Genomic DNA, 144,179 nt, shown 5'->3' with positions numbered 1-144,179 from the left:
AAGAATATTCAGAACTGTGGTATACAAGACAGAGAGCCATTCTAAGTTGAGGAAAATTAAAGTATCATCAGAATTAAATGAAATGTGTAAGTCTATAGGTCAGGTTATCCAAGTCCAAGGACTTGGTGTAGCTGCTAATTGGAACCACACTCTGAAGCCAGACTCTTTGTGATAAGTAGCCCCAAAGTGTTTACGAAAAACTGGCCATATATATAAAGCTTAACACGCAGATTGCTCAAGGAAAAAGATAGTGGTATACACTTATTTCTAGAAAGAGCTTGAAGAAAGCAAATCTGTATTTAAAAAAAAAAAAAAAAAAAAAACCTGTAAAGAACTGACAAAGGTTGAGATTCAGGAAAAGGATTTAACTTTTTGCAACAGTTCTGTATGTTGAAAAGATACCAAAAAATAAAAATCAGAATTAAAAAGTCCAGAAAATATACAAATAGAAATGTCAACCTCTGGAGGAAGTCAAGAAGGACAGTATTGTTTCTGACCAAACTGCTTTAAAAACACATTAAGGAACACAACAGACTTGACTATGACCTTGACATTTCACAGAATCAGAATCCTGATGCGAACTCCTTTTCTCTGCATCAGAGCATGGAACCTTCAAACCTACATTTATTTTCAGGCAGAGCAGTAATGGTGTTATTGTCATTAACATTTAAGTGCTTACCCATTCCTACTGTGAATTGTAATTTGGAAGGATTTTTCTTTCACACTCTGCCCCCCTTATTAGCAGCTTAGTTCTGTGACAGAACATGAAATGTATGGCATCCAGATGGAGATTCTACTGCAGGCAGAAAAAACACCTAATCACCCCTCATTTAAGTTATCATATCACTTAGGGTAGTCTATTCTTGTCCCTTGAGCAGAAATAAATATGTTTCTGAAAAACAGCTTAAAATGTACATATTGCTAACTCCTGTATATCTGCAGGATTTGTTAGAGTTTTCTCATAATCATATAGACAAATTTTCTCATTCTATTTGCCAAAACAGAGGTTCATTATGACTTGCAATGTGGTCACCTTCAGCAAAAAGCAATTTTACAGCCTCATCCAACCATACATCTATTAACACTAAACAAAAATAGAGTCTCTGTCAGGTGAGTCACCACTTAAATGGAGATACTTACTTATAGGGTCACATAGACGATTGTCTCAAATGTTCCTTTGATCTTTCTTTGAGACCCTGCCCTTTGTTTCTGTGCTTCTGTGTCTGTAAAACACATTTCTATAAAGTTTCATCATAGCATGTACTTGGGAATCAAATGCACAGACGTGTAATTACAGTCTGGACCAGCATGTCAGCTGAGACCCTGCTTCTTGTGGCTGTGGTGGTTGTATTTCTTAAGTTAATAACATTTAATACCTTCATGGCATTTAAGGCATGCTTTGGAGTCTCTAGTCTTCAAATGTTCTCATCTTGTGTCCCTGGTTTAAGTAAATTTTTCTAACAAGCTGTCCATAAAGAAACTTAGAAATTACAGAAAATGTCACCTTTCTTCTTCCTTTTTGTGGTTTGGATGTAGTTTGTCCCTGGGAAAAATTCATAATCAAGATTACCTGTCTCTATAGCTGTATGAGGAGAAAATTGGGCCTTTTAAAGTGTAGTCATGATGGTACAAGTCTCAGGAATAGATTAATAGCTTTCTTTACAGATTGAGTCACATTTTCCTGAGAAAGGACTCAGTTTCGTGGAATTAAATTACCTTTCTTGAGACTACAGCAGATTTTGTTAAACTGAGTGCCCAGCCTCCTCCCCATTAGGCATTCTGCATTCACACACGTTCTCCTGGCATTTTCCATTTATCTACTGTGAGTTGACACAAAGTTCTTAGCAGGAGTAAAGAAGGTTCGAGAACCATATTCATAAACCTCTGTAATGATGCACTAAATAAACCTTTCTTTTATAGATTCCAAAATCTATATTTTTTTCTGTAGCAACAGAAAATGGTCTAAAACCCCTTTATCACCATTTTGCAAATGATTAGTCACATCACCTTAGGATGAGAAGAACTTGGTACACAAACGGGACAGAGAAAGGATGAGACAGAGACAAGAACTTGTCATTTCAGAAGCTAGGAAATTGATGGAGGTGGCCAAAGAGATTCAAGAATACAGAAAGCCTTGGGTGGTGACTTCTTCTGAGACAGCAGCAGAAAGCTGTCAAAAAGTTCAATGCCTTATCTCCCATCAACAGCATTCAACAAGGAAGCTCCACACCTTTTCTAAGCATTAGTTACTTCTGTAATAAGCTTCTATAATACAAGGGTATTCTGTAGCAATTCTACTGAATGAGTTGGTTTGATGGTTTGCTTATGCTTGGCTCAGAGAGTGGCACTATTAGAAGGTGTGGCCTTGTTGGAGGAAGTGTTTCACTCAGTTTCTGGGCTTGGAGACACTGCCTGAGGATGCTCAGTCTGTTCCTGGCTTCCTTCAGATGAAGTTGTAGAACTCTCGGCTTCTCCTGCACCATGTCTGCCTGGATGCTGCGATGCTCTCACCTAGATGACAATAGACTGAACCCCTGAACCCCGTAAGCCAGCCCCAATTAAATGTTGTCTTTTATAAGACTTGCCTTGGTCGTGGTGTCTGTTCATAGCAGTAAAACCCTAACTAAGACATAACTATTTTGTTTTCTTCCTTTTCAAGAAGTCCCTTACTGGATCTTTGTTCTAGAGGGGTGATACACCTTCATTCCTCAAAGAGTCTGGGGCATTTGTTTTTCTGCTTGGGTTGGGTTGTTGTAATTTTCCACTGACCTAAATCATAGGAAGTGGATCTAAGGGATCTACAGGCCAAACATAGTTCTCCACTATGAGTAGAGTAGTAGTAAAATTTCCCACTGGTTGTCTAGACCAATAAGGCTGTAATTCTTTTCTTAGCCTAGCTGATACAGTTGGTGATCAAGTTCACAGTGACTCTTTTGAGTAGAAACAAGGTGTAATCATAACGTTATAAAACTGATTTCCTTCATTAGTTTGGACCCTGAGGAGAATCTCTGATGGAAAATATCTGAAGATTTATAACGTTGCTGAAATGAATGAGGAGCTTTCCAATGAGACATATTTAAGTGGAAGAAAACATTTTTTAGCACACATGGTATTAGTTGCTTTCTTGTGTTATTTCAAGATGCCTGACCAAAAAAAAAATGAGTTAAGGAAGGAAAGGAACTGATTAAGGGTATAGTCTGTCATGTTTGTGAATGCATACACCAGAGTATGAGGCAATTGGTCATACAGCATCCACAGTTAGAGAGTGATAAATGCTCAGCTTCTCTATGTGTTATTTAGAATGTAGTGGTTCTGCCCACATTTAAGGTAGGTCTTCACATGTCCCATGTCCTAGATTGGTGCACTTGACTTGGTTGAGAAGGAATAAAGAAAGAGTTATAAACACTTGTACAGGAAATCAGAGGTCAGGAAGACTGTGCTCTTTGATGAAGTGACAACATCAACAACAACCTGGAAACTCAGCATGTGTACAGTCAAGCAAGTGTAGTTAGCTTGTTGTACAAACACAATGGTCAGTCCTTCATAAACACTTGTAGTTGAATCAAAGTAAGGCTTTGTGTTTCCTAGCCTGACCATTGAAAAAGGCTTTGTCAATTTCTCATAACTATAAGGCATCAGTTCTGGACAGGGCCAGCTCATGCCAAACAATACACACTCATTCAGAACTGCAGTCACTAACTACAGGTCTTGTAACCTCAATTCCATCTTGAAACACCCAAACAGACATGTCAAGAGGTTTGTCTCCTAGGCGATGCCAGATCCTGTCACGTTGACAAGCATCATTAACCTTCACACATTTGTTTGTATTAAAATCAATTGCATTTACCATAAGTGCTTTTGTCAGGTATACAGAACATAAAAGAATCACTCCATTGTATGAATCACAAAGGACTTTGCTCTGTACATATTAGTTTGGGAAATAATGAGTTGAATAAAGCCTTTTTCTGGGTAGTGTTTTCATTAGCTTTTATGTACTAATGTACCTGTGTCTCTTCTGATAGTACAAAGATACCTAGCCAGTGACTTGTCTCAACTTTCACAAAACATCTCTCAGAAAACAGAGTTTCTCTTGTTGATAAACACTGTGGGTTAAAAAAAAAAAAAACTTTGTGGTGAGCTACTTTATAAAATATGAAATAAGATACACAGCAAGTTTATAAAACATATGATACAGATATTTTCATACCAAAAAATAAGTTAGCAATAGCATCCAGATCCTAGTCCTAGATAATATGCTAAGCATATCATCTAGCATGGAATAAGCATTTGATAAATGTTAAATATGTCTATTTATACTGATAGTAAAGAAAGCAAAGTACTGGCACTTTGTACCTAGAAGAGAAATTCAAGACTTGGGAACTTGAATGGTGGAAATAGAATAAATATTCATAAAAATCAGAAAAGACTCTAATGGGAGAATTCTAAGAATGCATGAATGACAATTAGCCAACCAGCAGTCAGTTCTGTGCCTTGCTTAAAACTAAACAGAATCAGATGTGTTCAGAGAGCTAAATTCCCTTTAGAAGGAGTACTGTCATCCTGGTAATACCTTACTCATAAAAGAAGTAATTCTAGATCTAAAACAACATGTTAATTCTAGCAAACTTTTAGTGTGTGACTTCAGTGCCCCACAGTCACCAATAGACAGGTTATCACAACAGAAACTAAACAAAAACTGCTGTAGTTGAATGACATCATAAAACAAATGGCTCTAACAGTTTCTATAGAACACTCCAGCCAAATACTGAAGAATGCAGGTTCTTCTCAAAAGCTCATAGGATATTACCTAAAATTGGCTATATATTTAAACACAAAGAAAGTCACAATACATATAGCAAAATTAAAATAACAGCCTGCATTCTGTCTGAACACAATGGAATAATGCTAAAAGCAACAGCAACAGAAACTACTAAAAATACAGAAGCACATGAACATTAAATAACTCAATAGAGAATGATCAGTAGACATCTCAGAGACCCAAGATAGAACCAAACATGGTTCCTTATGATGTTCTGATATTCTGCTATACTCTTAGATTGGTGCCTAGAACAACTGTCATCATAAAAGCATCATCCAGCAACTAATAGGAGAAAATACAGAAACCCACGGTCAAACACTATGCAAAGCTGGGAGAACCCCCAAAATTATGGGAAGGAAGTATTATAAGAGTCAGATGATTGAGAACACAAAACACACAGAATCAACTAAATGGGGCATATAGGGGCTCACAGACACTAAAGGGAAAATTTTGGATTCTGTATGAGTCTAAACTAAGTCCTCTGCATATATTTTATAGTTGTTAGCTTGGTGTGCTTATGAGACTCTTAACAGTGAAGTATGAGGTGTCTTTGACCCTTTCACCTGCACTTGGAACCCTTTTTCTCCTACTGGTTTGTTCTGTCCAGCCCTGTTTTGTGTCCATTCTTATTGTAACTTATTATGCTGTGGTCAGTGGATAATTCTTGGAATCCTGCTCATTCTTTCTTTTCTTCTTCTTCTTCTTCTTCTTCTTCTTCTTCTTCTTCTTCTTCTTCTTCTTCTTCTTCTTCTTCTTCTTCTTCTTCTTCTTCTTCTCCTCCTCCTCCTCCTCCTCCTCCTCCTCCTCCTCCTCCTCTTCCTCCTACTCCTCCTTCTCCCTTCCCATCTCCCTCCTCCTCCTCCATCTCTTCCTCTTCTTTCTCTTCTTACTCCTTTTCCTTCTCTTCCTCTTCTCCTTCCTATTCCTCCTTCTCCTCTTCCTATTCCTTTTCCTATTCATTTTCCTCCTCTTCTTTCTCTTCTTTTATTTTATTATTTTTTAAAAGAAATGGGGGAGAAGTGAATATGTAGAAAAGAGAAGTTGGAGAGAGGACTGGGAAGACTTGAGAGAGAAGAAACTGCAGGCTGGATGTAATGTATGAGAGAAGAATAGAGGGGAAAAACTTGAAAGGTTCCTGGAAAACCATTGGGTTTTAGTCTACAGCAGAAACCTGCAAAGGCTTGTTCTGTTATGAGCAAAGGATAATCAGCTGAAGATGATCTTTCTTTTGATACTCATTTTCTTTGGACTGTTACCAGAAGGTGCTGCTCACAATGGAAACAGATTTTCACTTATTAATTAGTGCAATTAAGATAGACCTTCAATTAAGTCCCTTACTCATGGGATTCTAATTTTGGCAAGTTGACATTACAACCAACATAATAATATATGTGAGTGAAATTTTCAAAGAATAAATTTGAAAGTTAAAGTTAAAATGAAATGCAAATATATGGGGTAAGTTTCTAGTTCATTCTATTAACAGAAAAATATAAATTTGTTAGGAAGCATTTATTGAGGACCTTAAGGGGGAAACAAACTGTTATTTCTTGGCACAGTGAGCTGCCTACAAAACTAATCCAAAAGGTAGTGGTTTAGGACAATAAACATTAGTGTGCCAATATACTAGCAAGTGAAGTAGGCTCATACAAGCAGGGCTTGCATCATGTCTTTCAATCAGCTGCAGTTCCGTTATTCTAAGATGTTGGGTTTCTGATGGGATGACAGTGATTTGGGATTCTCCTGTGTCACCCTCCAGCAGTTTTCATGTAGGAGAGCAAGAAAATAGAAAATAGAGACTCTGTGGAGAGAGAGAGAGAGAGAGAGAGAGAGAGAGAGAGAGAGAGAGAGAGAGAGAGAGAGAGAAGTGCAACCCATAGAAAGAACATTATCAACCAACCAAACACTTCAGAACTCTCAGGTACTAAATCACCAACCAATGAGCACACACAGAGAGACCCATGGCTCCAGTTGCATACACAGCAGAGGATGGGACCAATGAGACAAAAGGCCTTTGGTCCAGTGAAGATGTGTTTTCCTAGTGTAAGGGAATGCCAAGGCACTAAGGTGAGAGAGGGTGATTGGAAGAGGGAGCACCTTCATGGAAGCAAGTGGAGGTGGAGACAGGAGGGAAGTGGGGAGAAAGTGGATAACATTTGAAATGTAAATACAAAGAATATCCAATAAAAAAACTTTAAAAAGAAAAGAGGTGTTTTTTCCAGTCTCCATAAATATACCATTTGCCCATGTCAGTCACATGACTTCAGTGAACTAAAAGGAGGGGGTATGGATTCTAATTCTGTGGTGGCAGAAACTGCAAAGATAACAAGGTAACCAGGAAGTCAGCATAGCAAGCTGGTTTATTCCAGATGTGTGAGTTGGATGGATGATGCTCTGCTTTATGGGTCTCTCAGAGCTTCCCGGGTGACTTCCAAAGCTATTCTGTGAGGTAGTGATTATGATCTGTATCTTACATAATTAACCTCTGGTAGCCTCTGTTACTAATTGGCATAGCCTATTGTTAGACATTTGTATATCCAATTCTCATGGATTTTTGTTTCAATTTAGACTTCAGAGAAAATTATTTAATATTAAATTAAAAGGTCAATTTAAAATTTAAATTAGAAAAAAATATGATGGACTTTTGAATAAATACTCATCTTAAGTTCTACATTTTCTGGAAAGCCATTTCACATCTACTTCTTCATAACATTTGATCATGTTGGGTGTAAACACACCATCTTGTTTGCTAAACTCTCCCTAAGGATTAGGATTCTTTACAAAAACAATAAAGAAAGAAACCACAAATCTTAGCCTGGCAACTGGGGGATACTATTGTGTTTTACATACTTAGCAAATTACTTTTTATGTCTATGAGAAGATGTGCTACTTGGGATGGTTTGCACACAGGGATCTGGAAAGGCACCTGATGCATCCTGTAAACTGAAATTAAAGCTCCTTGCATGGTCAGAAGACCGTTGCATCAAATATTAGAAAACCCAGAGTAGGACAGTCAGAGCCATGCTGTTTGCCAGCACAGTCCATTACATTCTGTTCCTTGCTGTAGTGCATTTATTACCAAGAGTAATAAATCACTGTGTAGTGTAGAGAAATCTGACCTCTGAAACAGAAGGACTGGCAAGACTGAGCATGTGAGTAGATGAAGACAGTAGTCATACAGCTAAGAAGTTGTAAATCACTTTGGCCACTGGCACATTTCAGTTTCCTGTCTTGTGATCTGTTCCTTCTACATCCTGAAATGGCATTCCTTTGGTTGCGTAGAATTACTCAAGTCTGCCTAGCAACAAGGTCAGAAGGTGGAAGAAGAAGGAAGTTCCAAGAGCCTTGACCTGCATGACTTAGAACGAGAAAGCTCACTGTACTTTTACAAAAGCAAATATGATATTGGTTTCCTCGTACAACATCTATATAGCTGCAGGCTGATTAATAAGCCTTGGTATATCTGGAATGGTTTTTTTTAAGCCCAAGGTTTATCAAAACCACAATGGAGAATGTTGTGTGGGCAAAGTGAATGTATTAGGTAATTTCCAGCTTGAACTATTTTATTAGTTCCCCACCCAAAAGCACTGGTTATTAGACCCTACTCAGATGCCAGCCCTACAGCCTTAATGCACTGACAGTGAATGACAAAGAATGAGCCACTGCTGAACTTTACAGACTTCCTACCCCGGCTCATTTTCCATCAGCTTCACACAAGCTAGAGTCATCTGAGAGGAAGGAATCTCAGATGAGAAAATGCATCCATAAGGTTGAATCAGACAAAATCATAGGAGATTTTCTTAATTACTGAATGAATAGGGAGGACCCAGCTCTCTATGGAAGGGGACTCCACTGGGTCGGTGGTCCTAGGCTCTATAAGAAAGCAGGTTGAAAAGGTCTTCACAGACCTACACAGAGGGCTAATATCCAAAATGTATAAAGAGCTCAAGAAGTTAAACTCCAACAACCTAAGTAACCCAATTAAAAAATGGGCACAGAACTAAACATAGAATTCTCAATAAAGAAATCTTGAATGGCCAACAAGCCCTTAAAGAAATGTTCAAAGTCCTTATTCATCAGGGAAATGCAAATCAAAACAACTCTGAGATTTCATCTTATAACAGTCAGAATGGCTAAAAGCAAAACTCAAATGATATGCTGGTGAGGATGGTGAGCAAAAGGAACACTCCTCCATTGCTGGTGGGAGTGAAGACTTGCAAAACTGGGAATAGTTCTGCCTTAAGACCTCAAGACCCAGCTATACCACTCCTGGGCATATATACCCAAAAGATATTCCACCATCCCACAAAGACTGTTGTTCAACTATGATCATAGCAGTTTTATTCTTAATAGCCAGAAACTGGAAACGACCAACCTAGATATCCCTCAACTGAAGAATGGAAAAAGAAAATGTGGCACATCTACACAATGACATACTATTTAGCTATTTAAAAAAAAAAAGACATCATGAATTTTGCAGGCAAATGGATGAATCTTGAGAATATCATCCTAAGTGAGATAACCAGTCCCTAAAGGATATATGCATGGTATGTTTCACTTATAAGTGGATATTAGCCCTAAAATACAGAATACCTATGATATATTCCACAGACTCAAGGAAGGGAGACATGAAAGAGGGCAAAAGAAAAATGCTTGAGCCTCACTTGGAAGGGAGAATGGAATGGCAGTGGGATGTAGATAGAGAAAGGGACCTGGGTGGAAGAAGGTAGCTGGAGATTGAATGGAGGGGTTCAGGGTTGCATGTGGGGAGGGAAAGAGGAGATAGCCAGATGACCATGAGAATGAATGGAAGTCTGCAACTGATGGGAGTCGGGGAGGTTGGAGGCATCTCCAGAAAGAGACAGAGACCTGAGATAGGGAAGGTACCCAAGAATCAATGGGGGTAACCTTAGCTGTGACTCACAACATTGGGAATATGTAGCCAAGCATGAACCCTGGGGGATCGACAGAGACACCAACCTACCCACAAACTTCCAACCTGAAACTTATTCTACCTACAAGAAATGCAGAGATTGGGGATGGATCAGAGACTGAGGGGACGGCCAACCAATACCATCCCAACATGAGATACATCCCACGAGCAATCACCAATCCCTGACACTATTAGTGATGATTTGTTACACTTACAGACAGGAGTCTACTATAGCTGTCCTTTGAGAGGCTGGCCCACCAACTGACTCAGACAGAGGCAGACACCCACAGCCATACAGTGGAAGGAGCTTTGGGACGCTTATGGAAGAATGAGGGGAAGGACTGCAGCACAGAGAGGGATAGGAACTCCACAGGAAGATCTAAGAGTCAATTAACCTAGACACTTGGGGCTCTCAGAAACTGAACCATCAACCAAGGCCTCCATACACACACACATATAGCAGATGTGCAGCTTGGCATTCATGTGTGTCCTGGAAAACTGAAATGGGGGCTATCCCGAAAACTGTTGCCTATACATGAGATATATCTGTCTAATTGGGCTTCCTTGTCTGGCCTCAGTGGGAGAGGAAGTACTTAGCCTCAAAGAGACTTGAAGTTTCAGGGGTCAGTGTCATACCCAGGGATACCCTACCCACTCAGAAAAGAGTGCAAGGGGGATATAGAAAGGATTGTGGGAGAGAATGACTGGGGGACAGTGAGCCAGATGCAAAGTAAATGTTTAAATTTTTAAATTGAATAATTATTAATAGTAATAATAATAATAATAATAATAATAATAATGGGTAAAGAAAAGAAAGCAGGCTGAGAAGTCCATGAGAAACAAGCCAGTAAATAGCTTTCCTTCATGACCTCTGCATCAGCCCCTGCCTTCACATTCCTATCTGGTTGAGTCCCTGCCTTGATTCATGGTATGTAAACCGAATAAACCATTTCTCTCCAAGTTGCTTCTGGTCATGGTGTTTCATCACAGCAATAGTAACACTGATAAAGACACTCCCTAAATCTTCCAAGGAACTCACAAATTGGCCCAGATGGAGGCAGCATTTGGATGTCTGCCAGAGAGATAGATGAACAACACACCCACCCAGAACTACAATCCCATGTTAACTGCAAAACATGTCCAACTCTTCCTGATATCTTCAATGTGTGTGGGGGGGGGTTGCCAAAAAGTCATGAGACAGAGTAAAGCAGGAGTAAGGAAGCAGAGCAGGGCTCAGCCTCTCTTGGTCCCAAGCCCTAAGAGCCATGTCTGCCCCAGGCTTGGAGGTAGAGAGCCAATCATCTATTAAACTGCATGAAGACTGGAGGTTCAAGCTGGTCTAGACAGTTAACAAAGTGATGGGGAAGCTGTGGGATAAACCTGAGATGTCATGGAGAAATAGAAAGATGTGGTGAGCGTGCCTGAGGTTGTGACTGGGGGAATGAATATGATTTCATCTCTGTTCCCTTTCTCCATCACACTCTCTGATTAACTCACTACTTCCATCTGAGTCTCGGTTTCCTCCTGGGGAAGTTGGAAGTGCTTTCATGCATGATCACCTTGAGGAATCAGACTTCCAATCCTAGATGGCCAGGATTTTTGTGTGACAGATGGGTCCTCTGATGATGTACAATGTACACACTCCATCTTTAATACCAAGTTCTTCTGTAGTAAGAAGGCCATGAAAATTAATGTTCAGATGCCTAGGGAGTGAATCATGAGCTTTCCCGAGTGTCAGCATCATCATCCTGGAACTCACCTGTCAGATCCAGGTGTCCAAACATGAGAGCTCTGGTCCTGCTCTGGAATAGAATTAAGCTTCTTGACCTCTTTATGTCTTCAGCCAAATACATACATAATCAGGTGTCTGATAGTTTGTCTGATGGATACAGTGAGCTTTAGCAATGTTCTCTTGAAGTAGCTAATAATGGCTCCTGAACTGAGTTTTTCTTTGGGGGATGTTTTAGTTTTTCATGGAAGGCAATAATGAGCTATTTGTCTCCCACTCGTAATTAACAAATCATTTGCTCCCTTCTGCTGTGACTATTATTAAACACTGACAGCAGAAATTTTGTTCTGAGATCTAATGGAATTCTTCCTCTATAGGAGTACAGCTTCTGTATAAAACTATAGAAAAGGTACCAGTCAAGCTTAGACATTTGTGTGTGTGTGTGTGTGTGTGTGTGTGTGTGTGTGTGTGTGTGTGGTTAAAAGAAATCCTCTGTGAAAGCATAAAGCAAACCATTCCTAGTATACTTTCTTTTCTATATGTTTTATTTAGTATTCAATGGGTTGCAATTGAACTCATTTGATTCTTTAAATGTGTTATAGATTAAGCTAAGAAATGTCAGAAGAGGTTGTTAGGTCAGTGAGGACCCTCCCTAGCCCCAAGCTCCTAAGTACATGATGAGCTTGGTGGAAGGATGAGCCTGAACTCTATTTGCTTCCATATGCTTGGACTACTTCTCATCTGCTTCTCGTCTAACATGGCTCTAGAAACTGGATATCCAGTAGCTCATGCCACTAATTCAAGGAAAGAATCCTCATAACCACTGAAGGTCAATGGGCTCAAGAAACTCATTTGGCTCAGTAAGCTACAAGCAGAACAATCATGGGGCCCTACTAGATAAAGTACAAAATGACAAAACAACCTGAGCTTATAGTCTTATCAGCTGGTAAGAAATCCCTCCTATTTTGGAAGATCTGCCATTTTTTTAAAAAATCCATTCATCTATGAGCAAAAATAGAGGTGGCTTTAATGGGATAGCAATAATCGACCTCATAGATTGGTCTTACATCCATGGTTTAACTACATCACAGGAGTTGTTTCATAGAGGAACCCACGGAATGTGGGCATTAGTAAATCATTGCCTTGCTCAACCAGTCAGGCTATGCAGAGTACAGAATGACCCATTTTATAGAAGTATAATTTTCTATACAATTATACTTGATTATAGAAGCAAGCACTGTTTACGTTCCTGTCATTTAAAATTGGTGATAAGAGAACTAGACTAAATACATTTTAGCTAAGCAAATAGTTCACAGAAAGAGGGACCATAAACCTCCAAAATGTTTATGGTATTATTTACAAACATCTATTTCTCATGTACTTCAGCTCTAAGAACTGGGTGCCCAGTAGCTCATGCTGGCATGTCTAGGAAAGAATTCTCATAACCATCCAAGATCAGTGGACCCTAGAAATTCATTTGGCTCAGCAGTGAGTTATAAACAAGCATCGAGCTGTAATACATAAAGTACAAGAAGAAAAAACCCAACATGAGCTCAGTACTCTGGTCATTAATGACATGCAGCTGCTGAAGTTCACTAACAAGCCAAATGTATAGGACTGTGCCTATAGATTTCTGAGGCAAAGCCACCATTTAAGTCACACTTTTGCTCTGAATTCAGCAATAGCACCATCCATCCTCATTCCCAGGAGATGACATTTGTGCCTATCTAGATTCGTGATGGCTGGGCCTGACACCCACCTTCCCCAAGCAGAGGTTCCATTGAGTCTCATGGGCTTTCTCATTTTCCAACTTAGAACGCTTCTACATCATAACCATCCATCTCTTCTGAGACATGTGTTATTTAAAACCAATTTCTCAAAGCTTCCCATTGATTTTTTTCCCAAGTAAAACACAAAGAATAAGCAATAAACCCATCGTTTATCACTTGTGATGCACACGGGGAGTGTCACACCTAATTTGGGTGAAAGCTATGCTGTAGCAGTGTCTGGTGTGAATGCCAACAAAACAGAGCTGGGTTTCAGAGCAGAGAGGGCCTCTCTATTCTACAGCCAAGACACCTGCTTCCTAGGCACAGCGAAGCTTAGGCGACTGAATGCATTGCAGACCTGCAGCTGGAATTTTGATTTATGTGCCTCTCGAATCCAAGACCTGGTACTATGTGAGGCTGGCAGAATGTGCACTGAAGTATCTTTACCATCCGCTAGTGGAGATCTATAAATCCCTAAAAAACCCATCTGACTCAAAGGGTATATAGTAGGTCAACTTCTCCCTCCAGTTCCATAGTCCTTCAGACTATACAGATTTTCATAAGGGATGTGAGGTTCCAAGAAAGGCAATACTTGATCTTTGACTTCTCACCTTCCCTTGACAGACTTGATAATGTTCTGGCAATAGATTTAAGCATACTCTTACATTGTTCATTGTCTCTTGAGTTGAGTGAAAATGAGTACCGTATTCTAATTAAGACTCTGGCTCTAACATGGCAAATGTCTTCACAAGTCACAAGATCCCTCAAGCAACACAGTTGACTTTACATTGTGCACACTGACCTAATTTCATGAACACAGTTTTGTGACTGGCACCTGTATGGTCTGAGTGTGATTATGCCTACCTACCCAGAGTCCACAAGGTTAAATCCAAACCTCCACATGCAGTCTTTAGAAATAGATTAAGTCATGAGATTGGGGCTCTCATGAATGGAGTATTTTATAGTAGATGCCTGGGAGATCTGAGAACACAATAAAAAGATACAGGCCTGTGAGCTACACAGAAGGCCCTAGCAAGTTACAGGAGGTACCGGAGCTTCAATTTTGTATTCCAAAGAATGGAGAACTGTGAGAGATATTTGTGTGTGTGTCAGTGTATGTGTGTGTGTATGTGTGTGTGTGTGATATTTTTTCTTTGTGTTTTTAAAAGGCCACCTAATTTACAGCCTTTTGTTATTATATAATAATTATAATACTACCCATCTAGGTAGTATTCTATACTAGGCTAATATCTACATAGGTGCAAAGTCATGGTGAGGGACCTGCAAGTCGGCCTTAGCCACTCATTCAAGGTAGGAACTGCCCTGAGCCATGGCGAGATTTATGGTTTGATTCAAATGCTAGGACTTACTAGATCTTTAAAATTGTCTACCACATTTGTCAGATTTTGCTTCACTTAACGTTTGAAAGGTTCTGTTCCTTCACCTCTGAACAGACACACTCATGAGAAATTACAAAGAGAATTCAAAGTTGTAATGCTTCAAGAAGTTTCTGGGCCAGGGCTGAGAGTATTTCCTCTGGTTTATTCTAGAAGTCCTGTACCCCAAGGTCATTGTTATGTGTGTTCTGTTGGTTATTATCTAACCTCAGAAAGTCTTTGGAATAGGTCCTTCTTTCAACTCCTCTTCATAGACAAAGAAACTGAAGCAATAACTTGTCCAACGCCTCCTACTTTGTAAGTGACAGAGCTCAGATTCAAATGTCAGTGTCCTGCCTTTTCTTTTTCTCTGGTAGCATTATACCTGAACTCCTGAAGCTGTATCTTCTCTCTCATCTCTATTCCAAGCCCTCCAGGGGACTCCTGCTTGTTTTGCAATGCTCACTCATCTGGCCCCCTTTGTAGTTAAATTCACTCCAGCCACCCTTGGAGTGAATTTAACACTTCACACCCCATGGCCTAGCCTGTGCTAGCTGACTGATAACAGCAGGCTAGCGCAGGTTTGATCTGGCTGACTACAGTGACCTTGTGTAGTATATCGAGTGTAAACAAGCCTTGTGCTTTTAACTTATCCTTCGAGAAACTGTATAATTTCCTGTCACCAGATGTCTTGGTGGGTAGCAGGAAAAAATATTTGTGGCAGAATGCCGAGGGCTGATATTTCACAAATCCTCCTACTTTAGTGATTGCCACTTTCTTTTTGTAAGCTATTCTGAGCTGAACCTTTTCTGCAGAAGGATTATGCACCTGATCATTGGGAGATCAATTTTCCATTAGCTCAGCTGAGCTGGTCCCATTCAGTCATTCTTCCCACCACAAACATGAATGTCATTCTTTAAGGCCCCAAACATGTTCCTGTTCCTGAAAATACCAGGCTCTACTTCAGTCTTCCTTAGAAATGAGGAAAAGGAAGGCAAAGAGGAGAGATGGGGAGCACAGATTAGACCAAAGCCTTTCTTTTCTTCTGCATCTGATTTTATCGTTAGCTTACTGGCATGATTATCTATATTATGCTTAAGCAGCAAAGGTTTCCCTTTTTCTGCAGCCCCTCAAAGATATTTGTATTAGGGAGGGAAATAAAGGTTAGGGAATTGTTCCTCTGAACAAATGAGCTTGTACATGGAACCTTTCATTAGACACACAGCTCATTGATTCTAATCGGGAATGCAAATTGGTGAGGTCACACTTGACCTCAGTCCCCTTCCACTAGGGCAGATAGTAGGAACTCAGCCTGGCCCTGGTGTCTGAATATCAATTAGAGCACAACCCTCCCTCTGTGAAACATACTCACGTGGATTATGCATAATGAAACAGGCCTTTTAGATCTCTCTTTTTCTTTGTCTTCTACTTTCTGTTTCCATGGGGAACACAGCAAGTTCCCTTAATAACCCAAAAATATGCTCTGCAATTCAAAAGAGCATTACCAATTCACGTTTAAGATATAATAGCTAAAAGCAACAGTAAATAAGGCAGAAAACTAGTTGAAAATGTAACAGAGAAGTCACAAGTTAATCACTTCCGATCGTGAATGTAAGAGCAGCTGCCATTCATAAAAGTACACAGGGGCAATTCATAACAGTACATTGTGGCAATCCATTTGGTTAAAAATGCATAACTGTGCATAGGCACTAAAATAGAGCTGACAGATGAAAAAAATAGACAGTGGAACCTTTTTCTTTATAATAGTAACCCAGTGATTATTCCTGAGAAGTAGAAATTTTTGTTTATAAATACGTCCACCACAAGATGCCAAAAACCTAAAGCCTAGTACCTCAGGATGGAAGCCAAATAGTCACAAACAACAGGATTAGTTAAGTACAGCCATCCGGGAGTGCAGTGGGCACGGATCTAGAATGTCAACTCTCTTTATAAGAAAAACATGAAGAGAAATGGCCATGGGAAGACAGAGACACTCAGAACAAAGACCAGGTCATGACAGAGGCAGAAGCTGGAGTGACAGGGCAGTCTGACAGCTGGATGACTGTCGGTGCCTGGGGAGGAAGCAAAGAAGCATTCATCCCCTGCAGGCTCACCTGAGCACAGGTTGACACCTTGATTTTGGACTACTGGTCCCCATGGCTATGAGAAAGCCAATGCCACCAACTTTGCTGTTACTCATGTCAGCAAACTCCAGTAAAGAAATAATACAATGCATTCCAGGCTTTGGTTACTTTGTTGTTGCTTTTAATAAATCCTGTTTTGTGCATTTAGAAAGATCTTTTTGATTTTTAAAGGAAGGGAAGAAAAACTTAATGACTGATACATTTTCTACTAACCAACTGGGTTGATGTCATATGTGTTGCAAAGATCATAGCTGATGGGGGCTCTGGAACTGAAGATCCGGCTCATAGGAGAAGTCTCTAGAGCCCTAGGTCACTCCATTTGTGGACACAGAGCTGTGTCCTATCCTATGCTTACTTCATCCAGCTTCTAGCAGAGGGCCTCTTCTCCTGCCTTCCCTCCATCAGCATCCCTAGCTCTTTTCAGTCTCACTGCCTCGGAGCTTCCCTTGCTGTATATGACATCCTTTCATTTATTCTTTCATTGGTCACTTAACAGAGCATGGCTATGGGCCAAGGAAAGGACTGGAGAGTTGGAATAGATAGATAGATAGATAGATAGATAGATAGATGGATGGATGGATGGATGGATGGATGGATGGATGGATGGATGGATAGATGGATGGATGGATAGATAGTGACCATCCCTGCCCACCGAGAGTTTTCTTTAGTGAGTGCAGGAAGAGACATGATCTGAAGAGACTGCCAAATGTCTGTGCAGAGTCTGCTGTAGAAGCACAGAGCAAAAGCCCTCAGACAGACATGGAAGAGGCGAGAACTGCAAATGCAGAAGTAAGTGCAAGTCCGGCAAAAAGGAAGAACCTGGGCATGAAGGAAGAATCTCTTTGCGGATCCAGAAAGGCAGGAAACCCATAGTGAATGTGAAGGAATGCTTGAATGTGAAGGAACCCTTGAGGTGAAACTGAGGAATGATGGGTTAAGCCACAGGAGTGGGACCCAGATGAGTGAAGCCACAGGAGTGGGACCCAGAGGAGTGAAGCCACAGGAAGAGAACCCAGAGGCCCACAGTCCATGAAGTAATGAAAGAAGGTCAGAGATTACAAAATAAAAGCTCTGATCTTGGACGTACAGAGAGGAGAGGGGGTTAGATAGTTAAAGTCATTTTATCCGAATATTATCCTAGGAATAGGAGAAGGCTGTCTGGATGGGTCAAGGATTGAAGCTGGTATGACTGGAAAGCCAGACAGGAGTAAGGCCAGCTGTGTAACAGCAGCAGTGTGGTAAGGAGTGAACTGGAGCAGATGTGCACAACTAGCAGGGTAGTTAGAAGAGCAGACTGGATGCACCTTCTCTGACGCATCCTTCTTTACTTTTCAGATAAACATGGATAAAGTCACCTGCCCTGTAACACCTGCTTTCTCTCTTGAAAAATAATGAAAACCTAGGATCCATCTATTTGTCCATTCATTCACTCATTCATTCATACACCCAAACATGCATTCATTCATTGGTGAAGATTAAATGGGCCAAATTGTGTCAAGTGCTTCAAAATGATCTAGCATGTGTTTTTTCCTACAAATACAAGCATTGGTGCCATTATACACACAGGTGCACAGTGGTGTATACACCAACAGCCTTTCCGAAGGGTGTGGAGAGCAAGGGAAGTGGAAATTCTAATGTGAATCCACATTTTAAGCTGAGCACCAGTAAAACTCACTCTGCTTTCTTTTTCTGGAAAACCTCGTTCGGTTTCTTCTTTTAATCGCAGAAAATAGATAGAAATTATACTATATACATATGAAAATGTCAAAATTAAATGCTTTCTTTTACATCATATAGATTAATCTAAATAAAAAAATAATGACTTCCTCTAGGAAATGTTCCCTCATGACTGAAGTCTAGTTTAATTAATCATCCCAAGATCACCATGCATTTTCCCATCATGGACCTCATGGTTCGTGCTTCTTACCCTGCCCAAGATAGTCATTCCACTGGGCAACAACTCCACAAAGGACTCAGTCATAGTGTTTATCACTCTATTGCCACTAGGTGGCATTACATGTTTATGATGCATCCGTGAGAACTAGAGAAGACACTGAGGTCTAGACATCTCTAGATCAAGGCATTCCATTGCAGTTCCCTCACAGACAATTAGAAACATGTTTATGGGGAGTCAGAAAATATATTTATATTGAAAACCGTCTGTGTTAGCAATGTTGCTAAGGTGAAGGAACAGTTGGAAGACCTGGGAAGGAGAAATAATAGAAGAAACAAAAGCAGATTGAGTTGATGATGCCTTTGTCCCATTTATGAGGTCTCTGATCTCATGACCTAGCTACCTTAAGAGCCCTCCACTCTGATGCTATCATATCACATAAAGGTTAGGATTCCAACATCTCATGTGATGGGGTTGGCATGGGGCATATTCAGCCAACTGAACTACCTACATGTTTTGCCAACTCTAGGTGCTCAAATGCATAAATATTTAGACCTTAAGTTCTATTCCTGGTACTCTTGAGGGATTATTTCATTTATACATCGCAACCATTCTAGGAGGAGAGTCTTAACAAATGTCCCCATTTCATAGATCTGAAAACTGAAGGCCTGTCTCTTGAAAGTTCCTCTTAGTAATGAAAGCATTAAACAGTGAAGTGGCCCAGTGGCTAAGCAAATGGGCCTGAGGACTAGGATGACTTACCCAGGTCAATGAGAATGTGTGAATGATCTACCAGGTCTGGGTGGCTTTATGCTTTAGGAACAATACTCTGTTTCCCCTTAACAACAACTGTTCACTCTCAGCACTTCCCTTGCCACTGAGTCCTGGCAGCTGATTGAAGACATTAAATCAGCCCACAGGACTAAGCCAAACTCCATTAGTCACTCTGTAAAGATGCTAAGCCTATTTATTTATTATGAGTTATTCATAAACATCAGGACTAGACTATAATTTAGTACCACCTGCAATGATTCCTGAAAGTAGCAATATTTCATCACTACGATCTGATTAATTAACCTGTTCAAACAGAGCTCCAAATCAGGTGATGGGGAAGTATTCATCTTTATCACAAAGGCATCCTTCTTGGCCCATCAAGGAAGAACAAGCCAGCTCCTCTAAAGGAGTCAATTAAAATCACCGGATGGAGACATTCCATCCACTAAAGAACTGCTGATAATCCCTTACATTTCCTCTCAAAAAAGTAAATAAAGTCTTACAAACTTTATCACCTTAGTCACATATGTTCACAAGCATTAGAGGCAGAAGTCAGGACAATGGATGGGTTTGCTGGAAGCAGGAACTAGGTTACCCAGTGCAGGGAAAGAAGCATGAACAGGCAGCTAAGACACTGTATGAATGTTCAGGGAGTTGATGTAATAACTGTGTCTCTTTGAAAGCTCATACTATATATGCTTTTCCCTACAGAATATCCATGCTATATGTCAAAAAATGTCAAAAATTAAGAGACATGGAAAAGGAATAACTCCTATAACATCAACCAGAGACTCAACTAAAGATGACACTGTCCCAACAATCCCACCTGCAGACATCCAATGAATAGATAAATCTTGTTGAATGAGTCTCAGTTGACTTGCCCATAAAATAATGACCTTACCTATTTCATATGCAGATTAAATATAACTGTACAGAAAATGTACATGCTACTGCACTACACTCATATGTACTTGCAGGTATATATACATAAATAAAAATACCTGTGCATCATGCATCAGCAATAGGGAAACATTCCGAAGAATGCATGGTTAGACAAATTTGTTATTGTAAAAACATAATAAAACATACTTACACAAACTAGGAAGACTATGACAGGCCATGTTATCACATGAACCACCATTGTATATATAGCCCATCATTTATTAAAACATCATTATAAAGTATAGGATTCTATATGTAAAATATATCTATGTATGTGTATATATATATGTATGTGTGTATTCATATACAACAATCAGTTTCTAACTTATGAATTATACTATTATTGTATGTACCATATTTTTTATTTCTAACAATGGCACACATCATTCTTATTTGAAGAGATTGTACCAAAACTGAAGCTGAAAGGGTCTGAAATCCCACGGGTAGAACAAAATGATCAACTAACCAAACCAACCACAGCTCCCAGGGACTAAAACACCAACGAATGAGTTAGCATGGAGAGACCCATGGCTCCAGGTGCATATGCAGCAGAGGATGGCATTTTCTGGCATCAGTGGGAGGAGGGGCCTTTGGTACAGTGAAGGCTCATTTTCCCAGTATAGGGGGATGCCAAGGTGCTGAGGTGAAAGAGGGTGGTTGGGAGAGGGAGCAACTTCATGGGGGCAGTGGGAGGGGGATGGGATTGGAAGAAGGAGATAACATCCAAGATGTAACTACAGAGAATATCCAATTAAAAAAAGGAAATGTTAATTTAAAAATTCACGTGATAGTAAATGTATTACACTAAGTTGCAACCATAAGTAGCAATACTTGGTCTTGGCAAAGCCACCTTCTTTCCAGAGTAAGTTAGCAGCCCTTGAACAGGACTCTCCTAGTTTCTTCAACCTCTTACTCAAAATGAAAGCATCCCTTTGGTTAACAATAGAAGAGATTATTCTTTCCAATTTTGAAAAGAGAACCTAGGACATTCTAGGTCATTATCCTTTACTTTTTTTGGTGTGTTTTTATTTATTCCTTGATAATGCCAAACAAATAGACAGTGAGTTTGTTTTGTTGTTGTTGCTGCTGCTGCTGTTTCAAGATAGAGTTTCTCTGTATAACCTTGGCCGTCCTGGAACTCACTGTAGATCAGGCTGGCCTCAAACTCAGATCTGCCTGCCTCTGCCTTGAAAGCACTGGAGTTAAAGGTGTGCAGCATCACTGCCCAGCTGTACAATGATTTTTGATCATGTGACTCCTCACCTCCCCATCGTCCATCTCCTCTAGGGTCATTTACTATAGCTGAGCAACTGATCCAGGCCCACGCTGTTGAAGGAAATTGACCCTCCCTAGCCAGCAGCCTTCAGCTACTGTAAGAGTGAATCGGCATGTTCTGACTAGTGGCCTGCAAGGTATTTCGACATTCGAAACCAAGGAACATGTCTGACACCCAGAGAAAAACAAAGACAGAGCATTTGACCCAGGCAGCTCACTGGCTGCACAGGACAAGCAGTTATGGACTGAGGGACATGGGGAAATGAGGGGACATGGGGAAAGGGTATAAAGGCACTCTCTGCCATAACAATAAATGAGTCTGCTTCTGCTTCTCATCTGCCTCCCAGAATCTGTCTTTGGTTTTGTGCCTTCTTACCCCCTACCCCCAAGTCAGTGGGGCTGAAGACTAGGGCAACGTCAATAATTCCTTATCTAGGTATGGATTCTCGTGGCTGCCTCAAGATTCACACTAAAATTCTGACTGGCTTGGTTTTATCCAGGTCGTGTGCAGGCCTGCATGTGTGAGTTCATGAGTACAGTGGCCTGTCATGTCCAGAAGGCGCTACCTAACTGAAGTCCTGCCTAGCCTCTGGCCTTTAGAGTCTTTCATCCCCTCTTCTGCTACGTTCCCTGGGCCTTGGGAAGAAAGTGTGTGATGTAGATGTTCCACTTACAGCTGACCACTCTATTTTTTTTTTATTCTCTGTATTTTTGACCTGTTGTGAGTCTGAGTTAACTGGTGTTCACTGTGAAACAGAAGCTTCCCCATCTTCTCCTTGCAATAGATAACAATTAACACAGAGATTCCCCCTCACCCCTCAAGACAGTCAACCTGAAAAACTAGAGAGGGTCCATCTATACCTCATCTGAGGATCAGGGATCCTTATAGAAGAGGAGGCAAAAAAAAAAAAAAAAATAGCAACCAGAGATGTTGAGTGCCTTTAAGGAACCTGTTTTCCAGGCCCAACAGGACAAAAACACTTTAAATTCATAATGATTGTAAGAGAATAAACAAGACCGGTGTGAGTACCAGCCAGACAAACATCCCAGCTTGGAGGTAGAGGGTAAACAAGCAGTCCCACTACTGTCTGAGGCACTATTAGCATTTGATGGTTGCTGGAGGAAAGAGAGCCAGGGTTTGTTTTGGTTGGTTGGTTTGTTGTTTTGTTGTAATGATCATATCTTTGGTAGGCTGAGCACACACAAGAGCAAGCCCTGATCCCAAGACTTTCTGAGCAACACAAATTGGACTCCATAGGAAAAGAATGGAAAGAAGAAAGAAGCAGTCTCAAAGTTGGTTGGGACTGGATGAAGGTGCTGGGAGGATGCCATCATGGTTAGGATTCCTATTGCTATGAAGGGACCCAACTGCAGCTCTGTTAATGGAAACCACTTAATTGGGGCTGGCTTACATGTTCAGAGATTTAGTTTATTATCATCCTGGCCAAAAGCATGGCAGCATACAGGCAGACATGGTGCTGGAGAAGGAACTGAGAGTCCTACAACTTGATCCGAAGGCAGCAGCAGGAGACTGTCAGGCTAAGCCTAGTTTGAATATATGACATCTCAAAGCCTGTCCTCCACAATGACCTACTTCTTCCACAAGTGCCACGCCTACTCTAACAAGGCCACACTTCATAATAGTGCCACTCCCTATAATGGGCCAAGCATACAAATGCATAATTCTGTGGTGTCCCATTCCTATTCAAACCACCATAGTTGGTAAGGGAAAAATTGGGGGTGGGGGGGGTAAATATGTTCAAAATATATTGTATGGACTTCTCAAAGAATGAAATTTATATTAAATGGGAGCCTTCGTGAATCTGTGGGTATAAAGGAAAGTCTTTAGAAGATATTTTGATAGCCTGTCTATCTAGCAGATATTACTGTAGTGGTGATTCTCCATAGTATTAGGTTCTCCATAAAGCCTCTGACTTCCCAGCCACAGATCCTTGGCCAGATTTACAATACCAGATTTTACAGTCCCATCCTGTGGAATCAGAAACTAGTTGGTTGCCTCCATTTTTATCGGATGCTTATGCCCCGACTTTACTGGGAGGCACATTTGGTCAGGCTGGTTGTTAGTATATTCACAGGATTCACAGCTGGATAAAACTATTAGTGAGTTTCCTTCCTGAGCATAAGGCACAGCATTTTCTGATATTACGGTAACGATCTTTTTGCCACGAGCGTGATTTGGCCTTGTGATGTAAGTGTCTAGTATCTCTGGCAGTAAAACTTATCATCAAGCATTGGTGGCTAATCAAGAGCACTGGTGTCAGCCTGTGTTGTTTTTAGGGGTCTATCAGCTCCCCTGACCAGAAACTAAAAGGGAAGTACCCCACAACCATCACTGGTCTTTTTGTTCAATAATCAACAGTATATGGAAGAAGCATAACCTCCAATATAAGGTAATTCTATTAAATATATACATAAGCACATACATATGGAATCATGAATATTAGGTTTGTACATTGCATTCATGAACACCCTTAGTGTTAGCTATGTCCTCTTCTGTCTGATGCTGTCATGTCTCTCCCCACTTAACCCTTTGTTCCTTCACACTCCCTGTGTTCTACTATTCTTCCTTTGCCCCCATTGTAGTTTTCTGGCTTCTACAAGTACTTCCCAAATGAAGTCCACACATTTAATGATTTAGAAGCAGGATTCACATAGGAGAGAGGATTTGAGGCTTTTGTCTGTCTGAGCCTTGGCTATTTACCTTTCTCAGTTTGATTTTTTTTTTTCAACTTCCATTTATTTTCTTGCAAATTTTATAATTTTGTTTTTTTTCTGTATAAAACTCCATTGTGTTTAAGTACCACATTTTACTCACTTGAAACTGCTAGAGGAAAAGTTCGGGTGTATTCTTTCACATATAGGTGCAGGCAAAAGCTTCTTAATAGGACTCCAGTAGTGTAGGAAATAAGATCAAAAATCAGCTCGATAATGAGATCTTATGAAACCAAAATGTTTCGGAACAACAAAAGAAGCAACTGGTCCAGTGAAGAGGCAGCATAGAGAGTGATAAAAATCTTTGTCGGATATATAACCGACAGAAGGTTAGCATCTATAATATACAAAGAACTCAAAAAACTTAAAAGAAAATGGAGAAAACAAACAACCTCATTGAAGATCGAGTGATGGATCTGAACAGAATGACATCAAGGAAGAATAAGAAATGTTTTAATGGTGCTCAGTGTTTTTAGCCTTCAGAGAGATGCAAAAGAAAACTACTTCGAGATTTCATCTCACCTTAGGATGGCCAAGATCAGTAAAATAAATGGTAACTTATACTGGCATACGTATAGGAAAAGAAGAACCCCCGTTCATTGTGAGTAGGGTACACAGTGACTCAGCTACTACAGAAATATGCATGGAGCTTCCTCAAAAATATAGAAGTAGATGTAGAACCCACAGCACAAAGCCCTTCTGAGCATCTGTATCTGTAGATCTGTGTCCTGTCACAGTGATATTTCTCCCTATCCATTGCTGTTCACAATAAATAATAAATGGAGCCAGTCTGGTGAATGTCCAGATGATGAGTGGATCATTAATGCACTTTCTTAAATTACTGAATTTTCCATCCACTTTCCAGAAAGTAGGATAACAGATGAAGGGAAACAGAAAGGGGAGGTTTCTGTCTCTAACCCCGACACCCCACAATTGTCTGTTGACTTCCTTTTCTTCTTAGCCTGTGGGTCATTTTCACATAAACAGCCGTCCAACTGATTTATTCTCTTTAATGATCAAGTGTTACAGTTCCATAGTTTGTACAACTCAGCAATGCTCAAGTGCTGGGAGCAAAGCTAAAGCTTCTGGCTATCCCTGGACTTCTGGTCTGGAGGCAATAAAGGCAGTGTTGGAAGTGAGTATAGTAGACTCCACATAACAGATCCTTCAACAAAAAGTCACAGTATGTTGGGAGTAAATGAGACCTGTCTTCTGCCATATCTCAATCCCCTGGGCTGCTGTGTCATGGCACACTTTGACTCTAGAACTCTGACAAGCAATGATACAGAGTCAGATGGCCCCTCAGGCCTGTGGCAAGGCGGGTTTTGACATGTTGGTCACAGAGGCCTAGGTACCCTAGGAACAGCAATCCTTGAGGAACTCTCATTCACACTAGGAGTATTTGAACCCCAGATCAGATAACTGAAATTACATGGAGAGAGGGGAGAAAGCTCCAAACACATCAGGAGGAGGAAAGAGAGCAGGGTGTAGGGTTACTCAGAAGGCTGAAACAAAAGGATGATGCTCTCCTGGGTGACTTGATTCACCCTGGTTCCTGGTTGTCCTCAAGCCTTATGGTGATTTGAATGACAATGGTCCCTAATGGCTCATATATTTGAATGCTTGGGTCTCAGTGAAACTATTTAGAAAGGATTAAAAGGTGTAGCCTTGGAGGAGGTTTGTCACTGGGGGCAGGCTTTGAGGTTTTAAAAGCCCCTGACATTCCCAGTTAGAGCACTCCTTCTCTGTCTCTCTGTCTCTGTCTGTCTGTCTGTCTGTCTGTCTCTCTCTCTCTCTCTCTCTCTCTCTCTCTCTCTCTCTCTCTCTCTCTCTCTCTGTCTCTCTCTCTCTCTCTCTGTATATGTGCCTCTGTATCTCTGTCTTCTGCCTCTCTGTGTATGTGTATGTTGTGTGTCTATGTATCTCTCTGTCTCTTTCTAAGTCTATTTCTGTCTCTGTGTGTGTGTGTCTGTCTGTCTGTCTGAGCATGTATTTGCATGTATGTGCCTCAAGGTTGCTGTCTCAACACATAAGCCGTTGTCCCAGCACCATGCCACCCTGCCGACTCCCAAGCTCCTGCACACGACCATTAAGGACTCACCCTCTGAAAATATAAGTCCGAGAATTAGATGCCATAATAGAGAAAGAGGTAAGTCAAGCCTAAGTCTGAGTTTTTCTTCTTTTCACCTTTAACATTAGCAAGCTGGTAAGGCTGGTGACTCCCCAAGCACATGCTGAGCCCAAGCTGACCTGCACAGTGCTGTGCCCGGTGGCACACTGGACTCTCTTAAAGTAGGAACTTGGGAAAGGAAGCCTTGGCAAGTGAGTGGTGGGAGTATGTGAACAGAAATGGCCTCCTCTTCCTAAAACCAGCTGGCTTACAAATCAAACAGCCAGAAGGCCCTGGAGCCCAGCAGCCTGTAGAGCTCCCAGCTGCTGCACAGGCAGAAGATTGTGTCCTTACTGGGATGTTTGTGCTGGGTTCTCAGGAACTTTCACAAGTCTCCTAAAGGACAGTGTATACTTTCAATAGCAATGCAATGCAATTGGTAAAAAATGATATTTTACTAATCTCCATAAGGATTTCTGTACCTAATAAAGACTTTCCAGATTGTAGTATGCAGCCTACAAGTGAAATCAGTTCCCTGAAACTCAGCTGCCATTGCCTCTAATTGAGACAGAATGGTGTGGAACAGACTAGAAAAGATCAGAGCATCAGATACAGAGAGAATAATTCCCTCATGAAATATTTAGTCATGGCTTTGAGATCTACTTATGCATACATATACCTATGTATGCATGTGATACGTATGAGTATGCATAGTGGGTTAGAATGTAAGACGCCTTACTGTGAGCTCCAATCATAATGTTTAAAAGCCAATCTTGTAACTGATGCCCTCATCTTATATTGAGAATCCTGAAGCCCAAGGATCAAGGTACCTTTTGCATAAAGACAAGCACAGTGGCAACGTTGTAATTGCAGCGTTGTAATTGCAGTGTAGACTCCCACTCTTTGATGGTTATCCTGCACTTCAGCTGTTCTTCAAAGCCCTTATACCACATCCCCACCTTTGCCAGTACCACCTTCCTGCCTAGGACTTGAATAGCGATGATGCATTTTTTTTTTTTTTTTTTTTTTTTTGAAACTCCATTCATAGTTTTAAGCAAAAATTCTAAGCTAAATAGTAATGCCGACCATTGTTAAACTCTATGCCAGACAGACATGGAGCCTGAGGCTAAACATCAAGGTGTTTAATTGTTTGTCTTGTAAATTTCCTCACTAAGTAGTCAGATGGATACAGCCAGGGGCACTGTGAACGCTTATTAAAGGAAGTATTTCTTAAGAAGGTCATGCTAGTAAACTAGAAAGTTCTATTTGTTCCTTTATGATCTAATTCTCCCTTAGGCAGAGCTTAAGGTATTTTATTTCCTAAAAGGGGAAAACAAAAAACAACAACAAAAACCCTTATTTCAGATACAGTGATGACCAAACCCACAATGGAAGAGAGCTGTCCTAAATAAGGACAGCCCGATCCTCGAGTTCAAATTGCATAGAATTCTTTCAAGGGATTTGAGTCAAAGGGAGAAAAACAAACCAAAAAAAATTGTAATATTTTTAATCCATCCGTGTGCTCAGAGAAGTTGTCAAAGAGAAGAAACATGAACAATGGTTTTCTTCTCCTCCACCTCGTTCTTTAAATATTTAGCAGGTAATTGTGCAAGGAGCTTACGTTTAACTCTGGGCCTGCAGGAAAATATCTATGCTCATGATCCTGAAGAGGATAAATCTTCTAAAGCAGTAGCCAGCACGCACGTGGGAAAGTGCACACTGACAGGTGTTTCAAAGACGAACATTTTATTTGGGTTTTGTTTCTTCTCCCCTTGGGTAAGTCTGTGAGCCAATGTATTTCTTGGAAGACTTCTCTCCAGTGAAGTGTCCCACACATATGAAGAATAAAATGAAGCAGACACTACCCAGAGTATAAAGAGGGTGTAGACAGAATGGATTTGTTTAGAGTCCAGTGGCACCCACTTGAGTGTTAGGAAGACTTCCCACTGAAGCACTCCAGTTCACTGAGTTTACACTGTGAACAGAGGCAAGAGAGTGCCTGCTAAAGTGCCCAGTTATCACCGTGTGTGCCAGTCACAAAGTAACGGGATTAATATGTCAGAAAGATACTGCACAAATTAAGCCCCAATTCATCCCCAATATAAGTAGATCCCTATTTAACCAATATTTTTCTTGCAACTGTCTTAAGCTGGTCATCTGTTGCTACATCCCCATTTTCTTCTTTTAAAAATATAGCATTCATAATAATAACAAGAGCTCATGTTTGTAAATGACTTACCTACGTCAGTCATTGTTCTAAGGACCACGCATGTCTTAACCCACTTCATTTGCAGACTTAATGGATAAAATAGATGGTGAGTTCTAAACAGAAGGATATTTTGTTTACTCTGTTCCCACCACTTAAGACTGTGTGTGCTACATGACACCATGTCCCCTGCATGCATGCTGTTGAAACTCCGCGTTGCACAAAGCGCAGAAGTGAAGAATATGGAAGTCTACCGTCCAAGACCATCTTAGTTACTTTTTCCTTTGCTGTGATGAAATACACTGACAAGAGTGACTTCCGGGAGAAAGGGCTTCTTTTGCCTCATGGTTCGAAAGAATAATCCAGCCTGATGAGGAAGCCCTGGCAGAGGAGCTGGAGGCAGCTGGCCACATTGCATCCACCGAGAAGCAGAGAGCAAAGTAAATGTTTGTGCCCTGCTCACTCCCTCCTTGTTCAGACAGTGCCCTACCCCATTTGGGGTGGATCCTCCAACCTCAGTGGATGCAATCTAGACATGCCTTCATAGACCTGTCTCACACTGGCCTCTTTCAACAAATGGACAGAGTACTAACTGTCACAGAAACTCGTTATAAAATCAATCAGTAACTCAGACCTAAGGGCTTCTGGTGCAGTTCAATGGATTCAGTGGCGAGCAGATACAAGATTTTCCCAAGTGCTGCGCTCCACAGCCCACACTTTTTCCCATGCTGCTTGACAGCTTTTAATTGAAGATGTCTTGCGACAGAAAATTCTGAAAGCTAGGAAATAAGACCTTCTTATTCAAAATAGGCGCAGTTAACATTTCAGAATGGTACAATGCCGCTGATAAATTTCAATAGTTTAATTACTGGGTTAAAGTGCATGAACTCAAAGATACTGACAAAAGAGATCCTGCTGTCCTCATTAAAAAGCAGGACCAACTCACTGTGGTTTCAAATTACATTTCACTAGTGGCTAATGAAGTTGAATGGTTTTTTTTTTTTTCATAAGTTTATTACCTGTTTAAATGTATTCTTTTGAAAAGCATCTATTCATACCTTTATTTAATTTTTTTTGAGTCTCTTATATATGAGTACTCAATTTACATCATTTCTGTTCTTCCATTTTTTTTCTCCTCCCACCTCTTCCTGTGACTCCAACTTCCTTTCCAAGTCATGACCTCATCTATGGTCATTATTGTAGCACATATTGATGTGTTTATAAAAAGATAAAGAGGAGGGTTTATGTTCTAGTGGAGGTGTGGTGTGGTATGGAGAAAAAGGGTGACTCAGCAGGCCCATGCTGAGGCATCCCTTCCCCCTGAGGGAGCAGCCACATTCCAGTATAGTATAGACTGGAGTTTATTCAGGGCAGGAGAAGGGATGTTAAGAGGGTAGTAGGGGCAGAGATAGAGAGAAAGAGAGAGAGGGGGGGGTGGGGAGGGAGAGACAGAGAGAGAGAGAGACAGAGAGAGGGGGGAAGGAGAGAGAGAGAGAGAGAGAGAGAGAGGAAGTAGAGGAGTAGAGGCTAGCCATGAGCACATGGAGTGAGGGGGGGGGAAGGGAATGGGGAGAGAGCTGGAGCAGGAAGGGGAGAGCAGTAGCAAGAGAGAGAGGAGGGGGCAAGCAGCCCCTTTAATAGTGAGTCAGGCACACCTGACTGTTGCCAGGTAACTGTGAGGCAGAGCTAAGACAAAATGCTAGCACATATGTACACTCAAAAAGTATCTACTGAGATCATTTAGTGTTGCTCTTAATGTGGTTATAACCAACCATCTGAGACTGGATAGCCAATCAGTCAGGAAGATAATCGCTAGAAACTGCAGCCACTGTCTGCCTGTAGCTCTGCATCTCGGGATGAGGCCTCGGGAACTCTCCCCCGTTCCTCAATAGCATGTTTACTAGTGTGGTTGTTAAGCAGGTCTTGTTTAAATAATGGAGCTTGCATGGGTGTAGCAACTCCTTCCTGCTCAGAAATCACTTCAGCCCAGAAGCAAGCATCCCGTTCTGGTTCTTACCAGCTTTCTACCTCCTCTGCTATGAAATCCCCTGAGCCTAAAGTACAGGATTTGTGCTATAGATGTACCAACTGGGGCTAGAGCCTCCACACACACTTATTCTCTCCCTGTGACAAGCTCTGGGTCTGTTTAGGAGCCTCCATCTGCTGCAAAGTGAAGCTTCCATAAAGTACCTGTCTGTTGGTGCAGGGATAAGTATTTAGAACACAGTTAGGAGCTATATTTATCCAGGATCATGGTAGCAGTGGGTTCTCCTCCAGTGTCTTCTTCAAGGCATGGGTAGTGGGTTAACAGGCACAAATTCCCTCCTACTGAGCTGGCCTTAAATCTGATTAGACAGCTGTTTGTTGGCCACAAAACGAAAATACCACTATCACACCAGTGGGAATAGCTTGCCAAGGAAATCGCTGTTTTGGCTCACAGTCTTCAGAGCTAGGTAGGGCTTCTCTCCCTTGGCAGCTTGCACTCCTTCGGGTAAGGTGGAGAGCTGAGACCTCAGGGAGAAGGCATTCCGGTCAGTCTCAATTCAGTTTCTCTAAGTTCTGTGTCTGGAGTGTGTGGGGTTTTTCACAATTGGGTCTTACCTTCTCATTTGGGGAGGATTTTCGTTGACTGTGTGAAATGAGACTCTAGCATATTGAGTAGAAATTCATTTCTGGTTGTGTGGTTGCTCTCAAACTCAGCTGGCTTCAGGTCAAGCCAAATCAGTCTACGAGATACACTGTGCTGATTATTTTACCAGAGAGATTGTGCGTCATTCCAAATCACTTGTAACTGCTGTGATGGGTGCTTTGAGGACTGGTATTCAGTTGATTCCCCTGGTGCAGCTCCTAGCTAAAGCTGGGGGTGGAAAGGCAGCACTGAGCAAGGGGCCAGGCAGATTCTCTGAAAACACACATGAGTATGAGAATGGAGCACATTCCCATGATGCATCAGGGTCTGGGGGAACAGGAATAGGAGGGTGAGGATTCTGAGTTTGATTAACCAAGAAAGCAGATAGACAGAGCTACTGCACAGACTAGGCCTGGGGTGCTAATATGAGTTTTTTATGAACATCAAATGATCATATGCATTGTTGGAGTACAGGGTGGAATCTGCCACATGAACTGACCACACTAGGCTACTTAACATCTCTGTAACCGTGTCACTACTGTGTTTACATTGCTTTAAACACCCACCCTCACGTGACTCAGAAAACCGGTACATGGTTATCACTTCTTTGGAGGCAGTGCCTTGCGTGTAGCCAAGTCTGGCCTCAGACTTCTCTTCCTGGTTCAGATCTTCGGGATCTGGGATCACGGGAATGTGTCAGTGTTTCCAATTTATTAGTGACTGTTTTTGAGAGAGGATCTCACTCTCTCTTCTGTACCATGTTCACCCTCACTGGGTGTCTTGGCCTCTCAAGCAGTGATTGCAGGTGACAATCTCTAGGCTCAGCCATTGTGTCCTAGGCCCCCCATGCATGCTGTAGAAACTCAAACTTAGTTCTCCTAAGTCAGTCAGACTGAGTAAAAGAGAACACAGATGCAGCTCCCAGCAGAGCTTGAGCCTGGAAAGACATGGTGTGGGAGGAGGGAGCTCACTTTCTCTATTAATATCCTCTCCACTTGTAAATTGGGGTTGATTTGCCATTACAGTTTTCTTAGATCTTTATATGTCCTGAATATTAATCTGTCAGATAGTTTGCAAATTTTCTCATTCTTGTAAGTTGTCTTTAGCCTGAAGATTGATTATCCCCTTCACTGTGAAGAAACTTCTTAGGTGGATATAAATCTGTCTATTTTTGTTTTTATTATCTATGACTGGAGTGGTCTTTTTTATCCAAAAACCTCATTGCCTGTACTTTCATGAAGTGTTTTCTACATGCTTTCTTCTAGTCCTTTTATAAATTCACTTCTTATTGAAGAGACGTGAGCACAAGGTTGGAGAACAGGGACTCAGAATTAGGAGAACTAAGTTTGAGTTTCTACAGCATGCACAATCGCTGAGCCTAGAGATTGTCACTTGCAATCACTGCTGGAGAGGCCAAGGCACCCAGTGAGGGTGAACATGGTACAGAAGACAGAGTTAGATCCTCTCTCAAAAACAGTCACTAATAAATTGGAAACACTGACACATTCCCGTGATCCCAGATCCCGAAGATCTGAAACAGGAAGAGAAGTCTGAGGCCAGACTTGGCTACACGCAAGGCACTGCCTCCAAAGAAGTGATAACCATGCACCATTTTCTGAGTCACATGGGGGTGGATGGATGAGAGTAGTGACAAAGTTACAGAGACGTTAACTAGCCTAGTGTGGTCGGTTCGCGTGGCAGATTTCACCCTGTGCCCCACAAATGCATATGATCATTTGATGTTCATTTAAAAGAAACTGTTTAAGATGAAAATGGTAATTCTGAGACCATGTTGATGCCACACAAGTTGAATCACAGCATTTGGGAGGCAGAGCTGAGAGATCTCCATAAACTGAAGACTGGTCTGCTTCTATATCAAGTTCCAGGCCAAATAAAGCCCTGTAATAATTCTGTGTCTCAAGAGAAACGGTTCAAATCTGCTTGGCCCAGGGAGTGGCACTGCTAGGAGGTGTGGCCTTGTTAGAGGAAGTGTGTCATTATGGGGTGGGCTTTGAGACCTTCCTCCTAGCTGCTTCTCCAATGCCATGCCTGCCTGGAAGCTGCCATGTTTTCTCCCACGATGACAATGGACTGAACCTCAGTACCAGTAAACTCTTATAAATGTTGTCCTTTATAACAGTGACCTTGGTCTTGGTGTCTATTGACAGCAATGGAAACCTTAACTAACACAGATAGACAAAAGAAAGAAAGAAAGAAAGAAAGAAAGAAAGAAAGAAAGAAAGAGAGAGAGAAAGAAAGAAAGAGAAAGAAGAAAAAGGTATTTCTGAATATTTAATGATCAAATGTTGGATAAATATGTAAAATTATTGCACTGTAGCCAATAAATTAGTAAAATATAAAAGAATTTTAGAATAGCCTTGACCAGGAGCAGTTTTAAAAGGCGCATGCCCACTAAAGCTTTGTTAAATGGATATTTATAAAGAGCAAAGCTTCCTCTTTCCTGTCATCAATGTACATCTTCCCAAGGACTCCAGGGACGGGCGACATTTGAAGAAATGTCTCTGTTGACTAACGACATGACTAACAATAATACTGTGCAAAGCAACTGCCGAGCTGCCTCCATTGATGAGCAGCCGCGCGCGCATGCGCGTGCACGCACCCTCTCCACTCCCAGCTAGCAGCGCTCTTCCCACTGCGACGCTCTGGGTCAAACAAGGTCATTCGCACACAGTGGGTTCCTTTTGACACCTTTTGACAGGTATTGAAAAAGTCAAAGCTACATTCTAGGGCAGCGGTTGTCAACCCTCCTAAGGCTGAGATCCTTTAATACAGTGCTTTCACGCCGTGGTGACTCCCAACCTTAATATTATCTTGTGGCTACTTCATAACTAGAATTTTGCTGCTGGTGTGAGTGATAATGGAAATATGTGCAGGATATGTGATATTCGACCACAAAGGGGGTCGTCACTCACAGGTTGAGAACCATTGCTTTGGAGCCTTGAGATTAGCAAATACGTAGATAGATAGATAGATAGATAGATAGATATATAGATAGATGGATGGATGGATGGATGGATGGATGGATGGATGGATGGATGGATGGATGGATGGATACATATACATACATACATACATACATACATACATACATACATACATACATACATACATACATAACGCTTGGAAAATAACTAAGAAAGCCTAAGGTAAAGAGGAGAGAAGTCCCCTGCCCCCAGGAATTTTAGACACTCACCGGTGGGAACTCAGAGTTTCCAGCTTTCCAGATGCCCTCTCGGTTCCGGCTCCTGTGCCACCACCGCTGGCCCTGAGCAAGGGACCCCCATCTCCTCCACAGGCTAGACAGTCACCGAGCTGCTATGCTCGCTCTGGGCCGCTGCCTCCCCTGGCCTCCTGCCTGCGCAGACGCCTCTCCGTGGCTCAGTGGTGCCTCGGTGTCACGCCGGAAAAGAAGTAATATTGAACAAAACTTAAGTGTGGAGTTTCTTCTTAAATGAAGAAGTGGTTATCAAGATTATGGATCGCAGCAAGCAGATCACAATTGCAGGATTTTCCCCATGTGTGGAGCGTCTGGAAGAATTTGGAGGGGGGGGAGGGGGGAAACACTGTGGAAAGAGTTTCATCATTTTCATATCGTGTGCTTATTAGGACCTTTCCCAGACTGACAAGTTTGGATGACTTCACGGGGTGGGGAGCGGAATAGAATCCGGGTTTTTCTCCGAAGTGCTCAAGGTTCGCCACAGAGTTTCTGGTCAGGTGATAGCACTCGAGATGACGTGCTTAGCAGTAACAGAGCAAACCTGCTGGAAGAGATGTAGCTCATGAACATCTCCCGCCCCAACAATCTCAAGTTCATGGGTGTGTGTGTGTGCGTCAAGGACAGTTGCTTGCACTTACGGAGTATAGCAACTCTGGGAACCCGGAACCGCTGCTAGACGGTGACCTGGATTTGCCTGGGACTGTCACAGTGAAACTGGCCTATGACGTAGGTGGGCTTTAGCTACCCTCACTTCAAAGGCGTTTTCCATCCGGAACGGCCGGATAAAGAGAGCGGTTACTCTGCAGTGGTAGCTGATTTCAGCCTGGCTGAGAAGATTCCTGATGCTGGTGTAGGGAGTGAGAAGCTCAGCTGTGGTGAGCTCACCTTTCTGGATGGCACCTGAGGCTCTCTGAGATGGACCTTATAATGAGAAGGCAGACGTGTTCTCTTAGGGTATCATCCTTTGCGAGACCATCGCCCGCATCCAGGCTGATCTGAACTATCTTTCAGGCACAGAGAATTTCGGGCTGGATTATGATGCTTTCCAGCACATGGTGCGAGACTGCCCCTCAGACTTTCTGGGGCTCACCTTCAACTGCTATAATGGGAGTGTCTTTCTTCACCTGGCTTTGGTCAGGTGCTGTCTGAGTCCTTTTCCTTTAGTGAAGACAATAGGGAAAGGCTACACATTAGTATCATAAGGGGCATGCCGTCGTTTTCCCTAAATGTATAATACCAACCATATTTCCTACTCTGATCTGCACAGGCTCTCCATAGAGCCCTGGACCAAAGAAAGAAGGGGGTGGGGGGCTGTTTTCTATTTTTCAGTCCTCAGCCTGCAAGGTAAACTCACGGCTGCCCTTGACCCAAGCTTTGTCAGGTTTTATTTGTTGGAGTATGACACCAGCCAGCCAGTCCTAATGCAAAAGAAAACTTCAGTTACCCAACCTGAATTCTAAAAGATGCCAGAAACAGATTCACATTTCATCTTTGGGGTGAGAGGTGGACTGTAGGCCTCGTGGCTGATATGGATGTCTACAGATGAAACCCAAACTGCACCCATCCTTCAAGGAGATTGCAGAGGCCCTAGAGGAAATCTTGAGCCATTTATAGGGGAAAAAAGAGTTGGAGAGAGACAGGAGTCTGCAACCCACAGCTAAAGGACCACCGGAGAAAGTGCCTGGAGGGAAGCCACTGAGTTCGTTGGATGGAAACTGGAGTTGACTAGGAGGCTGTTAGGGGCATGGCTGTTTCTTAGACCTGAAGTCTGGGCTGCTTTTTGCCAGCATGTCTAAGACACTTGAATAATTACTGTTTGCTTTTGCTGTATGATCAGACCACAGCACTACATCTCCATGCAAGAGGGAGACAAGGCAATGTGGTGTTCAGGATCTTTTAGCTAACCTACCCAAAGACTTTTCCAGTTGATTAATCTACTTTCGTATTTATAAAGGGGTCTTAATGTTTTGCCTCAAGACTTTCCACCTTGGAGTTGGGAGTGGGGCCGATTTGTAGGCCCTAGGGCCTGCTCTCTGTGTGTGTCAACAGGTGATACAACCTGTTTGTTAATGGTTTATTCTTGGGCTGACTTTCTTTTCCTCCTGTAGCAGGAGATTTGGGAACAATCTGTCCACAGAGAGCCACAATAAGAAATAACCAAAGAATAAAGTTGTTCAGATATCTTCATATTTCATTTCTGTTGATTTAAAAAAAAAAAACTTCCCAAAACACTTTCAGATTAAAAATAATAATAAAGCTGATGTTGCAGGTGAAAAAAGGAGAGAAGAGAGAAAGGAGATCTTTCTAAGTCCTGCTTATCCCAAGCAAAAGGATGTAAAGGTAGCTAGCCAACTGGGTAAGATACCACAGCTTTCAAAGAGAAATTAGAACCTGGTTGAAAAACTCAACTGTTAATGACCTGAAACCAAGAGAGAGTAGCCAAGTAACTGGGTTCAGATAATCAGGATATGAACTAGACACCAAGAGATGCATTTAGGAAGTACTGCACAAGGAAACTCAGGGCCAAATGGTCTGAGACAGAATGAAACCTGTCTTAACCACCATTAGGGAAGTATTTTTGAGCATACGTGTTTTCCTTTTATGGAAAATAGATTCTTTTCTCACGTAATATATTGTAATTATAGTCTCTGCCCTACCACTCCTCCCAGTTCCTTCCCACTTCCGTCTGGATCCACTTCCTTTCTGTCCCTGATTAGAAAAGAATGTGCTTCTAAGAGATAATTAACAAATAAAATACAGTAAGATAAAACACAAAGTTGGACAAGAAGACAAGGAAAAGAACCCAAGAGAGGACACAAAAACCAGAGTCCCACTCACTCATATAGTCAGGAATCCCAGAGAAACACGACCCAGGAAGCTGTAACAGACATACACACAGGACCTAGTCCATACCTGTGGGGGTCCTGGGCATGCTACCTCAGTCTCTACAAATTCAAAGGGGCTTTGATGATTTGATTTAGAGGATCCCTTGGCGTCCTCCATCTTCTCTGGTTCTTATACTCTTTCCTTCTCTACCTGGTTCCCTCGGTCCTGAGGGGAAGGACTTAATGGAGACATCATTTAGGGCAGTGTTACGAGGTCTCTTTCATTCTCTGAATATTGTCTGGCTGTGGGTCTCTGCATCTGTTCTCACCTGCGGCAGGAAGAGGCCTCTCTGATGATGGCTGAGCAGAAAGACTCTGATCTCTGAGTATAGCAGGATGCCATCAGAAGTCATTTTATTACTGCCTCCCCACTCTCTCTTTCTCTCTCTTTCTCTCTCTCTCTCTCTCTCTCTTTCTCTCTCTCTCTTTCTCTCTCTCTCTCTCTCTATCTCTCTCTCTCTCTCTATCTATCTCTCTCTCTCTCTTTCTCTCTCTCTCTTTCTCTCTCTCTCTCTCTATCTCTCTCTCTCTCTCTCTCTCTCTCTCTCTCTCTCTCTCTCTCTCTCTCTCTCTCTCTCTCTCTCTCTCCATTAGTCGTATTCCATTTTATCCAGTGTTCCGGCCACTTGATCACCCAAGCAGTGGTGGATATGGAGTCTGTCTGATAGAGTTGGTCTTCAGTCAACACCAACAGTTGATGGTCACTCCCACAAGCTTTGTGCCACCATGACACTAGCTTATCTACCCTAGTAGGCAGGACACCACTGTAGGTCAGAGGGTTTGTGGATGACCTGATGCTTATGTTTCTTTTTTGGTAGAAATGAACATTTCTAATGCAGACATTTTTTTTATCATATATACATGAGTTGGTGCATTAACATCTTATGGACAATTCAAGCCATTTGTTCAAAATAGACATATTTTAATAGGATACAATCAATTTTAAAGTAAGTATGTACCCATTAAAGACCTCCCCCAGCCCCCAGAGAAATACATGTTAACTAGAAAGGAAAATGAGGGATGAGCCCATGATATACAAATGGAGAATCTGTGGATCCCCTACAAAAGCTCCTGAAGGGAGAGGGGGTGTCTGGAGTAGGATGGAAGCCTGCTGTCAACATGGCAGATTTAAACATCTAGAAACCTGACCATCGTCAAATCCCCAGAAGTGAAACTGCAACCTAGCTCTCTTATTTGTCTGCTTCAGAGAACTGGGATGACTTGAAGTCATAGCACTTATCCTCTTCTTGATAATCTCTTTTTGTTACATTTTCACATTTCTTATGAAATCTCTGTAAATTTTTAAGGTCAGAATCATCTTACAAAAGAAGCTGACAGTTAAACAGCCAATACCTTATGACTCTAAGATCCAGTCCTGGAGCACACATTCTGAGTTTGTTAGCTTCATATTATACTTGGCTCTTTCTTACTTTTAATGTTCAATAAATGTATCCTTAGCCTTCATATTCTGTTGCATCTACCAAAGGAGTGTTGAGATACACTTCCTGAGTTACATTCACCCTAGATTTTATTTATTTTATTGTATCTTATTTTATTATTTTGTGTGTGGGCTTCTGTATGCACATATGGCTGTGTACCATATACAGGCAGTCCCCTGAAGGCAAGAAGAAGCTGTGTCCCCTGGGATTTGAGTTATAGATAGTTGTGAGCCACCATAGGGGTTCTGGGAATCAAACCTGGGTCTTCTATATGAACAAGTACTCAACCACTGTCCTAATCCTCTCACCCATGCTCTTCTTTTGGGTTGAGGGAGTCTGAGCTTGTAACTATTACTTCTACAGCTTTTTAGTCCCTGTCATCACTATTGTAAGTATTCATGTTTGCTCCTGTAGCCAAAAACCTGCTTTTTTCCCTCTCTGCACAATCTTGCCTGCCCGCTCTTAATTATTTTTTCACACAAAAGTCGATAAGAGACAAGTAATGGATCTTAAATCACAAGTTCACTTCAAGTAATTCTCTCAAACCAGAAGAGATTCATTCTTTCACAAAAAGGCAATTCAAGACAGAAATACGAAGTCAATTAAATAATGAGGGAAGTAGCCAAAAGAGGAACAGCACAGAGATGGTTCCAGAGATAATAAAAGAAACCTGATGGCTTGAATCTCCCGGAGATATGTGCCAGGAAGAGAAAGTCAGTTTCCATAAATTGTCCTCCAACTGACACACACACAGAGAGACACACATACACACTAAACAAACATTTTAAGATGATACCCAGCACTCTGGAGGCAGAGGCAGATATATATCTGAGTTCAAAGCCAGCCTGGATTACAGAGCAAGTTCCAGGTCATCCAAAGACACAAAGAGTAACCCAGAAACTTGTCTTGAAAAAGCAAAAAAATAAAAAGATAAGAGCCAAAACAGTCTTGAAAATGGAGAAATCTCAAAGGCTCATATTTTACAGAGACAAGACTTACTTCAGAGCAACAGACATCAAGTAGTGTTGTTCAAGATAAAACTGATGTCACGTGCACGCTTACATGCACACATAAACATACGTGTGCATAAAGTTTATCAATGGAAGAGGATCTGGTGTCCATAATAAAGACCTTAAATTACAGACAAATGATTTGTGACAAGAATATAAGTAAATTATATAAGGACACCACCTCCCTTTCAACAAGTGGTACTGAAATTAGATGTTCACAAATGAAAGAGCAAATTTAGAGCCCACTCTCAAGTCATGTATGAACATTAACTCAAAATTAACTTAAACATAAGAACTAAAAATGTAAAATTCCTTAAAACTTAGAAGAAAGGGATCCTTGTCCACTGTTGATGGGTGTACAAACTTGTACAGCCACTCTGGAGATTAGTGTGGATAACTCTCACAAAGACAAAGAAAAATAGGACTACCATATAACCCAGCTATAGCATTTATTGACACACGCCCAAAGGACTCAACATCCTCCTCCACAGATACTTGCTCAGCCGTGTTCATATCTGCTCAATTCATAACAGCTGGAAAACATCTTAGGCAGACCAAGATGTCCATCAGCTGATGGATAAATAGAGAAATAGGGTATCTATACACAGTGAGATTCTACCCACTTGGAAACAAAAATAAAAATATAGTAACTAGAAGTAAATGGATGGAACTGAAAAATGTTATACTGGCTGAGGTATAGATCCAGAAAGACAAATGCTGCTTGGGTAAGTAAAGAAGCCAGGGGAGTAAAGAGAGACCATTTGGAGACAGGGAGAGGAGGGGGTTGGTAGGATGCAGGTGTTATGAAGAGGAAAAATAGGAGGGGGCACTTTACTGAGAAAGAGCAGAAGGAGCAAATAAATATAACCAGGAATGTTTGAAAAGATTGTAGCATACTATCTTATAATCTCACTTAAAATTACAAGATATATACATATTATATATGTATGTATAATGGTGTTATATATTATATATACATAATATCTGTAGAGTTATACCACGTATAGTGGTAATGCTCTCCTTGGGATTTATAAACTGGCAGAAATGCCAGACCAAAAATATCTCCTTTTGAGCTTTTGGTCAAAGAGACCCAAGAGATTCCCCAAAACAGTGTACACTACTGTCATTGTCTTTTGCTGCCTCCCTGAACTTGAAGGTTAGAGCCTGTTGCTGAAGACACCATATACTTCAGGCACCACACTTAGAGAGATGGAGCTGGAACTGACCCAAAAACCTCTCCCTGAGGACCAGCTCTTACAGTATTAGAAGGTGCTGTGCAAGCTGCCAGTGGAGAAAAGTCATCAAACAACAGCAATAATCCGCACAGAAAGATCCCCAGTGATTTAGCAGCAGTGTTATCGTCTTGGAGATAACGAACAAGCTGTCTAGTTGGACTTCAGAGCTACTCAGCTGGACATAAGTAATGCCTGGTAGTATACAAGTAGCCAATTACCTGCAGCTAAAGAGGCCATAGACCCTAGAGGATAACTTAATATGGCTATGTTGCTAAATCAGTATCACTTCTAACTGTATTCTAAACATGTATTCTTATGCCCACAAATCAGTATATCTCTCACCTCATATCAAAGAAGCTTCGTTTTTTTGAAGCAAATAGAACTACTAAGTAAATCTAAAACTAGTCAAATACAGGTAAGTTCCCATGGGTGAGGAACCCTAGGCTCCTCATCTATACATAGCATACCCTTATAACCTTGCAAGAGACTGAATAGAAATAGCATAAGAGCCAGAAGAAGAGGACACTAGCTGCAAGATAGTCTCTTTTACAGGTGTCAGAGATGATATACCCCTGAATTCTCAGTGACGTGGTTATGTAAATAAGATTTGCATGATGACAAACAGTTAGTATGCCAACATACCTAGGAAAAATTTCACGGGGCCACAACCATGGAAGAAGAGCTATAAGCAATCAAAGGGCTGCTGAGAGAGGAGGGGTTAGTTTTCTCCCCAGAAGAGTCTCCTGATAAGTTACATAAACCCAAGTAGCCCACCCTAAACACAGGTAGACAAAGACCCTAAACACTAAATGGATTCATCAAGTCCCACCCCACCTCTCCCTCTCTCCCTCTCTCCCTCCTCCTCCCTCCCTCCCTCCCTCCTTCTCTCCCTCCGTCTCTCTCTCTCTCTCTCTCTCTCTCTCTCTCTCTCTCTCTCTCTCTCTCTCTCTCTCTCTCTCTCTCTCTCTCTCTTTTTCTCGCTCCCTCTGTGTGTACAGCTGCAGTGATTATAGAAGAGAACATAAATGGGAAGGAATCGGTATGGCAAACAAAAGGAGCTACAGGGGAAGACAGATAGGTTGGAATGAAGTAAAACAATGTACTCGTGATGTATGAAATTCTCAAAACCAAAAATTTTAAATAGCAAAATAAATTATTCATAAAAATAAAAAGCTTTAAATGAGAAGCCATCTATTTTATTTTTATTTTTAATAATTGAGATAGGGTTTGTCACTGAAGCCTAGGGCTGGCTGATTAGGCTAGCCTGGCTGGCCAGTAAGCTGCAAGGGTTCATGTGTCTCTGTCTCACCAACATCGCTATTACCCCTTTGTATTACCACAGCTTTCTATGTTATGAATGTCCTACATACAACTCAGCTCCTCTTCCTTGCACATCAAGTACTTTACCAACTGAAGCATCTCCTCCTCCTTCCCCTTGAGACAGAGCCTTCATTCCAAGCTCGTCTCAAACTCTCACACAGCTGAGTATGTTTTGAACTCTTAATCATCCTGCCGCTACCCTCAGAATGTTGAGGTTCCAGGTGTGTAGTGTCACACCTCTTTAGGCAGTGCCAGACATGGAAACCAGGACCTCATGTAGGCTAAGCAAATACTGAAAGAATTGAGCTACAGCCCCAGTTCCCTATAGCCTTTCTTTAACAAACAAATATACAGCTACATTCATGTCACACTAACTCACATGTAATCAGCCTTCTTTGCAAAAGTAGCATAGGATCAGAACTGTCTTCACACTCCCATATCTCCACACTTTAGTATAATTAATACCTGAGTGACTATGAAAGGATCCAAGACTTTTGAACTAGATCTGATAGAATGATTACATGTTCCGGGGAGATGGAGCCTATTATTCCCATTGTTGCTCATCCGTTTTTAAGCCCACTTCTGACCCTACTCTTGTCCCAGCCAAGATACTTTCCTGAGTGAGTACTTGTTCAAAGAATTTGTTGTAGTAATTTTTAACCCTAATTCATGGTTTCTACCCCACCTTTGGTTATTCAGTTCCTGGATAAAAGACACACACACCTTTATATTTATACAAGCCTTAAACAGTACAAGAACTGGGCAGATAGCTACCCTCTAGGCTATTAAGATCTACCTTCTTTCCATAACCCTAAGTTATTACTTACTGTTTCACTTGGACTACTCTTAACTCCATTGACCAGCCCTCAGGGCCACGTTTCCATTTCTCACTTCCACCACCTTCTTCTCTAAACCCCCATCAGTGTTTCCTCTGCCCCACTATTAGCTGTCAACATCTTTATTCACCAATCAGAAATAACTTAGAGGCAAGGTCACCTACTGTCTACTTGGGGAGTCTCTTGTTTCTTGTCCCAGTATGAGTATCAGAATACAAGCAGCATATCGGCCCAACCCACTATAGGAATTAACAAAATCTGCCTGTTAACTGTAATCTGAACCCTTTCCGAAAGCTGACTTGGGTACTTTAATAAAGACAAGTACAAGGATAGTTTATACCTGACACAAGAAGAAAAAAATAATACACCGATGAAGCTTCATTGTCAACTTGACTGGATTTAGAGCCACCTAGAAAGCAAAAGCACACTTCTGGGTCTGTCTATGAGGACATAATTAATTGAAGAGAGAAGCCCCACCCTAAAATGAGTGATGTCATCCAAAGAGCTAAAGGCCTGACTGGAACAAAGGTTGGAAAACCATAAAGTGCTGGTGTTCTCCCCTCTTTCTGCTGCCTTTCCCCCTCAGTATGAGCTGCTCTTCCTGCCACCAGGAACTGAATTCTCTGGGACCACAGCAAAGTAAATCCTTTCTCCTACAAGGGTTCCTGTTGTCATATCAGAACAACAACTACAATAATAATAATAATAATAATAATAATAATAAATAACAGTAATAATAACTAATATAGATGCACAATAGAATACTAAGCAGCCATTAAAGCCATTACTAAAAATATGCATTTTCATTCTATGAAAAGATATTCATAGTTTTCTGTAAATGTTAAAATGAACCTAGAAATTCCCAAGAGATTAGCATTCAATGTGCTAATGCTGAATTTTGCCTCCTCCCTCCACTTTTTCGTGAATCAAATCTATCTATTGTTTGATTTTTCTTTGACAAATATTTCTAACAAGATCACTTCGTGCACTAATCATCATCCTGGCTAGAACCCCATCTGAATATTGAAACCAACAATTAAAGGCTAATGCAATAATTTTATACCAGCTGGTGGGTGCTGAAGGACTATCATTAACAGTTTCCTCCTATCTCTTTAGCCCAGAGATTCCAATCTGTAGATAATTTGGATTGATGAGCCACAGTTATGGGATAATTCCGATGACCTTAAGTCCCAAAGTGCAAAAAAAATCGTAGCAACATCCTCAAATAACTAGTACTAATCTTTTCTAACGTAAAGCATGAATTTGAGAAAGCCTTCCATGTTCACTCTTAGGGAGAGCCCTCTGGAGGAAGGTCCATCTAACCCAGAAAAGAGATGTGTTTATTCCTTCAAACAAGCTCCCTGGGGGCAAGCAGTTATCAATACAACTAAAGTCTAACCTATCCCAAATGGAGCAAAAATCAATACATTTGCTTCCTGTGCCCTTCAAGAGTGTGCTCATAGCATTAAAACAGCCAATAAGAGATTAGAGATCAGCTGTTTTATTACATACCAGCTCTTGACGTTTCATAATTATTTTAGGCACACTTGCAATAGCTATGTATAAAGGTACCCAGGGTTACTGCAGTAGACTGATGTCCAAGGCAACAAGAAGCTTACAAAACTTTCAAGCAAATGAAATAGGCCAAGGGGCCCAGTTGCTTGTATCCAAAGCTCCCTTTCACTTCCCAGCCTTAGATTAAAGAGCATCCAATCAAATACCCATACATCTTCCTCTAAGCACAAAGGGGCGCTGGTGGATTAGTCTGGAATGCATTTTATCTTTCCAAAGCTCAGTTAGATGTAGCTGTAAATTCTTAAAACTTAAATATATGTCTGTGTGTGTGTGTGTGTGTGTGTGTGTGTGTGTGTGTCTGTATGTGTGTATGTGCAAAGAGTCAAGCAAGTTTTTTGCACCTTACTGTGTTCTAACGTGAAAGGGGGCAGAGACACTGCTTGTTATGTAGTTGCAAGTATGTGGACGTTCCCTTTCGTCCCATTCGGAAGAAATCTGGTACTCCTGGGCTATCGCTCACACTAGCTCAAATGTGTGGTTTTTATCTTCTTCTATAGTACGTGTTTCCAAATTCTTTGTGTCCCCAACTCTAGCTTGAAAACTCCAGGGATGGGAAGCATGGACGTTTTTAAAGAGTTCTATGTTAGCTGAATGTAGAGACCCCTGGTGGTATCACGATAGAAGCATTCAGCTGCCCATATTCTTCCTAACAGGGCTTCACTAATCCAAAAGCTACCGTTATGTCAACGGTGGAGAGAACATGGTACATCAGGGAAGAAAAGGGAGGCAACCGAGCACAGCTATGGGAACAATTGAAGTAAAGAGTGAAAACGCTAAGAACAAACATCTGGAGCCCCATTCTTGGGCTAATGATAGTAAGCAGACAATGTTCAGAGTCCGTGGAGGTAACGGACCTAATTAGGAATTCGATGGTTAAACATTGCAAGTAAAAGAATACTTTTCTTCTCTGTGAAAGTAAAATCTAGGTTTTGTTTTTTTTTTTTTTTGGTTTTTTTTTTTTTTTTTTTTTTTTTTTTTTTGTCTACTGAGCATATGCTAGAAGCAAATGAACCCCTAATCCAGTGGTTCTCAATCTTCCTAATGTTGTGGCCCTTTAATACAGCTCCTCATGTTATAGCGACCCCCAACCATAAAATTATTTTAGTTGCTACATCATAACTGTAATTTTGCTACTGTTATGAGTAGAAATGTAACTATTTTGGAGATGGTTTGCCAAAGGAGTCACAACACACTGTTTGAGAACCATCGCTCTACACACAAATTTGTATGGGGTTAGTAGTTTAAGAAGTTCTCTAGAGGATGAGCACACTTCATTAAATGCAAAAAGACACATCCAGTCCTGACAGGAATAGGGCCCTTCCTCGTCATTTTCTTAGTGAGAAAGAAGCTACATGTTTCAGACAGACCCCTACTGTATCACTGTTGGTTATGAGAAACACATGGGGGTTTCATTCTAAAGTATGACTTTGATCGTTGTGCGCTAATTCACCTTCATGAATTCCTTAGTGAAAGGCTGTCTGCAGAGAACATGGAGGAGGCATACAGCTCAACGTAAGTACTCCTTCAGTAAGGATCCAGAGCCTAGAGGGCGAGGACCACCTACATACTGCAGGACTCTAGATCTCCCGTTTCCTGGTGCTGCATTTGCAGGTTTCCAACTGTCTGAAAGGACTCAGCATGCGCTTTAGTCCTTTGATGACAAAGGGTTGATTCTGATTCTTGTTTTAGGGGGAAAGATCAACTTTTCAGATCTTACCGGCTATAAGAAGCAAGTTTCTTCATACCGGCTTCACAAACAGAGCCAGCCACTGCGGTCAGCAAGAAGCTCTAGCTAGCTGGAAAGGGACTGCCACCCTTCCAGGGGGTCAGCCATAGTTCTGCTCTCCCTCCCCTTCATCTCCCTCTTCTCCCTCCCCTCTCAGTACTCCGGGTACCTCAGCTGTTTATGTTCAAATGTAGCCACACTCTCACCGGCACAAGATGGAATATTACCTTTGATTGGGTATTTCAGACGAGCCATGTTACTGCTCCACCTGTGAGAAGAGGTCACAGATTCGGGTCTTGCCGGCTTTTGGTGGCGGATTTGCTCAAAGGTAAGACTCCTGGACCCTTTCGAAGAGAATGGGCCATTACATCCCTCAGTCTTCCAGCAGGCTTATGTGGAATCCTATGAGGCGCTAGATACGTATGAGGTGTACAAAGAGATAAAAACCCAGCCTTTCCCTTCCACACTCTTAGGAGAGCCACAGAAAAGCAGTGTGCACTATAGAAATACAAGTGCCCAAAGACACATGTGAACAGAGGCCTGAAGCAAGGAGCTGCTTCCATTGTGGTTCAGCCTCCTAGCTGATATCAGGGCACTTCGGGCCCATCTGTGTGCTGTTGCTCAGAGTTCTGTGGGACTATATCCACTTTCTTTAGCATAGTTCACTATCTACAAGGATTTTAGCAGCTCAGCTCAAGCAGAATGGCACCATTACTATAGGCTGAAGGGTCATTTTTCTTAATTTTATCCTTGGGTATCTCCACTGTTAATCTAATCTGCAAGAAGTCTTTGGATTCTTGGTGATGTGAAGCAATACAGTTATATATGTCAGTGGATTCCATATTGTAGACTTGGAGAAATTAGAATAAAATAGGAGAAATAAATAAGGATGGTCAAAGAACTCTTTCAGAAGCATATTAATAATGGGCCCAGACTACAATTTGTGCAATCATGTCTCAATTTATGTATTATATGCCATCTCCAAAAACTGGATTGTGAATCAACATTTGAATCAAATTCTATCTCAAATGTACCCCCAAGGCAGTTGAAAGGAATAATTTAGAAAGTTTTCCTGTAAAGCAGACATTCTTTTAAAATGTAGAATAATCACACCCTCGTTTTATAGTTTGTAAGTTAGAGTTTTATCATGTTTGGGTAATAAAAGGCAAACTGACTGCACGTCCTATTTTATGTTTTGAAAAAGGAAGTTGCAGCTGAGAAGTCACGGTATCCTGGCATGCTTTCTATGCAGTTCAGGCCTTAGGCTCAAGAGAGCCACCGTTCTAGTGCTGGGTAAACTTACCCTGGATAAATGAGTAATCCAGAAGTAGCCAGATAAGCAAAGAGGCCAACGCTGTTCCAGAAAAGCCTGGTTTGAAAAATGTAGCGATTACATTAGGCAGCATGTGGATTTCACTAAAATGCACCCCCCTAATTTGGATGGTCAGTGTGCAACATGGATTTCCACGTTTCTAGATGTTCAACATGGATTTCCACGTTTCTAGATGTTTCTAGAATTTGGTGCATAAGAAACATATTGTGAACATCAAGCACCTAAGGACTGTGGCTTAAATAGATTCAAGCATGTGCACCGTGTAGTGTGTCAGCTGCTTGAGTGGCCAGGGCAACACGGTTAAATATCTAAACCTTACAGTGCAAGGGACCGACAGATAAAGGTGCGCTCCACCCGGGTCTTCATTCTGTTCTTTGCTGGGGAGGTTCCATTCAGAGCAAGGAATCTCCCACCAGACAGTACCATTGCTGGCTTAGTCTTCATATTTCAAACAAGATGGGGGAGGGGAAGGGCAGGGTATGTGGTAAATGAACAAAGGTTTTAGCTTTTATCTCATGCAAGATGGGTCCACTGAGACACAGCATGCTCTCTTTCCACACACTGAGGCAATACTCTGGCTCCCCCTTCTCCTGGGATGCCTCTGGAACAATAGTGAGGTGCTGAATATGTAAAGTTTCCCTTTGAACTGAGGCTAAGGGAGTACATGAACCCCAGGAGACCTGAGCTGTAAGCACTCTATTGACTTTGAAACTGTGAGACCTACTTCTGTATTTTTAGAAGTACATGCTTACTAGAGAACTTTAGATATACCAGTGCACAGATTTCTTTTAAAGCCATAGCACAAATAAAAGCATAAAAAGAACTTTCCTTTGTCTGGGCCTTGGGATGATCTCTGTATTTTGAGTGTGCGGTAGGTAGACGGTGGCCTGTAATGCATTGTACCTTGAACTGCTGTCTTCAGGTTTCCCTCTACAGTGATTTAGAGAGCCTCTTAAAAACCACACATCACCCATATGTTCAACAGAATTTAGCTTCCAATCAATAGAAATCAGTCAGCAAAAAGATACCCAGAATCAGAGTATTGCTACTTATAAATTACAGGGAGTTCTGAAGGCTGGGACAAAAGAATCCTGAAGTGGAAAAAGTCAGTGTATCAGAATTCTTGTTCGAGATACACATCATACCAAAACAGCACATGGAAACAAAAATTCCTGTAGGTTAATCCTATATATATAATTCTTAATTTTTCATTACAATGGCCATTTTATCCATCAAAGGAAAACCATAATACCTAAAACCATTCTTAATGATAAATGCTTTTGCTTAATCCATAGAACCTCGTTAAAGGAAAGTCCATGTAATGTTACTTACTATACTAATATGCTTATGAGTTTAGGTTATAAACTGGAGCTATATATTAATATCCTCTAGTTGCTTCTAAATATCAAAGGAAGGACACAAGAATCTAGTTTTCAGTTTCATTTTATTAACATGATTTCCTTGGAGTAATCGTAATCGACAAATGTTTTGAGCAACAGGAGAATCCACTGACTTCGGTAGATGGAAGAGACTGGCATTTCAGATTTGCTACTCTATTTCTTACAACAGAAATGTGCCCCCAGTTTGTGGGTCATCTTTGTGGAACTGGGGGATGATTGTGATTCCTTCTGACTCCATGTCATATTCATGCTGGAAAGCCATATGCATGCAAGTCTTCCAGAATAGGGGGCAACTCTACAGACATATGAAATATGAAATTTGGAAGAAAGTGAAAATCCTTGGATCAGAGTTCATCCAACAGAAAGCCATTAGGCTCACATATTTGGTCCCGTGATGGTGTCTTAGGATAGTCGAGAGCAGGGATTCTCGACCTTTGTGATGATGCAACATTTTAATATAGTTCCTAGTGTTGTGGCGACCACCAACCACAAAATGATTTGTGTTGCTATCTCACAACTGTAATTTTGCTACTGTTATACATCATAACGTAAATATCTGACATGAAAGATAACTGATATGTGACCCCTGTAAAAAGGTCATTTGACCCAAAGGAGGTCATGACCCACAGGTTGAGAGCCACTGGCCTAAATAGAATAATCTTAATGAATGATAGTTTATTTCATTCAGACTTTTCTCTATCCTGATACTGTATAGTCTTGAGGTTGTACAAGGTGAAGGAACGCCCATAAAAAGTAGAAGATTTGTTCTCAGTGTTGCTTTAGGAGCAAAAGAAACTGCCCTGTAATTGGGGACACATGGTGCAGAGCTGGAGAAACAATGGCCTTCCTGTCATTTCCCCATACAGCATGGTACTGTCACACCAGGGAGCCTAGACAGGAAGTTGTTCTGGCAGCCACATTGTTTTAGAGCAGGGCAGTAGCTGTCGGGCACTAAAGAGGCTAGGACGGCAAGCTTCAGATGTCAGGAGCAAAGACTGGTACCAACTGCAGAGGCCAGCGGCAGCAGCAAGGCACCATCACGGTGGCTGACAGAATGTGTCAGGACACGTTCTGAACAGACGGTAAAATGACAGCGCCTTTTTCTGGCTGGCATGGAACCCTGAGAGTGTTTAGTTGTCAAGATGGCAGAGGTAGTAGGCAGGAAATGACCCCCTAGTGATTTTATATATCATCTTACATACAAAAACTGTACAAATTACATTGAAAGACCCGAGAAGGCTGCTATGGCAGACTCCTATATGAGCCTCTCGTCCCAGGTGACTCCAGGTTGTGTCAGGAAAACAAAAAGGCAACCAGCAGAGGCTGAGAAGAAGGGATGAACCATCATGCCAACTTCTAGCAATTCATTTTGTCTACTCAAAATCCCAAAGCAAGATTCAAAGGACCACTTCTGAGATGCCCATCCACCACAATGTTGTTAGCCAGGAGGCTGGACGATGGGACCTCCCAGAGTCCTGAGGTTGAACGGGAAGCCATGCGAGGAGAGACAGCACTAGAGAAGCTAACCATAAGAAAATATCCCACGAGTGCCAGACCTGCAGGGAGATCACGGGCTAAAATGAGGTGCTGGCACTGGAGCACCTGTGGTCTTACTGAGAGCTTGTCTCGGTGGAGGGGCGAGCAGTGCTGAGGGTTAATGGGATAAAGAGCAGCAGCTGGAATGAACACAATGAGGGCAAACAGTGCCCTTGAGAAGTTCCAGGTGAGTTAGCCCAACACATCCCCAAGGTAGCCCAGGAATCTCAGCATCCAGCCGTCTTAGTGTGTCCTAAACTTTTTTCTTTCTCCTTCTTTCACACATCCCCACTCTGGCCCCACCAGGCCTCAATCTTAATTGATCTTTGATAGCATCATGAAAGACGTTAGGAAAATTTCAAAATTGAAAGACAAAGGGCTGAAGGGTATAATGCAATCAAAGGGACGGGTGCAGCCTCAAACCAGGGGCTTTTCTTCTCTAACAGAAATGGAAGAAGGAGGCAGATAAAGGGAGGTGAATTGACAGCAGGAACTTTCCCCTCACCCAACCCCCGGGCTTTGAGGGAATCATGGGAGGGGGCAACCTTCTAGGTTCAAACAAAAAAGGTGAAGAGCGTCATATTTGAAAACATCACTGCCGGCCCTAAATTTCAAATTAGAGCTGCCTTTGATTGCAAATGTTTAAACTTATATTAAAGGGGAATGGGCTTCAAGGGGATTGCTTCTGAAGCCAGGCGCAGCGTGAAGTAATGGGACAGTTCCTCATTAGAATGAAATAGGGACGAGGCGATCAGGGAAACCTTCCGGACCCAGCACTGACGCCCGGGTGTTCCCATATTTTATGCTGCACTGACCCCTAGTGGCCATCCTTTCACTCGCAGAGGGCTATGGCTTGGGCAAGAAGAAAACAGTTGCTCGGCTTTCCTGCAACCAGAGAGAGCAGGCGTGAAGAGAAAAGAAGAAGCAAAACCCAATTTCACTGAGTGCTGGCAATTAAAGTGAAATTAATCGAAGTAAACTTTGTTGAATTTCTCATCCCCTGAACACCAGACAGGAAGCATGCTACGGTATTTGGCAGACAAACTGAAACAGATACTGGCATCTTTTTCTTTTTTCAGTGTGTTCCTTTGATTTCCAGTACTCTGTGACAGCTGAGGCCCTTGGCCAGCTGACTAGCTCTCAGACCCCTACCAACACTGGGGAGTCATGACCCTATATGATGCACATGTAGTCTGAATTGTCTTATTATCTGACATCTTGCTTGATTTCTTTTTCCAGACAAGCAATCACCAAAATGCCCAGGTATCATATGCAGTTTAAACATAACACTGCGCAAGCAAGCTGTATTGTTGCTTCTGAGATGGGGGTGAGAGGGTCACATCCATACATCTTGATAAAACAAGCACTCTTGACTTTAAACTCACCAGCCACCCAGGCATCATCACCTCCTCCCTGAGAGAACAAAGAGGAATCCACCCATGTGTGGAATGCTGGGTGAATTAGAATTCTTGCTATACCAGAGAGTCATGGGGACAGTACTATACTGGAGATACATTTCCAACGTCACTATGAAGGTTGAGTTTTTATGGCAGAGCAAGAGAAGATTCGAAAGGACTTGGAAGATTGGGTCTGAAATTCCAACAATCTTCATCTGTAGTAAATATCTCAAAGACACGTTTCGTTTCCTAAGCATTGTGCCCAGGGTCTTTTATTCTTAAGAGCTCCAATCTTCCTAAAGAGTCCCTGTTCTTCCGAAACATATCTGGCTTTAAAATGGTTTTGCTCATGCCTCTAGCCCATGGCTCAAGGATATCTGATTGAAATCGAGTGGATAGTACTCCTCAAAGAGAGGCCAAGTGCCCTGAAGAGTTCCTGAGGTCAGGAGGAGAAGCCAGATGGTACCAGGCCTCTTCCTTCCCGTACTGTACTGTCTTTGTCTGAACGTACAAGAGTGCCAATGAGATTCCTAATCAATTCCCTTCTGGGTTGTTAGCAATAGTCGTCCCTGGAACACAGCCACTCTAAAGCATTCTCCTCCACAGTCCTAATCGTTAGCATCTCAAGCACAGCTACACCCTGCAGAGGAAGACACTGGATTTATTGAAAATTGTGGAGCCTGAAAAATAAATCCCAGGTAAACCTCTTTATCCCTGTGAACTCTGCATGAAGAACTTTTAAACCTGTATATACATGGCTGGATATTCTTCCTTTTCAAAATAAGTGCCCACAAGGACAAAGTGTTATATGGAATGTCTGATTTGATACCAAATAAGTAAATAGATAGATAGATAAATGATAGATAGAGAGAGAGAGATAAAATATGTGATGTAATTAATTAAATAACTCCTATGCTTAGCCAGTTGCCTACTTCATGAGAATCATAATTATGCCTTTAATGTTGGCCCAAGCACAACTTATCAGGAACTCCAGGTCATTCTTACCACTAATGATCTAGCCATTGATTAGGGAGTGATCTGACTTAATGGATGAGTTAGCTGAAATAATTGGATTGACAATTTCCATAGATGAGAAGTTCACTCACACACCATCTTGTGCCCATTAGGATGTCAGTTTCAAAGAGCATCATAATTACTCACAAAATATTCCAATTTTCACCTGCAGTTGTCATTCAGAAAGCATGCCAAGAGCCTAAGCAAAAAAAAAATCCATAAATATATAAGCCCTCTCAAATGATCCATCTGACGGTTGGCAGTCTTCCCTTTAAGGAACTCCCTTTTCCATTGACTTAAGAAGCCCTATTCCAGTCTCTAGTTAAACAGAAATTTAATACTGTGCCTTAGAGGACATCTGTTCACCCATACATATAGTTTCAAAGGGTTATCCAAATAAGCACTAATTATAAAGTTTTAAGATTTCATAATTACATGTATCATTTTTGAAAATCTTGTAGAATGAAAATGTCATCACATTTTACAAGCAGAGTATTTAGACTTGCTTTTTCTTTGCATATCATCAGTCGGGCACCCTTGATTTCAGGGGAATTGGGCACTTCTTGCTCTGTCTGGCATCAGCAGGTGAAAGTAAGTCCAGGGAAAGCAGCCCCTGAGCCATATGTCCCCACCCCAGTCCTCTGCAGGGGAATTACCCCTTTAATGTGAGCCTTTGACCTAGAAATGATAGATGCTATATTTAAAGAATCTTCATAACAGTACTACACAGACTGTCAGCATCCAAGGGAGTCTGTCTCCAGGACCCCCAAAGGTACCAAACTCTAAGATTGTTCAACACTTCCCCCAGGGGTGAGTCAGTTTCATACATCTGCATGTATTTCCAGTGTGCCGTTACCACCTCTGGATTACTCATAATACCAGCGCCATGCAAACTCAACATAGATAGAGGTTTTATTCTATTATTTGAGAATTAAAGCAGGAAAAAAATGTCTGGGCACAGTAGCATAGACACATTTTTGTAAACACACACACATTCAAAACTACAGGTACAGACTGGCAATCATCTTCCAAAGCCTAAGAGAAAGTGAATTGTCCGAGAAAACTTTTTTTCAATCCCTTTCAAAATATCTGGTCAATATAAAATGATTCTGGCAGAGCAGAAAGCCCAATAAAAGTATTAAAGATTGTTATTTGTATTGATGAAGTATTAATGATTTGTATTCAGTTCAGGAGCAATTACCATTTTCCATAGTCCCTGGTCAAACAGAAGGGTTTCCTTTAAAGAGTGTGATTATACAAAACAAAGTTATTGACAAGAGTGGAGGTAGGTCATGCAGACTCTAACAGCCAAAGCGGCGTGCCTGGGCTGCCAGAGCTTCCTGCTGCTGTTGTGTGGAAGCTGTGGGTTATATAAGAAACCATGGAGGTCGTTGAATTCATGGATGCAAATACCATGACTGAGTTTGAATACATGAGATGAGGAAGGAGAGTCAGTGGAGAACAGGAGCTAGTGGTCTGGCTCTGCCACTCACCAACTTTGTCACCCAAGTTACTTAACCTTTCTTCGTATCCACTTCCATCTGTAAACATCACCTTTATCACATTTGCCCTATGAGCAGCAACGTAGCATCTGAGAGATACTTAAAATAGTGTCTGGTACATTAGAAAAAATCTGTACAATGGTGTACACAGTAGGTTAGATATAGAAGTTCTGATTTGTACATGTGTAAGTGTATGACCATGTCCTTGTATGTGCAGGTGCACACACATGTGTATGTACACATATGTGTACATACCTGCATGTTAACTCTGGGAATTGTTCCTCAGGAGACAGCCACCTTGTTTCCTAAGAAAGGGTTCCTTGCTGGCCTGGAGCTCTTAGAGGTGTCTGCTAACCGACCACAGCCCGTGGACACCTTCCTCTCTAAAATCCTGAGGCCGGGATTATAAGCATGAACCACTGCACCTTGATTGTTTCCTGCTTCTGAGGCTTGAATTTTCCTTCTCCTTGCACAGTGATCACATTCTTCTATAGGAAAGTCATTGAGACGTGAACGATAAAACTCTATACAAGCACGGCAGTCAATTTCTGTTACTATAACCAAATACCTTAGGCTGACAAGTTACTCAGAGCATTGGGTTACTTAGCTTCCTCTTTCGTGACTCCATCTTCCCGGTGTCCACGGGTTAGCAGCCAAGATGCAACTCTTTGTCCCCAGGAACTACACACCCTCGAGGTGACCGGTCAAGAGACAGTCGCCCAGATCAAAGCTCACGTGGCCTCACTGGAAGGCATTGACTTGAAAATCAAGTTGTGCTTCTGGCAGGCTCACCGCTAGAGGATGAGGCCACCCTAGGCCAGTGTGGTGCAGAGGCCCTGACCACTCTGGAAGTAGCTGGCCACATGCTGGGAGGTAAAGTTCATGGTTCCCTGGCTCATGCTGGAAAAATGAGAGGTTAGACTCCCAAGGTGGCCAAACAGGAAAAGAAGAAGACAGGCCGGGCCAAGATGCAGTGCAACCAACGTTTTGTCAATGTTGTGCCCACCTTCAGCAAGAAGAAGGGCCCCAATATTAATTCCTAAGTCCTGTTGTGACCTTGCCACACTAATAACGCCATTTTGCCCAGATCCCCCCCCCCCAAAAGGGTTATTTAGCTCCCAGCAAGGCACAGACTCTTATAAAGGTACTTTGGGTTCATTACAGCATGAGAGAGATCTGTGTGCGAGGGGAGATGGAAATAGTCATATGTGTGTAACACCTTATTTCTGTCTTATCATAAAGGGGGCTCCATCCTGATAACCTTGGCCAATCTAAATCAACTGCCTAGGGTCTCATCTTTGAACACCATAACCAGTTTATCTTTCCCCCCTGTTGATGAGGATTAAACTCCACTGGGAATTTAATACAAACTTCAACAGTGTTACAACCAAGATATGGTATCAAATATATAGGATATTGAAAGCAGGGGTTGGCTTGCCAAAGTTGAACACTCTGAGGTACTAAGCCACCATTATCTGAGGAATGTGTCTACCTTCAGAGATATAATTCTCAAAGAAGTCACTGGGGAGAGTTACCCTTATCTTGGTCCTAAACAGATGAACACTTGAGACACAGTATCTGTGTCTGTTAGAGTAAAGACCACACATAGTACAGTACACAGAGTAGCAGCATCTGTGGAAATGGTCATTACGTTTTTGGAATGGCAACAAGAAGAAGGAGGAGAAAAAGAAGGAGAAGGAAGAGGAGAAGAAGATCTTGTACTTGTTCTTGATGTCAAGTTCTCAAGAAGCTAGAATGAAGCAGTGAATTTTCACAAATTGTGATCATGAATTCTACCTTAAAACTTTCCTTTTTTTTAATGCTACATTCTTTGGAGTACCTGAAATATTATAGCCGTGATATTTACGATGATCCCAGTGAGCTAGTAATAAATACAGACATTTTTGTAGCCAGACTTTATACAGGTGTGTATGAGGGAAATTTTTCACAGGCAGGACCTTACAATCATGAGCAATACAGATGTAGGTGCTTATTTTGGGGGGAAATTACAATGTGCTTTTGTCAAAATACTGGACAAGTTTGGCAAGAAACAAGTTGTGTTTCCCTGTACAATGTTAGTACCATCCCCGTACATAAGGGAAGGAAGGGGTAAGAAAGATGGAACGCAAATGTGAACACCATATTGGTTCATGAAATCAGTGCCCGGTTCTGTGATCAAACCTTGTTACTCTTCCTTTCAGAGAACACATCTTGAAATGAAGCTTCTCGTGTTTCAGAGATGACAGGCAAAATAAAAAAACAGAGGAAGGTAGAGAGGAGAGGAGAGGTGGTGAAGGCAGGGGAGAGGAGGGAGGGGAGGGAAGAAGAGAAGGGAGAGTAGGGGAGGGCAGGAGAGAGGGGGGAAGGAGAGGAAGAGAGAGCAGCCCCATGACACACCATTACACACAAGAGCTGCTTTGAACACTATAAACGGTTCAGGACAGGCTGTCGGAGTGCTAAATTTCAATAAATCGGCACAAACATTGTGTTCCAAACGGAGAAGTGACTTTTCTCCTGGTGCATGAAAAATATTTCATTTTAAGTATTTAGTGGACAGTGAGGAGTGAGCTTGCAATATTCACCTTAAATACTCCCCCATAGGAAACCAATTCAGAAACTAGCTTGCTTTTACTCTTTAGCATTATTCTTAGAAAGAACACATATCCAGGGATGACATGAAATTGGTGACTTATTCTTGGGAGTCTGGGAAGTTTCCCATTCATCCTTCCTGGGTCGTAATCTCCGCTTGGCACATCTAAACCAGACTAATCTGACAGCTGGTTAAGAGATAAAAAGGAGGGGGAGCAGGAAGAGGAGGAGCAGGAGGAAGAGGAAGAGGAGGTAGTAATGATGCTTCTCTGACCAAAGACAAGCAAACATGAAGCAGCCACTGTGGTAAAGATTCATGATAGAAAACACGTGTGTCTTCTAAGTTACTTAAATAGGGGTCCTTGCACCATGGGACTGCCGTCCCTTATCTTTTAAGTAGTTACTAAATAATTACCAATTTCTCCTCGGCTCTAATTTATTTAAAAATAATGAAATGATATCCGTAACGGATGGTATCTAAGAGAGAATGATCATTCTTTGGGGTTGTCACCAGGTTGTCCAGTAGGTGGCTCCCAACTCAAGTGCATAAATGTGACATTAATTGCACACAGTAAAAGGTGTGTGTCTGTGTGCCTCTGTGTGTGTGTGTGTGTGTGAGAGAGAGAGAGAGAGAGAGAGAGAGAGAGAGAGAGAGAGAGAGAGAGAGAGAATGTGTGTGTGTTTATTTTTAAAAAGAGAGGGAATGACCATTACTGAGGCTCAGAAAAAGGGATGTATCATGGCTGCCCTCTGAAAGACTCAACAAGCAGCTGAAAGAGTCAGATACAGATATTTACACACAACCAATGGACAGAAGCTGCTGGCCCTGTGGGTGAATTAGGGGAAAACTGGAGGAACCTAAGGAGGAGGAGGGTGACGCTGTAGGAGGACCAGCTGTCTCAATTAACCTGGACCCCCCAAGATCTCTCAGAAACTGAACCACCAATCAGGCAGCATACACCAGCTGATATGAGACCCCAACACATAGACAGCAGAGGACTGCCAGGTCTGTGTTCAGTCAGAAAAGATGCACCTAACCCTCAAAAAACTGGAGGCCCCAGGAAGTTTAGAGGTCTGGTGGGGTGGGTGGAGACATCCTTGTGAAGACGGGAACAGGGAGGAGGTATTGGACATGGAACAGTCAGTGGGTGGACCAAGAGGGGAAATAAAATCAGGGGTGTGAAAGAAAGAAAAGAAAGAAAGAAAGAAAGAAAGAAAGAAAGAAAGAAAGAAAGAAAGAAAGAAAGAAAGAGAGGGGGAAGAAGGGGGAGAGAGAGAGGAAGAGGGGGGGAGAAAAGAGAGAGAGAGGAGAAAAGAGGGGGGGAACGAGTTAGAATAATATGCGTTGGGTGTGTTGGGTTTCCCAAAAGGAATTGAAATGGAGGAATCCAGGGTGAATGTGATCATAATGCATTGAAATATATGAAACTCTTAAAGATTAATAAAAAAGAACAATTTCATGCTGTCTTGGTTCAGGTTTCCATTGCTGGGGAGAGATACCATAACCAAGGCAACTCTTATAAAGAACACCATTTAGTAGTTGTGGCTTGCAGTTTCAGAGGTTCAGTCCATTGTCATCATAATGGGAAGCAAGGCAGCCTCTAGGCAGGCATGGTGCTGGAGGAGCAGAGAGTTCTACATCTTGATCAGAAGGCTTACAGAAGACTGGCCTCCTCAGGCAGCTACGAGGAGGGTCTCAAAGTCCACCCCTAGAGTGACACACTTCCTCTGACAAGGTCCTACCTATTCCAACAAGGCCACACCTCCTAATAGTGTCACTTCCTGAGCCAAGTATATTCAAATTACCACACATGCCAAGTCACATTTTCTCCTTCTAGTGACCTTTCCCTCCTCTCCTCAGTCTCCTTCCCCAGTGGTAAAGGCCATATCCTTCCTCTCAGTAATTTCAACAAGAATGTTGGCAAGAGGGATACTTTTTCTCTTTCTCTCTCTTGAACACAACTCATCTTTCTCCAAGACTACAGCAACTTCCCCAAGTGAATATTTTGGGACAAGGCTACTCTGACCCAGGCAGAGATGACAAAACTATGAAGAAAGACCCTGGCACTGTACTTTCCAGGTTCAAGCTCTTACCCTCTGCCTGCCGACTTTGACTTTGTGAGTCTAGTACACTAGGACTCAGTGTTCTTGTCCAAAAATAAAAAACAAAAAACAAAAACCAGTGGCGTAGTATTGTGCAGGGCCACTGTGAGTTTAACGCGAGATCATGCAGCTAGCTTGGTGGTATTTGTGTCGTGAAGTAGTCTCTGCAAGTTCTCTAACTCAGTCACAGCTGAGGTGCCTTGGCCATCGGAGCAGAGACAGGAAAGAGAGCAATGGCCAGCCTGGAAGCACGTGACCTGTGTCACTTCCTGGACAGGAAGGCTCTGTCACTGCAGAGATCGCTGTCCCTTTTCAATACACATTATAATGATATCACAATGGTGGCCCTCCCTGCACTATTTATGTCCCTTTTTCTCATTGGCAGCTTCACATAAAGCTCTCAAATTAGCTGTATTTTTTTTTCTTGAAAAAAATATCCCTGTGTCAAACTCAGTTCTATTTTATTTTCTAGTCTGGCCTGACAATTTCCCAGTATTTAGAATCATCGTAGAGAAAACAAATCAATTCTCAGCATTTTTTTTCCTTCTGAGTTAACCTCAGCTGCATCCCAAACCACCCATGAAGACAAAGAAACTGGTTCATCATCACAAACGGATAAGACATTACAGCTGAAACTTATGTATTAAAGAATACTCTCAGAGGGCTGGTAAGTTCCACATTTGATAACCATAAGCAACATTTATCCGGAGAGTGAACCCAAAATGAGATAAGCCAAATACCCTTTCTCAACTCACTGAGAAAACGCCAGGTCAGCTGTGTCTAGCCATAGCAGATGGTTCAGCACAAGGGCTCCCTGTCCCCATTGACTTCATATTAGATCACCGAGAAGTTCAAAATTGATAAACCCCAAGATGCAAAAAAAAAAAAAAAAGAAAGAAAGAAAAGAAGAAAAGAAAAGAAACAAACAAAGAATAAAAGGCACTTGGGGTTGGGGATATAGTTTGGTGGTATAGTGAAAGGCCCTGGGTTGGGACCTCAGCTCTTGGGGATGGGAGGAGGGAGTCACTTGAAAATGCTCAGTAAGGAAAATGTGAAATCAAACACCAGACTACCAAGATCAAGATTTATCTCCACTGAGGCATTTGATTACCCTCCTCTCTCCAGTCCCACAGTGAATCTGACTGCTAAGGAAAGAGTATTCTTGTGTGGTATTTAATTAACAAGACCCTCATTCATAGAAAGGACTCTAGAGAATAAAGATGTGTTGCTTCGTCATTTTAGTCACATGGAAATAAGACGGGGGGGATTTGACAGGAATAAGATGACAAGCTCTGAACACCCAAGAAACAACTCTCGGACCTTAAGAAGCTCAAAAAGAAGGAAGACCAAAATGTGGAAGCCTCAGTCCTTCTTAGAAAAAAAAATCATGTTTTAATCATATATTACTATGTAACAAAATTTGTGAGCTATAATAATATTTTATAAAATAAATAAATCATCAAAAAGATTGCAAAGGACACTGTTCAGCTTACTTATAATCATCAACCTGGCACAGCCCAAAGCCATGTCAAAGGCTGGGGTCTCAGTTTGAAGAGTGCCCAGACTGAATTGACCTATGGCCATATCTGCAAGAAATTGTCTTGATTTTTGATAGATGTCATAGGTGCCAGCCCACTGTGGGCAGTGCCATCCCTGGGGATATTGTCCTGAGATGGACAAAAGCCTAACTGAACAATAAACAGGTAAATAGCATTCTTCTGTGGTTTTAGCTCCAAGTCCCCGACCTGAGTTCCTCACTTGACTTCCTTTGACAGTGGACCTGTAGTGCTAAAACAAACCATAAACCACTTCCTCCTCGAGTTGCATCTGATCACTGTGTTTATCAGAGCGATAGAAAGCAAACTGGAGCAAACACCTACCCCCAAATCATTCTAATCAATGCCCAGCTCTCAGGCACACACCATTAGTGGCATGAATGCAAAGGCGATAAAGGATCGGACTTTACTGGAGAAAGGGTTGTAAAGACTGGTCAGATTATTGTATTTCCTGATTCTAGGAAGAATCTGAGATGAGGAAAGTTGTGGCAGATAGAAAAGCTTGGAAGCAGGAAGAGGAGCCCTCAGAGTTGTGGATCACCCTCAGGGGTGTGGATACCCTCAGGGTTGCGGATCATGCTCAGGGGTGTGGATCACCCAGCATGCCGGTCCCCTCCTTGCCCTCCTCAGCTGCGTTCTAAGCACCAGACTCTGTGGATGCATCCATCCTCCTTGCCCGGTTTTCTGAAGTGGCTGCTCTCTGGATGTTTAACCAGACTTTAGTTCAGACACTAATTCACGGCAAATGGTCCCATCGCCAAGTCCCATCATCAGTAACTGGGTGACAGTCTCCTAATGGTCCCCAACAACGAGGTTGGAGTGTGGATTTCGTTTATAGCTATTTCCTGTTTTCATGATTGTCTCTATCACAATCCTCAGCATAAATTAAGGTGAACTTATTATTATTATTTTTTTTTTTTTTTTGCAATGCTGAAGCAAAGTGTAGAATGGTTAAATGGGCTCTGTGTATGTTTACAGTGACTCTGAGTTCTGCTGTACGGGACACCAAACTTTTCCTCTGTTTGGTCCTCTTAACATTAAGCAAATCTTCTAGAATGCATTAATGATAGCTGTGGTAGAACATAATATAATAATGACTTTTAATAGATGAACAAAGTAAACTTCTAACACACTAAGTATCCTGACATACATCATGATGAGTAAAAGCTAAAGGTGTGTGTGTGTCTATGTATGTATGTATGTATGTATGTATGTATGTATGTGTATGTATGTATATATGTATGTGTGTGTCTATGTATGTATGTATGTATGTGTATGTATGTATATACGTATGTGTGTGTATGTGTGTATGTATAAGTATGTATATATGTATGTGTGTGTCTATGTATGTATGTATGTATGTGTATATATGTATGTATGTATGTGTGTGTCAATGTATGTATTATGTATATGTGTATGTCCCGATTCCACTTAAATGAAGTCCAGGGGAGGTAAAACAGGAAGTGGGACACGTCTACGTGGGAGAAAGTAAATAGACAGAGAGTAGAGGAGGGTTGGGGGAGGGGTGAACAGCCCTGTACAGTCACGGTGGTGAGTAAACAGGTGCTCATCAGCACCAAAGCCCCTGAATGTTAGTCTACAGTTTAAAAAGTAAATACACATTTTAAAGTCAGAATGGCATGGTGCCCGTCAGGTATGGGGGAGGACTTTTGAACTCTGTACTCACATAGCCCTACACACCTCAAGAGATTAACATTTACAAAGACAAAACAAAATGCTCAGACATTTCCACATAACCTTTAGATGAAACACTCTCCGAAACAGGGGTTCTCCTTAACTGACATTTGTGGGGCCTTCCTCAGGCACTCTAAATTTCTCAGCAGCATGTCCGGCCTCTCCACTGGATGGGGTGATAAACAGCCTCACCTTTCTTCAATAAAAATATCCGGGTGTTGCCCAACCTCCCACACAGAGGGAAGGAACATGTGCCCTAGATTAAGGATCACTGTTTTGGATTTGGTGTCTGCAGACATGATGGCGGCATGTTGCTGGGGCCAAGAGGTGCTTGCTGACTGGAAGCTAGTGTGGCAGGTCCTGAGGAAGTCTGGTCAGCAAGTGACCGATGCAGATGTGGATGCTCTGAGCCAACCATCAGACAGAGCTCAGGGAACCTGGTGGGGGAGCTGGCAGAAGGACTGGAGGATCAGAGGGGGATTGCAATCCATTGGGAGAACAACATAGGCTCTGGACTGACCACCCAGTTCTCCCAGAGTCTAGACCACCAACCACGGAGTGTACCTGGAGGGATCCACATATAGCAGAGGATGGCCTTGCCTGACAGCAACCGGAGGAGAGAGAGGTCCTTGGTTCCAGGGAGGTTTGATACCCCAGCTGAGGGGGGATGCTGGAGCGGTGGGGCGGAAGGGTGGGGGGGAGCACTCTCATACAGACAGGTAAAGGGGAGGGGGAGGGCAGATGAGGGGTAGGGCTTAGTAAAGGGGTTAACCCGGAAGTGGGATATCATTTGAGATGTAAAGGAATGAAATAATAATAGTAGTAAAAGAATCATTGTTTTAAACTAAAATTCAGAAAAAGGATGTTATGGTTATAGGAGCCAATTTGTATTGTATGTTTTAAAGGAAACTAGAGTTTTCTAGGGTGATGGGTAGAGAGGAAGAGGAGAAGGGAAGAAGGAGATTGAGTGTGACTTTTTATGCTGACTTCAAACTTCAGACTTTGCCGCATACAGTGACTCCATTGTAGAATCAATGCTTGTGAGCATTTCTCCGCTTTTCCCGATGTCCTTGTCTCTTTAAGTCGTCTTAAGATTAGAATCAAGGAAACGCAAATACAATATGGACAATGTTTGTATTTCAGAGCTGAGAAATGGGAGATGCCTGTGTTTGTGATTGTTGTGATAATTAAGTATTGACACAGAAATTAAATGAAGACATTCACAGCTCTTACCCAGGGGAAAAGTGTGCACAAGATTCTCTGCCCTTGATGTTTGTTATCAACCCATTCATTTGATTCAGATTAAGAAGAAGGAGAACGAAAAATAAAACAAAAAGATTTAAAAAAAATAAAACCATTTAGATACAAACTTAAAGTCAGCCATTCAAAGGAGCATTGGTGGTTTTCAAAATTTGGTGCTGAGACTAGGAAACTAAAGCTAAGAGAGTGGTTAAGATCCCGGTGGCATACTTAAGGTGTCTCTACGGTTGTGAAAGACCATGTTTCAGAATGCCATGTAAAATACTCAGTTTTATAGAGTAGACTATACACAGGAACATTTGTAATTCAGAAAGACTTCCCAAAAATAAAAAACTTAGCAGTTTGTATAAAATACAAAATAAAGAAAATCAAAGAGAAAATGGTCGCACATGAATCTAACATAATTCGAGATTGGGTTTTATGGGATCACTGGGAAGATGCATTTCTGAATAGAAAGAACGGAGCTGAGGGTGAGCTCTGGTGGAATAGCATTAGATGCCGACTGTTCTTTAACTGTGGCTTGGCCAGAATATCTAAATATTAATTTGACCATCAACAGAATCTTGCTCAATTCCCTAGGAATAGCCAAGTTAGTATCTGCTACCAAAATCCTTATCACAAAACACGTGGTCTAAAAATGTGCCTTGTCTAAAGAGAAAACTGTGGCTTTTGTTATTGACCTCTTAGCTAGGTTGGCAGAGGGGGAAAATGGCCCCTGTACAATGGCACTATTTTCTTGGGCAGAGCCTAATAACAATGAAATTTAGAAAGAGCCGACCAAACTTCAGTGTAGTCCTTGGTCACTCGAGAAAGACAAACTACCTGGCCTAAGGTGGGGGGTACTGACTTACATGATAACAGGGAACCTGGAGATGAGGTTCAATCACATGAGCAATCAGCCCTCGAATTACCGATGCCTACACAGTGAATCCCCAGTGACCTCTCCAGTTCCACCCTGTCCCGTGTGGACGCTCCTGTACTAGGTAAGCAGTGATTCTCACAGAGGATAGTGGGGGACCCCAAACCCTCACAGATGCTCCCCTGTGTATCTCCTCAGTGGGTGGCAATCGGTACTCACTCTCAGAAGTACATCACAACTACGGAAATGATTGTTTTTACTGGAGTACTTTTAGTCCAAATGGCAAAGTGTTAGGTGACTTTGGAAAGTTCCCTGGTCTTCTAATTGGTGGCACATTGAAGATGTTCTTATGGCAGGCCTGTGCCTTCAAGGCTTCAAATCACCAAATTCTATAGGAGTTTACAATGTATTTCAGATGAGAAACACTTGGAGATCTGGCAAAATGTAGCCATATACAATGTGTCAGGCAGACTCCTCCACTGAGAGCAGACAGAAGAGAGAATTTGAGGAGCCATTTGAAAAGAAATGCAGTGCCCTTGGGCTTAAAGAAAATGTACGGTGGTGCACAGAGAAGGGACACTTCTTCCTGCAGAGAAACTAACAGCGCACACTCAGAAAGATGTTCAACCTCCAAAGCAGCAGCCAAATGTTATATATTTGTGAAGAGTGTCACACCGAAAGTGATATAAATCCGGGGATGCAGAGAATGTGACTATAGAATAATGTACAGGAACGGGACTAAAAGATCCATGGGTTCTGATGCTTGGCGAGATGGGGGAATTCTGGGAGTGTCTTCATTCATTCATCTGCCCCTGAACGTTTCCCTCTGTTGTATAGCGTTTAAGTCAGCTTACTTAAACTACAACCGTATAGCTACGGCTTCATTTTAGAAGTGCAATTGCATTTCAATACTCTGTATAAAGGAAATTTTGGTTCAGCAAAAGGGAAAGAAAATGTAGGGCTCAGACACACCAAAGACACGGAGGTACTGCTACAAATAAATGCTGAAATAGGGCAGCACGGTGGTGAGGAAAATGTGGCACAAAGGAGCAGTTAAGCAGCTCAAAGGGGAGAGATGAGAAACAGGTGTTGTGGTTGGCTCTCCAACCGCCGTATCACACCCGTGATTAATCTCAGCCATCAGGGTAATTCCAAACCCCTTTCTCAGTGACTAGCTTAGTGAGTGTGTTATCCAATGCTAGCCAAGGAGATATAAGGAAGTGTGGGTACAGGCAAAGTGTTTTGAGGAATTCAGTGCTGGTAGAAAGGTTAAAAGCTGTAAACATGAGCCAGGACCATAGACAATGTAAAGAGCAGATGAGAAAGACCGGGTGGCAAAAGTTAGGATGAGGTGAAGGCTAGAGAAACTGGAGGCTAGCTGGGCGGAGGTGGTGCTCGCCTTTATTGCTAGCATGTGGGAGGCTGAGGTCGATGGATCTCTGTGAGTTCGAGGCCAGCTTGGTTCAGAGTGAGTTCCAGGACAGTCAGGGCTATGCAGAGAAACGGTCTCAAAAAAAATGAGAAAGAAAGAAAAGAAAAGGAAGGAAGGAAGGAGGGAGGGAAGGAGGGAGGAAGGAAGGAAGGAAGGAAGGAAGGAAGGAAGGAGGAAAACCTGGGGGCAGAAGTACAAATCCCATCCTCAAAGCTGTCCAGTTCAGCAAGGGCTTCACATGGTCCTGCATGTGAGTAGCCTCTGTGAACAGTACACAGCCACAACAGAAGATGTCCTGTGATGGTTAGCGCTCATCCCGGAACCTTAAATTCATGTGACAGTTAGCTCTTGTTTTCTTGCAAAGCCTAAAGGCTTGTGCTCAGACAACACTTACCTAGCAAACAGTATGCAAAATATTGTTAGGCTTGGAGCAAGCACTTATGATCACAGAACACGAGCTCCTGCTGGCCTTTCTGCTCACACAGGAAAGATGAGAAGGTTTTGTATTGATTTAGGCATAGGAGCTACCTTTAGTTTGGTGCATTTGAATTAAAGAGGACTAAGTAGGCAAAAAAGGAAAGAAAGAAAGAAATAAAAAGAAGGAAAGAAAGAAAGAAAGGAAGGAAGGAAGGAAGGAAGGAAGGAAGGAAGAAAGGAAGGAAGAAAAGGAAGAAAGAAAAAAAGAAAGAAAGAAAGAAAGAAAGAAAGAAAGAAAGAAAGAAAGAAAAGAAAAGAAAAGAAGAAAGAAACTTAAAACCCCTGAGTTCTTAACTGTGTATTTTTCTTCTCTAAATCTTGGAGATTCTGAATCGAGGGAAATCTCCTAGTAGCCAGAACTATCTTTCTTCTTCAGTGCTGGCTGGTTTCCTCCTGTCTATTGATTTTTAAGACTGTGGCAACAAATTATAAGGAGTTTAATTTTTCTAAAACATCAGAAGAACAAAGATTATTACTGTTACGGTTTGATTAAGTGTCTTCCCTAAATCTGTATGGTAAACACTGTTCACAGGTCCAGAGTGCTATGGGGGGAGGTGGTACCTTTTGAAGCCCACAGGTAGAATTCAGGTCACTGGGGATGTTACCCTTAAAGGGGACCTTTGAATCCTAATCTCTCTCTCTCTCTCCCTCTCTCTCTCTCTCTCTCTCTCTCTCTCTCTCTCTCTCTCTCTCTCTCTCTCTCTGTGTGTGTGTGTGTGTCCCAGTAACACAGGTCCAAAGGTTGAGACCTCCAGGACTAGGAAGGCAAGCCAAAGCGAGCCCCTCGGGCTTCTGAGCTGATCATCTCAGACATTTTGTCAGCGGTGGGAAGCTGACACACTAACTGTTCACTGAGGGACCCTGGAGTGCCGGGAAGGTGAGCATTTTAGCTCACTGAGTAATACCATTTCTTTCTGGTGTTTGTGTCTCGGTGTTAGGTGACTAATTTGTCCCCCTCTCACAGCAGTGACAAAACTCTGGTGGCATTAGTGGTTTGGCTTCTTCTCATAGTCATAGCGGCAACACTGCAGTTTGCTACTGTTCAACACCATAGTGAGCGAGCCTGTGAGTAATGAAGGGGGAGGGGAAGAAGGGGGTTGTAGATGGAATGGAGGCTGTCAGGTTAAAGTTTTAGCCAAACAAGACATATGACCTTAATTCAACTCCCAGACCCCATTACGGAGGCAGAGAGCCAAATCATATGTACCATGACATATAGGTGCCTGAACACACAGTGTACCGACGCACAGACACATGTACAGAGCTGACATTTTTATTGAAAAAAAAAAACTTTTTCATGTAATATATTTTGATCACAATTTCCCCTCCCCCACTTCTGTCCAGCTCCTCCCTATCTCCTGGCCTACCCAGCTCCAACCCTTCTCTCTCTTAAAAATAAATAAATAAATAAATAAATAAATAAATAAATAAATAAATGAATGAATGAATGAATGAATGAATAAAAATAACCCATGCTGGGGGGCAGGGGGAGAGACAGCTCCCTAAATGTACATGCACAGCCTTGACTTCTAGTCTCTCCCAGTAAAAGGAGTCAGCAAGAATCAAGGTAGATCTCCCAAAAAGCAATTCCAACCCCTTAAAATCACCTTTAAGGTTGCTCTCATGAAGGGCTCATGTTTTTATGTCATAAATACCTATGATCGTCACCATGGTTGAGAAATAGAAAGGATGTATCTGGGCAGGGAGGGGGAAGAGACATTACACTGTATTTTGATTATTACATATAAGGAATTTCACATTGATAATAAAGGTTTAAAGAGTAAAATAAAAATCACCTGGGGCTGTTGGTGTGCGGTTTTTAATTTAGTTGGGTTTTATTTTGTTTTGTTTAGAAGGAAGAAATTGCAAGCATTCGTGAAATATTTTGCCGTGTGGGGAACTTGAGGTATACTTGTAGCTTTCATCCATTAAGTTACGGTAGGAATTAGGCTACAGAAGACTTTGACTGTGAGAACAGAGGGAGACCAGTAACCATTCCAGGACTTTTCCTGGGCCAATCCTTGATGGCTCATTGTGTTTTATTCCCTGCTGAGAATTCCACAGAAGTGGCAGAAATGACCTCAGAAAGACAGAGTCACGAAAGTATGCGTGTTACTGCAACATATCAGCAGCCCCCTTAACTCCAGAAACAAGAGGAAGCTCTTTTGGGGAGGGAGCAATGGCCTTAAACTGCTTTCATGTCCTTTCAAGAATAAAAGCCTGTATCCCAAACTTAGGTTTATTTACGATTTGGATTTGTAACCATGTGCCAATACGTTCACAGTAAAACACTTATTTATAGAAAAAAAAAAATCCCAAATTGTTGAGATGAAAATAAATGTTGAATCGAATATTCCTACTCTCAATGCCCTGCAGGCATACCCAACTTTAAGTATTCTTTCACGGGGGTGCACAGTCACAAAACCTGAAAGTAAACCCGAAAAACAGCCTATGCCTACAGAAAAATGATCCTTACAGTCTGTGATGGAAGAAGTGTTCTTAGGTAAGAAGCCACCCTAAGATTTCTCCAGTCCTCTGTCAATGCTTCAGCAGGGCCCTCTGCCAGGCACTGGCTGTCAGGCACAGGCTTACTGTATTATGTGGCCCCTGTGTTAGTCTCTGTCAGAGAGTTGAGGGGGTGTACAATGCAGAAGGTGGATGGCTCTGGAAACAGACCACTGTGTTCAAATTCACTCCCTGCCTCATGTTAACTGAGAGAAAGCATTTATGTGCCTTGGTCCTAGGTTCTTCAACTCTTGGATGAGAATAAAAATAAGCACCTGCTTTATACGGTTAAAATTTCAAGGTGTCATTGGCGGTGGTAAAAAGTGTCAGGTTGTAAAAATGCTATGTTGTAGACTCTAAGATGAAATAAAAAAATTTCCCTACTTATCACCCTTTTAAAAACTGAAGGTGTTATTACTCTAGGACATACTCTCTACAAATTGAAGTTTTTTTCACCTGCCTCAGCCTTTCTGCTACATGCAGCTTATCCCCTGCATTGCCAGGCCTAGCTCTGCAGCTCCTCTTGGCACGGCCAGATGTGTGAAGCTGACAGATGTTCCCTCCTCCATAGACAACTGAAATGTACTGCGTATAGGGGTCACATATGTTCCCATCCCAGAGGTGACAGATGCAGGGCAGCCCTGCAGGCTGGGAGGCAGGGGTCTCCTGAGATCGCAGGTGCTTCTCCTGAGTCTGGAGGCCCAGGCAGAGCAGCACCAGGACTGAGCATCTGCTTTAGGAGTGGTGAGGGTGTTAGGACGATGCTCTGGAAGCCCTAGTTCCCTGCAACCCAGTCTGGAGTCCTTCGTGTCCAGGAAGCCAGAGCCTTCTTTCATGCATTAAGGTATGGAAGATGATTCACACAAACGTTTTTTTAAAGCATCAAAATTTATTGCTGCGCATCTCCTCATAGCGTTCACTGTGGAAATAGTGCGAATAGTGATTTTTGGATTCTATAGCATCTGGAAGAACACAACGCTTCTGCTACCTTTCGCAATCATTTATGAAGATCTATATTAAACTGGTATTGTTTTTAAATTTTAAGCAATATTACATTCAGCGATTATATAATGCTTTCTAGAGAAAAGAAAATCCTGGAAGCCATTGGGCACTCTGTGTCTTGATAAAACATGTTTTCTAATGGCCTTCACACTTTCATTCAACAAATACTTATTAACAAGCACATTCCAGGCATTGTTCAAGGCCCCCGAGGGCTTGAAGATGGAGAGCCACCAGCTCAGGGTAATTGGATTACAGGGTAATACTAGAGACGAACATGCAAAACATTTTTTACAGTACAGTAAGCTGCCTCCAAGGAGGTATTTACAAAAGACAGGGAGATCCCGGGCAATGGGAAGAGCATCCGCCTGGAGAAATCGGGGCAACACCACGGACGAGGTAGCCACTGAGCTGCCCCTTACTCGCCATGAGGACAGGCAAGCAAAGGGGACAACAGGTGTACAAACACCAAAGCCCAGAGGAAATTCAAAGGAGTGGGTGGTGTGGCTTTTCTCGAATGAAAGGTGACAGGATCGTAGCAGGATGAGACTACTGTTTAGGAGATCACACAGAGTCTTTTGATGGCTCTTCCATTTTTTTTTCCTTATTTGAAAGGGGAATGAATGCTTAGTGTGTGTGTGAAGGCGTGCCATAGCTAGGTGCGGTACTGGGGCTGTACCCCGAAACAGCCTTGCTCTCACGGAGCTTACATTCTACTCAAGAGACAAAGAGTCGACAAATCAAACACAGATCTCTACAAAGGAAGGAGGTACTGAACGTGAAGCCACAGGCAGGACTATGCATGAGCACCTCTTGAAAGCAACAAAGACGGTGGCGACAGCATTGACCTTCTAAGTGCCAGGAACGGTACTGAACACCTTGCAAACATCATCTCATGGAATTCTCACAACTCTATGAGGTAGGTATTGTTATTTCTGTTTTTCACGGAGGAGGAATCAACTCAGAGACTGGGGGCCCTGACTAGGGTGATACATGGGCTCTCGGGCTGCAGAATTCATGTTCTGACATTTGAAGCTGCACTTAAAGGCATCTGGGGAAATCCGAGCAGAGGAGGGTGTAACCACTGCTGCTTCTTTGGAGAAAAAAGAAGGAGAAGGGACAAGGAACAGCTGAGAAAAAGAAAGCTATTCCAGGGCCCAGAGGGAGAAAAGAAGGGTCCTGTGAACCTAGTGACTGTGGAAAGAAGGGCCTGAGGGGTGTGGTTATAATGCAGCATTCAGACAGGACTGATTGACAAATGCTACAAGTGAGAAAATGAGCCCCTTCCAGCACCATTTCTGTATTCCTTGCCTTGTCCAGCTGAAGTCAACACTGACCCAAGGAGAAGAATCCAAGACGACGGTAGGTATGTGGTGATAAAATGATGAATTTGATTTTGGACATGTCCTGCAGGTGTGCTTGGAACACTGCGGCCTTGAGCGATGATCACTACGAGGCCATGCTCTGATGGCTTTCACACCTTGTTTTCTACCTGAGCAAAGTATACAAAGAAAAACTGCTAAAGCTTTGTAGTATGGACACGGTCTGTTTGCCCTCAACAGATGTGTGTACACAACTTTGTAAAATGGTTTGGAGTGTGCTGTAAAAAGAATAGGACATGTGACCTGAAGCCACAATCACTACTGAAGCTATCCAAAGCCAGCCACTTGCATGGCTTTGAGGATCCTGCTCTCCCTTTGTCCCTGGGGATGAAAGGGGACTGGAGGTCCTGGGAAAAGGACCCAGGACACAAGGATACACAGGTGGTTACAACCTTGACCACATTACATTGGGCCTAATTTTATTTTGTTCTTTTTTGGTGCTGAGACCTGAACGCAGGGACTCAAGCATGCCTAGCATGTATGCTCATTTAAAATGTACACACGGCACAGGTCCAGCACACAAGCACAAACACTGTACCGACAAAGGAGCAGTGTGTTGGCTCCATTTTTCATCATTTCCTTTAATTTGCTCTTAGCCATTCCTGCTTGTCTTTGGCTCTGATCAAGTTAGGTATGTTTTCATTTAAAAACTCATCAAATAAGTCAATGGTAGTTTTAGTAAAGAAGTATCAAGCAATTTAAGTGGTCAGAAAGTTAGGCTTAGAGTTTTTAACAGAAGAAAGGTTGCTGGTTAGCAAAGTATCATGCTCTGGTTCATGAAGCTATGTCTTAGAGGCTGCCTCTCACTGTGGCAAAGGATCTGCTGGACTCTACTGACTTGTCAGCTTGTGGACACGAGAACGGGAAGACATTCTAGTCAGAACAAACGGAGCTTTGCACAGCACCTTCCATGGCCTTGTACACTAATTCATGTCGCAGGTAGGAAGAGCCCTACTGTGTAACGCTATCCAAAGTACTAGTCATGGTAAGAGAGGAAAGCTGTCTGTTAGAAGCCAATGAGAAGCTTCTGGGGAAAGCAAACCGTCACACAGAGAAGCCTTCAGGCACACCACACTATGCCAGCTGCTTCCTGTCACCTCCAATACCACACTGAGGGTCAGGGTCAAAGTTTATCAGGAATGCTATCCAGGGGACTCTTACTGTATGTAATCTTTAACAGAAGAAGTTCCAACCAGTCTGTGAATATAGTCATTTATTTGTCTTTACAGTGATGATGGAAGAATGTACAGGTATCTTTATTCAATAAAGTATAAAAATCTGTTTATATACAGTGAAGTATAATAATCTTTAATTGGGAAACTTATTTGGTACTCCTGATCTGTTTATATTAAAACTGGGGGAACAAATATCTCTCATAAGCGCTACATTTCCAGTAGATTGCACCTGGCATCAAAAGCTCCACTGCATCTTCAGGGTCCTGCTTGATATTATAAAAGACTAATTTTAAGTCCTAGGATTCAAAATAAACATCATTTGGAATAATAGATATATACATCAAAAATACATCTAGAAAGGCATTGGTTAGTGCTATTAAAAAGCTATGTGCTCAGGTACACTTTTTCTAACAGGCGAAACCCGGTAAAAATGTTTTAATTCCATTTCTAGCAATTTGTTCTTGGGGAAGGTCAGTCGAAAGTTACCTGTGAAGACAAAAGAACAATGACTTCCTAGGTGAAAAGGTCAGAGAGACTAAGAACCCCATCCTTACAGCCCTGGTAGAACGCTGAGCTGCAGACAGTGACAGCTAAAACCCTAAGTCACAAGATCCGCACATTCCAGAATTTCATCCAGAGTACTCTTAATCCCAGATCACTTGCTTGCACAATATTTCTGGTCTACAATTATCTAAAACTAAATAAAAAGGAAACTCACGGGATATAGAAATAAAATATCCCAAAAGACAACAGCTAAACCCCGACGTGTTTCTGAGAAAATTTGACTTAATAATGCTATCTTGTACTTCACAATGATTGACTTTACTTCAGAGCACTCACAGATGTGCTGGGTCTTCCTAGCTCCGTAGGATGATACCATGCAACCACGCACTGAGCCATTTGTACCTTTAATCCAGTTCATTCTCAGCTCACATTAGTGTTTATCATCATCTCCTTTCCACAATCATTCTTAAAGTGCTGAGAACCTGGGTACTGATCTACACTGTAAGATTTAAGTAGTACAGAAGACCTCAGTATGCTACTTAACTAAATAAACACACGAATGCATGCCATCCTTGTATACACAGAATGTTAGAAAGAGCACAGCATGAGGAGGCTGGCAAAGCTGACGGTGTTAAAGCTTAGAAGAGTCAGAGACAGTCTGTTATGAGCCAGCCCCACCTTCTCTCCAGCTATGAGCTAGAGCACCATCTATTCTACACATAAGGATGAACATCTACTCTGGTGTGTAGGCCTGCTCTAGGTTATTAAGGATTTTAGATGCATATAGACTAAATGAGTAAATTATGGAAGTATAGTTTTAATAATTGTGAAGTATCCTAAGTATTCCACAAGCTACAAACCTACTGGCCTAGTCTAACAATATCTTCTTGAGGTCAGAATATAATATGCATCATCATCACCATCATCATCATCATAATAATAATGCATAATAAATATGCATAAGTCTTTCCTATTGAGCATGTCAAAATAATGGCCATTTTTTAAAAGAATTAATTAAAATTCTAACCATTCTTCAATATTCTGAGCAGGTGCCAGCTCCTGTACATGGGGGGAAAGGTGCCTAAACACCTGCTTATCAATATCAATGTTCTGTCTGAGTTCTGCCCCCAAAGCACTCTAGAAAGTCATCACCTAGGAAGCTAAGGTCTGTTACATCTTAACTATGCCACTCCTGACTGTCCAGGAGTAAGTTCTGAAAGAGAAGGAAAAAACCTGACAGAAGAGGTGTGCTGCCCCAGATTGCACAGACTGCCATGGGAACACCATCCACGCAGACTCTCTTACTGCTCCAGAGACACTGTGGTTAGGGCCTCAGACCAAAGGAACATGCTCTACACTTCTCTCTCTGAGAAATATTACACACACCGAACAAACTCATCAGATTCCTACAGTGCATCCTTTCAGCTTGTAAAACAATGTCTAAAATGTCAACACAGTGTCTTCCTGTCCTCAGAGAGGAAATAAAAGGCTTAAAATAAGACTGAGCCAGACTTTCCCAGTAAGGAAATAAAGACTTAAATAGGACTGCAGTGGATCTAAACAATCCGTACGGCAGGGAAATTGCATGCTGCATGCTACTGCCCTCTGTACACAGAAACAACAGGCACTATGTTATCTTTATGACATGGTCGCAGTGTCATCAGGGCATGGGTATCACTATTAAAGTAAAACGAGGCACCCAAGGAAAGGGAAGCTGATGCCAACAACCCATCTTCTCTCCACTCTCAACCTGTGCTCTGTCCCTGCACCAAACAGGACTCCCACGCAGCAGCTCCAGTGGAAACCTCACTCTCCCTTCTCTCTCAAGCTCACTTACAAGCAGCTACCACATGTAAGATCCTGCTCATCTCCTGTCACCTTGAGAAAGCCACCACTGTCCCTTACTAGACTACCACTGCAACATTCCAACTGGTCCCTGCCTCCATGCCTTCTCTACTCTACACCAAACACGCAAATCTGATCACATTAGTTACCTTCTGTAAGACTGTGAGCAAGCTCCAATTCTGCACCATGACTCACAGGCCTCCCACTGGGCCTGCTGCCCACACAATCCACAATGCTCCCTAGGCAACAGGAACAAGACATCCCCACCTCACATCCCTTCTCTGAAGAAAGGAACCTTCTCTCTGCTGACCCTTCTGCACGAGACACTTTCTACTGTGCTCTGCTTGCTTGAATCGATTCGACTCATCTTCCAGGGCCAAGGCAAACAGCCTTCTGCAGGGCAGCTTTCTTTGTTGACCCTTTGCAGCATGGAAAATGCTGTGCTCTGCTGTCTCTCCTCTCAGATTTGGTTTCTAAGGGAACAAGCCACTGGAATATGTGTGCCTGAAAGCAAAATGGATCTTTCCAAGATATAAGACAGAAGTTAGGAAGCATAATATGGCACCAAAGCATGATGTGAGCATTCAGCCAAACAGAACACCCGCACACAAGAGCATCTTTAAGGTAACGCCATGTTATACTTGTCAATTCTCTTCTGTGCTCGGTATTTACTGCACAGCATGAAGACTCTACTGCTAAGATTCTGCTTATCTCACTGCCATATCTGGAAGGAGGGAGGGGCTTCCCCCAGAAGGCCAATAGGTCAGCCATTCCTCCCAAACCAAGAGTCCTTTCTCCTTTCTCTGCTGTCTTTCAAGACACCTACCACTTTCTCAGCACCACTTAGAACCAGAAGAAGTATCCCTTCTGGGTATGTGGCTACTGCAACCATGTCCTCCCTGAATTAGGACAGACATGATAGCTTATGGGTCCTTAAGGCAGAGCAGGGCACATGTAGGACCTCTAAGTGTTGAGCAGGCTACAAAGGGAAAACATCGTGAAAGCAAAGGCCTTCCCTCTACTGCCTCCCTCTGTGCAGCGCCTGGCGTGGCTCACCTGATCATATTCTTATGCCTCATCTCCACTGTCCACATCAATGTCTACTTCCTCTGTGTCCGCAGCCCGGGACAGGATGTCCGCCATCAGTGCTTCCTCCAGTTTCTTGCGGACTTGTTGGACTCGCTCTTCCTGTTTCCTTTTCAAAAACAGAAGGAAATGAAACTGAAAATTCAGTAATAAAAATGAAACTATGACAACTCAACCCCCTCAAGGACCACACAAAAAGGCACACCTCCTTCTCCTTCGGCTTCCCAAATACAAACAAACCAGACAGTGCTCTCACCAGAAAACAAATGACAGACAGGCTGTTTAATGGTGGTTACCTCTTGTCTCAAGAGATTCTGAAAAAAATACATGACCTTTAGTGGCCTTTTCCTCAACTTCAAGAATTTCAAGCATGTGAAGATTTGGGGTTATAACTTTAAAAATAAGTAGAATTAACTTGGAAGTAAGGATATGTGGGGGAGACGGCCTGGAAAAGTAAAGGAAACAACTTAGGAGGGGAAGGCCCACTAGAGACATGTGCTGAACTTGCCCTGGTAGTCTGTGGCTGAGCCAGGACCAAGGAGTACTGTGAGACTAGATCAGCAGAGAGGGGCCAGGACCCCTGAAGCCCATGCACTGAGGACAGAGATAAGACAATCTATCCAACTGAGATGATCCCAGTAGGCAAGACCATAACAAGAACTTCTCTAGTTTGCTGACTGCAAGGTGACATCAAAAGTGAAAATGATTCTACATCATAAAGAAGGTCCTAGATCGTTAGATGAAAAACAAAACCAAGGACAGAGTCCACTAGAATGTTCTACAGCTCCGTGAAGCACAGGGGAGAAGATGAGACCAGCTCCTGAGAAAGTAAGGGCAAACGGACATCCAGAAGCAAGCCAGGAGGAAGAGAGTAGGTTAGCCCCACACAGAAAACAGCCATACCCTGTTGTATGAGTAGACAGGTGATGGTCAGAATCCAGGCAAAGAGGTGAAGAAGGCACAGTAACAAGACAAATTCAGGGCTGTACAAAAAAAAAGTGCAGTTTCCTCCCACCAGGGCAGACAGACTGCAGCACTGCCCAACCCAGGATTACAGACAGGTAGAGGAAGCATGTCTTGGAGGACTCCTCAGATCCCTGGGAGATTAGCCAGCTGCTGAGTCCGTTCTGTTCTACAACCTTGAAATAACACTGTGTCCAAAGTAAGGATGGTAATAGGCACTGTGTAGCCACAAAAACACTATCTTTTCTTAACCAAAAGAAATAGCACAAAAAAATCGCTAACAGACCTCCAGATCCTAAATGAGTGTTCAAATGGACAGGAAGAAAGCAGTTCACTGCCAGTCTGACCTCTGACCTACACAGTTTCTTTACGTCAAATGAGGCTAGAGTCCAACACCTGCCCATGCAGTCAAGAGGGGTAAGAAGGAGACACACATCAGTCATACTGGCAGGCTCACCACTAAGGTCAGATCATGAGGAACAAATCCTGGGAATGAGCGATCAGGAAGGCAGGGTGAAGAACACTGCCCCTTGTGAAGAGGTCTAGCTTGAGCTCTATTGCCTATTGATGAGTTTCTTTTACTTTGAACATGACTTCTTGCCTTTATGCAACAAATGTGCTGGTGTTCTCCAAGACTACACGGCATCCATATATAATCCTTGTATATATTTTTCCCCCAGGAAGACTGGATGACATTGGTAGATACTGTGGGATATTGCTCTATAATTGGTTACTAATCATAGAATCACTAATTAATCACAAGGAAGCTGATTTCTAAGAGAACAATGTGACAGTACAAAAAGAAGCCAAGTGGGAACTATGGGTCAGTAGTGGGAACTGCAGGTCAGTAGTGGGGACCACAAGGTCACCTTCAAGAGTACAGAGCAGCCCTTGTTCAGCAGCCAAGAGGAGAACAGCTCTGGAACACATAGTGAATTTCTTATCAAGAAAATGTTCCTAAAGGTAAGATGGTCCAGAAATCACTGATTTCAGCCTAGTAAGACTAAGCACAGTTTGGGCTGTCAAGCCACAGAACTGTCAGCTTGTAAACAACTTAGTTTATGGGAATGGGGTATCAGAAAACAATTATACCTATAGATGAAAATATTAGCAAGTAAGAGATAAGCTTAAGCTGATTTTTAGCCAAGGGCTCACTTGGGGAGCATACACTACAGCTGGAATATGGAGAGAATCAGCAGATCCTGGGCAGGAATAAGATCTTTACTTAGAAGCTTTGCAGAAGCACAGGCTGACTGCAGCTAGAGGAAAGCCGTGGTTCCACTCAGTCACTTCTGAGCCCATGCCAGCTCAACAAGCAATGCAGCCTGCTAACTCCTGCCACACCGGTTCCCTCTCATGAACGGTCTGCTAGACAATCAACCCAGATCCAGGTCTGGGTTTGACATCATTCCTCCATCAACAAACCTAGTGTCAAAGCCACTGGCATTCTCAGTACCCCAGTTTAAACCCATGGGACTTGTGAAAATCCTGTTCCATATCTCTGTGCTTATACCAAGAAGGAAACAGCCTTGTCTCCCAGGTGATTATCATCCTAAAGGTCACAATGATCCACAGAGCAACCTCGTCTCTTGCTTTGATTTTTATAGTTTGGTTTTTATAAATTCTTCAAAAATAAAGTTGATCACAAATTCCAATAAGCAAAAGAATCAGAATACAACCTTGAACCATTTCTATCTTTTCAAACGAGATTATTTTAGAGCCCAAGAAGGGTTTTCCAATTATAAGTCTAGCTAGACTCATACATTTAGGAACATTTCCATATCAACTCTTTATAGATTTAGATGAAAACAAAAACAAACAGAAAACCATTTTAAAGTGGATGTTTCCAAGCTGCCATCTACTGGTTTCATCTAGGAATGGTACTCTAGGAAAACTCAGATTCAAACAGACATAGTGAGTCCACATACACATCACCATGTCTTCAAAAACAAAGAGAGGGGCTGAGGTGTCACTATCATCATTACAAAGTAATGGCGCCAAAGTTCAAAGGTCCTAGAATGGAATTTCCTGTGATCTCACCATTCAATGAGTTACTTCTCCGAAACAATAGTTTGCTTATACTTCAGGGTGCTGTTAGTCTGAGTTAGGTTTTCCTTTCACTGTTAGTGCTGAGCACCTTCTGTGTCCCAGCCTCAGAAAGAAGGGAAGATCTTCACAGATGCAACTGTGTCCTCTCCTAGCCCTGACTGACTGATTACCTTTTTGTTTTCCTCAGTCGCCTCCCATCTTCTCTATGGTATGAGTATGTGTGCATATACATATGCATGAATAGATGCATGTGTGTGCATGTGTTCATGTGTCTATATGCTTCTGGGAGTACATATGAATTGCATGAGTATGTGCATGGATAGGTTGTGACTCTCAAACTCTTAAATCTTTACATGTAACAAAGCAGATATAAGTAAACCTCTAAACTGAGTTTGAATGAAATAAGCTCATGATAAGTAAACTAAACTTTAAAACACAACTGTGCCTTCTTTAAAGGCAGCAAAGCTGTCTGCCACCTTCTTTAAAGAAAGGCTGGCTTGCAGACATGCAGGAAGAACCACAGTTGCAGTGAGGGTTAATGGTGAGGTTTGAGGATAGAATACTTGCCTTCAATGCTAGAGGCCTGGGTTTCAATTTCAAGCACTACAAAGGCAAACCAAAACTAAGAAGAAACTGCAAAAAAGGCCAGATGGATGAAAGGTGCTCATTAGAGCGGAGTTCCAGGGGGACAGACTGTGACTGCTGCATTGAGCATATGACTAATTTGGTGAAGACATGCCTGAAACTGTGACGGTCACTCTGAAACAAAGCTTATTTTCAAGAGTACTTTCCTTACCAAGATCTTTATCGCAAAGCATGCATTTCACAAAAGCTCTGCATCCTTGTTCTATCGCTGTGTGAAACATCATGACCACAAGCAACTTGGGGACAACGAGGTTCCTTTGGCTCACACTTTCCTATCACAGTTTATCATCAGAGGAGTCCAGGCAAGAGTCTGGAGGCAGGAGCAGAGGCAGGGGCCGTGGAGGGTGCTGCTTACTGGCTTATCCTCACGGCTTACTCCTTCTACTTTCTGACAGCAACCAGGACCTCCAGCCCAGAGATGTCCACCAGTCACTGCCCTGAGGCCTACCTACAGCTCGATCTACTGGTGGCAGTTGATCAACTGAGAGTACCTCTTCTTAGATGGTTCCTCCTGTGAGTAGTTGGCATAAAGCTAACCCTGACACCTGTAATACCCAAAAGATGATCTGACAGATCCATCCTTATAGATACCGACCCCCTTTTGGGGGAACTTGTATGAACACAAAGATGTCTTGTCTATGGGACGTGAGGCTGAACACAAGTTCACTCCTGCTTCACATACTCTTTACACACTCAGTGAGAAGGGAATTTCTATGGCATTTTTAATAGCTTAGCACATGAAACAAAGTTGTATGGCATCAGGTTGTTCACTTATGCTGTTATATCAGACCTGGAAAGGCTTCAGGTGTTGAGCTTGGTTTTAAGTTTTGAACCCAGGATGATCAACTGTTATCAGCTGTGGCGCTGAACCTAGTGGCTTTCTTTTAGAAAAAAAATGTCTAAGGCAAAGTTGAGGTGTGTAAGATTATGTTAAAATGGCTTACCTAATGTCTTCATCCGTAACAATGAAAGCTTTGCAGAGGGGTTGAGATGTATTAAGCCAAACAGCAGGGTTCTTTTCCACAGCTGCAGAGACTTGTCCTGTGATAGGCGCAGAGCTTGTATGCAAAGCACTAGCCACAGCAGATAGAAGGGTCTCATCATTACTACCTGGACCGACTCCTACAAGGAGAAAGCAATGCTGTTAAGAGAAAACCACTCCAGAGCAAGTGGGCCTGCCACTGCCTAAAACAGCCAGTATGTTAATGCTCACTTAGGATTATTGCAGTAAATATTAAGAACACTGGTGACTATCAGTTCCCATGCATTCTTCACGTGGTCCACAAGCTGCTCCATTGGGAGCCTCTGTGCCACGCCGCTTCCACACTGTTCTCTTGGCAGGTTGTTACCATGCCCGACATACACATTGTGTTTCACAGGCCACTCCAGCGTGGCACCATGCACACTAGCCCCAGACATTCTATAGCCGCCCTCTCCCGGCTGTCTCTCTGTCCTCCAGGAACTCTGCTCACATCCCCTGTAGCCCAGTAAAATCAAAGCTCTAGAAACTTGTAATTTATCAATCAGATGTATATATGTTAAATTCTCAATTCATAACATATCCACACAATAAATTCACTGCCAATTAATAAAGATATACACCGCACACCTAGACAACATAAAATTGACCAAGTCCGCCTGGATCTGGATCATCCTGCCCCATCTCTCCGTCCTGAATCTCTCGCTTCTCCTCCTCTTCTCTCCTTCCTTGACTTTACCCCACTTACCCTTCCTTCTCATCCAATGATAGGCTTCGCTTTATCCTGTACCTGCCTTTCTGAATAATGACGTCATGCTAAATGGAATGATATTTGTAAACCTATCAAACCAACAAGGGACAAGCCACATCCATGCAATAGCTACTGCACCGCAAAGGATTGAGAAGAAACAGTGGCAGAACAGTTAAAGACTTCGGACAAAATTTCAACTTTAAAATGCATTTCTTAAGGCACAAACTTTTGAAAAGTTATGTTTGTTTTCTCAAAAAAGATCAACTACTTAAGTAATTTAAGACCCTGTAAGATCACTATGCTATACTCAAATATCCCTGTTAACATAACTTGGATTGATTTCTTCCTATTTAGCTTTTAATGACAATTTCCAATCTCTCGGCTTATCATCTATACTCTGAGACTTCAGAGAAGGTCAGTGCCAGCATGAAATGCCCAAAGCTTAGTTGTCACTTTCAAATGACCAGAACCAGATTCCTCAAAGTAATAAGAGCTCAGCCTCATGTTGTGGGGGCCTCTAACCACAGCAAAATTTAAGTGATCCAATCAAAGTTCTGAATTTAAAGCAATAATGTCTATGGACATACAAGTTTGAGATAACAACCCAACTGTACACTTGGAAGATCTCTGAAAAATCCACGCAAAATCAATATTGAGGACTGAAATTCTAATACTTGAAAAATAATGTAACTCTTGAATAGGGAAGGCCTAGCTAAGTGAGAGCAATAGTCTATACACAAGCAGGAGAGCTTGAAGTTGTTATTTTGGTGTAAAAGAGAAAGAAAATGCTGGGGTGAAATGGTGTTGTAAATAAGAAACATGGAAACCCCTTTGCTCATCTGTTAAAGCAAATTTAACATTTCACACAGAAGAATAAGAGAGGTTAAAGTTGACACAGTATACAGAAGTCTTGTTATGACACATGTGTGTCAAGTATGCTTCCCCTTGGTTTACAGTGTAAGAGGTGTGCCATCCAGTAAAGCACATGATCCCCCAAAGCAAAGACCTGCTGGTATTGGTCAATTACGAATGCACAATATCTAAGTACAGTGCCTGGCATACAGTAGGTACTTAGCAAATATCTGTCCAACTATATGTAGATATACCTTGAAGACCTTTAGGTAGCTCCATGGTTTTTATAATTTGTTCTGTTACATCTGATGCACTAAGTCCTTGTAGCCTCTTCTCCCAGAAAAGCTGTAAGGCAAAAATAGCAGTGTTAGCATGCATGTCTGACACAAGGGAGGAGCATACCTGGAGATGCTGCTGGATAATGAAGTCAGTTCAATGGCCTCCTACCGTGTTCTGATTCTTTCCTTAGAACAAGCTAGATGAAATGCCAAACAAGAATTCTTTCAACACACGGTAACTCCTTCAGACCACACTACTGAAAAAGTGTTTTGATTTTCCAGACTCAATTGCTTCAGTATTACAAATTGTTGTGTTTTACAAATGATACATAACTGATCATAAAGTATAATTTAAATTTTTAAAATTCATTTAGCATAAAATGCCAATGTTAAATTTTATCAAGGAAATGAAAAACTAACCAATAGCTTTATGAAAACATGGTTTTTCTAAGACATTTACATGTTTAGCCGTTCAGTACACCTTAGGTGATAAATCCAGCAATGTGTACTTTTATTTTATATGTTTTCAGATGCTAGTCTTTCTCCCAGACAGTTATCCTGGCTCACTGAATGTGTGCATCCATGTAGCATCTTCTCTGAGTCCCTACAACACACTACCTTTGTGGAGTGCACAATCAACAGTGGTTCTGATCCTGTTTCTTTTTAATCTACATATATTTACTGTAGACAAGGAAAAACAAAGGCTTCTCTAGGACTCTCCTCCTTCCTTTAATCCTAGATAAGAAGAGCTGTTGCAAGGGTGGTACTGAGACATCTGTGTGATAGACAGCAAACAAAGCAACAGAACTGAGCTTGTGGGACACATGAACGCCTGGGAAACTCCAGCACCTGTGAGTGTACAGCCTTGATCATGTTTTACCTCTTTGAAAGCTTTAATTCTCCTTTACAGATGAGGGAGCAACAGATATCACACAAGAAAGCTGTGGAGAGTCAGTGAGGTGATGCGTGTCAAGTGCCTAACATACACTAGTCAAAAAATGACTGGACTTACTTTAGCAACTCTTAACTACTTTTACGGCCTTCAGAAGCTTAATGTATAAAGTATCAGGTAACAGGTATCAGACACATGAAAAGATACGGTAGTATAATTCTCCTGTGGCAGAATAATAGTATGTTCTATTTATAACCTCAAACCTGGAAAAAGAATCATTTCCAACAAAGTACTCTGAAGACGTGTGTACATAGTTAATATAGTTATGTGTATTATCTCTGCCTGCAAAGTAATATCAACATGTACCCAATATAAGCAGGTCACTCAGTACTAAGAAGATGGAGGTTAATTAAGAGTTCAGTGTAAGTGTGATGATTATAGTAAGTGTCCTGAGAAATCCTTTCTGCATTCTCTTTACTCCTTGATAGGAAAATATGTTTCTTTTGAATACCACAGCTACTATTTTTAATAATTAAAGGAAATAAAACCCAGTTAAATTCCTAATCAATAATGCAAAATTCAGTGCTGGGAAGATGACTGTCAGAAGTGCTTGTCTTACAATAATGAGGACCTGAGTTCAATCACAAAAATCAAAGGAAAGTTCCAGGCAAGGTGGCACAGGACTGAAATCCCAGCACTGTGACAGAAGAGAGAGGCAGGTTCCTGGGGCTTGCTGCCAGGCCAGCCAGCTTAGCCTAACTGGTAAGATACACCATTGAGAAAATCTATAGGTGTAACAGCTGAGGTTATTCACACACACACACACACACACACACACACACACACACACACACACACACACGTCTGCATGCATCCACACATATACACACAATATAGATGTAGAACCCAAAGTCATGTATGTTTATGTTATATACATGGCTATGTATGTACATATGTAGGCATCCTACTGTTTTACATGTTCATAATCATTGTTCAACTTACTACAGAAAACTGCCTATGTACTAGGCATGGGCAAACATCTTGCAATTATTCTCTAAACAAACAACATACTGACAATTTACACACCAGTCACATCAGAATAGATGCTATAAGTAACCTGGGCATACCCTAAGGAATAGAGGAAGATGTGGAATAATATGTTGGTTTAATACTGGCATATTCACAAGAGACTTTAGCATCTTATGGGGCTGGATATCAGTATGTGACTCTAGAACCAAGTTCACGAGGAAGAAATGACTCTATGTCCTAAAGCCTGACCCTCACAAACTCCATTTCCATGGCACTGGGTTTTATTAACTAACTGTTGTTTCAGGTGATTCTGCTATGGGCCTAAGAAGCCTCGTTTGAGTCGTGCTGAGATAATGGCCGTATCCACGAAGGAGCGCACTGCTATCAACACCACGTGATTTAATTTGTAAAAATAAAACAAAAGTACCAAAAAATAAAAGTATGGGAACTATGGGTGGATATGACTGCTAATATTCTACACTAAAACTATTTCCAGAATTAAGAAATTATTTTGAACCTATCAACTCTAATGTTTAACTTTAAAAGTTGTCAATCAGAAGTAAAACTACACAAAAAGTTAAAAGAGAATCATGAAAAATACTGGACTGAAACATAGTACACAGCTGTAGATATTTATCAAGTCCTATTACCACCGCAGGGAGCAACCCAAACTCTAGGGATCTGCTTTCACTAGCCTGGGCTTACAGGTCAGCCCTAAGGGAAGAACAAAGGAGGGAAAGTCTTTTGCCTAATTGTCTCTCAAATTCCTCTTGAAGCCTAGGTGTTTACCAGGATTAGATTAATTCATCTGGCAGTCTTCCCCAGCTAGTTCATGTCCAATGGCAAGAACAGGCCAAGTGCAAGTAGCCTAGCTTCCTCTCTGTGCTGTGATAAATTCACTGACAAAAGCAGCTTGAAGACAGGATTTATTTAGCCTACAATTACAGGTCATAGTCCTTCCTTTCGCAGAATGTCAAGGCAGACACCTGAAGCGGCTCCCCACCCCCCATACACACTGAAAATCAGAGATGGAATGGATACATGCATACCTGTGTGATTTAGCATGCTTTCTCCACTCTTAATATAGTTTAGGACCACCAAGCCAAGGGAATGGTGCTGCCCACAATGAGCTGCATCACTTAAAATAATCAAGACAGCCTTCCACAGATATGTACACAAAAGGATCTAGAAAACCAGATGTAGATTACTTACTGTTTCTAGAGACTCTCCTTCCAAATGATTCTAGATTGTTTCAAGTCAATAACACTATCACAGGAGCCCCCATTTTACCACAGCTACCTAGTCTCCCCCAGCACATTTTATAAACACCACCACTGTCCTTAATTCTAACAAGAAAATGAGATCTTACCTGCCTAATTCAATTATGTCCTCAATTCAGTCTTGCTGCCTGCTCTGACACCAAATGACCATTAAATATAATACTTAAGAGAAACATTGATTTAATAAATGGATCAAGTCCCAAAATCAGTGCCCTATCTATCACCTTGGGCTATTAAGTATGCTTCTAATCCTTACCAACAAAATCCTCTAAATGCCTCTAAGCTCTTATCAACATCCAGAATACTAGGAAAAAAAAAAATCAGATAGCTCCCACATGAACACCGCCTTCTATTGCCAATAGTCTCAGCAACACTGGATGGGATTAAGCATCATTAAAACCCCAAAGTACCTAAACTGTCCGTAATGGGCAATGCTGTCTTTGGGGAAAGCATTTTAGTCACTGCCAGGCCTGGGTCTCTGTGCCATCTTCTCTCAGGTCTTGGTTTAGTACACACATTAGAGCATCAGTGGGGCACAGCTGCCTGCACTTTACCTACGCTGGCCTGCCAAAGGGCAAACATGAAGATGTGTATAAAAGCTGCTTCATTTGTGACGTATGCCACCAAATACGTTTACTGAAAGTAAAACTAATTCAAGATCCAACTCACAGTTTTTGTTTTTTAACTGCTGAGGTCTGGTTTGGCTTGGGCTGTGGTTGGTTTGTCTTTTGAAAAGTATCAAGATTGAAGAAGAAACAGAGACCACAAGAAAAGTCACAACAATAATGGAACACCAGAAATTGAGTTGCTAGAATGTTGATCATCATACCCCTCCATCCTGAGAGCGTAACTCATACTCTGAGCAGATTTGTACTCTTTGAGAAAGTAAAAAGCAGGGAGTCCTAGGTGGATGAGTATGGGCATGACTATGCCAAGAACCCAGCACCTCAGACCCATGGGAATGGCAAGGCTCTCCCTGGGGCAGACCGGGGGAATGGCAAAGCCTTCCACTGGTCCCAGTACCAACACTGACAGTATTTGCACAAAGTACCAACCACAGCTTCACCTTCTCAGATGCCTGCAGCCTAACACTGCTACACAGACACCCCCCCCCCCACACACACACACACATACATACACCAAGATTAGCTAACCCACCTCCTCACTCAGGTGAATATGATAAACACTGAATTTCTGGGCTGCTGGTGTCTCCATCAGAACATGAGTTCCAGAGGGCAATAGCGTTCCCCCCAATTTATTTCACTGTAGAATGATTTGTTAAAATAGTCAAAACTCCAGTGACTGTTTAGGTGTAGAGAAAGGGCTCATCCAAAGTTCAAATGAGGCAGTACAAATATACTCAGTCACGGGTTCTCAATGTCATAGAATGAATAGCAACAAGTGACAAGTACCACTTAGTCAACCACAAGCACAGCCCTGTGCTAAATGCTTTGTGATAGGAATTTAGTCTGCTTGCTGTGCCATTTTGGAAAATAACTATAAATTAATATTTACAGATATAAAGAAACTGAGGCATGATGAGGCTGAACAAGGAGTGAGCAATGCAACTAGAATTAAAGTCAGGTTAGAACAACTGAACAATCCTACTCCAAACAACACAGCAGGAGGAGTGCTTAGTGCCCAGCTCTCCACTGGACCAACTGGCACAGCCTTGGACTCTTCTACATGGCATCCAAGATGGATGAGAGACTGATCTATCTTAACTCACCAAGAAAGCTACTGAGTTTGTCTGAAACCACTTAAAGTATAGGTTCTATTTAAGGGACCTACAGACAAATACTCTGAAGTCGTGTCTGGTGTCTGCCCTTTCCTTGTGCAGAATAAAGAGGCCCCAGTGAGCAATACCTTTAGCTAAGCTGGTGTAGAGTTTTGGGAGCTATCAAACTGTTCTTTGAATAGTTCATGTGATTTTTGAAATATTATTTATAGACTCTGAAAATAAGCTTTCTAGAAACCCAGCTGCAAAATGCCAATCACCTAAATCAACAGAATTTCTAGAGGATGAAGATTTTAAAATGAGACTATTCCTTTAAGACAATATTTCCAGGAATATAAGGCTGGCAATGCAAATCAGTAAGTATTTCATGAAACAAATGGAAAGGATGCTTCCTAAGCATGCATAACTGCGAGCTTCAGTTTCCCTCAGTAAGAATTCTATTCTAGACGACCTATGCCAACACCTATTTCTCATATCCATAGCCGAAAGTCTCTACCAAATACACCACCGTTACTTATAGCTACAGTTATTCCCTATTTGAAAACCATCTGTATCTGTACAATGTTAAAAAATTCAATGGCATAAAAATATCTTCCATATTTACTCAGAAACTCATCTTGACAGTCAACTGGGAAGATAAAAAATCTCTAACTCTGAATGGCAGGGTGAGCCTTAGACTCAGACCAGCATATATTCTAAGCCTTAGTTTTCCAGTAACTTTATGAATTTGGTGGCTATCCCTTTAAAAGCATCAGTTTCCTTTCCTATGAAATGTAACAATAAAAACCACTACAAATGGTTATAGAAGCTTAACAAATCCAATACAAAAGAACCATATGTTCACTAGTATGCCTATCGTAAATGTGGATCAAAAATTAGCAGTTTGTCATTTTAATGAAAATCTCAAGGTAGAAAGGAACAAGACAAAAATTAATTTTCAAGGACATTAACAACTGGGCCTTACCACATGTTTCAGTATCTGTCCTTCCCTCCCAAATTTTCTGTGGAGGCTTTTTTTTTAAGATTTGTTTATTCATGAGTTGGCTGTTGCTGTCTTCAGACACACCAGAAGAGGGCATCAGATCCCATTACAGATAGCTGTGAGCCACCATGTGGTTACTGGGAATTGAATTCAGAACCTCTGGAAGAGCAGTCAGTGCTCTTAACTGCTGAGCCATCTCTCCAGCCCTCCTACCCCCACCCAACCCCCCACTCCCTTGGAGGATTTCTTGCTACTTCAAGTACCTTTAAATGCCTCTCTCTCCTCCTCCCTATCTCATCCACATCCAAACCAACTTCCTCCCACCTGGACCCAGTGCTGATAGCAAATCCTTTCAGGAGCAGAACCAGAGACAACATCTGAGAGACTAGAGAAAAATAAAAACATGAAGCCCCCTTTTAAAAACAACTAAGAACTCTTAGGGACCAAGAGCACAACCTCAAACTAGGTACAGGGCTTTTCCTTCTATAGGAGCTACTCTAAGTACAGGGCCCCCTGCTCTACACACAGGCCCCTGCTCTACACACAGGCCCCCTGCACTGCACCCAGACCCCCTGCTCTACACACAGGCCCCCTGCACTGCACCCAGACCCCCTGAGCTGCACCCAGACCCCCTTTACTGCACACAGGCCCCCTGCACTGCACACAGAACCCCTGTGCTGCACACAGGGCCCCCTTTACTGCACCCAGACCCCCTGAGCTGCACACAGGCCCCTGCAAATGTGCACGAAAAGGTGGTATAGGCAGTAATGGGCAGAGTGGGAAGAGAATGAACCTGTGCTGGACAGCACTTTGGGGTGCACTGTATCAATCAATCTCACCCTGAACGTTTTTTCAAAAGGACAACAGAAAAATCAATTTGTCTGGACTTGGAATAACTCTCACCTTACACACACACACACATACACACACACACACACACACACACACACACAGAGGCACTTCCAAGGCACAGCTGAGATGTGAGTAGAAAGGGAAAAGCCTAGGGCAATGCATTAGGCAGAGAAATGTTTTGGTTGTTAGAAATGGGATAGTACAGTCGGCACCAAGGGGTGTAGACCAATCATGCTGCTATACATCTTGGTAGCTGCTGGAGTCCCCAGACTGAAGCTCTGCTTTAGGCACTTGTGGCTGGTGAGAGCTTTGCTTTGTAAACGTGGATTGTTGCAGCACAGACAGGGCACGGTGGCCCACCTCCAGCCCATCAGTAGTCAAATGAACGAAAGCCTATAAAAGATCTGAATCCTTTTCTCTTTCAAGTCTGGTGGATGGCATAGGCAGCTTTTAATTAAGAGCTCCCCAAACTGTAATTTCTTGTTATTTTTAGTCTGTCTGTTTCTACACTGTGGTGATGGCAAAGCCCTCAGAGAAACATCAGGAGAGCTGGGTTGTGTCTGGAATGGCAGGCAGGAGAGAACGGGGAACAGAAAGAATCTGTGCTGAAGTCACCAACTGGTTTGAACAGAGAAACCCTCCCCAGATACAAGTGTCTACAGCAGGGTTTTCCAAGCTGCTTTCTGACAATTATGGTGGATCTTTGGTAGCCTTTTCTGCCTGGGGCACCAGGCCATTTCTAACAACCTAAAAGTGTAGAAACTAGCCAGACAACCATGGGTGTCAGAGAAAGAAGAAACAAATTGGTTTAGGATACAAATTTCTGGTCCAGAGAGAGCACAGAACTGAAAGGTATTTACCACAAGCGGACCCAGATCTCAGAACAGAGACAGCAAGAGCAGCCTGGAGCCCCAACCCTGCAGGAAGCCCCTGCCCCAGCTTGTCCTTCCAGAGCCTGTAAGACCCCACCTAAGCACCTGAGCTGGCTGACTCTCAGAGCACTGCCAAAAAACTAGGCAATGACCAGGGAGCACCATGAGTAAGTGAACAGAAATGAAAGGTGTCTGTGGCTTCTTTCATTTTGCTTGATTTTGGCAGGTATTGTCTTACTGGTCTTTTGCTCATTTGTTTAGATTTTATTTTTTGTGTTTCTTGTGGATTTTTTGCATTTGTTTTTGTTTCCTGTTGTTTGAGAGTTGTTTTTTTATTTGTTTTGTTGGGGTTTTGTTTTGTTTTGATTTTTGTTTTTGTTTTTTTCTGAAAGAGAGAACATGAGGTTGGATGAGCAGAGATGGGGTGAGGTCCTGAGAGGAGCTTGAGGAAGGAAGACATGATCAAAATATACTGTATAAAACATTTACTAAAAATATTTTTAAAGTTGAAATTCAGTCATTTTCTGACGAAAATCAGGCTATAAAAAGCAATTATTAATTATTAATAATAAGCTAGAGTCATTCTAAGATTACTTATATTGGAAGATGTGGAGTCTAAAATGTCTGAAACATTTAAAGACATGACACATACATCAGAATGTAAAGGACACGTAGATTTTAGAAGGAGCTCTCAGACCCACAGCACCACAGGGCACATTACTGCAAAGATGTCACACAGAGTGACTTCCATGTCAAGTACAGACATAGTTAGAAAGCACAACTCGAAAGCTGGTCTGAACACACATATTTACATAAGCCCTTCGTTTACAATCATCCTGGGTTCCTCTAACTAAAGCATACAGAAGAGCATCCCTTCAAATCCAGCTATGCAAAAGACTGAAATTTATTTTGACTTTCATAGATCATCTTAAAATGCATTTTCCCTTTTGAAAATACATTCTCCATTAAAATAAAAATTAACTCAACACTCAGAAACATGTTCAAGTTCAGGAATGAACCTAAGCCAAGGTCTTTCAAAACTATTTTGTAAGTATTTCTTTCTGGTTATTTCCAACATAAACCACCCCATACTTTCTCATGGTGTCTCAGGAAAAAAGGGCTAGATAATGATGAGAAATGTATGGTACAAAGTGAAGCTTTATTTCTGTAGCTGCAAATATATGTCTGTGTGTTTTGTTATGTATGTCTCATGTGTGTGTGTGTGTGTGTGTGTGTGTATGTGTGTGTGTAATCTCATGTTTAACCTAAATAATAACAATTTGGTCTAGACTGAGGAACAAAGATAAAAGGAAATGTCAGGACCCATGAAGATGAGAGAATAGCAAAGACCTACAATGGTTTCTCAGAATTTTGCTAAGAAAACTCTAGTCTACACACACACACACACACACACACAGTGCCATATATTCACAACATGTCTAAAGGACTGGGCTCATCCTAAGATGTGTGTGAAATGAGTCCACCATCTGCAGTACTAACGTTTCCCAGAAGGTTTAACTCACAGCACAGAAGGAAACGAAGGAAGAGTAGAAGGAAGACTACATAAAGAGATCATGAACCCAACGCCTGCACTGCATGTATCAGGAAGTCCATGAAGCTGATCCCCAGGAAGAACCTCGAGGCCTAATGGATAAACATGAGTTCCATGGCCCTCCTTCACCTGGGTAAGCCTTTCCTCTACGGCCAGAATGGCAAGGAGAGCAATGGGCAAATATTTTGTTTAAAAAAAATCATGCTATGTCAGTTGGATGTCCTTACACTAAGACATAAATCCACCTTATATCAAATACAAGGTCAATTCTTGGTGGACAGTAACTCTAAATTAATGCAGCTAACCTAAAGGATTACATTGATAACTGTCAAGTAAACCAACAGGTCTTAAGAAAAGTTGGAGACTGGAGCTGAACAAATGAACACCGTAATAAAAGACGGCATGCTCGGCACGCAGAAGGTCTCACCCTCCTAGTCTCAGCTCACCAAAAGACTTTCTTAAAATTATGAGCACATGTTTCTCAAAAGACCATCTTAAGAGAATAAAAAGGTAATCTATAAACTCAAAGCAAATATTAGGATTTATATTCAAATATACATAAAGAACTCTTTGAATTGATGAGAAAAAATCCAATCCATTATAATAATGAATAAAAACTTTCAGCTACCAAGCTGATAGTGACCTGAATTCCATCCTTAAATCTACACAAAATATTAAGTAATAAACAAATTAGAAGTACTATATCAGAAAGAATTATCCACATGGCCAATCACAAAGCTGGTTATTAGTGCTCCTACTCACCAAGAAAATGTGCACTGAACCATGAAAAACCACTTAGTGTGCACTGAAACATTCACACTTCTGAGGACTAACAACACTAGGTGCCAACAGAGACTTGCCATGAACTGCATGCACCCTTTGATGGATGTGCAAATGTAAACATCACCAAGAAACTGTTCAGCAGCATCTTATACCGCTCAGCACACGTTCTATAACCCAATGACTCCTCTCTGGTTTAAACCCAAACTTAGAAATACATGCTAGAACATTCCCTTGAAGCAATATAAGAATCACTAGTAACAAGGGGGGGGGGAATCAATGAAATAAAGGCACAGACATAGACATATTAGAGAAAAGTTAAGCCAACTTACATGTGGAAAGATTAAACACTTGGGAAATTCAAGAGAGTCAGAAATTCTGAAAGATTGAAGAAATGTCCCCAACAAAGGGAAGAAATTATCTATGTCTACTACCCATGCCTGGGCTGAATGAAAAGAGCTGAGACACACACAGGGCATTCCTCTTTTGGTTTTGCTTTTGAAACAGGAAAAGTCTTAGCATACAGCCCAAAATGGCCTCAGATTCTCTATCCTCCTGCATCAGCCTCCCGAGTGCTATGATCACAGGCATGCACTGCCATACCAGGCTATGGGCATCTCTCTCTCTCACATGTGAAGTACAGGCATACGCGTATATGATATATGTGTACATACTTTTTGAATGAATTCCTTAACATCATATACAAAACAGTCAGAAAAGCAAGCAGGTCGTGAGAGCAAGTGCTGGCCTCTTCACCAGAAACCCTGAAGGCGGACAACTGTGAAGAAAAGCCCTTGGAATACTAAGGAAAGTGAGATTTTTTTCAATCTAGACTCCCACCAGCAGAAAAATTAGTATGCTCAAATAAAATAAAGTCATTTCTAATATGCAAGTTTTCAAAAACTTCATCTCCCACCATATTTTTTGACAAGCTCCTGGAGGCTTAATTACTAACTGAAGAAGGAACATCCTCAGATAAAGATGAGAATGCAGAAACAAACCCATCAGAGGCAAGCCCAGAGCTTCATCTGCACAGCAAATCTCAAGAACTAACAGCTTCAGCAGAGGCAAGGACAATTCCAAAACACCCAACAAGGAACAGACAATGCTACCAGTAGGGACATGGCAGAGCTCCTCAACATGATAATTATGTAGAAAGTCTAGCCTGCCACTGCAGTATGTGGCTTGCCCCATGAATGTTTAGTCCTAAAGACAAACCGTGACCTAATTCAACCATGTCCCTAACACTGATCAGCCAGCAGAGCAGCAAGAGGGAGGAAACAGCATCAATCTACCACTGGAAGAGAGCAAATAACAGCACTAAGAATTAACAGTGAAGGCACCTTCTGTCAGGTGCTTTACTGGTAAACATGGTTACCATAAAGAGAAAGGCAGGAACAAAAGCAGGGTGCCTGGGAGCAGAAATGAGAGGCATCCGGCTCAAGCAGCTCTCTCTCTCTCTCTCTCTCTCTCTCTCTCTCTCTCTCTCTCTCTTTTTTTTCCCTGATTTTATTGGCTATATTTTATTTACTTTTCAAATGTTATCTCCCTTCCTGGATTTCCCTCCATATCCCCTATCCCAACCCCCCCCCCCACTTCTATGAGGGTGTTCACCTACCCACCCCTTCCCACCTCCCCAACCCTGACATTCACCTACACTGGGGCATGGAGCCTTGGCAGGACCAAGGGCTTCTCCTCCCATTGATGTCCAATAAGGCCATCCTCTGCTACATATGCAGTTGAAGCCATGGGTTTCTCCATGTGTACCCTTTTGATAGTGGTTTAGTCCCTGGGAACACTGGTTGATTGATATTGTTTTTCTTATGGGGCTGCAAAATCCCTCAACTCCTTCAGTTCTTTCTCTAACTCCTCTATTAAGGACCCCTTTCTCAGTTCTATGGTTGGCTATGAGCATCTGCCTCTGTCAGAGCCTCTCAAGAGACAGCTATATGAGGCTCTTGTCAGCATGCACTTCTTGGCATCAGAAATATTGTGTGGGTTTGGTGGCTGTACATGGGTTCAGGAGGGGAAGTCTCTGGAGGGCCTTTCCTTCAGTTTCTGCTCCAAACTTTGTCTTCGTATTTCCTCCTGAAAATATTTCCCCTTCTAAGAAGAACTGAAGCATCTACACTTTGGTCTTCTTTCTTCTTGAGCTTCATGTGCTCTGTGAATTGTATAGTGGGTATTCTGGGCTTTTGGGCTAATATCCACTTATCAGTGAGTGCATACCATGGGTGTTTTTTTTTTTTTTTTTGATTGGTTACCTCACTCAGAATGATGCTTTCTAGATCCTTCCATTTGCCTAAGAATTTGATGAAGTCATTGTTTTTAATAGCTGAGTAGTACTCCATTGTGCAAATGTACCATATTTTCTGCATCCATTCCTCTATTGAGGATCATCTGGGTTCTTTCCAGCTTCTGGCTATTATAAATAAGGCTGTCAAGCAGCTCTTATTTTTATAACACTTCTAATATTGTTTATCTATATTTCATTTTTTTAGGGAAATTCTGATAATTTGATCATAGGTTAAGGTTAGGAGCCTTGCTCATTGTCACTGACCTAGCAAATGCAAAGCCCTGATGTTCCCTCCCCAACACTGCAGAGAAAGTCCTGAGTCACCCGCACATGAGTTCTCATGTCTTAAAAGGAGCTGGGAGCATAAACTGTCGGGTGTAAATGAGGCAGTTATAAATACCTTCATTTTAAGTTTACATAAAACACTCCAACAGTAACCCTTGCCTCCATAAAGAACAGTAAGTTAATATCTCAAAACTGGTTTTCCCTCTTGGGTTCCAACCATCCTCTTTTACTATCCAGATCTCCAATGATTTTAAAAATTATTAGTATTCTATTATCCAGCTTCCTATTTTATTATTTATTAAAACTACTGGGCAACTCTTGGTGTTTCCATATTCCTGCTAGGGGCATTAATCTTTCAGCTCTTTTAAAAAGTCTTCCCACAAAAGCAGCTGACCTCAGTCAATAAATCTCATCAATTATCTGATGGCCTTATCGATTATGTCCTCACAGCTTATCACGATTTCTACAGTGATCTTCTAGCCATAAGCTAATCCTTATACTATGCATAATAGCTAGGTGAAGAGCTCTGTCTAGAATGTTCTCCTCATATTATGTGTATGGGTGCATTGCCTGCATACCTGTTTGATCAGCACTTCTATGCCTGGTAGCTGCTGAGGCCAGACGAGGGAATTGGATCCCCTTAACCTAGAGTTACTAATAGTGATGAGCTGCCAAGTGGCTACTGAGAATTGAATGCTGGTCCTCTGGGAGAGAAGCAATTGCTCTGAAGTGCGGAACCACCTCTCCAGGCCTCCTTTTAAAGCCCATGCACTCTCCTGCTCCTGTTGCTCATTGCACCTACTCACAACATTGGATAGTACATAAGTATGTTTCTACCTCACTGCCATACTAGGTGGCCAGCTCCTAGAAGAAAAGTGCCAAACCCAAATTAATATCTCAATAAATGATATAAGTCCAAGCAACAAGTGATCATAGCCATAACCATGAGGTGGACACAGGGGCATCAGAAGCTTAAAGCCATCTGTTCCCATCAGTCCCAGGCAACTTTGTCTCAAAAGACGACAGAGAAGGCATAGCATTAAGTCATGTTAAGGTCCTTCAACTCAGCCTCAGGGCTTGAGCAGAGACTCCTTACATCTTCATGACAGAAGAACTTGTCCTGGTTGGTGTTCTGCCACCATGACCATATTAGAGTCATTTGGGAAAAAGGATTCTCAATTGACAAGTGCCTCTGAAAAACTGAGCTATGAGCAAGTCTGTCAAGCATTTCTTGATTAATGACTGAAGTCCTTGTTGTCCTGGAGCTGACCACCTAGTGTGACAGCTGAGGGTCCAGCTCACTGTGAATGCTGCCATCCCTAGGCAGGTGATCCAGAGTTATAAGAAAGCAGGCTGAGCAAGTCATGGGAGCAAGTTCTTCCATGGCCTCTGCATCAGCTCCTGCCTCCAGGTTCCTGCCGTTTGTGTTTCTGCTCTGATTTTCTTCAGCAATGAACAATGATATGGAAGTGTAATACACCCTTCCATCCCCAAGTTTCCTTTTGGTCATGGTTGGTTCAGTTTGATTTGGTTTGGTTTGGTTTGGTTTGGTTTGGTTTGGTTTGGTTTGGTTCTTATCACAGCAACAGAAACTTTAACTAGATGAGTATGAAGAACGAATCAATGGGAGCAGGCAGAAAGCAGAGAGAGAAAACGGTAATTCGGTAGTGTAGGGCTAAAGGAGAGGGTGTTTGCTGTTGGTTCACCTTCACCTCAGAACCACGGGGCTCAGGGGAGGAATGGGCTGTACCTATTGGTCTCTTGTTGATTAGGCTTGTTTGTTTTAACTAAGTGGGACTATAATGTAGACAAATGTGTTTAGTACTAAGAAGTTCTTTTTTTGTTTATGGGTCCTGCTTGATATTCTATATAGTCCTGGCTGTCCTGGACTCACATGTAGACTAGGCTGGCTGCAAACTCACAGATAGCCATCCTCTGCCTCCGGAGTACGGGCAATCAAAGGTGTGCACCACCACGATAAGCCAAGAGGTTCCTTTTTCAAACCCTAAATTCCTGATTTCCATGTCAACCTTTCAAACTGAGTAGCAGAGGGCTGTTTTCCACTAGGAGAGTGTGCACAAGCCTTCACTGCACAGCCTACTTTTACTGAAAATGCTGTAAACACAATTGTAAAGAAAACCTGTTCCGTTTTGTTATAAAGTGACTCACCAAGCAACGAACATCTGAAAGCTTCCTGGTGTGCAGTGGTAAGAGTGATAAAATAAAATTGACAGAGAATTAGCTAAAGGGGAGTGTTAGGGTGAGGCTAGTAAGACTCAGCGCACAGTAAGGTTTGGGGTTAAGATGCAAGAACAGCAGAATGCTCAGGTTTCTGGCTCCCCCAGACCGCCAGCAAGTGAACAGTGTCATCTGAATAAAATGGAGCACACACAGGAACCAGCCAGTTTGACAGTACAGAGCCTAACAAGCTGACTCTGAGGGGGTCAGGGTACTTCCATGTGGACTGAACCAAACAAGTGAAGTGCAGAAAAAAGATACAGATTTGGGAACTGTTAACATATGCGCTGGGCGCTTTCAGAAGAAAAGAACTATCCAAGGAGGGCTCCCAGGAGAGGGTAAACAGTAGCCTGGGAGCCCAACAGTCCAAAGCTCACTCAGAACTGCTGGGACGAGTGAGAAAAGGCAAACACTAACAAAGACCCACCCTCCCGACATACAGTAGACAGAGACAGGAATGGTAACCACACCTAACACGAAGAGTAGATCAGGAGGTAATTTGAGGCAAATGCTTTGTCCTTTTAACCTAAGGAGCATCTTCAGCACCCATAACAAAAAAGCAGCTGCAGTAGCTCCTTTATTTTTTATTTTATTCAGTAGCAGAGCAAGTAAAAGCTCTATTTTATAGATGAAAAAAAAATTGAGTAACAGGTAAATTTCAAATATATAGACACCAGACAAAAGCTTATCTAGAGATAAGAAAGAGAATGAACAATAAAGGGGTACAAGGGAACATGTTCCTAATGTGGAACTGCAATAAATGAAAATATAGCTAGGAAAATCATCAGCAATAATAACCTACATTTATTAGCACAACATCCAGTATAGTCAACTTACAACTTATAAGAAGATATCACATAAAACCCCAAACTGTGTATAGTGTTATGTGAAATGTTTTAAAATATACAAATGTATAATTGCTAGCATGCTCTTCAAAATATTAAAAGAAAGTATCTTAAATGGTAAAAAAAACAAAAAAACAAAAATAACTGGGACTGTATTAGATAAAAGAAAGTATGTCTTTTTTATCTACCCCAAATTTGTTTCTCTTATAAAGAACACAAATGATAAACATATTTTAAACTTCTAAAGGTCGGCATTTACAGAATCCTCAACAACATAATCTACTTTCAGCTTCTATTATTTCTGACTAAAATCTTTATTTTGAGTTTAGTGATATAGCTAATGGTTGAGTACTTGCCTAGCCCATGAATGGCCCCCAAATGTGGACCCCAGTACTGTAAAAACAAACAAACAAATAAATGGAACACGCACAGAGACCCCACACACACAAACCAACAACAAAAGACAAGACTCCACATACTTCATTTCTAACTAACTTTTCTGCTTGTCTGTTGCCAGTGCATCTGTTTACTACTGCTGGGTGTCCTTCCATCTTCTGAGTTCTCTAGCTTTTCCCAAGCACACTCCAGATGTCCTAGCCAGAGCCTTGCTCTTCTTGACCACACACAGCATCTGTCTATACTGCTTATCTGGTACTTTGTAAAAGGCATTATCCCCAAAACTCCCTAGAGTAACACCTTTAACTCATGCAGAGTATGCCTCTTATGTTCTCTACCCAGGCGGCCAGTTTCTGTCTAGAGAAGAGAAAAGGAATAAAATATACATGCGGGGATGCCATGCTTGAAAACCCATTTGTCAGCCATAAAGCCATTATGAGGAGACTATAAGAGAAGTACTGTTGACGTCCACAGGGGACACATGGTGCTAGAACACCTACAGCGAATAGTCACATTCTGGATAATGACAATTGAACATGACAGACTTCATAAACTTTTCACACACAACACTTGGTTTTAAAATTTTCTATTTCTTTTCTTCTAATTTCCTCTAATATGACTTAATCAAATCATTGTAAAAGAAAGGCTGGCAGGCTTCCAGGAGGGAGAAGAGGAAAAGCTCTATATCCTGTTGAAGGAGGACTAGAAAACTAAAAGACAACATAACACAGATCAAGTAGGAGACTCAACCATCATCTCCAGTGGCTTCAAATATTAAGCTCTACAGAAAAACATGATTATTCTTTTAGAAAAGCAATCAGTGTTCAGAGACTATTAAAAACGGCTTGGTTAATTCCACAGTTGAAAAGAAATAAAAATTTGAAAAATGAAACTTCAATTTGAAGGTAAAAGAAACACAGACCAGACAAGATCAAAGACACAAAGACTGAAAGCAGTGAGTTATCCATATAACTTTCCTAGTCAGAGAACTCACTAGGACAGAGACTCATCACAAATGGGACTCAGTTTTAAAAACATGAATATGTCTTTTTTAAAAGAATTATTTACTTTTACATATGTGAATGCACTGTCCCTGTCTTCAGACACACCAGAAGAGGGCATCAGATCCCATTACAGATGGTTGTGAGCCACCATGTGGGTGCTGGGATTTGAACTCAGGACCCCTGGAAGAGCAGTCAGTGCTTTTAACTGCTGAGCCCCCTTGAGTGTGCCTTGTACATCTATTTAAATAAGCTCTGCAATGGCCTTCCCACCGGGACTCATAATCTGATATGAGTCACTCCATCTTTTCCACCTAACAAAAGGACAAAGCAAACCTACTACCGCCGCACATAAAAACAACAGCTGCTTACAGTCCAGCGGGGCAACACAACCCAGAGACTACAGTTCAGGGACAACACATTCCATATCCACTTTATAACCTTAATTTACGCAGAAATAACTGTGTGTTGTAGTAAATTCTGTTTTAATGCCCTCTTTAAATATAATAGTTTACATACTTAAAGATTTTACATACTTAAAGCATTTTAAAAAGTCGATACATATAAATTTGCATCTTATAGTTTAGAGAACTTATTTTGAACAAGTCAATAATGGCCTGGGCATAAAATGCTTGTTCTATAAAGACAAAACTGCTCATTTTTTTTCTTCTCATCTATAACTTTAAACCTACCAAGGGTAGACCCTGAATTAAAATCCAAAAGATTCGTTCCAACCCTAAGCCTAAGGTTCAATGATTATACCACTAACTTTAATGCCTTAATAAAGAGAAGGATAGATTTAAAGAATAAAAACATGTTACCTATGGGGATCTTAGAAATATAAATCTCATTGTCTAATTCACTCACTGACTAATAAAAATAACTGCAAAATTGAGTAATGATTAATTTATACTGATGATCTACTGTACTGGATCTAAATAATAAATAGCAAATTAGAATTATTTTTGTCTTCATGTATTTTTCATCAACCATTACTCAGCAATGGTTGGTCTGCCGTATATATGCCAAAATATAATTAAATCATTTTATTAACAAATTTGTACTTAAACTGGACTATTTCGGTGACACAATATAGAAATAACCTCATTACCTTCAGATTGATGATACAGCATTCAAATGTTACTTCAGCTTTTAAGTTTCAGATAATGAAGGGTAAAAGACAACTGTCTTGGTGTAATCAAAAAATCCTAAAAATATTATTAGGTTACAGAAGAATAACTTGGAACAACTGTGTTTGCAGAAGTAACCTGCTAAATAATTATAATAGCACCTATCTAGACCAATTAAGTCAAAGAGTGAGCCTTCAAAAGACTGCTAGAGTGATGCTAAAAATCTCTGCAAGAGTCAGAGAAGGAACATTCACGTTTCATTTTATAATAATTCCATAAACCATAACAGAGAGAAAACTCAAAACTATTCAATGAAGCAAAGAATGAGTAGGTACAATTCTGCTCAGGTCTAGTTCAAATCTCCAGGTCATGATCTCTACAGCCAAGCACACACCCATCACAATGTTGGTACTCAGCTTTTACCATCTGTGACTGGATTCAGGTCTAGTCAATAATAAAATTACTGTTAAAATGACCAAAAATATCAATCAAGTGACCTTTAAGTAAAGCACACAAGTTTAAACACAACACTGAGAATGATCTAGCAAAGAAAAGATGAGAATAGAATCTATTAAATAAAACCTGTTCTCAACATGGCAACTCAATTTCCCATGTAGACAGTATCAGTAGAGGTTATAGTCTATCTCTGGCTTTTGGGGTTTGGGAAGCGTTTTACTCAGTTACAAAGTTTCAAATTTTTTGAATAGTAAAAACCTTTGTAAAGAAATGAATGTTAAAACATCAGAACACCAGAGTACAGGTATTCATGACTGTGTAGCTTATCTATGAAAACCAGAGAGCAGCTTGATCAAACAGAGGTCAAGATGGTAGAATCCCTTCTGTGCTGAGGCAAGCTAAACACACTAACACCAGCACTTGTACATTTGTCCTAAACAGGAGAGTCAAACAAGGGCAAAGCCTCACGCAGAGAGCTGAATGGCCCAAAGAAAATCTCTGTGTTGACAAGAACCTAATGGCACATGCAGGTACGCATCTTTTATACTTGATGTGATACACTTACATGGCCCCTGTTGAATCTCTTGGGGACCAACAGTAAAGCAAGTTTAGAACTTCAAATCTTGAGACATCTATAGCAAGATGCTGATCCAATGTGGCTCCAAACATCTTCTGTTTTCCTGGCTCACCTGAAGAGGAAAAAACACTGCAGAGGATGTGGGAACTGACTTTTTTTTCCTGTAGTTTCTTCTAGAACAAATGTCTGAGGGGTCTGGCCCAGTCCTTTGTGAAGAGTGAAACTCTTGAAGGACCAGTGAGAACAAATCTAATGACAAGAAGGAGTGGAGAACATTCAAGCAAAAGACACTCACTGTAGGCCAATCAGGGCTTCTGGCCCGGAAGTGGGAGAAAACAGAGAGAAGAGAGGAGATTCAGTGTCTCCCTCCACCTTCTCACTCCAGCTGTGACCTAACTTCTGACCACAAGAGATAGAAGTCACCAGAGATATCTAGAAGGCTACACAGTCTTCATCCCTGACTGTGTGACCTTGTTAAGCAACAGGGAAGCCTTTTAGAAAATACTAAGAAAAGTTTCCAGTAGATATAAGTTGAAGAAATAAAGAAAGAGAAAAATGCATTGAACTTATACAAAAACGGATCTCACAGTAATATCCCCATAATGGCAAACTGTATCCAATTCAGTTTTCAAATGTTTGAGATATATTCCTCAAAATTAAAAATCAGAATCAAAAGGGGTAAAGAAGCAACTTCCAAATAATAGAAAATATTTTCAAACCAAACACAACACAAGCCTCAGGAGTCAGCCTTGTAGTTAATACTATGCCTAGAAAAATAATCTTTAAAAAACTAAGATTAGTACAACCAAGCCTTAGGTATATTATATAACACAGAAAAAATAGAACTGTTGTCAGTAATATTACTTCAATTCACTTTAATTAACTTTTAAAGTACTTTATTAAGTCCTGTATTATTATGGTTATTTTCTATTATAGGACTTTTTCCCAAATGCATTCCAATTTAATCAGAATTTACCAGTATTGTGCCTGGTAAAATCACCAGAATTTTCTGAAAAATATGAGCAGAGGACAAATGAGCTCCTTACCTGACGTGGTTGTTCATTCATCCGCTGGGGGTCTGACTTCACTTTATTATTCGGGTGGTTTGTGACTTTGGTTACTGGTTGCTTGAAAATTGATGCAGTTTGTCTAATTGGCAATGTTGTGTTCAGGTCTGGTTTGCCCTGGGAATAGAAATGTGTTTTCATTAATATTATATGAAAACAAAATTTGATCAATACCTTTTAAATTCAAAATCCATGACTTTAAATAAGATTACTCCAACTTCAGTGTCAGCAGTTAAATACTCTAAAAGGACATGTTTTTAAAAATGTATCTGTTTTATATGTATATAAGCCTGCATCTGTGTATGCGCACCACACGCATCCAAGTGCATGAAATAGTCAAAGAAGCATTGAAATCCCCTGGAGCTGGAGTTATAGATGGTTGTGAGCTGCAGTGTGGGTGCTGAGAACTGAACTCAGGGCCTCTGCAAGAGCAATATGTGTTCTTACCTGCTGAGCCATCTCTCCAGTATCTCTAAAATTGCATTTTATGCACTTTATAGTATATTAATTTTTTCATTAGTAAGGTAGGTATACCATTCATTCTTTTTATAATAGTATCTGATTATCAGAGTACTAAGAACATTTAAATGAATGTATCTGAGGAAGAATAAAAACTTTAAGACAGCAATCAGGATCACAATTACATTCAAATGATATGTTTACATATTACTATTAAATATATGAGCATTAAAACTTAACTCAATTAACAGTGAGACTCCATTTAACATGAAATCACATTAAAGAACTGATTCCAGTCAACAGAATTCATTCTTGAAAATGTTTATAAAATGAGACATGCCTAAATTAAAACATCAAAAATTGAGCACCTATGATAAAAATGGCAAGTTCCACACAGAAACTGGGGTGCAAACACATGAAGTTTTGTAAACTGTAGTGCATAAAATTGCCTATGTACATATATAAGGTATATACACATAAAACCAACTTGGGTTTGACCAAGTGAGCACTACCTAATTACTTATATGGAGATATTCCAAAATGTGAAGAAACACACAGGCCAAACCCTTGTGCGTGCAAGTACACGGTGTAAGGATGACCACCTTCCATTTTTGTTGTTTGCTGAGGCACAGTCTCACCACATAATCCATGCTGGAACAGAAAGCCATTGGGAGCTCAGGCTCCCTATGACAGGCACCTACCTAGCCTGATAGACAGCTTTGTTACCTCTCATATGTCATGCTTTTGGCAAGATCTGAAATCAAAGCTTTGAAATGTCACATAACATTATCAAATTTGAATTGTCCAGTAAATACTGTCAAACATGTTTTAGTGAGATCAAATTGTAAAAGCAGAACCTCATCTGCAATATCCAATGCAAAGATGCAAAAAAGCCATACATTTAGAGTAATTCATACCTGACAAGCTTATGTCTTTACTATCACCATGTAGAACTGTAATGTGAAATTCCGTACAGTCAAAGAGCAGGTCTCAGATCTGAGTTCACACTGGAATCACCCTGCTTATTAGCAGAGGGCGACAGGCCCCGTCCCCAGAGCTTCTGACCTGCTAGGTGAAGTGAAGCCAGGGATCAATGCAAGCGGTATCAACAGAAGGCCTCCACTGGTGAAAGATGCTCACACGTGGAGAACCACTGCTCTAAAGAAAAAGATCCCTGACTGATGCAGGTAGTCTGAGTCTATGTATGTGTGCTGACTGTTTTTCAGGGTCCTCAGTGGACTTCGGGTGGCATCTGGTATGAAATCCATTCTTCTGGCTTCTCTCAGACACTGAGAGATGGAGAACTGTCTGACTGGCCTGGTTGGGTAACAGGCACGATTCATCTGTTGCTCACTAGAGGTGTCCTCTGGCATCCCTAGACTCCCACTGTCTGAAGAGTATTAGCAAGCCTAGCAAGTAAGCCTCACCTGCAGCCGTGACTGCAGCTATGGTAACATCAGTAATACTGAGTATTATAGATATGCCTGTCTTCTGCCCACAGCAAACACTTTTCTTCTGTGTGTACTGCATGTTCGTATCATTCTTTCTTCTTAATGTCCCCAATGGAGGTGCTTATCCTCAATCTATAACTGTACAAATTCAAGGAACAGGCTTCAAAATAATCACATAGGTATGCCACCTTTAGAAAGTATGCAGCTTGATCCAGCAAAATGACTCATTGGATAAAGGAGCTTGGGGCTGAGTTTAACCCTTGAAGGCCATGATAGAAGAAAAGAATTTAATCCCGCAAGCCGTCCTCTGACTCTACACATGTGCCATAAGATAGGAATGGGCACACACAAGAAATTTATTATTATTATTATTTAATGGGGCTCAGGAATGTGCTTTTATGTGTATGCATGTACTTGTCTATGCATATTTGGTGTTGTTATACATGCATATGTGTGCCTATGTATAGAGGCCATAGGTTGATGTCAAATGTCTCTCCTCCTTACTTTTATAGACAAGGTGTCTCACCAAACCTGAAGTTTACCAAAGTGGCTAGACCAACTAGCCAGAAAGAGCCAATTCTTCCCATCTGCCTCCTTAGCACAAGGTTGGTGTTTTGTTTTTTTCTTGGGTACTAGGTGTGTGCATTTAAAAACTCCCTTGGTAACACTGTGATGCATATAAGAAATCAAACATTTCTGGTTATATCATTTAGAACATTTGGGGCACTAAACTAAATCACTAAAGGTCGATGTTCAGTCTTAAAAAATCCTAACCTAAGTCTTAAGGAAGACAATTGCTGTCAGTATATTATATACTATTCTTCACTGTGAGTCTTAAATCCACAAAAACTGGAACACATGAAATTATTAGTTTTAAAACTGTTAAGGTTGGTGTTTCTGTACATATTTATGCTCTTACGTTAACAAAGAACAATGAGAAGAATTTGCTAAAATATTCAAAATACATTGTTAGGTTTCACTGTCTAGTGAGGTGGCTCATTCTATGTAATCTTAAAACAATTCTCATCTTTTTTTATTTTTTAACGATTTATTTTTTTATATACGTGGGTGTCCTAGCTACATGACACATCAGACCCCGTTGCAGATGGTTGTGAAGCACTCCGTGGTTGCTAAGAACTGAACTGAGAACCTCTAAAAGAGCAGCCAGTGACCTTAACCACCGAGCCATCTCTCCAGGCCCCGCCCCACCCCGCCCCTGCTCTAATTCTTAAGAAAGATAATTACAGAGTAAGAGATATTAAAAAAATTACTTGATCACTCTTGTCTTGATTTCACTTGAATGAAATCAGTTTTTGTAACACTTCTTTTTCTTTTCCTTTTAAGTAGTTAACAAACATAACAATATTGTATTCTCCTGGGCAATCTGCAAAGTATTCTGAAGACTGGCTTCCCGGAAGCTCAGAGAGCCAGTAAACTGTATTGTTACTTTCCCCTAGGGGCTGCCAAAGAATCACTTAATTCACGGCCACCTGTGACCTGAGTTTGCCTAGACTGTGGCACTCTGCCATAGCTTGGGCATTAAAAACAGTCACCTGGGTATGAAGCACGATTACAGCTGCACATAAAACACAACTCCTCTCTCTTTAAAAAAAAAAAAGTAAAGTTTCTGTATGTTACAGACTAAACAGCAAACTCACTGCAATATTATAAACCAGCCCACCCCTTTAGCCAGAAGTTCCAAGAACTTTAAAATTCTAAAAATATGTCCTGTTAAAAAAGCAAATATATAAATTTGTTTTTACTTTCTTCAATGGCCTTCCACAAATTCCTGCAACATAAGACTTAAGGCCCATGCATTAAATGGGCCTGGGGAAGGGAATGGGTCTCAGTGCCATGAAACACTGAGCCACACAGGTTATAGACTGTTCTCTAAACCAGCTCCTGCCAGTTGTTTCCACCCTACCTCAGAACGGTGAGAACACATGCAGCTCCCTGCACTCGACAGCTGACATCAGTTTGTAGTTCATTTAATGTAGGCAATTACAATGCAACTGTCAGCAGTTCCACCTAGTTACACTAGAACAAACCCAGAAGCCATCAACCCTCTACACATGAGCAAACATGTCAACAGCCTACACTGCTTTCTAATAAAAAACTTCATTTCCAAAGTTATTTCCAATTTCACACTTAAAAATCTTTACTGATATTTTATCAGTTCTATTAAAAACAATTAGTATTTTATCCAATTGATATTTAGTGATATCTTTCTACTTCCTGTGATTATATAAAGATCTCAGTAATGTTTAAAAATGATACTGATTTACCAAGCACAGTGTATTACAATTTTAAAATAACTATTAAACATATCTAACTTCAGATGTGATACACAGCTCAAAGGAAGAGCTGGTGGATGTTTTCTACTTCCTGTTTAGAAAGGGGTTTTTGTTGCGTTGCCTAGGCTGGCCTCCCAACTACTGGTCTCAAATGATCTTTCTGCCTCACCCTCCCATGTACCTGGATTACAGGCACACTCAACCATGCCTGACTGAAAGGATTCTTAAATAGCTTCATGCTCTTTGGTAAGTATTACTGACTGCTAACATCAATTCTAGACTCTGTGGCACTGAAAAGTCCTAGTCACATGACTGGGGAGAAATGAATTCATCCTGTGACTCAGACCTTGACCTGCTTTTAAGAGTTTGAAATATCACAGTAAGCCATCAAAAACAAAACAAAACAAAAAAGCCCTCAATTATCAGTAGATACATAAAGTTCCCTACATTTTGTTCAAAGCAGAGTTTTATTTATAGAAAAAGTTGTTACTAAGTGATTCATTTCTCAATCCAGTATTCCAAACTGTTCCTCTACTGACAACACAGCATTTAATGCCATTCTGATACTGTGAACAAGTGAGAAGTATGCTTGTCTCTAAAACAAAAAGGTGTTGATACAGGAAAATGTGGAAGGGAAAAAAAAAATCCTATACAGGTATCTTCAGAGATTTGCTAAAGGAAACCATACTGGTTACGTGGAACTGTGCCTACATAACATTTGACTCCAACCCCACAAGAAGTCTTACAGATTCGTGAAGAAATTGCATGTTACAGCATAGTGACTTTGACTCTAAGCATCACCTTCTTTAGATGAGTTAAATTTACCTTTTATTTTGTGTGTATCAATGTTTGTGCCTTGTTTGCATCTGTGTGCATCACTTGGCTGTATTGCCTGCAAAGGCCTAGAGAGGAAGTGCAGTTAGATCATGAACTAGATAGGAATTGTAGTTATAAAGCAGTTGTAAGCCACCTTGCAGGTGCTGGGAACTGGACCCTGGTCCTATGCAAGAGCAGGAGATCCTCTTAACCCTGAGCCATCTGTAGCCCTGTCAAGTCAGGTTTGGAGAAAAGTTATATGAAAGATAGCTCAACCCAGTGCAGATCATAGAACCAAAGCACAGAAGGTTTACTTTCAAACCGACAATAACTTTTCACTCTAAAAGTGTTCATTTATAACCGACAGTATAAAGTGTCGTCCATGTACCATGTTAAAATTCTGCACTCTGAATATACAGCATGTTCCAGAGATATACATCTCCCAACTGGGAAGTAAAGATTCACTACCACTATGGTCAGTTTCCTCATCTGTTAATCAGGATAATTACTGCATAAGACTCTTCTACAGATCAAATTTACTAAAATGGCACATGATAATGACACCAATATAGTCTTTGCCCGTCACCGAACACAGACCATGCCTACTGTGTGCTAGGTCCTAACCAGAATCTGAAAATGTCATCTATAAACAGTCCTTGCCTTAGAGCTTACATTCCAAAAGTCGGAGAGATGAAGATCATCAGTAACACCAGTTTGTAATTGTCTCGGCAAATAAATTCTGAATAAACAGCAGCCTTTAACATGATCCTGGGCATTCTACCAAAACTTAAGACATGTAATCTTTTAAGGTTTTCCAGGACAGCTATATCTCGGGTGTGCCTAAGTGAAATCAGGTTATCTTCAAGTCGCAATTTCAAATTTCACAAAATCAAACACCCACAATGCAAGTTGTCTTGCAATTCATCATAGCTTTTTAAAAGTACATACAGGGTCTGTAAAGATGGCTCTGTGCACTTTACTTTTGCAGAACCCAGGTTCAGTTTCCAGCATCCAAATGGTGACTCACAGACACTTGTAACTCCAGGTCCAGGGGATCCAACACTCCCTCTGACCTCTGTGGACTCTTGCATACATGTTGTGCACATAAACACAGTAGGCAGGCAGGTACACACGTACACTAACACACACACACACACACACACACACACACACACACACACACAGGATATAATGATGGCTCAGCAATTAAGAGTGCTTACTGTTCCTACAGGACCCATGTTCAGTTCCTGGAACCCATATTTCTAGCTCCAGTGAATATAATTGTTTGGCATGTGAGTTCATCCTTGGGAGAACTAGGGAAAGTCACACAAATGTTTTTTGTATGCTTCAATGACCCCAGATTCTAGATCTGCAAAACTGGGCTATAAAATTTAATGAAATCATTAGCAGAAATGAGTAGCCAAATAAAACTATATGAATGTCCTGGCACACACAACCATAACCTCAAATCTACACACCATTATTGTGACATCTAACTCCAAGTGCTCACGGATGCTTCTACCACAGTGGGATATATGTGAATCCTCAAAAGTTGGATAAACCTAACACTTTGCTGATCAAAGTGCTCTCACCAGCAAGCTTATAATTTAGGTTGTTGTTGTTATTATACCCAAATTTCTAAGTTGCTCAGATTAGTAGTAAAGATGAAATGCTAGGATATATCTGTACACATAAAACCATTATCACTTTGGAAAAACAAGTGACCAGTTTTCTTTGCTACCTCTTTTTAAATTCATAAAACAAGCACTGCCTAAGTCATCATCACCTGTCTGGACAAGTACAATAGTCTTCAGCAGATCCCAACTCAAACCCTGGCCTGTCTCTGCTGCTCTACAACACATTCCTTATATGTAACTACACCCAGCCTGGACCTTCCGGCAGTTCCCTGTGCTGGCATTAGCCATAAGCAGCTCAAGCAGCTCTTCCTCTTCATCCTCATCTGGGTTCCACTCTCCACTCAGTTCACTCCAGCACCTCTCCTTCCCATCCTCACATACTGGTACATCTTTCCTTAAAGACTTCGCATAGGCTCTTTCCTCTGCACAGAATGCTTTCTCTCAAGTCACTGAAGAATGGCCACTGGCCATTCAGAACTCATCTAAAACTTACTAGCAGAGAAACTTGTCACCAACATTGTACCTGAAGTGTCACCCAGTCACCTTTGTGTTACCTAGCTCATTGCATTACACTTAGTATTTTAATTGATGAATTATGTCCCTCTCTATAAATAGACTCTCCTGGGACTTCCTCTACAGATGTCTCAAATTTAGAATCCTGCTTGCCCCAACTTTGAAAATTCTTTCCAATAAGTTTAATAAAAAATGCCATTACACATTTAGCAGTGCACTGAACAGCCCTAGCCTGAGTATTCAATCTTATTTCTGTCTTGAACTTCAAAGTAGTCAACAAAAACATCACATAACTAAATATAGTCTATATGATCTGCATCAAAATTAGTCATAAAAAGATTGTCTGCTACAGTTCACTAATATAAAAGAATCCCTAAGCTCATCCTATCCCTGAGCTACACCCCAAGCTCTTTTAATTTTTAAATTATTGATTATTAGTGGGGGATGTGCTTGTGTCAGGGCACATAAGTGGAAGTCAGAAGACTCTCCATTGATCTTTATGGAAGTTACAGACATTTGACTAGGGCCCCTTTCTCTGACCCTTTAAGACAAGGTATCCAGGACTCAGGAAGGTTTCTGCTCTCCCTATTGCTTTCTAGACTTTCTCCACTGTTTCTCCCTCCAAAGAAGCAGCTTCTTGAAAGTCCACAGCATCTGGCTCCTCCACCTTCCCCCCCCCCCCCCACCACCTTGTCTAGTTCATTACCCTGTCTTTTTCAGCCCAAATTCTGTCCTCATTTGTAAAGACCTCTATCTGTCCCTGGACCTTTCCCCTGCCCAACCTCACTTACCTGTCATTAGTTACACGTGCGTCAAAAGCAGCACCTCAATCTCCAGATCTCAATGAAGCATCTGAGTCTCTAATGTGTACCTCCAGTCTGCAGCTCACAACTCAGGGCTGCCTTTCACTTCTTCTGACCCCCAAATCTCCACCAATTGACTATCATTTTTCCTTAGTTTCTTGTGCCTTTCACATTCTTCCATAACTAGTATAGTTCCATGGTCTTGTCACCATTTAACCTCCACAATTTCTTCTCTCTCATGATCCATATTTTTTAACCAATCCAATCTTTGAAATGATAGAGTTCAATGGAAAGTGTCTCTTTCATCTCTCATTCAGTGACTCCCAGTCTTACATATGAAAATGTACTGGAATAACTGTCCTTGCTGACCAATTTTATCATTCACATTACAATCCAGTCTGGCTTCTGTCCCCACAAAACCTAATTAAAGCTTCACATGCTGATATTTGCTATATTGAATCTCAGTACCCAGTAATCAGAGGCAAATGAATCTTTGTGTTCAAAGCTAGCCTGGTCTATAGAGTGAGTCCTAGGACAGTGAACGTTATGTAGAAACACCCTGTCTCAAAAAGAAAGTTAAGTAGAAGAATGTCAAACTCAATAAAATTGTGTCTTCCTCTGGTCAACCCTTCAACAGCAACCATTCTATTTCCCTGAAAGACTCAAGCAAATACCTAGGGGTTCAGGCAACTCAAGGCATGGTGCCAGCATCCTGGTGAGGAGCCCTCACTGCCCAAGCAGGTCAGAGTAGCAGTCTACACCGAGCAAAAGGGACAGGTATGCAAACAGAGAAGCAAGAGAACAGGGAAAGGCTACACTTGACCTTTTTATAACAACTCTCTCAGCAAGTGGCTGAGCAGTAAACTACAGATCTGCCTGTAGAAAATGGAGAGACAGAAACCAGAGTCCAGCCTCTGAAGAAGAGTAAGAAGCCAAGTCCAACTAAGTGTCCATCAAGTCTGTCAGGGGTCCCTGCCTCCCTTCTTGTACAATCCAGAGGAATATCTTTATCAACTATTTTGTAAATGTGAGTTTTTTAGTAGCTCTAGAAACATTTTTAAAAGGTGAGGAAATCCCACCTCATCTCATTTTTTACATATAAATTGTTTAAGAGGTTAAATCATTTGCTGCTGGTTTATTTTTTGATACAAGAAAATAGCAGGACACTGAATCAGGAGAGGCTGTGACTGTCTCGGGGTCACCATAACATTCCGTAGAGGGGGCTAATTTTATATCCTACAGTACAAAGCATACTAAAGGGCAGTTTGAGGTCTCAGCTGTGTATTCCTGTCTGTAATATTTTCAGTGATATCTGGTCTTGTGTTTCTAGTAGAACCTTTTTGTGAAAAAGCCAGTCTTTGATCCTTCCCCTGTCAGAACTTGATGCCTGTGGTCATGGCCGTCCATTTTCCTAACAGTTGTAACAATGTGCTGGGAAAGATGGAAATTTTGAGTGTGTTCTGTGTGTGGCATAAACTTGTGAGCCAGTGGAACTGAGGATTATGGGCATTTGGTTGTTATGAGAGGTCTTAGGGAAACTTGCCAAGTTTGAGGCTGGAACATCACTGGAATAAGTTCAAAGAAAAACAATATGTAGCTCTTCATTTCTGTACATAGATACAATGTGACTCTTCTGAGTTTGGGTACATGTGAAAAGAACTGGAATGTCTATGTACTCTGCTCCTCAACCACTAAAATCTGTTATGAAAGAGGACAGATGAATAGATGAATAGACAGACAGACAGATAGAAAAAACCCTCTGTCATAGGAATGCCTGTGAAACCCACAATGCTCCAGAAGGGTGGCATTAATCCATTATAAAAATGGAACCTTATGACTTAATCACTTTCTACTGGGCCACTCCATCAATAGTTCATCCACTTCAAAATCACAGCACTGAGGGCCACATCTCCAGACAAGAACTTCTAGGAGACAAACTATACCCCAACTACAACAGTGAGCAAAGCCACATTTTCAGGAAGCATCCCTTCTCTTTCCCTATGAGCAGCAGGCTCGTGAGTACACCTATTTCTCTCGATTCTCCCTTTTCCAGGCCTCCCACCACAGCATTCACTTAGGGCCACTATTTTCTGGACCAAAACAGCCCAACTAGCACTATGCCTACTTCTAGATTCACCTGTTTCCAATTCTGCATACCGCATGCTTCTCCATACTGCATACTATATAACCCCAAAGACCAACCATTAACTTTAGAGGTTTTTGAGCTATACAGTAGCTGCCTCCAAATTACACTTCTGAGCTATAAAGTGTAATTTTTATTATTTTGTGAGGATAACTGAAACATGGATCTTCTCTGTGTGTCTGAAAATCTAGGCTCCAGTCCGTCATATATAGTCTTATCTACACCTATATGCACAATGACATGCTGACTATACATACTACACGAGCTAACACATGAAAAATGAGAATGGCAGATCTGACACAGACATGACCTCACCCTAAGGAACAGGACAGTCACACAGTCATATCCATCAAAGGCTGCGGTTGTGCTACCAAGTTCAACTCCAAAAGACTTGTGCCATACAATGTTTATTGTAAGCAACTTGCAAAGTACATCACAGGCCATATCAACATCAGGACATTTGCATTTTAAGATCTGTAGCTTCAATATGATACATTAATACTATATAGTATTAAAAATCAGAAATGTAAGGAATTCAGTTTAATGTAGAATTTTTAACAGAAGCAAGTTTCCAAAGTTCCCTGAAGATGCTTTGAATTCACAACCTAATGTAGCTCATCCTAGAATATCTCCAACTCAATTTTAGAAATTATCTTAGCTTTATATTTTTTGTATTTCCTCTCTCTCTCTCTCTCTCTCTCTCTCTCTCTCTCTCTCTCTCTCTCTCTCTCTCTCTTCCCAGTCTCCCTCCCACTGTGTGTGTGTGCATGTGTGAAAGAGGGGGTTGGGAGAGGGAGAGACCTCTCTCTCCATCTTGACATGGGTCATGGGAACAAAACTTAAATAATCAGACTTGGCAGCAAGGGCCTTCAACTGCTTAGCCATCTCACTCACCCAAAATTACCATCTTGTCTCTACTGCCTCCGTAAAATGTCAAATCCTATCTGTGAAACTTTGAAATATCTCTTAAAAGTCTAAGTATGTATATGCAACTGTGCATACAAAAAATATTTTGTATTTGAAAGTAAGGTTTTGCCTCTTCATTCTAGAATTGGACTGTCCAAAGACACCAGGCATATGCCCGTGAGTATCAGCCACATGTGTGGCTAAAGCTAACAGAATCCAATCCCAGAATGTTCCACTGTGATCCACTGCTATGACTTCACCATACTCAAGTTGGCCACTTTCATATTATTGAGACACCTGCTCCCATTAGCCCTAGTGAGATCTTCAATAACCACTTGGTATTTCAGATGTATTTTATCACCTTGAGAGATGGCGTTGCCTGCAAATAACTATAGCAGGGGCAAGAAAAATCAATAGAGTATAATCAAATCAAGAATGCAATCAACTTTGGGGGTTAGATTAAAACCAAAGTTGAGAAAAGCAAAACCAAGTACAGAAACTACAGTGTTAATCCATAGGCAATGCTCACCTCACCCTACCCATCCACAGAGTATGATGAAAAACCACTCACAAAGATCTTCAAAGGGGGGTCTTTCTAATTGCACTTGAAAATGCCATTCATTAGCAATAATCTAGAAGGCATACATTAAGGTGAACTTATAGTCAATCCTGCTTAAAACCTTACTTGTGGACTATATCCCCAGTTTTAAGAATAAAAATTTTTTAAAACTTAAAAAAGAAAAATGTACTTTGACCAAGCTTACTACATACAGATTTCTGTCAGCCACTTGACATTTCCCAGTTTTCTATCATGACAAACAACTTCATTTAGCTAACTCTACCACAAACATTTTTCTGCTTGTAATGATAGTGTTAATCCCAAAGCAAGCCTATTTGTAAAATTTCAAGAACTCCAAATTGTGGCTACTTACCTAAAACAAAAATCAGGTCTAGTCAAGACCAGGCAGCACAAACTTCACACACTCAGAAAACAACAGGCACTTCCACACGTGTGTTGTATGAATTTATTGAATAAGCATTTATTACTACTACACCCTTCGAGAATCAGATGGAAAGTAAAGTCGTATTTATTTAATAGGCTACTACGTGCAAGGTTTGGGGCAACTATACAAAACAAAAACAAAGGCAAAAACAAAATGAAAAGAGTCCTTGCCCTCACGGAGCTCACAGTCTAGCTGAAGCACAGCCACAAACAAACACATGATCATCATGGAAGGAGGGACAGGATTCCCAGATATGCAGGCAATGGAGCTGAGCCTCAGCTGAGGAGGTCCCCAGGTGAGGGGGAGGGGAAGCGCATTCCAAGCAGAGGAAACAGCACAGAAGCAAGCAGATCCTGAAAGCGCATGCCATGCTGCAGGGTGAAGAGCGGTCCAGAGCGGCTAGAGCAGAAGGGTGCACACAAACTAGAGACCAATTAGTGTTTGCTTTTTAATGAATCATAACTGTCAGGACGTAAGCTTGAAATTACATTAAATGAGGCTAAACTGTGATTCTGGGAACAGCAGGGTAATTTACAAGCATTCGTTTCATTTCATAAATATTTAAGTCCTTCTGTAGGTACACAGGCAGAACTGTGACTAGAGTTTAAAGTAGCAGTTTTAGAAAAACGTAATTGTTATATACATGTATATATTATACACACATGCACGTGTGTGTGTGTGTGTGTGTGTGTGTGTGTGTGTGTTCCAAAACAAAAAACAAACAAAAAAATGAGGAGGAAAAGAGCTTGAGCCGGAAAGCTTCCTCCACTGGACACCATGTGCCCAGAAAGGTGGCTGCCCCTTAAGGAAGGAAAGGGCAGTTTGGGGGTAAAAATAAAGAAGGAAAATAGTACAAGTCAATATTTTGCTAAATGTTTTTATGAAAATTCCTAGCACATTTTTTCATGATAAAGCTATGGAAGTTTTATAGCTCATTTCTACAAAAGGCCTCAGGCCTTCAGAGTCTAAGAAAGTTGTGTCTGACTGTAGCAGCTAATGCCCAGTACAGCCAGTTCCCGAAGGCCAGGCCTGCCTGAGTGACTGCTGCACCTGAGGGGCTACCGGGCCATAGCAGTCAGATCCTAAGAATGCCTCCACTTTTCACCTGTATTTTCACAAGACGGATCGAGAGACTATTGATAACAAACAAACATACACTCCTAAAATGAATAGAAATGAAAACCTTTTACAACTGATAACAAAGTCATTGAAATCACTGAGACCTGCAGTGACTTCTAGCTACCTCAACTCCAGTCTCAGAATTAAGAGGACACCTAGAGGAACTACGCAAGGCAGTGAGTTAGCTGTGGGTCATAATGGCCAGTTGTCCTCTGAAGAATAGAAGCTTTTTTAAAAAAGATTCTAAAGCTTTAATCAAATTAAACTAACATGTTCAAATGTGATATATTTATCAAGGAGCTTAAAAAAATTAAGGGCTAGTGAGAAACTCCGATGAGAACGGTGACGCCTATGAGCAGATATCATTATCACCATCAAAGCACAACTCCTGAACTGACTACATGAGAATGTTGCCTCTTTTCAAGAAATAGAAAAAAAATATTTTAAGAAAACCACAGCCAGATAAATGGTGGTGGTGCATGCCTTTAATCAAAGCACTTGGGAGGTAAAAGCAGACAGATCTTTGAGTTACAGGCCAGCCTGGTCTACAGAGTGAGTTTTGGGATAGCCATGGCTACACAGAGAAACCCTAGCTTGAAAAAATAAAGAGAGAAAAAAAGAAAGAGAAGAGAAGATCACAAAGTGTAGTGTCCATGTTGGCCTAGTGACATAGTGAAATGTTGTTTTCTACTACGCACAATTACTTACAATTTTTCTATGCAAGCACTTCCAATTATAGAAAAATAAGTCTCACTTGCAAGTTTCAAAAGGTCTATAGTGGAGAGAGACACTCCGACCATCAAGATCTCAACAACCCAATCGCAACATAAACCACTTCTGGAGAGCCCAGAAGTGCATGTCAATGCTGCAAGTACATTTACCAACCTTGTTCTGATTGAGGGGATCATTCCGTAGTCTCTGTTTGTTCTTCTGTAATTTACTAGGCATCATCTTGCCAGTTCTGAAGTCAAAACTGCTAAGGTCAACAGCATTTCCCAGGTATCTTGCCAGCTGAGGTTTACTTCTGAACTTCTTACCACTTGGACTAGAAGAAAACATGTTTAATTGTACAAAGGGAAATATCAGCAGCTTCTATATAATCTTTCTAAATAGATCCCCATATAACCTTTTTAACAGTAGTCTGTTTTCAATTGTTACAACTATAATTGTAGGGGTTTGGTTTGATTTTGGAATTATTACAAGTCTTAAGGGAACTCCTTAACTTTCTGAATAAAGACATAATGTATCACTTAACACTAGAAGGTACTGCAGCACTGCTACAGATCATCCTTGTAGCTATTCACTACTGAGAACTGAGCACAGATGTGCACACAGCACAGCTCAGCACAGCACAGCACAGCACAGCTCAGCACAGCACAGCTCAGCACAGCACAGCACAGCACAGCTCAGCACAGCACAGCTCAGCACAGCACAGCACAGCTCAGCACAGCTCAGCCAGCGCACTCCCCGAAAGAGTCTTCATTCTCACTACTTCTTTCCAAACTGTCTTTTGAAAACACTGGTTTATATGCAATGCCAACAGTTCAGAAACTTAGTAGCTAATTTAAAACATATGCATTTGGAATCCACATAATCTGGCACAGGCTTCTAACATCTATCATAGAAAAAAATGAAACACCCAAATTTTGATATGCAACTGTTTCCTACTAAAACTACTGTAACAACTGAAACAAAAACAAACATTACTATCTACAGACCTGTTTATTCCATTCTGATGTGACTTTCGCTTTGACAAACTATCTTAAATAAGCCTGTCAACAAGCAGGTTATATTTATAAATACATATATACATGCAATAGCATCTAATAAAAAAGAGGCCATACATTTGAAGGAGAGCAGAGAAGGGTATAAAGGAGAATTTGAAAGGAGGAAAGGGGGGAAATGTAATTATATTATAATTTCAAAATAAAAATAAAAAAGCACAAAGATCTAAAGAGAAAAAAATAAATAAAATTAACCCATCAATAATAATTTCTTCTTAGGTATGATGGTACCTTCCTGGGTTTTAATCCTAAAAAATGCAGAATAATAAACAATTTACTTATAAACAAAAAAACTGCTGAAGATGCAAAATTATAAAAGTAACAGATTTGCACAGACTTTCCTTAAAAGGCTTCTATGCCATTAGTTTGAAGAAATTGTTTTGGGGGATAATGTCCCAAAAGTCTTAGCCTGCAATTTTTATGAGCCAAATATGCTAGAGCAAATTGTGACTGTCTGCAGGAGAATTCTTAAGAAAACTGGAAAGCATCTCAGAGGCGGTGATCCTGCACTGAGTGATCACAATGTGTGCAACATAATTCAACAACAAAGAATTTATAAAATGTTTGGAAACTAAACAACAAACCCTTTCTCCGGGTGAAAGTAACTCTGGGCTGAAGGCTAAGGCACAGCGCATGTCCTGTCATCAGACTCTGGACAGCTGGAAGACCCATCAACATTGTTTTCCACAATTCCTGCCTTATGCATTCTTGGAACACAACTCAAAGTACACAAACTTCATCCAACAGATGACTATTACAGCCACTCGTCACCAGAATAGCCCAGACCAAAATCCACACTGGAAGAGAGAGGATCCCCGCAGGGTGCTCACAGCTAGGTGGATTTTACGCTGAGAACTTGCTCAATAGCACAAGGCAACCATCAGGTTTCCCTCAACACTGCCAAGCACTGAGCATCACCACCAGCCACATGCGCCCACCTCACTCCTGCCTGCACATCATCGCTTGTTCACATCTTTGCCAGCATCCATCACTGCCCATGGAGCATCTAACTCTCCAAGCTGGACAGGCCCCACATCTCCCAGTAACCCATGCAGCACCAAGTTCAGATTCTGCAAGTTATCAGAAGCTCTCGGTCAAATAGACTGTTTCCAGACTTTTTCTGTCTACTCTGATATCCTGAGTTCTAAGCTCAATTACTGAAATATGCCATGTGCCTTGGATTCTGCCCAGTGCACGTTTCCAGGTAGGACAAACCTGTCAGTGAGCTTTCAATCCTTCAAGCTCAGCTGAGTGGTCATGTCCCCTAAGGCGTCTTGTCACTCTATATTCCAAATGGAAAACAATCCTGCAATCCTCTGAAACTGTTTTATTACAATCCCTGTATGTGCGTATATACTTCCAACAACCAATTATCAATCCCCTTTTCTAAAACTCTAAAATTCTAAAAAAATGTCATTATGTAGAGGCAACCATTGAACAAAAGTAACTTTCTGAGAGCAAAAAGCCTTATCAACTGAATAAGAAGACAGAATGTAGTTTTCTTTTGCAGCATACTGGGATGAATCTTAAAATTAAAAATGTAATTTTTAGTCAGTTTTATTGCATAAGTCTTACTGTATCACGAGTTAATTTGAAAAGTTATAAAAACACTGTATTGCTCAGTCATTCATGATTACAGTTTTAATTTTGCTAGAATACCCATGTAACTCTAGCAACTCAAATTCAGGTGACTGATAAAGAACATTCTGAAAAACTATCTTTAAAATGGTTAGTAAGTAAGGGAATGAGAGAGGAAGGGAGGAGGGAAGATGCTGGGCCTAGTAAGACATGTTGTAGGTAGGGAGGAGGGAAGATGCTGGGCCTAGTAAGACATGTTGTAGGTAGGGAGGAGGGAAGATGCTGGGCCTAGTAAGACATGTTGTAGGTAGGGAGGAGGGAAGATGCTGGGCCTAGTAAGACATGTTGTAGGTAGGGAGAAGGGAAGATGCTGGGCCTAGTAAGACATGTTGTAGGTAGGGAGGAGGGAAGATGCTGGGCCTAGTAAGACATGTTGTAGGTAATACAGTTCAGGGACAAGATGCTCATGGCATCCACAGGGAAGAGTAAATAAGCTACTTTGGCAATGATATCATTACCCACAGTTGAGAAAGAGAAACACAGAAGACTTCAGTTTCAACCCTTACCCTCCACCCCATACACACACACACACACACACACACACACACACACAGTAACAGCGTAAACAGAAAGCCATGAGAAAGTAGGATTTTTTTCATTAATTAATTGATTTATTCACTCTACATTCCAATCAAAGCCCCCTCCCTCCCTCCTCTCCTCCAAGTCCCATCTTTACAAATCAATCTCCCCCACTCCCTCTCTCCCACTCCCTCCCCTACTCCTCAGAGAAGGCCCCCTTCAGTACCACCTTGCCCTGCAACATCTAGTCTCAGAAGAATAAGCACCTCTTCTCCCAACTGAGGCCCAACCAGGCAGTCTAATTAGGGGAAGGGGCTCCACAGGACAGAGTAGCTCTCCACAGTAGATGGCTTCCAGCAGAAGAGGGCAGGCCACTGAGAGGCTGACCATGCTTCAGTGAGTATAGAGATAACACAAATGAGCTTTTTTTCTGGCAGGGAGGTCAGGAGGGCGGGGCAGGAGCTGGACGGGGAAGTGAATGTGATGGGGTCTATGACATGAAATCCCCAAAGAAACAATAAAAATATTATGTGGGGGGGGGGGGAATCTCCAGTACATAGAGAAAAACAAGAAAAGTAACTTTCCAAAAAGTAAAATGAAAATTCTTAATCAGATTTCCTCCTAAAGATCATTTTAACACAATAGAAAGTTGAGATCCAGTATGGGCCTTGTTTCAACTGACTAATTTTCAGAACTTGAAAATATTCAGGCAGTAACTTTCACCAAAACGATAAGCACCATTGTACTTAGCATATGGCTGAAACAAAAGTTATTTGGGGATTTGGGGGAGACATTTGGGAAGAACTAATAAATCTCTAAATAGAATGTGCAAGAGGTATTTCCTGTGTGTTAAAATCACCTTGAAAACATGCCAGCACCGCAATGTCGCCGCATCTACAGAGGAGAACTCATTAAGGAGGCTACAGTCTAGACACTTCTCTCTTCAGACCCCAAAGAAACATAAAGACCTGCGAACTGAATCCCACATACACTGGGCTGAAGACACCGATCAGGGTACAGTGCTGCGCAGCAGGCACAGGCCCAGAGCCAGGCTCTAGCACAGAAGAAGCAATTGCATCAGTGTATGATCTGCATCAATATGTCTTAAAATAGCTCCTATGCTAACTCATTTTATATAAGTACTAATTACAGTTTTAAATGTCTCACAAACTCCACTAATAGTCCAGAAAGGGTAAAGTGCGGACATCACATGTTAAATGTCCGAAATATCAAGCGTTGCCCTAAGCTCTGCTTCACTCCTATCAGGCAAATCGGACTCTGCAAGGCATCTGGGAGATATGCGCCATGACAAAATGAGAAGGACAGCCACTGCCCTTTCTGTAACAAGCTTCCAGAAAGTAAACCTGCCTGTCTCAGGAATTCAAGACCAGGGACCTTGCTCTACAGATGAAGCCAAGCGCAGGAGCACAGTTAAGTAGGAAATGCACCCAGCAGATCACATCATCTTGCACAGTAGCAACCTACCCCGGGAGTGCTTGGCTGAGCACAATGGCTACATTCCCACCCTCCAAGACGCCTGCTACCACACCACATCTCAGAAGTACTAGGATTTACAGAATAGATTTACAGAATCTATTCCATAATGTTAATTAAACTTTTATTTTACAAGTATCAATTCATAACTTACGCTTGCAGTATGGCTTTTTTTATGCTAGTAGACTGGTGAATGATATTAGTCATTTTCAGTTTGTTCTGACCAAAGCTAATCCAGTAATGAAATACTATTTCAGTTTCAACCACAGAGAAAAGTTCCCTGCCAACTGCCCTATCTGTCCCTAAGCTAACCTGCAATCATGCTTTTCATTTCTTTTACCCACTATTTAAATAAAAATCAAAGTCAGGAATTGGAGTTCTCAGTTCATATGAGGACTTTTCACCACTGAGCCCAGCTTTCTTTAATTTCTGTAAAACTGTTTAAAGTGATTGCTAAACCTAACTCCATCTTAAAGATTCTTAGATATAATTATCGAACACTCAGCGCTGCCTGCATTGGTGTCCCCTCTGAGCCCCTGAAGCATGAAGCAGACACCGCCCGCAGCATGCTGGGCCTCTGTCTCCACCAGACCTGGCTGCAGCAGCAGCTGCTCTCTGAGCCCCTCATGAACAGCAGGACATATCTGATGACAGGATGAACTACAGCTTTACATTTCTTCAAACCAGCCCTGACAAGGCAAGCTGTGAGTGTGGCAGTCACCACAGTGGAGCAAGATGCAGCAGCCTGTGATGGACGGGGGCATCTCAAGAGGGCAGAGGGCCAGTAACTCTGATGATGAACATGGTCAAAAGTACAGTACTAGCCACCACTATCTGGAAGAACTTTACTAAGAAATTAGGGAAAACCCTCACAAAAAAAATTCAATATACTTTAACAATGGAAAAGCTGAAACTAACCAAAACCTCAACTTCTTCAAAAAACATTGTTTATTTTTTAATGTATTTTATTTGTATGGATTTTTTTGCCTATATGTATGAACTAAGTACCACATCTGTTCAATGCCCTTCTATTTCATGGAACTGAATAACAGACAGTTGAGGAGCCATGTGGGTATTAGTAATAAAATGCACATCCTCTGGAGGAGCAGCCAGAGCTAACCACTGAACCATCTTTCTAATCCCTTAAACTTTTAAAGTTGTTTCTTTACTATTTTAAATCATTAAAGCTTAAGTTAATATTCAAAACAAACAAAAAAAGGATTACCTGAACATTAAAAACAAGTTGCCCAAGAAATCAAATTTTATCTGAGGCTAAACTGTGAAAACTAGAATTATCTTTTTATACTTCAATGCAAACCCTATCAACAGAAAACCGACAAATCAATTTTTAAAAAAGGTGCACCCTTGCGTCAGAAAACAGTGCGCACTGACAGGAAAGCTGACTAAGGCCAACTGCTCACGACTCCTCCCCCTGTAAATGGAAGCTTTTCTACGCCACATCTTCCAGTGGATCACTACTCAGTTTACATGTCTAGCTCCTGCTCCGATCGGTTACTAAAATAATCACATCTGAACCCATCCTACTCATGGCCACAGTCAAAATGGTCTCAGTCACCTGAGGGCATCAGGACAGACTGATCTGTGGTCTGCCAGTCTCTGCATTCTAAAGTACCCAAGTGCTCTTCCTAAAACAGCTCTTCAACCTCAGCTCCTACGTAAGAGGCTTCTATGTAAATTCAGCTTTAGTTTTATGTAAGTTTAAAATAAATAGCTTTTAGTGGACTTTCCCCATCAGCAAGAGTTAATGCCTGGGCTCTGCATTTGAGGCTCTTTTTAACCTAGCTCCTTTTAACCTTTCAACCACTTCTCTCACCAAGTGACCTTTGTTCCAGCCATGTTGGTTGATTCATTCTATCATTAATGGGCTGAATGGCCCATCTTTTTACCTGGTCATAACACAAGATCTCCTCTGGAGACTCCTATTTTTATTAGCATCCTATGTCTACCATGAAGCCCACACAGCACTCAGGAAGGAGCAGAAGTGTTTCCATCCTCTTCGCACACAGGAAAAGAACCACTGTGGCAGGAAAATAATCCTGACCTGTCTGCTGACTTCTCTTCTACATTTGCAATGCTGAGCATTGTGTGGTTATAGAATTTCCACGTTTAAGTTTTATCTCCACAAGCAGTCCACCTAAGTAGTTACTTATGAATGAAATTATACAGTATTAACTTGCTCCAAATACTAAAGGCTGGGTCAGGGTAATAACTGCAATGCACTGTATCCCTTTAAATTGGGAGCAGAAATAAACTACAAGGTTACTCCTTAATGACTGGACTGCCTGTCTGGTTACCTGAGCAAGAACAGTATCTATCCCTGTGTCAAACACTAAGAGGTCTGTAGGACAGGCAGACCCACTAGAGAGTGGGCAAACGAAGCATGGGGAATATGCTGTGGCACTCACGAGCTACCACTGGTAAACTAACAAACTGGAGCTGAATCTCCAGATCTACTCTTACACCGCTCCTCTCCTCTAGACTTTCTATTACGATCACTTGTGTTTTTATGGACCTCACAACATCTGGGTCCTATTCTTTCTAGTTCAGAAAGTGAAGCTACCCAAAGCTGGTAGTGTGTGTGTGCCTGCAATTTCAGCATTTGGGAGGCTGAGACAGGACTGCCATGACTTCAAAGCCAGCCCAGGATTATATCTAAACTATCAGGCCCAAGGAAGGCTACACAGGAAGAGAGAGAAAGGGAAGAGAGAACAAGCTCCTAAAGAACCTTATGAAGACATAAGTATAACCAGCAAGTGTTACACAGAAAGCCAAATACTGGCCAATAAGAAAATTACTATTTTATGGGTTCAAATGTGGCAATGAATGTTTTTCAGAAATTGTACCAATGAACCCAGTAGTTTAACAAACCACACCCTTTTTGAAACCATGCTTGGGATGATAATATATGAACTGCCACAACACTATCTCAGTAGTCCTGACAGAAGGCATAGTTATAGTTCTTAACTGGCAAGAGAGGTGCTTCTATTACAACTCTGGCACTTGCAGGATGCAGCCAAAACATATTCTACCAAAACCTAAGGCCTTTCCTGTGCATTTAATTCCAGCCCAATTAATAAGTGTGAGGCACACCCTCTGTTAATAGGCATGGTTTAGTTTAATCTCCCCAGGAGCAGGCTAATTTGAGGGTTAGCATTATTAGAATCTGTGTGAACAGCTGGACACATGTATTCACATTACCAGCAGGAGAGTACACCCTTACCTTACCACTAACAAAAACAGTTTGTGAGCTTCTGTTTAAAGGCGGGTACACTAGGAGACACCAATATGTAAAACTGAGTCTGAAAAGTAATTTGAACTCAGATACACTGGCCTATCACCATAATCCATCACAGAAAATTACCATCACAAGTCAAAGACATTATTAACACACTACACACTTCACACTGTATCTCAGGCTTCCTCGGTGCTTTAGGGCATAGTCTCTCAGGAGCATCACAAGGTACACTGCATTGTAACTAAGACCTATCAAGATGCAGGGAAATGACAGACACTATTCCTTGTAGCCCTAAATAAGCAAGCATGGTACAAATCCGTTTTATATGTCCTTGCCATTTTAAAGTACAAGAAATCACACTGTAGTGTCTTACAAAAAGATATAATTATCACTAAGTTGCTTGATGATCTTCTGTAAATTTGTACAGAAGTTGGTTTTCAACTGGTTAATAGAGATTATCTACCAAGAACCATTAAGATTCAAATTTGTAAAAACAAACAAAAAAAAAATCATCAAGAAACAGGAAAATGTGACCATGAACAAAAGGGAGCTACGTAGCTGGTTTCCGTTTGTCTACTTTTGTTTTGGAGTACTGGATCCAGCCCAGAGCTTGGAGGATGCTAGACAAGGTCTGAGGAGATGTCTTGATGGGTAGAAAACTCGAAAATAAGTGTGAGGACTAGCATCTGAGCCCTAGAATCCATGAAGGAGCCCGCTGTGCTGACTGAATCTCAGCACCCATGGTGGGGAGGGTGGCTGCATTGGACGAAAAGGCATCAGAAAGTCTGACTAAAAGGGGAAGGTAGAGCACTACTGAGGAGGAAACCTGATGTCAACCTCAGGCCTCCAAGTACACCCACATACATACATGCACACCACATAGACATGCATTCCGTAAGAGACGTTGTGTATGGTGGCGTAGGCAGAGACAAGCACATCTGTAAGAGTACAAGGCCAGCCTGGTCTACACAGTAAATCCCAGGGCACCTGGATTACATAGTTAAGACTCCATCTCATCATCACCATAACAACAACAATAACAATAATAATAATGGCTAGGCAGGAGCTCCACAACAGTCCAAAACTCTGGTTATTTTATTAATTTTTAAGCTGGGTGTGGTAGCACACACCTTTAACCCCAGCACTTGGGAGGCAGAGGCAGGCAGAGCTCTGTGAGTTTGAGGCCAGTCTGGTTTAGAAAGAGAGTTCCAGGACATACAGGTTCACAGAGAGAAACCCTGTCTCTAAAACCATAAAAAAGTTTTTTATAAAAAGTAAAAGTTTAATTTTTTTATTTTTTATGTACATGCGTCTATTATTTGGTGTCTATGTGGTAGAAAGTGTGCACATCACGGCAAGTAGGTTAGAGGACAACTTCTGAGAGCCAGTCTTCTTCCGTCAGAAGGGAATCAGACTCAAGCCAGCAGGTTTGTTAGCAAACATCTTTTTCTACCAAATCATCTGACCAGTATCTAATGTATTTCTACAAACAAGAGTCTCATTACATTAACCAGGCTGGCTTAAACTCCTTGGCTCAAGGGATCCCATCCCTTAGTTTCCTGAGTGTCTGAGACTCGGGGCATGGGCAACCACACCCAGTTTGGCTTTGAAATAGCTTTCCTACCTACATATCCAGAAAACAAAAAACATAAGCTTGTCCATAATGCACAGTCAGCTTGGATAAATACGTCACTGAAAACCAAACAAGCCGTATCTCAAGACAAGTTTCATAAGCAACGAGACACTGATTTCAACTGGGAATGAAGCTCTTCTCCAAGGGATTTAATCCCAGACACAAAAAAATTCTTGTCAAATATAAGTGCCTCCAAGACACAGACAGCAGCAGCAGACTGCCTGCTTAGAAAGGGTTATAGTAAAAGGAAAGACAAAGGAACAGGAATTGTAACAGGACAGAGATGGAAGGAAGGTACCTGAGAATAGGATCACCCTCAGGGATAAAAAAAAATAGTAAACTAATCATTCCAAGCAGCCAGAGAGAATATGTCAGGTCTGAGGACACTGTTCAGTGGCACAGCACTTCCCTGTAGATGTACCCAATCCTGAGTTTGACCAGCAGACTGGCTACTTAGAAAAGGCAATAAATAGTAAAACAAAATACAAAGTAATCAGGAATTGTAACAGGACAGATATGAAACTCAGGTACCTGAGGGAAGGAGCTGTGAGGAAATTGAAACAATGTTGAGGAGGAGGAGGAGGAGGGGAAACCAATATGTTCACATTTATGTTCTATCTCAGCAGCAACTAGAGTCATGTATTTTGATGCATATAATTGTATACAACTTTTTAACCTTTTAAACGTAACTACACGAATTGAAAATATTGTGCATATTTTCCCTGCCCTGGCTAAATGACCAGTAGGAATCTTTCACATTACTCCAACGTCTGCATGACTAACAACTAATTCCTAGACACATATTACACTGGCTGAAAATTGCTCAATCTGTCCACAAGCAGGGCTTCCAAACTACTGCACTTAACACATTTGTACTCTCCTACACACAGGATGGCCACATTTACAAGTGGCCACCTATCTATCACAAATGAAGGACATGAGCAGTATAAACCTAATACTGCAAGATGACAGTCCAGTGAAAAACCTTGAAACATTTCAGATGTCCTAACTTCAGTCCTGGTTGACACTTGGGGAAAGATAGTTACTGCACAGACTGCGTGCGGACTAGACAGTACAGCAGCAGCACCTCTGGCTTTTCCACACCAGATGCCAATGGCACCGGCTCCCCAGGTGAGAACTAAAAATGTCTCCAGACATCACCACATGTTCACTGGGGAACAAATGTTGGTCTGACATTTCCAAAAAGTCTGACAACTTCCGTTGTCAAGAGAGAGAGAGAGAGAGAGAGAGAGAGAGAGAGAGAGAGAGAGAGAGAGAGAGAGAGAGAGAGAGAGAGAGAGAGAGAGAGAGAGAGAATGTACTGCCACGCCAAAGCATTCCAGTTTCTGAAGTTACAAATGCCTACTTTATGTGAAACCTCACTGTATCCTACGAAGTTAACTGAAACTTTGTTCCTGTAAATGGCTAATTCTTCCACATGTGCAAGATTAAACGCACTTCTGATGATGAATCTGGGACATGCTGGGACAGGCGCCAACAGTGACTGGGTTTTACAGTTTCGATGAATTACACCTTCTTTTAACCCTTTCATGGGCTGAACCACCAGCCCCTCCCATTAACCCTGTCTTCGCAAACTATTTTCCCGGAAGCCTTCTACAGAATGTGTCCTGACCTTCCAGACACTTGTGCCCCTCACTTCACTGAGGTCTAACCTCTGCCAAGGGCTTCAGTTCCCACACCCCTCCCCTTTCCAGGCCAGCTCACTCGGTCCTTGTCATAGACCTTCATGACGCTGCTCCGAAGCCACAACCCCGGCCCAGGCCAGCCCTTGACCTCTGACCCCGAACTGACATTTAACCCCACCCTCGCACCCTCAGAGAGGTACCTGAAGTAGTAGACATCGCTCTTGCCAGCACTGAGCCCTGATTTTCGGATCACTTCCTCCTTCTTCCATCCGGGGGGGAGGGCCGGGCAGTCCATCCTCTTCCCGCTCTCCGTGGCCCGGGGTCCCCTGGGCCCCGGCCCCGAGCTCCCCGACGGGAAAGGGACAGGATCCCGCCGGGGGGCGACGCCGCCACCGCTGCCGACGCCGCAGCCGCCCGCGCCGCCGTCGCCGCCAAGGCCGCTGCCGCCACTCTGGGGACGGCCGCGGCCCCGGCCCCGGCCCCGGCCACGGCCCCGACCCCGGCCACGGCCACGGCCACGGCCACAGACGCCGCCGCCCCGGGCCGCCTGCTTCCACCGCCCCCGGCCACGGCCGCCGCCCCGAGCGCCTTCCCTGCGCACGCCGCTCACCGGGGACGGAGCGAGCGCGCTGCCCTGGCCCCCCTGCTCTATGGCGGAGTCGCCGCCAGCGCCGCTGCCGCCCGCCGCGCTCTCCCCCTCCTCCTGCTCCGGGCAGCAGCGGCCTCCCCCCGGGTGCGCGCGCATCCAGCCCCCTCCCCAGCCGGCGCTGCGCTTCTTCCGTAACCGAGCCCTTGGAATCCCGGAGACCCGCCCCGCCCGCAGAGCGGCGCGCGGGGGACGCGCGCAAGCATCATAGAGCGGGCGCGCACAGAGCGGCCCTCCCGCCCGGGGCGTGGCCCCAGCCGCGCCTCTTAGGTCCTCCAAGCTCGAGGCACGGCCATATTGTCTCCGCCTCCTCTGAGCCACGCCCCCTGGCCACCTGCTCCGCCCCCCGCCGCGCCCTTCCGGCCCAACCCCCCACCGGGCAAGGAGAGCGCTGCAGGCTGGACGGTGGAATCCTACTGACCTGTGTCAAGCGTGGCCTGCTACTTTGTTACAAATAGGGTTAACTGTAGCCATCGTGTGAGGTTACCTATGTTTGCTTGTCAATTAAGGAACAAACAAAACATCTGATTTTGTATTGTCAAACTCAGCTGTTCTCTGAATGCAGTAGCAGTGAGCCTCCTGCCCACCAAGGTTTCCCAGGGACTTCAGATTAGAAGAATGAAAACAGAACCCCCTTTGAAATTGTTGTCAGTGTCCTCTGGAGCCTGGAGTCAGGGCTACTGACTCATTCTCTTAGGACTTTTTCAGGGTATAAGGAAGAGGAATATTCATTCATTCGTAAGGGTTTGGCTTTTAGATTTTCAATAGAAGGGCTAAAATCCCCGATTTCATCTGGAATTGACCTCGTTTCAGATCTTTTCTTGATGTAAACCTCCTAGTGTCACATTCAAAACAACAGTGGCCTTTGACCTGGTAACTAAGTATTTATGTGGAAAGTCCATCTGGGTGTAATTCATCTAAGTCAGCCAACTCACTATTCAGGAGTAATTTTAAAGGATAATGGAACATTACTTAGGAAGTTTGATTAAAATTTTAGAAAGTTATGTTTTATTCATATTTGAGAGGTGGAGTTTGCTGTGTTGTCCAACATGGTTTTAAATTCATGGAACCAAGTGATCTCCAGCCTCAGCCTCATGAGCTGTTCTTGTGGTGCTTAGCCAGTTAGGGGTGGTTGACACCAGCTCAGTCAGTCCCTCTCTGACTCCAACTGTTATTGACTGGTAACTATCGCAGATTTCTCCAGTGCTATCAATTAAACTAAACTTCCTTTGTTCTCACAATTACACGACCAGCTTGTCGTCTTACTGGGGGAATTAACTCTATCGAAGCCACCAAGATGTATCTGCAGTCTTTCTGGATTGATCTTGTTTGTTTGTCCCTGGGGTAGTCTGAGGTTTCTTGGGTGGAACTTTTTGTTGGAAGCAATCCCTACGATGTAACTGTGTTGAAAGCAAGAATGTAAGAGAAACTAAGTAATGGCTTTCCTGTCTCTTCAGGGTTTGGGGACATCTTAGTTCCGTTTCTATTGCTCAGGATAAAGACCAGGACCAAAAGCAACTTGGGAAGGAAAGGGTTTATTTGAGTTTACATATTCTGAGTCACAGTCTATTTAGGGAGTCCACGGTATGAACCTGAAGGTAGGTAAAACAAAGGCCGTGGAAGAAGCTGCTTTCTGACTTGCTCTCTGATGGCTTGCTTTCAGGCTAAGCTACCCAAAACCATTAGCCCAGAGGCAACCCTACCCCACCCAACTGGCTGTGGCCTCCCAAATCAATTACTAATCAATAAAATGACAGGTTTGTATACAGCCAGTCTGATATCGGCATTTTCTCAGCCACGGTTTCCTCTTCTCAAATGACTGAAACTCGTGTCAAATTGACAAGAGACTCGCCAAGACAGGGGGGAGGGGACAGCTGGTCTACTTTCCCTGGCCAGGAACCCCTTGTCCCTTTTATCCATCTAGTCTGGCTAATTCACATCCAACTCTTACGAATCTTCCTCGGTGTTTCAGACTTTGCCGTGTTAATCTTTAAGCTTCCTTCTCACCCCAGCCTCTGGCCTCACTCTACCAAATGCAAGTGAGTTGCAGTTTTCACCATGGGACCTTATTATCTAATCGTTGGGTCTCATTTACTACCTGATTAGGGTCATTAGTCCAAATCAAATGAGAAGAAACACAGGTCCGGGTATCTAAATGCTGTTGTCTAGAAGCGGAGTGTAGTTTCATGAGCCTATTTTATTCCATGCATCCTGTACCATTTATAAGGGATGATAGCCACTCTGAGAACATAACTGAGGTCTGCTTTTAATGAAATAAAAAAGCGTGTTCCAAGAATGTGCTACATATTTCTCAGGACACTGAAATGTTATAATTTGTTCCACCTAAACACAGGGAGAAGTAGGCGGGCTACTGGTTTTTGAGAGCACACGGTTTAAAATGAGTGGTATTGGTTCTGTCCATTCATTGGCTATTTCCTCTGATGCCAGGCAGGTCCAGCAGCCAACACTGGAGACACGCTAGTACAGAAGGTGAAGTCTGTGAGCTGGTGAAGAACAAGGCTAAATAATTTCAAGAAAGCACAGCCAACGGAGAGAGGGCTACCTAACAGCACCTGGTACAAAAACTAGGGATGCGGTGCAGGAGTGGAGGCCTGGGGTGGTAAGAAAAGTTTCTATGAACAAAGTGGGGGCTATGGAGAGACAGTGGCGGGCGGGTCACACACAGATTTTCCGGGATGCCAGGGGCTTCAGTTTTGGTGGCAGGAGAGGAAGCCCGGAAGATCGTTCCAGCTTTGAGTGGCAGAAGTACACAGATGGAGCAACCAGGGAAAGCAGAGAGGCAATCAGGCAAACAAAGAGGTTGCGAGCTCGGCTGGACGCTTTCATTTCTGAGGCAGGCTCAGTCTGGTTGAGATGCGATTTCTGACTCAGTTACCACTCTTCCCACATTGCAGTCTTAGCTGGTCCTTTTTTTTTTTTTTTTTTAAGTCTTTTGAGATAGAATTTTACTGTACTGGAGGCTTGTCTGGGGCTCCTAGGATCAAGCCTTTCTCCCCTCAGAGCTTTTGAGGTGGTTTGGATTGATTACAGGTGTCCAGCATTTGTCCCTGCCCTGCCTGATTGCAGGTAGATCATATATCAGAACATTCTGGTGTTTTTCAGGCCAGATTATGGTTCAAAACCACTGTTTGGTATATCAAGTGTTGTTTCAAGGTCCTGAAACCTGAAGATCACTTTCCTTCTCCCGGTAGCATAGGCTTTATTCTTCTCTATATCACCCACCAGCGTTCTCTTACCGGCGGATTACAAGCAGCAGACATTTTTAGAAATGTCAGTCACTTCTTAAACAATTTCCCAGGATCCAGAACTCATCATTTCTTGTTTTCACTCGTTTTTCAGATAATTAACTCGTCCCAGTTGGGAACTGTTCAGTACAAGATCCCTCTGTACTCCTTCCAAGTAGATGGTTATTTTTTTTTAAGTCTTTATTTATACCATGTGTACTTGAAAGTGTCATTAGGCCTTTAACATGTCTCACCAGCAGCACTCTGTTTTCCTTGGAAATTAGGTGAACAGTAGTTACGCCAACTCAGTGAGTCACAAGGCCTGCTAATTAGTGCCGGAGGCAGTCCTTTCGGTTTTTTTCCCCCCACTCTAATGTAGTATCTTACAGTGTCTGCCCTTAGCCTCTGAGCTCAGAGAGGGAGGAGAGGTGATGATATTTTCCTCCCTTAACACAGCCCACTAGCAAAAAAAAAAAAAAAAAAAAAAAAAGGGTACTTTGCCTTCTTTAGTTATTTTGTTACACACAGAAGTACAACTGGAGCTATATTCTAGTCAGCAAAATTGCACAGATCTCAAACCGGTCTGTTTGCCCAGCACTTACCTTCAATCCCTGAATTCATTCTATTGCTTCATAATAAAATATAACACTGTGTATCTCTTTGAAAATTACTTTTTTCTCTGTTGGCTTCATCTCCTCTCTTTACTCAGTAAACAAAGAGGAAATGTTTGAAAGAGCAGATAGTCTTTCAGGGCGACAGCTGGTGTTTTAGTTTTTTTGCCTGAACACCTGGGAGATGGTAAGCAGAGGTCGATGAGACCCTATTATTCAATGAACGGGCCAGATTTCATCCATAATCTTAGGTCTATCTTTGAATTATTTTTTTACCCCTAAAATAAACTAGCAAAGTCTTTGACATTGAAGAAAACCAAAAATCTTCAAATTTGGCTACAACTTCAGGATGGTGGTAAGTGTACATGTATCTTAGGTTTTGAGCAACTTTGCTACTAATAATTTTAGACTCTTCATCCGGCCCCAGAGGAAGCTACTGTGTTCTCCATTGGAAGACCAGACCTTCTTTAGCTGAGACTTGATGACAGTTGCTTGCCTCCGGGCATCCGTTGCTGTTACGTCTTCTGCAGGGAAGTCTGTCCTCTGGGTGGACGATGGGAACAACTGTGACTCAGCAGCTTTGTCTGGCCCTATCTGGGGCAGACACATGGCTTGGCAGCACGGAAGAGTCACACCAAACTCTCTTCCTTGCCCTCCTCCATTGCAAGGACTAGAGACCGTGAATGCTTTTCCCACTGTAGCTTAGATCTGCAGCTCAGGCAGGAAAAGGGAGAGAGTGCGGTGGGGATGGGGTGGGGTGGGGAATGTTTACCTTTCAGTTCAAAGTTAGACATGGTGGCACGGCCCTTCTTCCTTGTGTCGCTGGAGTAATGTAGACACGATTTCTGACATGTGTTTCATGTGCGACAACCTTTTTGTAACTGTGACGTGAAGAAGACCACAAAGATAAAAGACTGTGCCACCTACCACCCACCCCCGGCCCCAGAAGCTACAAGAGAGCAGAAACAAAGAAGAACGGGTAACATTATAAAGCTGTGGCCAGGGGCTGGCAGCTATGAAGACTTCTTGTTATCTGAGAACCTAGACCATGGACACGCTCAGCAGAACACATGACTTGATAACTTGCAATTTCCACCCTCCCTGACTGTGAAAGCTACTACACTGTGGTCCAGACAGTTCTCTGGTGTGAGGCCCTGAGGCATTAGCAGAACAGAGAAGGTTTTCCTTCACCCCTAGATGGGAGCAAAAAGAATGTTCTCTAACCTCCCATGTTGGTGCATTGAAAGATCCATCTTCAGAGACTGGGGTATTAAAAATGACCTTTGAACTTGATTGTGTCACAGCAATTGTCCTCAACTGCAGAGACCACCCCTTCCTATTGTTATCTTTACAAACAAGATACACAACAAGCTTACCTTCCTCTCTAACCAAAGCTTCCAGCATGAATTTTTCTTTTCAGTGATGTCACTCTTTGAAGCCATCACATATAGGCACAGTAGATGACCACCACCTTATCTCGCTTCACAACTAATTAGCTGTGATACTTTAGGACAGAAGGAAAGGATGCCAACATAACGTGGGAATGGCAGCGTTAGGCGGTGAGCAGATCAAGCAACTCCAGAGTACACCAAGCACAGACGTTGCTATTACTCCACCAGACACAGGCAGCAGGGATGCCTCGCCCTCTGTAGGTGGGAACCAACACTAGTGACAGACTGTTGTCCACAGGTAAAGTTTGACACCAGTGATTTGACTTCCGGGAAGAGGAAACCATCCACAATAGAAAGCTGGCTTAACTTGATGAGTATTTGTGTGATAATTTTCTCTGCATTTTATACAAATGTGGTCAGCCTTTATAAGTAATAAAAGCCATAAACATGCGGTGTCACATGCTTAAATGACCATGAGAATAATCGTTTAACCGGAGTTATGGCTCTTTAATAATTTATCATTTTTTCCTATCAAGGTAATATGCACCTTTTGCAAATTTGAGGGGAAAGACAGTCCCACATCCTTCATATTCAGAGAGTTCTAAGACAATGATATTTCTCTCTTGTGATTTTTATATTTTGATTTTTCTTTTTTTCCCTCTTTTGAGATTGTACCATAATTAAACTGTTTCCTCTTTCCCTTACCTCCTCCAAACTCTACCATATGAATACCTCTTAAGTCTTTAATTGTTGATACATATGTATATATATGAATATCATTTATACGTGTGTATAGGTACATGCATGTATGAGTACACATTCCTAAATATGTAAATGTAACCTGCTCCATCTGTACGATAGTACTTGTGTGCACAAATTTTCAGAGCTTCCTGAATGTAGTTTCTAGCTTTTCTAGGAGACACATTCACATTGTCGGCCCAGATGGAAAAATGTTATTTAGAGTACTGAAGTGCATTTATGCACCGACATACTTGTATTGTAGGTATTTTTACCTAAGCAGTTAGTACTATGATTCCTTATGACTTTTTCAGACACCCTTACTGTTACTTTACCCTGCAATTACTCCAGGTTCTGTGCTCTGAAGTTATGTTCTCTGAAGATCTGGAGCTGAGAACCCATAGATAAGATAGAACACACACTGTTTGTCTTTCTGGATCTGAGTTACTTCACACAATATGATCCAACTAACCGTTTAATTCAGGATTTTGTGTTTCTTTATAGTTTTGTTTATTTCAAGATATTTTATTTTCTTTGAAGCCGTCCTAGATGAGAATGTGTCTAAGATCGCTCTCTCTGGAGCTCTTGGTGTATGGAAGAAGCCATTTCCTTGTGCATGTTGATTCTGTATCCTGGGACCCCGCTGGATCTGTTTATCCTTTCTAGAAATTTTCTGTCACACTTTTTGGGATCTCTTAGATACAATATGTCATCTGTAAACAGGAATTTTTGACTTCTGTTTTTACAATATTTGTGCCTTTAATTTCTTCCTTGTGGCTCCAGCTAGAGCTTTGAACACATTATTGAAAAGAAATAGGGATAGTGAACAGCCCTGTCACAATATTGATTTCAGTGGAACTGCTTCAGGTTCTTGGGGGTTTTTTGTTTGTTTGTTTGTTTTTGTTTTGTTTTTTTCCCATTTAGCGTGATGTACACTGTCAGCTTCTCACATTTAACTTTATTATATTGAACTATATTCCCTCCTATGCTACTTTCTCTATGATGTTTATCAAGATGTCCTGTAGAATTTTGTCAAAGACTTTCTCATTATCTATTGAGATGATTATGTGATGTTTATCTTTAAGTTAGTTGATGTGTTTTATTTTTTTTTAATTTAGTTTCTAAGACCTGTTTTGGCTGCCCCTTCCTCTGCCATTGCTTTCCAGCTGTCTTGGATACCTTATTTCTGGGACAGTTTGTCAAGTGCAGATGTGCACCCAACTCTAGCTCATTCTCTAGAAGATGTTTCTGCACATTCTATTCAGTTTCTTCAGTATTGTTGTTTTTGGTGGTTTGACTGAAAATAGCTCCAATGGGCTCACATGTTGGAAAAGTTGATCCCCAGTTAGAGAAACTGCTTAGAAAAGTTGGGAGATATGATTTTGTTGGACATAGGCCACTGGGGATGGGCTTTGAGGTTTCAAAAAACTATTCTGTTCCCAGTGAGCACTCTCTGCCTCCTCTTTATAGTTCAAGATATGAGCTCTTAGCTGCTCAGCCTCCAGTTGCCTTCTAAGTCCTTGCCACTATCATGGACTCTAATCCTTTAAAACCATAAGCCCCAAAGAAACTCTTGTTTTAATAAGTTTCTTTGGTCATGGTATTTTAGCACAGCAATAAAAAAGTCACCACAGTACACCTTCTCACTAAGTCTGGAAGGAACTGGCTCGTGCCTTCTAATAAGCTCATGAATTAAGCAGCACTGTCAAGATGATCTTACTAGGGATTCTTCATAGCAGTGTTCCATACTCAGTGTGAGCGCTGCTGGCTGGAGTCTCCAAAACACGCTAGGACTGCGGGCACCGGTCTATCCCTCCTGAATTGTGACGATGGTTAGAAATTAAAGAAATTAAGAAATGACATCCAAAGTGTGTGTGTGTGTGTGTGTGTGTGTGTGTGTGTGTGTGTGTGTGGTGTATGTTTAAGATGTCATAAGGCTAGATATAACACAGTGTGAGAGCTGCACAGGATGGTCACTGACAGGCAAAGGTTAATGTATTGATTTACTTGATTAGGACCATGCTGTCTATAGTTTCTCTCTATCTCTTAACTTTTGTTATGTTGTCCAGAATAATCAAGGAAGAAACAGGCTGGGCAAGCATAGCAAGATGTCAGAAAGGAAGACAAGGAAGAAGGAACTGAACCTCAAAGATGCTTTCTTTCTCAAATTCATCTTTTCCTCTGTGTCTTCACGGCTACAAGTCACGAGAAGCATGAAGACAAGAAAGCATTCACAAGAGTGGAAAATCATTGTCCCCCTGAGTGGTATAATTCAAAATCTTGTATTAAAGCATGTTTGGGCAAGAAGTTTGGGAAGTATTCAGATGAATTAAGACTGAGAATAACCAGATATATTTAGTTTTATAAAATAAAAAGACGAGATACTGAAATGATAGTTCAGTAGCTTTTTTTTTTAATTTTTAAAGGCAGGGTCTTTCTTTAAAGCCCTGGCTCTCCTGGAACTCATTACATAGAACAGGATAGCCCTGGAACTCACAGAGATCTGTAGGTTGACTTCAACGTGATACATGAGTGGACAGGGACAAAGTTTTGGTAAGGCAGAAGAGAAGGAAAAGCAGGAGATCCAAGAAAGGGCAACATGGAAGCAGATGTTTCTCTCTGCACATCTTTATATGGGTTATGAATATTTTATAAGGGATGGGATTGTACAGGATTATTTGATTTATCTAGGTGGGCAAATTATATCATACCAATTGGATAAGAGTACTGTGGTGTATTCCTTGACGTGGTGACTTAATTGAGTTCAAAAGAGGGTGTGGTGGCGGGACGCACAAAGCCCATGAGAATTGGAATGTGTGTGTGTACAAGGCTTGGCAACAACCCACCAAGGGAAAATGAGCGAAAACAGTGCACCTGGATAAAAAGCATCTAGGGCAAGTAGAGTGGACTGCCTGGGAAGGGAACTGAGTGGAGAGGGCGGCTTACACATTCTATGGCAGAGCAGAGGCCAGGTCCACACATTCCATGTGGCCCTAAGGGTGCCAGCACTAGCAGGGAATAAAAGGTTATGGTTCTTTTATATTTACCGCAATAGAGATCCAGCTACCTCTGCTTCCAGAGTGCTGGGGTTAAAGGTGTGCGCCACCATACTCACCATATTTCAGCAATGAAAAGCTAGTCTGGGGAAAGACGTTCATGTATTTAAAAAGAAACACAAGCTTAGTAGAGTCTAGTTTTTATCTAATTTTGCTTTGACATGAAATCATTGTTGATGTCAAAAATCTGTGGATACAATATAAAACACAAACATCTTAAGATCATCATGACAATGTAAAATTGTTCTTTGTCAAAAAAAAAAATTTAGAGATGGCTCAGTGGGTAAAGGTGCTTGTTCATCTGAGTCCAATCCCCAGGTCCTACATGGTAGGAAGAACGAACCAATTCCCCGAAGTTGTTGTCTTCTGATCTACACACACACATGCACAGGAACATGTGTAATAAAAAGAAGACATTTCATTGTAGATTATATGCCATTAAATCAGACCATCTTTTAGCTGAGAAGCTAAAATTGAAGGTCATGGACCACATTTGGAGAAAGAGGGAAGAGGCCAAATGCCGGATCTACATCTAGGGAGACTTAGATGAATAAGGAAGGTTGACTGTCTAGTTCAACAATGTCAAAGGAAAGTATATCAAAAAGCCCTTAGAGGTTGGGGGTGCTGAAAATCAGTGATAATTACAAAGAACACTAGAGAAAAAAACAGACCAACATTAACTTCAGGGTAAAAGAAAATAACTATAATCCAGGCCATAATTTTAGAGTATTCTACAACACAAAGTAATATGCAAATGTTTTAATCAAAACATTCTAGGAAGGTGAACCTACTGCAAAGTGACCAGATAAAGAAGTAGCTATTGCTGCCCCTAGAGAGGGGAACACAAGGGTGGGCCAGGGACCATCTATTTTCCTTACATTTAGTAAAGCTTTTAACTCATTAAGAGCATGTGCATCTAATATTTTACCAAAAATACAGTAATTTGAGTGGTTTGTATGGAGATACATGCTTATAATCTCAGAGTGTGGGAGAAGATCAAAAGGACAGGGATGTGTGGTCTGACTCAAATACACAGTGAAGCAAAGGCTAGCCCAGGTTGTATAAGACCCTCCCTAAAAATTGAAAGGAAAGAAGGCAGGAATGAAGGAAAAAAGGAAGGAAGTGAGGGAAGGAGGGAGGGAGGGAGGAAGGAAGGAAGGAAGGAAAAAATAAAGGGAAGGAGGAAGGGAGAGAGAGAGGGAGAGAGAAAGGGAGGGAAGGTCAAAATAAGACTTGGCTTGTGGTACTCTAGTTCACAAATTCATGAAATCAAACATAATTGCCATTTTCCCCAAGAGCTTATCATATGCCAGTCCTTGGAGTGGATATTTTTCATGTCATCCTCAGGTTACAGATAAAGATATTAAGGTAACCAGATGTTTAATCACCCTTTAGAGACTCTGCCACTGGTAAGCAAGCTGCAGTGAACCAGCAAAGGTCCATCTGGTTTTGAAACATGAGCCCTTTGTATTCACACACACACACACACACACACACACACACACACACACACACACTGGCGTAATACAGCCTTCCTTTGTTAATATGTAATTTTTATGTCTTGCACATGTTAATGTCTTATTCCCCATGTGAGCTCTCTGAACTTGTGAGGTCCTTATTTCAGCATTTTCAGCAAGTGACTTACAATACCATTTGAGTCCCTAGTGGGTAATTTTGAAGGACTCTAGTTTCAGAAATAGTGCTCAGCAACAATTCTGAGCTGCAAGTGTGGTTTGGTTGGCTGGTTCTTCCGTTAGGTTTTTTTTTTTTTTTTTTTTTTTTTTTTTTTTTTTTTTTTTTTCCATCAGTTTGCTTGTTCAGTACTGACTGCTTGCCTGTGTTTATTGACAAGTTTGATAGCATGGCGTTCAGGCAGGAAAAGCAATGTTCAATGTTTGTAAATTCCACATCAAGAGAGCCAGTAGTAAAACTGCTGCCCTTGTAGTGGTTAAAGCTTGCTCTTTCAGGCCCCATCCTTCCTGGAGCCACCCTTTCCAGAGCTTGTCAGGGAGAAGCTATGTCAGCTCAGGAAAATCATGATGATAACAGTGGTTGGAAAGATTACAATTTTCGGGGAGCTGTTTTTAAAGACATATAAACAGAAGGGTTTCCAAAATGATTTTGAGTGACTAACAATTTTTTTTTAATTCATGGTTTAAAAAAATCAATTAAGAAACAAATGTTTTGGTATTTTCTTTCCTTGCTTTTCTAGTTTGGTTTGGTTGGTCTGTTTTGTTTTATTTTTCTGGATAGGGTTTGCTCTGTGTAGCTCTGGCTATCCTAGAACTCACTATGCAGACCAGGCTGGCCTTGAGCTTAGAGATTCACCTGCCTTTGCCTCCAGAGTACTGAGATTAAAGGTGTGCATCATCACTGCCTGGTTTTTAAAACAATGTTTTAAGATGGGCCTGGTGTATTGGCTGGTTTTGTGTCAACTTGACACAAGCTGGAGTTATCACAGAGAAAGGAGCCTCAGTTGAGGAAATGCCTCCATGAGATCCAGCTGTAAGGCATTTTCTCTACTAGTGATCAAGGAGGGAGGGCCCAGTCCTTTGTGGGTGGTGCCATTCCTGGGCTGGTAGACCTGTGTTCTATAAGAAAGCAAGCTGAGCAAGTCACAGGAAGCAAGCCAGTAAGTGACATCCCTCCATGGCCTCTGCTTCAGCTCCTGCTTCCTGATCTGCTTGGGTTCCAGTCCTGACTTCCTTTGGTGATGAACAGCAATATGGAAGTGTAAGCTGAATAAACCCTTTCCTCCCCAACTTGCTTCTTAGTCATGATGTTTGTGCAGGAATAGAAACCCTGACTAAGATACCTGGTCTGTGACCTTAACTATTCAGGAGGCTATAAAGAGAAGAATATGAAGACTCATAGATTTAATTCATTAATTAGCTAGTCAGCTATTAATTTTTGAGACATGGTCTTTCTTTATAGCCCTGGCTATCCTGTCACTTGCCACAGATCTGCTGTGGTCAGCATATAGACTCTGACTTTCTACCTGTGGATAGGTAGGGAAGACTTTCTCATATTGTATTGCCGATTGTTGATTCTTTTGACCTAGCTTTTCCCTCTCTAAACGCTGGTTCATATTTCTACATGTCTGAACATAAAATGGTGGCAATAGAAATATTGTTACAACACATGTGTCCCATTGTGAAACGTTATATCTATATCTATATCTATCTATCTATATATATATATATATATATATATATAATTCAATAAAATACATTAAGTATATTTTCTTGAAATAATGAAAAGAAAATTCAACTACCATATCCATGATGTTTAAATTCTTTTAAAATTTAGTGTTCATGATATCAAACACTAGATAACCATTGCTGAGAATTCTAACTACACAATTGATTCATGATATTCACAACATAGGAGTGTTTGATACGATTCAATATGTAGTTAAGCGAACAAGACAACACTTAGTAACAGTAATTATTTGAATTGACCTAGAAATCTAATATAACTATATATAAATTTATACAGTATACACAAATCTCCTTTGAGGGGGACACTAACCACATGTTCAAACTTCTAGAAGAATTATGTTTCTCATAAGTTCATGTCTCAGCTAAGCATGAGGAGATGGGGAGAAAGAACTAGTAAATAGCTCCAGAGGAGCAGCTCAGCAGAAAACCAGACTCAAGAGCAGCTTTCCTGCTTCCTGTTCTTGTTGACTGCCTTCCTGTGGGGCTCTGGTAGTGTGAGCAGCAAGTGAGATGGGTTCTTTGAGAAGCAAACTCTTGTATTAATTCGTCTTTAGGGGCCCTTTTCTTTTGTCGGCTAAAAATTTTGTAGACAGCTGAGCATTCCCAGGGGTATTCCTGTGTATTATCTTTATGAAACAAACTGAGTGTGTTCCCAAATGCTCCTGTCTACCACTGGAGCTGTGAGCACGGTTTGCAGGTGTGCTCACCCAAGCATGTGCACGAGAGAGCCAGAAGCCTACACTCTCTTCCTCTATAGCTCTCCAACTTACTTGCTTATTTTGAGACTGAATCTGGAGCCTGCCATTTAGTGTGGCCTAGCTGGCCAGTGGATCTCTGAGTCCGGTCGTCCCTGTCCCCAGCACTTGATGTTACAGATGCACTATGGGGGATGGGTATCTGAACTTAGTTTCTCATCATTGTGTGGCAAACACTTTGCCCACTGAACCACTTTAACCTTAATCTTCAGCTGAGCACATCCCAAAAAATGTATCTACTGTCTTAACTTCCTGAACTATGACCTTAGAATGTACTGCCTATATAAGCATGCTTAGAAGAGTGCCTAATGCTAAATGCTTTCCTATAGAAACATATATTCGCTGTCAAGGGCGGATCCCAATGTGTCTCATCATTTTAGAAATGACTCCCATGCTCCTTCTTACCAGCCGCAGGCAGTGCATCTTTCTCCAGCCTTCCTTTCCTTGGCTATGCCTGGTCTAGTTTTTCACTCATAAAGATGAGAATCCATTTTGTTTGGTTACAGTTGCAGCAACCCGAAAGACTATTTCAAAGGCATTTGCTTTACTGAGATTAAAAAGTCCTTGTTTCCCCCCCCCCATAAATCTTTTTTTCCAAATTACTGTGTCCTCTACATTAGAAACAGCCTTGATTGAGTTTCCACAAAGATAACTCTGATTCTCTTGAAAAACCTTCGACTTCCTTATTATTTTCTTCTGGATTAGGAATCACTCTGATTTCCAATTAATACATTGGCCATGTTGGGACTGGACAATGTGGGCTTACTCAAGCCAGGTTGTCACGTGTTTGTGTGTTTCTCTCCTGATTCATCACACAGTAGCAAAGCCCCGTAGCACTTCTGCAATGTGACCTTTCGATAAAAGGCCCTTTGCCTGCCATAACTTATATCTGGTACTGTATCTGCCTCCTGTGTGTTATCATTTGAGCACCACAGTCTACACCATTGTGAGGCCACGCACCAGCTGAACTTGTGAGGCTTGGGAGCTGTGGCTACAAACTGTGTTGCTGGTGATGTACTTGAAGAGCCACCGAGTGCCAGGGCACATGGTCCTCGTTCTCCTAATATTTCTGCTCTGTACCCCCTCATCCTGGTGTCCCTTTGTCCTGAAACAACTTTTATAATTTAGTTATATCTACCAAGTCTGAGAACAAGACTGTTGGCATCACCTCTATGAGCTAAGGCTACACAGATGCTCGCTTTCAGTGATATGTGATAACCCAGCGTCGAGCAGTTACTTCTTCTCAGTGTAAACACCCCTTCCTGGAAGGGGAGGTGGGGAAGAGTCGCTGAAACTCAGGAAGCTCATAAAACTTTGATTCAGGCTCAGGAGGCTCAGACAAATTCTAAGATGCACAAGATCTATCCCCAAGATTATGACAGCGGTAAGCAATCTCTTGGCGAGGGAAGTCTCTCAGGAGCTGCCTGCAAACTGGGCAGGGAGTCGGCCGAGTTTGAGTCTCTCATGCTTCCTTAAGTTACCTCTCACCCATGCTCCTGTGAGTGACCCCAGTAAACGGACTGGTTGACCAAGAGGTACTTCAATGGCACCTTCTTTGGCCTACAATCAGTGTCCCATCTGAATGAACTGCTATTTGTTTATGTTTCCCCCACAAGACTCAGAGCACTCTTCTTCTGTAAGCTTAAATCATGTACCTCCCAGACCTAACTCTGAGAGCTTCAACATCAGTTACAGATTTAGTTAGCTGTAGGCTGACTAAGACCCACGGAACCATTTTTAAATTCACGCCAAAACACTACAATTAGTGTTAATAACTCCATAAAGAGATTTGATCATGAGATTCTCTAACAAGCACAGAATGGGTCCTAGCCAGCTTCTTTGACTCTCGTTCCCATGATACACTTTTCCAAATACAGACACCTTAGTATCCTAGGAATGGAACCAGCAACAGACCTGACCTAAAGATACTTAAAGCCAGGGAAACCCTCAAGAAGACAGAGGAAGGATTCTAGGAGCCAGAGAGGTTGAGAACACAACCCACAGAGAACTGCGGGGCTCACAGTGGCTCACAGAGACTGAAGTGGCAGTCCCGGAACCCCTGCATATTCATTATGGCTGTAAACTTTGTGTCCTTGTGGGACTCCTAGCAGAGGAAATGGGAAGTATCTCTGACTCTTTTCTTTTTAAGACTTGGGATCCTTCTCTTCCTGCTGGATTGCCTCAGCCAGTCTTGATATAAGGGTTTGTGCTTAGTCTTATTGCAATTTGTTATGTTATGCTATGTTCAGTTGATATCCCTGGGAGGCCTGCTCTTGTACTTTAAGAAAAAAATGGAGGAGGGGTGGATCTCGGGAGTTGTAGGGAGGGGGACTGGGAGGAGTGAAAGTTGGGGAAACGGAAGTTGGTGTGCAA

The 144,179-nt window shown here is 41.8% G+C and overlaps 1 protein-coding gene and 1 pseudogene across 2 annotated transcripts; one reads left to right on the top strand and one right to left on the bottom strand.

Annotated features, from left to right (window-relative positions):
- Positions 1-51,017: 51,017 nt before the first annotated feature.
- LOC308423425 (ubiquitin-like protein FUBI) lies at positions 51,018-55,819 on the top strand (annotated as a pseudogene). Its single transcript has 2 exons — positions 51,018-51,050; positions 55,455-55,819. The product of its transcript is annotated as a ubiquitin-like protein FUBI (transcript).
- Positions 55,820-72,554: 16,735 nt separating this feature from the next.
- Positions 72,555-128,954, bottom strand: MBD2 (methyl-CpG binding domain protein 2). The gene is made up of 7 exons (XM_080920311.1): positions 128,344-128,954; positions 117,059-117,218; positions 103,008-103,145; positions 82,737-82,827; positions 80,845-81,022; positions 76,214-76,352; positions 72,555-73,294 (listed from the first exon to the last, which is right to left on the bottom strand). The coding sequence occupies exons 1-6, from the start codon at positions 128,886-128,888 to the stop codon at positions 76,226-76,228; spliced, it is 1,239 nt and encodes a 412-aa protein (XP_080776437.1). The 5' UTR covers positions 128,889-128,954; the 3' UTR covers positions 72,555-73,294; positions 76,214-76,225.
- Positions 128,955-144,179: the final 15,225 nt, after the last annotated feature.

Source organism: Micromys minutus (assembly GCF_963924665.1).
Source record: "Micromys minutus genome assembly, chromosome: 8".
Taxonomy (NCBI): domain Eukaryota; kingdom Metazoa; phylum Chordata; class Mammalia; order Rodentia; family Muridae; genus Micromys; species Micromys minutus.
Note: the sequence above shows the minus strand (reverse complement) of the source record. Positions and strands in the feature narration are given on the sequence as shown.

Excerpts from the sequence above, each read along its gene's own strand:
- MBD2 (XM_080920311.1), bottom strand. The coding sequence starts at position 128,888 with ATGCGCGCGCACCCGGGGGGAGGCCGCTGCTGCCCGGAGCAGGAGGAG. Across the intron at positions 117,219-128,343 it reads AGCGATGTCTACTACTTCAG|TCCAAGTGGTAAGAAGTTCA; the intron begins GTACCTCTCTGA and ends GTTTTCTTCTAG. Across the intron at positions 76,353-80,844 it reads GTTACGGATGAAGACATTAG|GAAACAGGAAGAGCGAGTCC; the intron begins GTAAGCCATTTT and ends GTTTTTGAAAAG.